We start from the raw sequence: 102426 nt of genomic DNA, 5'->3' as shown, positions 1-102426 counted from the left end.
CTATGCAGACTGTCAATCCAGGATTCGGGTGAGAGATGGGACTGTGCTTACAGGTGAGGTCAGAAGCCACAGATAGTTACACAAGTCAGGTCATGGGCCCAAATCATGCCACAATTTCAGGATTAGGACTGAGGGATTTGGGCCCTTCATCTGGTGTATTTATTTTTTTAACTATCCATTAAGTAAATACATTCTCCTTATCAAAAACTTTAAAACAAAATAAAGCTAGAGTTCCTATTTGACTGACTCCCTCAACCCCAGTCCCCTCCTATGATGCAGTCACGGTTGTCAGTTTGAAGCCAAGCCTTCCAAACCTTGTGCATGCTTTTATATTCAAACATGGATCCTACAGATTTTGACCAAGCACCTGCTTCTTGGCTGGGGAGCTCAAGGGGAGGTGGGGTGTTAACAGATCAGGATCCCTGTCCTCATGGAACTAACGTTCTAGAGGGCCAGCCAGGCAGGGAACAAGTAAATCAGCGAAGATCATTTCAGATGGTGAAAGGGGCTTAGAAGAAAATAAAGCAAGACAGTGTGACTGAGAACCATGGGAACAGTCAGGGCAGCCAGGGAAGTCCTCCTTGTGGTGGGGACATTTGAGCTGAGTGATACCCATCCCCCTAAGAAAGCAAGTCAAATACAAGCCAGTGAGAGATGTCACTGCAGGTAGTTTGACTTCTTCTAAAAATTCCCAGTAACAGTGCCGGGCAGGATCTAGGTAAGGAAGCGCTGACTGGTGTGATGAGTGAGACAGACTAGTGAATACTCTTTGTCCAGCATAAGGGGCAAGGGAAAAGGAAGCCCTAAGGAAGAACAGGCGTCTAAGGAGAACCCTGACTAGTCTGGGAAAGGGTGCAATGCTTTTTACTTCCCATTCTTCCTTCCAGCCTGCTTTGCAGGAGGGCTGTGAAGGAGGAAGTGTAAAGGGAGGATGAAAAAAAGCCCAAGGGGTAGGGAGCTAATGTAGACTGAGCACGGATGGGAATGGCTGTGTGAATGCATGACCAGGACCTATAGTTTACATTTAAAATATATATATATTTATTTCATGTATTTGTTTATTTGGCTGCTCTGGGTCTTTGTTGCAGCGCTCAGGATCTTCCCAGCGGCGTGCGGACTCTTTAATTGTGGCAGATGAACTCTTGGTTGTGGCATGTGGGATCTAATTCCCTGACAAGGAATCAAACTCAGCCCCCCTGCGTTGGGAAGTTGAAATCTTAGCCACCAGGATCACCAGGGAAGTCCCCTAGCTTACATTTATTTTCACATGCAAATCTCAGGGTAAATTTCAGAAAGATGAAGGGGAGAGGAACGGCCATAGAGGGGACCTGGAGCATCTGAGGGGAAAAGAATATCATTGCCTCTGGGGAACCTCTTGTGCTGTGCTTAGTCACTCAGTCATGTCCGAGACTTTGTGACCCCATGGACTTTAGCCCACCAGCCTCCTCTTGTCCACCAGGATTCTCCAGGCAAGAATACTGGAATGGGTTGCCTTGCCGTCCTCCAGGGGATCTTCCCAACCCAGGGATCAAACCCAGGTCTCCCGCATTGGAGGCGGATTCTTTACCGACTGAGCCACCAGGGAAGCCCATATAATATATATATATATCATATATATTTATGTATATAAATGTATATGTATCTGCATATTTATATATGCAGATACATGGAATTTTAAAACATCAAGAAGAAAGGGAAAAAATCTAACCAAATGCTGTCAGTGGTTCATTCTGGGAGTGAGATAGGAGTGTGGTAGACTCACTTTTTACAAGTCATTATGGTTTGAATTTGTAACAACAGCAGGCGTAACTTCAAAATGACAGCTTAGAGATATAATTCGTATACCATAAAATTCACTCTTGTGAACTGTACAATTCAGCGAGTTTAAGTATATTCACAGAGTTGTGCAACCATTATCATTATTTTATTTAGAATATTTTCATCACCCCAAAACTTGGTACCCATTTAGTACTGACTCCCACTGCCCTTCCCCCAGCCCCTGCCCAGCCCCTGGCAACCAATATTTACTTTCTATGTATTCACCTCCTCCTTGTTGTTGTTCAGTCGCTAAGTCGGGTCTGACTCTTTTTGCAACCCCATGGCATGGACCGCCAGGTCTGCCATGCTCCTTCTGTCCATGGGATTTCCAAGGCAAGCATACTGGAGTAGGTTTTCATTTCCTTTCCTAAGGAATCTTCCCAATCCAGGAACTGAACTCGAGTCACCTGCGTTGACAGGCAGCTTCTTTACCACTGAGCCACCAGGGAAGCCCTCAAATCCTCTGAAAATGAAAGTGAAGTCGCTCAGTCATGTTCGGCTCTTTGTGACCCCATGGACTATACAGTCCATGGAATTCTCCAGGCCAGAATACTGGAGTGGGTAGCCTTTCCCTTCTCCAGGGGATCCTCCCAACCCAGAGATCGAACCCAGGTCTCCCACATTGCAGGCTCATTCTTTAGCAGCTGAGCCACAAGGGAAGCCTTCAACTCCTCTAGGTACATCCTATAAGTGGAATCATTCAATATTTGTTGTTGAGTAATGTTTAGATTCTTGCTCTGGTCATAATCTTAACCAGTCACTTGAAAAAACAAGAGAACTTTCCCATACCAACACAACATTATTTGCAGTTTAATTGATGGTGCTAGAAACAAATGGGGCTCGAATTTTAAAATAAAATCAGCCCCAAATGAGCAAGAGGAAATTTGTTTACACAGCACCAGGGCCGCAGAAGATCACTGGAAGACGAGAAATCCAGGTAAGTCAGGTAGAACAAGCATAACTTCATCATGAAAAAGTGAACTGATGACAGAGCAGGACTTTAGGAACTGGGCCATCCGTCCAGTCTAGGCAGCCCAGAGCCCCGGCACCTGTGAGCTTCCAATTCCAGGATTTCATTTTTCTAAGCTTCTCCGACTCCAAGATCCATGTGGGTCTGACCACACTGTACCCCAATCCAGACTGTACCCCAGGCATCAGGGCCCTCCCTGCCCAGGCCCTTGGCTCTGAGCTGCTCTCCAGGGGGCAGCCTGGCAGAGCTGCGGACAATAGGAGCATTGTGGGACCTTGGAAGCCAGGGCCTGGGGGCAGCGAGAGGCATGTGGGAAGCTCCGGAGACAGGAGTGGCAGCCGCTTCATAGCTCTCCTCATCCTCAGTGGGCCAGAGGCATGCCCTGATCATGTCAGGACAGCACCCTGCATCCCCGCCCCAGCCAACCTGGGATGAGTCGAGTCCCATAGATTCCCAGCAGTGTCTAGGATAGGCAGTTATTCCAAGCCATTCTCCACAGGCCCTACTGCTCCCCACATAGACACATTCTGGAAAATCTGTCTGGGATTGCGCAAGTGAGTTTGCATCCTTACTCCAAAATGAAGCAACTCTGCAGCTGAACCTTCCAGAGTAGAGAGAACCAGAACTGCCCATCACTGGGAGGGTTCTCTCTGAGCCGGGAAATACTTTGCCTTCTGAGTCTGTCCCAGGAAGGGAGACAGGTCAAAGCAGCCACTGAAATATCCAGGCTGGAAAGGACCCCTAGGGAGTATCTAGCAAAGCCCTTCCGAGTATAGGAGACTGGAGCCAAGGAGGGAAGGTGTTCATCTAAGGTGGTAGAGGCCATTGAGGAGAGGCTGGGGCTGAACCCCATCCCCCTGACCGTTGCTCTCCAAGTTACAGACTGCCTGTGAGGTCTCAGCCTGCCACACTGTCCCTCGCCCCTTTTGGCTTCCCCTGAAATGCCTGTTGCTGCTTTTCCAAATCCTACACAGCCATCAAGGTCCAACCTAGATGTCACCTCCTCCCTGAAGGCTTCCCTGATAGACCCAGATAGAAGCCACAACTCCAGGTCTTCTTACAGAATCCCACCCTTGAATTGGCGTGCTGCGATTCACAGGGTTGCAAAGAGTCGGACACAACTGAGTGACTGAACTGCACTGAAAGGGGATATCCTTGCCAGTATCAGAAAGGACTTTCCACAGGCCTACCCTGGAGACACTGGCAGGCCAGTGTGGGAGACAGAATGTAAATAATCACAATAAACAGTCACAGAACGACAAGACAAGGGAGGTGATATAGAAATGGACAAAGCGCCACAGTACTTCCACAAGGAGCCTCTCCTCTCCTGTCCGGGGGTTGAGGGTACATCCTTGAAGGCTGCATGGAGAACGTGGCATTTGAACAGTGGCTCCCGTTATGTGGCATTTATTTGTGTATATGTGTCTCTCCCCATTGGACTGTGAGATCCTTGAGAATATTGATAGCTAATCTTTATTGAGCACGAACCTTATGCTAGACATTGTGTGTGTGTGTGTGTGTGTTGTTGGGGGGGATGTTTTCTTATTGATGTACATCCCCTCTTTGATTTCTCACAACTCTGTGAGCGTCACGTGATCCCCATTTACAATGAGGGTAAGACTCTGAGAAGTAAATTCTGCTCGAAGCCACACAGCTGTCAAAAGGTGGTCAGGACTCTGTCTGGCTCTGACTTCAAAAAAAACTTTCACCACAAGGATGTGCTGCTGGTGGACTGAGGCCTGCCTTGTGTCAGGTTCGCCTCTGCACACGTTATTTTCACTGAAAGTTCGTTCACTGCTATGTACCAGTGAGCTTTTTGAGCAAGAACCCTTCCAGGGACCCCAGGTCCACAGCCCCCAGCAGCTGTTCCAACTCACTTCTGACAGCAATAAACGGGACTGGTACTGGGGTTCTTCCTGAAGGCTAATAAGTTTGGTGCTTGGATGCAAATGGAATGTTCTAGGCCCTAAAAGTTGGGCTCCTGTGGCTCTGCAGTGGGGCTTGGGGACAGAAATTTGGCAGGAAGGAGGGGGTGGGAGATCAGAGGGCCTGACTTATAGTTGGGTCTGCAAAGACAGTCCCCGTTTAGGTTTGGACTCTTTAGGGGTGACTGGGGGTTACAGTAGAGGTCATGGGTGCTGGAGCCCTCTCAACTATCCCTCAGAATCAATCCGGCCAGCTTTGCTAGTGAAAAGCAGGCAGGGTGGGAAATGGTTTCTGAGACTTCCTGACCTTGGAAGGTCATCTCCCCTCTGAGGACCAAGTGACAAGGAAGGGGCTATCAGGCTGGAGAGATTTCAGTCAGCCAGAAGGTCAGATCCCCTGCCAAGGCTGTCAGACACTAGAAAAGGACGGTTTGTCTCCTGCTTACCTGACTGTCTACACCAAACTGTGAGAAAGGCAGCTCTTCCCGTCTGAAACAGAAAGTGAGACTTTTCTGCAGAAGCTCTGAGCAACTTGTTTTTCCTGTAAGTAGAACAGATGTGAGCGAGAGCACACCTCATCTCCAGATGACGCAACACAGCAGAGGTGGGACGGACGAGAGAAACAGCCAACACGGGTGTTGGCTCCAGCTCCATGTGCGGAGACTTAGCCTCCCGGGGAGGCAGGTGGGGGGAACTATTCTCTCCATTGACGGATGAGGAAGCAGAGGCCCAGAGAAGTTAAGCAACCTGCCTGAAATCTCCCGGCTTCTAAGAGGGCAGTGTCAGGACAAGTTCAGCTGGGCCCCCTGCCTGACCAGACAGTGGAGAAGTCCACCCTCTAGGTCCACTAGCCCCAGGGAGAGATATAGGAGTGGGGGTGGGAACAGCAGGGAGGTATCCTAATCAAGGGCGAGGCCGGAAATACAGAAAGCTGGGTTTTTCAGCTGCAGATTTGACAGGAATGTGAAGCCGTAGGAACCGGGCGGACTTGCTGCTTTCCTAATCCACTGCCTTCTGGAAAAGTCGGGAAAGTTGCTGGTCAGACTTTGGATTCTTGACTAAAAAGAACATACAACTTCAGAGTTGTGAGTTAAGTTTTATTTGGGGCAAAATGAGCACTGCATCCCAGGAGACAGCACCTCAGATAGCTCTGAGAGTCTGCTCCAAAGAGGTAGCGGGGCAAGGTCAATATATAAGATTTTGGTGAGGGTGGAGTTCAGTGCAATCAAGTGCTTGTTTCACAAGGGGTTTTCCGCCAGTCACCATTCTGCTGATGTCGTCATGAAGGGATTTAATGCTTTTCTAGGTATGAAGAGATGTAAGGATTGGGATCATGAAATCAGTTCCTGAAAATATCTGTCCACCTGAAAATGTCTCACTCCACCCTGAACTCCCTCAGGGGATCTTGAAGGTCAGCAGCTGCAGCAGCAAAAGGTTCAGTCTCTGCAGAGGCAGATGGCAAATGCTCTTGTTGTGGTTCAGTTGCTGGAAAATTCTCTTGGCCAGTGCCAATTTGTAGTTGATAGGGCCCCCTCATGGTCATAAATCCAACTATACTTTAGGAGGCATTTCATGACTATTTTGTCCCACGTTGCTGGGAAGGCCCATTCCTAGTTCTGGAGAAGATTTTGCTGATGGACTACTCAATGTGTTATTACTGGACTAGGTCATAATAGTCAAAGATCTCTGGCCACCTGTCTTCTAGTTACGGTTCAGGAAAGTATTCCCTCTCAATGCATCTTCCCATATCCAGAGTTACACTATTACCATTGATCACATATCAAGCTATGCATTTGTCTAGTTATCATTATTTTCATGGGAGGCTCAGTTATACACTTGATAAAACAGGAAACAATAATCTTGTAAATCAGGCAAAATACAAACAGTTTAGCTAATAACATTAGTGGCCTTATAAGTAAATATTTCAGCTATGAGCCTCCCATACCAAGCCAGTTTTTTTGTTTTTTTGTTTGTTTTTAAAGATCTTCAAGACTAGGGAATGGGTCACTTAAGGCAGAAATCTGATTTTTCATATGGTTCATCAAATGTGTTATATCAGAGGACTCATCAGGTATGAAAACACCGCATTCAGTTTGAATTATGGCACAGGTACCTCCCTGAGATGTTGTAAGGTGTCAAGGGCCTTGTGCTTCTGTAGCACCACCTTCCTTACCATAGAGACCTCAGAGTTCAATAAGCTAATAGCCTGGTTACTATCATGTAAAGCTTGTTGAGTGAAAGTTTTTAAGACTTCAATATGGCCAATTATATCCTCTAATCCTATTGAAGGCACAAAAATAGCTGTTAAATGGTCATACCAATAGAATACAGATCTCTTGACTCATCAAGCTCACATTAATGTTAGATTGGCTGGAGTTGCCTCTAATTTGTTGCGTATACAACCTTGAGTTCATGGGATTCCCAGGCTATGCCTTCCTATCCACCCCAGTAGAAGCCAAGGCCAGAAATTAGTGCCACAAATGTACTGAGTTCCATTAGATACAATCCAGTGAATCTCTGGTCATCTGACCTAGTCAGTTCCATACCAATCACTGTCTCTAAGGGTAATAATATGCATAGTTCATAAGGCACCTAGCTTCGTTTCCTAATGTAACTAGGTTGATCGTCCTTAGTATGATTTAATTGTTCCCAACATACAGGAGCTTTTAAACTTAAATGATCATAGCCTGGTGTTAACGATATAGATCCATCCCATAATTGTGGAACTTTTCCTTTTAATAGATGACAGGTTACAGTATTGATTGAGACTTAGTTCATTGCTCTGACTGAGTCTGAGTGATCCTAAGAGAAAACTTAAATTTGTGGCCAGTGTCAGAGCAGATGTTGTTAATTTGCCAGATGACAGCATCCCATCTAATAATATCATGAGTACACAGAACAGGACCTAACTCTCTTCTAAAATAAATTTCCTAGGGGGCATCCAATCAGAGCCTTAGAGGGCATAACTCCACCAAGCCTTGGGTAGTTCTAGTACCCAGAAGAAATCAGTTCAGTTCAGTTCAGTCACTCAGTTGAGTCCAACTCTTTGCGACCCCATGGACTGCAGCATGCCAGGCTTCCCTGTCCATCACAAATTCCCGGAGCTTACTCAAACTCATGTCCATCAAATCGGTGATGGAGTCAAACCATCTCATCCTCTGTCATCCCCTTCTCCTCCCACCTTCAATCTTTCCCAGCATTAGGATCTTTTCCAATGATTCGGTTCTTCGCATAAAGTGGCCAAGGTATTGGAGCTTCAGCTTCAGCATCAGTCCTTCCAATGAATTTTCAGGGTTGATTTCCTCTAGGATTGACTGGTTTGATCTCCTTGCTGTCCAAGGGACTCTCAAGAGTCTTCTCCAACACCACGATTCAAAAGTATCAATTCTTTGGTGCGCAGCCTTCTTTATGGTCCAACTCTCACATCCATACATGACCACTGGAAAAACTTTGACTATACAGACTTTTGTTGGCAAACTAATGTCTCTGCTTTTTAATATGCTGTCTAGGTTGGTCATAACTTTCCTTCCAAGGAGCAAGTGTCTTTTAATTTCATAGGTACAGTCACCATCTGCAGTGATTTTGGAGGCCAAGAAAATAAAGTCTGTCACAGTTTCTATTGTTTCCCCATCTATTTGCCATGAAGTGATGGGACCAGATGCCATGATCTTCGTTTTTTGAATGTTGAGTTTTAGGTCAGTTTTTTCACTCTCCTCTTTCACTTTCATCAAGAGGCTTTTTAGTTTCTCTTCCCTTTCTGCCATAAGGGTAGTATTATCTGCGTATCTGAGATTATTGATATTTCTCCTGGCAATCTTGATTCCAGCTTGTGCTTCATCCAGCCTGGCATTTTGCATAATGCATTCTGCATATAAGTTAAATGAGCAGGGTGACAATTTACAGCCTTGACATACTCCTTTCCCAATTTTGAACCAGTCTGCTGTTCCATGTCCAGTTCTAACTGTTGCTTTTTGACCTACATACAGGTTTCTCAAAAGGCAAGTAAAGTGGTCTGGTATTCCCGTCTCTTTAAGAATTTGTTGATTCACACAGTTGAAGGCTTTAAGATTCACACAGTTGAAAGCTTTAGCGTAGTCAGTGAAGCAGAAGTGGATGTTTTTCTAGAATTCTCTTGCTTTTTCTATGATCCCACAGATGTTGGCAATTTGATCTCTGGTTCCTCTGCCTTTTCTAAATCCAGCTTGAACATCTGGAAGTTCTCAGTTCATGTACTGCTGAAGCCTAGCTTGGAAGATTTTGAGTATGACCTTGCTAGCATGTGAAATGAGGGCAATTGTGCACCAGTTTGAACATTCTTTGGCATTGCCCTTCTTTGGGATTGTAATGAAAACTGACCTTGTCTAGGTGGGATTATAGGTCACTGTGAAACAATAGCTTATTCACTTAGCCAAAGTAACAAAAAAGGATTTCAAAGGCAAATATAGAATAGATCACTTAAGAGGTAAAGAAACTTAAATCTATTATCAAAAGAAGTCCAGCATCTGAAGAAAGTGTGTTCCCTTAACAAGAGAAAAGCCAAATTCAAGTTTTAAATTCATTTAAAAGTAAGCTTAAGTAAATTTATATTCAATTTAGTCAGTCCTGACCATGCACAAAACTCTTTTTGCAGGGTCCACTTTCCACAAAACTTATTACTTTCTGTACCCATTACTTTGTTTTCCCATCCTGAAACAGCCATCTGTAAGTCAGACCTACTTCCTTTTCCCTTCATAAAATGCAATTCCATTCCTCATACCTTCTTTACTGAAAACACACATCCTACTTTTCCTTAAGCAGCGAAGAACTGACCTTTATATTAGCATTCTATAGATTGGTGGGTGTAAATACCAGGGATAATTTCTAAAAAACCTTTGCTTTCTTAAAGAAAGCATCTCAGGATGGCACCAAACCTTATTTGTTAATAGTCAAAAATCTCTTTCATTTCTCTTTAAGGGGAAATTAGTTTTCAGTAATCAGTGTTTCAGAATCTTATTTCATTTGGAAATGACCTAGCTATTCAATAAACTTCCATCACTTCATTTAGCACAATGCTAGAGATTCAGGTTACCAAAATCTGGAGAGACTATTTTAGACATTCCTAAAGTATAACCATTTTTAATAGAGTTTTTCTAAAGGCTTCATATACATTTTCTTTCCTTAAAAATTTCTTCACTTGAGTTTACTTTCCTTGCTGACAAACTTGTAACAGATATAATAATATTTAACTTACATTAAACCTAGGCACAATGAAAATATTATGCTTAATGTTAATAACTCTTAAACTTGTCTATATTATATCACAAAGATTAACACCAGGTGTTTAACACTGAGTATTTCCCAGTTCTCGTGAACCTGAAATTCATTTAGGTTGATTTCTCTTGTATTTAGAATTGTTTGATTTGTAAGCACTTTTCTTTCTAATGACAGAGTTCCTCTTCTTGGGCTCCAAAATCTCTGTGGATGGCAACTGCAGCCATGAACGTGGAAGACAACTGCTTCTTGGCAGGAAAGCAGAGTCAGACAGGACTGGGCAACTGAACAGCAACTTTTCTTTAGGCCAATTAGATCAGAGCTCATTTACAAACTAATCTCAGCAATCAGCAATATTATCCAAAGACAAAGACATATACCGAGACATACATGTATTCAAATAGACACAAGAGATCTCAGCTTTGCTTTCCTAACTTAGTTATGAATCAGATTTCACAATATAAAGTTCACTAATTGTAAATAACAGTTGGAATAAGAAATTTTTTAAAAGACTTCTTTCCCTTTTTTCCCCTCTTCAGTTTCAGGAATTAGAGATAGTCTAAATAAGTGATTCAGAGAGCTCTGGTCTCAAGGCCAAGGCATAAGAGGAGCTATTCCCACAGGGCAAGAATTCTAAAGAGATCAGTTCTTTCAAAATTTAGACCAGATAGTGCTCAATGCAGAGTTCCACAGAATAGCAAGGAGAGATAAGAAAGCCTTCCTCAGGGATCAATGCAAAGAAATAGAGGAAAACAATAGAATGGGAAAGACTAGAGATCTCTTCAAGAAAATTAGAGATACCAAGGGAACATTTCACGAAAGATGGGCTCAATAAAGGACAGAAATGGTATGGACCTAACAGAAGCAGAAGATATTAAGAAGAGGTGGCAAGAAAACACAGAAGAACTATACGAAAAAGATCTTCAAGACCTAGATAATCACGATAGTGTGATCACCCACCTAGAGCAAGACATCCTGGAATGCAAAGTCAAGTGGGCCTTAGGAAGGATCACTAGGAACAAAGCTAGTGGAGGTGATGGAATTCCAGTTGAGCTATTTCAAATCCTAAAAGATGATGCTGTGAAAGTGCTGCACTCAATATGTCAGCAAATTTGGAAAACTCAGCAGTGGCCACAGGACTGGAAAAGGTCAGTTTTCATTCCAATCCCAAAGAAAGGCAATGCCAAAGAATGCTCAAACTACCACACAATTGCACTTATCTTACACGCTAGTAAAGTAATGCTTAAAATTCTCCAAGCCAGGCTTCAGCAATACGTGAACTTCCAGATGTTCAAGCTGGTTTTATTTATTTATTTTGTGTGTGTGTGTGTGTAATAAAGTTTTATTAAAGTAAAAAGGAGACAGAGAAAGCTTCTGACATAGGCATCAGAAGGGGGTAGAAAGAGTACCCCCAAGCTGGTTTTAGAAAAGGCAGAGGAACCAGAGATCAAATTGCCAACATCCACCGGATCATCAAAAAAGCTAGAGAATTCCAGAAAAACATCTATTTCTGCTTTATTGACTATGCCAAAGCCTTTGACTGTGTGGATCACAATAAATGGTGGAAAATTCTGAAAGAGATGGGAATACCAGACCACCTGACCTGCCTCTTGAGAAACCTGTATGCAGGTCAGGAAGCAACCGTTAGAACTGTACATGGAACAACAGACTGGTTCCAAATAGGAAAAGGAGTACGTCAAGGCTGTATATTGTCACCCTGCTTATTTAACTTACATGCAAAGTACATGATGAGAAATGCTGGACTGGAAGAAGCACAAGCTGGAATCAAGATTGCCAGGAGAAGTATCAATAACCTCAGATATGCAGATGACACCACCATTATGGCAGAAAGTGAAGAAGAACTAAAGAGCCTCTTGATGAAAGTGAAAGAGGAGAGTGAAAAAGTTGGCTTAAAGCTCAACATTCAGAAAACTAAGATCATGGCATCTGGTCCCATCATTTCATGGTAAATAGATGGGGAAACAGTGGAAACAGTGCCAGACTTCATTTTTCTGGGCTCCAAAATCACTGAAGATGGTGACTGCAGCCATGCAATTAAAAGACGCTTACTCCTTGGAAGGAAAGTTATGACCAACCTAGACAGCATATTAAAAAGCAGAGACATTACTTTGCCAACAAAGGTCTGTCTAGTCAAGGCTATGTTTTTTCCAGTGTTCATGTATGAATGTGAGAGTTGGACTATAAAGAAAGCTGAGCACCGAAGAATTGATGCTTTTGAACTATGGTGTTAGAGAAGACTCTTCAGAGTCCCTTGGACTGCAAGGAGATCAGTCCTGGGTATTCATTGGAAGGACTGATGTTGAAGCTGAAACTCCAATACTTTGGCCATCTGGTGTGAAGAGCTGACTCATTTGAAAAGACCCTGATGCTGGGAAAGATTGAGGGCAGAAGGAGAAGAAGGCGACAGAGGATGGATGGTTGGATGGCATCACCAACTCAATGGACATGGGTTTGGGTGAAATCCGGGAGTTGGTGATGGACAGGGAGGCCTGGCATGCTGTAGTTCATGGGGTTGCAAAGAGTTGGATATGACTGAGCAACTGAACTGAACTGAACTGAGTGCTCAAATTGGCCCTGATAACCAGGGTAGATTAGACCCAGCAGGTATTGTCCCTCTGGGGAAATGGGGGTCTTAGTTTGATCAGCCCCAAGCTGTTGATTATAGGAGAAAAGTCCTGGACATCAGGGAACTTCAGTTCATTTTTCCATCCTGTGGCAATAGAGATCTAATATTTTTAGGCCATTTTCCTTTGTCATTGGCTCATAGCTATAGGTTGACCAGTCATTTAAAAATTTGTTGCAAGGGATTCCCAGGTGTGGTGTGGAACCTTAGAAGAAGCGCTTCCCATTTTAACTTGAGCAGTTTGTACCAGATGTCTGTGCACTCAAACCAAACCAGAATCTCACCAGCCAGAAGTCACATTCCAAATAAAACAAAAGGCAGAGAGATGTCCAGAAGTCAAAAGCCAAATGGCAAAAATGTCAAACGTGACTTCCCAATCCCACTAGACCTATAACCTGGCAGAGTCGGTGCTAGCAGCCTTTTTTGGTTCTGATATACTTCAAGCAATTTCTTGTTGGCTTCCTGCAAAGAAGTTACCCTATTGCTTCCTCTTTTAGAAACTTCTAGGTACCAAAGTAAGCATTTCATTCAGTCTGCTTGATCTTACACCTGGCTTTATCTAATGGTGCATGCAAAAATATCAATTTTGGAATATCAAAAGAACTCCAATTTGGACACTTTTGTTAAGATCTTCTTTAGTGTAATTTCCCCAATTAACTAAGTACTTGCAAATATGAACTCCGTACATACTGTACATGAATCTGGCTAGAGTGTTAGTTAGAGGTTGGCTTTCTGACACCCCTCGTTTCTGTTTTTGAGATGCTTCCCATTTTAAGCTGAATCTGTCAGGGATAAAAATCACTAGTGAAATTGTGTGATGGGCCTGTGTGCTGTTTGTGAGCTTAACTCCTCCAGGAGTCACCCCAGAGTCATTTCAGCTCCTCTTATGTGTCTCAGATTCTGCCTCCAGCAATCTAAGACCACCATGGCTACTCAGGTCACTGAATGGCCGATACTTATTGTGACCCCAGACAAGCAAGTATTTTAATTAATGAGTGAGACTTCCCTGGTGGCTCAGACGGTAAAGCGTCTGCCTACAATGAGGGAAACCTGGGTTTGATTCCTGGATTGGGAGGATCCCCTGGAGAAGGAAATGCCAACCCACTCCAGTACTCTTGCCTGGAAAATCCCATGAACTGAGGATCCTGGTAGGCTACAGTCCATGGGGTCGCAAAGAGTCAGACACGACTGAGTGATTTAACTAACTTCCCTATGGATGGAGAAGGAAATGGCAACCAACTCCAGTATTCTTTCCTGGAAAATCCCATGGACAGAGGAGCCTAGCAGGCTATAGTTCGTGGGGTCACAAACAGTAGGACATGACTTAAGCAACTTAGCATGCGTGCATTCTCTATGGGACCACTGCACTGTGTAAGGACTTTGCCTCCACCACTCCTGTAAATTTCTCAGTCACCTGAGAAAACCATAACTGGCTGGGAGGAATCATCCCTTTTCTTTGGAGCAAGGCTCTCATGTAATCTCCTCGCTTTTATCCTGACAAAGTCTACAAAGAATTGAGGGAAAGTGTCAGATCAGCTCTTACCTAACCACTCAGCCAAGACCACTCAGTCCCCTACAACAGAGCAACCTCGGTATCTTCCAGCCAAGCCCCGGGTATTCCTGGATTTCTTTCAGTCGAGCCCCGCCCACCCAGTACCTTTCCACTGGGTGGGTATTGTTGCCCTGCTATCTTTTAGCTGAGCCCCACTCAGTGTCTAGTGCGTGGGGTATGCCCCAGCTTATTTCAATCGCCCCCCTCCCCCAGTATCATATCTTTCAACTGGGAATGGGCAAGTAACCTGCTCCACCACCAAATAAAACCCACAATCACAACCAATACAGGAGATCCGAGAACCAGGACCGACTTACCCAAATTCATCTGCACTCCCCAAGGAGGCGGATGGGCGCACCACTGCTGGTATCAAAGCTCTGGTTCCTCATGGAGTTCAGGCGAAAGAGGGAAGTCCACTGGGTCACTTCGTCAATCGCCATAAGTGTCTAAACTGACAAAAAAGATGCACAGCTTGAGAGTTGCGAATTAAATTTTATTTGGGGCAAAATGAGGACTGCATCCCAGGAGACAGCACCTCAGATAGCTCTGAGAGACTGCTCCAAAGAGGCAGTAGGGGAAGGTCAGTATAAAAGGTTTTGGTAAAGGAGTTCAATGCAGTCAAGCACTTACTTTACAAGAGGTTTTCTGCTAGTCACCAGGAGCTGATATCATCATGCCGGGATTTAGTGCTTTTCTAGATATGAAGGTACTGACTGTGGGGCAAACTGAGTCTTGCTCTGGTGGGCAGGGCTGTGCTCAGTAAATCTTTATCCAATTTTCTGTTGATGGGTGGGGCTGTCTTCCCTCCCTGAAGTTCCCTCCCTAAGGCCAAACTATGATCAGGGTAATGGTGACCTCCTTCAAAAGGACTTAAGCCAGCACACTGGGGCTCCCAGGACTGTTGTATTCAGTGCCCCTGACCCTGTGGCAGGCCACTGTTGACCTACGCCTCTGCCAGAGACACTGGGACCCTCACGGGCAAGTCTGGCTCAGCCTCTTGTGGGGACCTTGCTCCTTTTTCCTGGGTCCTGGTGCACACAAGGTTTTGTTTGTGCCCTCCAAGAATCTGTTTCCCCCGTCCTGTGGAAATTCTGTAATCAAATCCCACTGGCCTTCAAAGTCAAATTCCCTGGAGGTTCTCATTCCCTTTGCTTGATCCTCAGGCTGGGGAATCTGTTGTGGACCCTAGAAGTTTTGCAACGGTGGGAGAGCTTCTTTGGTATAATTGTTCTGCAGTTTGTGGGTCGTCTGCTCAGCAGCTCTATGATGGGGCTGATGATGACCTCCTCCAAGAGGGCTTATGCCACACACTGTGCCTCCCAGGTCTGCTGCAGCCAGAGCCCCTGCCGACCCATGTCTCCATAGGAGACACTCAAACACAGGTCTGGCTCAGTGTCTTGTGGGGTCCCTGGGTCCTGGTGCACACAAGGCTTTGTGCCCTCCGAGTGTCTCTGGCAGGTAAGAAGTTTGATTCTAAATGTGATTTCTGTGTGGATCACAACAAACTGTGGAAAATTCTTAAAGAAATGGAACTACCAGACCACCTTACCTGCCTCCTGAGAAACCTGTATGCAGGTCAAAAAGCAACAGTTAGAACTGGACATGGAACAACGGACTTGTTCCAAATTGGGACAGAAGTACATCAAGGCTGTATATTGTCACTCTGCTTATTTAACTTATATGCAGAGTATATCATGAGAAATGCTGGGCTGGATGAAGGACAAGCTGAAATCAAGATTGCCAGGAGAAATATCAATAACCTCAGATATGCAGGTGATACCACCTTTATGGCAGAAAGTGAAGAGGAACTGAACAGCCTCTTGATGAAAGTGAAAGAGGAGAGTGAAAAAGTTGGCTTAAAGCTCAACATTCAAAAAACGAAGATCATGGCATCTGATCCCATCACTTCATAGCAAATAGATGGGGAAACAGTGGAAACAGTGGCTGACTTTATTTTCTTGGGCTCCAAAATCACTGCAGATGGTGATTGCAGCCATGAATTTAAAAGACGCTTACTCCTTGGAAGGAAAGTTATGACCAACCTAGACAGCATATTAAAAAGCAGAGACATTACTTTGCCAACAAAGGTCCATCTAATCAAGGCTATGGTTTTTCCAGTAGTCATGTATGGATGTGAGAGTTGGACTCTGAAGAAAGCTGAGTGCCGAAAAATTGATGCTTTTGAACTGTGGTGTTGGAGAAGACTCTTGAGAGTCCCTTGGACAGCAAGGATATCAAACCAGTCAATCCTAAAGGAAATCAATCCTGAAAATTCACTGGAAGGACTGATGCTGAAACTGAAGCTGAAGTTCTAGTACTTTGACCACCTGATGCACAGAGATGATTCATTAGAAAAGACCCGAATGCTAGGAAAGATTGAAGGCAGGGGGAGAAGGGGACGACAGAGGATGAGATGGTTGGATGGCATCACCAACTCAATGGGCGTGAGTTTGAGCAAACTCCGAGAGATGGTGAAGAACAGGGAAGCCTGGCGTGCTGCAATCCATGGGGTCACAAAGAGTCGGACATGACTTAGTGACTGAACAACAACAATAGATACGAAGAAATGCAAAGATTGGGATCATGAAATCAGTTCCTGAAAATATCTATCTAAAGACCTGTCCCACCAGATTCCCTGGAACACAGAGGGCCTCCCTCCACCCTGAACTCCCTCAGGCGGTATTGAAAGCCATCAGCTGCAGCAACACAGGGTTCAATCTCCTCTAGGCAGACGGCAAATGCCCTTATTGTTCTTGTTCAGTTACTGGCAAATTCTCTTGGCCAGTGTCAATTTGTAGTTGACAGAATCTTCAAATTGGCCGCCCCCTGCCTCCCTCACAGCTTCTTCCTGATGCCCTTCTGCCCTCCCAAAGCCTGGCTCCTGACTCCAAGCAACAGCCTATGCCAGCCCCTCTCCAGTACGCAGGGCAGGTGGGGGTGGGGCGGAAATGCCACACAGAGAAGGAGACAGCGCAGGCCCACCCACACTCTCCGTTTGCTGAAGAGAGTGAATACATTCAGCATTTATTCATCCTATGCCTCTGCCTTCTAGAAAGGATTTAAAGCACTCCACTTATTGACACACTCATATTGTTTCGTTTGATAAGCCTCATTCACTCGCATCCTTGTGTATTCATCATTAGTTCATTCATCCAACTATTTCTCTTTACTGCAAAGCCCATTGCTGCCCCCTTTTCTCTGGTATTCAGGGGAGGTCTTGGCCCATTAGATGCCACAGTCTTACCCAGAATTCTAAAACTGTAGGGCTGCAGCCTTTGGACAACAGCTGGTCCCACTGACTTTGCAGATGAGGAAATGGTCAGCATCCACCCGAGGTCAAGGCCATTCCGTGAAGAGCAGCCCCATCTCAGGCTTGCGGTCCAGTCCACGCTGTGGACAGGGAGCCAAGGCCACCAGAGGCTGGTCTGTGTGGGGAGGAACCAGCTGCAGCCTTGGGATCTGACGATCAGGGTTCCGGCCCCAGCTGTTCACGGCCAGTGCCCAGCTTCTTATGCCCTGGGCATGTCCACCTGAACGTCTCACAGGGCCTTGAGCACATGTCTGAACCCAGTTCTCTACCCACCTGCACATGCTTCCTGTTTCAAGCTGCCCCATCCGCCCGCATCTCAAGGGAGGTTCCACTGTCTCCCCAGCTGCAAAAGCCAGAGGACTGGGCATCTCCTTCCCTTCCCCTGCCAGTACCCTGCAAGAGCTCCTCTATGGCTGGGCTACTCTAGACAAGCACCTCAGCCTCTCTGTGAACTGGCCTCTACACTGTCTCGACACAGACTTGCCTTGAGTCCATCCAGGAATAGGGAGTAGAGAAAGCCCTTGGGTGAGTCAGTAGGCCCTGAGTCTGAGCTCCACCAGGAAACAGCCTTGCTTATCCATATAATCTATGACTCTGAATTCCAGGGTCATGGCCAGCTAACAACAATGGACTTCATTCGTTCATTGCACATGATGGCCAGGTGCTGTGCTAAGTACTTCATATAATTTAATTAAGGGAAATGCTACTACCCCCCCCCCCCCCCCCGTTTTATAGATGAGCAAATAAAGCATTGAGAAGCTAAGCAACTTGGCCCACGGTTACACAGCTAGTGTGTGGAGTCGGGATTCAAACCCAGGTCTGACCAAGCCCGAGCCCACACACCTTGCTGGGCTGCTTTCTGTTTCCAGCACAGGAAGGTTTGGTAAGTGGCACCACCCAGAGCTCCCCATTCCCAGCTAATAAAACCATAAAACTGGACCATCAGGACTTCCCTGGTGGTCTGGTGGCTAAGACTCCACACTCCCTATGCAGGGGGCCAGGGTTCAATCCCGGGTTGGGGAACTAGATCCCACATGTCCACAACAGCAGCAAAAAGATTGTGTGCGCTACAAGTAAGACCCGGTGGAGTCAATTAAACCTAAAAACAAACTCAAAAATCCTCACTCCCATTACACGTGGGAGGATTATGAAGCTGCTTCTTCCACTCCAGACAAGCTGGAATAAAAGTCTTGCTAGCTGACTGCAGCTGCTTGGTGCCCTGCATTCCTCAAGCGGTACCAGGCGGAGTTCAGCTGTGCCTGCCCCCTCACTAGGCCTGCCGGCTGGACGTGGGCCAAGACACTGGGAAGCAGCCCAACCCAGGCGCTTACACAGTGGCTCTGTGTGACCTTGGGCTCCTGAAATGGCCTGTCTCCTGGTAAGAAGAGTGCTGAGGGGCTGGGTCAGACACGGCACACCTTGAGCTGGCATAATTTCAGTGGTGGAGACAGGAGACTCCAACATGAACCGTGCATCTCTGGTGGTGAATTCAAAACAAGTTAATGCCAGGGCCGCCCAGGTGGGTCTGTATCCTGTGAGCCACCATTGCCCAGTGTCAGGACAGGTGGTGGGCACAGGAGAGATGACACTGCATGAGCCCTCCTTAAGAAGGCCAGGGAACCAGAGAATGGACAGGCCCCGGGGAGGGGCTGCTAAGCAGGCCTGGCTGGCACTGGACCCCAACTCTGCCACTTGTTAGAAGCCAGCAAGCTAACAGATGAAGTGTTTGGAAAACTACCAAGAGCTCTCTGAATGTTTGGACTTATTACATATTAACAAAGAGCCTGCCTTTGGTTTTCTTTGCGTCTCAGAGACAGCACAGGCTTTCGGACTGGGCTGACCTGCATTCTGTTCTCGGTCCTCTTTAGCTCCTGGAACTTGGACAAGTCATGTAACTTCCCTGGTGGAGAAAGGCCTCCCAGCTCGGACTCAGTCACAGCCATAAGTCTCCACAAGGCGTATATATGACCCAGAACCTCTTCCTCCCTCCCGCTTGCTAGCTCTGCTCCAACTGGCCTTCTCACTACGTTCTCTCAACATACAAAACATGCTCTGGCCTCAGAGCCTTTGGACTTGCAAGTTTTCTCTTCCTAACACTTTCTCTATCTCCAACATTGCCTTCTTGCCCCCTGGGTCTCTGCCCAAATGATCCCAATTAGGGTGATGACCATCCAGTTCAAAACAGTAACTTCTATCCTTGATTTTTCTCTGTAAGATACATTACCATCCAACATGCTCTGCATGGTTTATAACCTGCCTCCACCCATTAGAATCTAAGATGAGGACAGGGACTTTATTTTTTTCTTTTTAATTCAAAGTAATTATTTGTCTTTTATGGGTTTTGCTTTTTTACCCACTTCCTTTCCTTCATGCCTAGCAACACCTGGCTGGCTCACTTGTAGGAAAAAGGATCCAATCTTCTGTGCGTGAAATCCTACAACGGGCCTGATACACAGCAGGCATTGTGTTAGACTCCTAGAGCTGCTGCAACAAATTACCACAAAGTTGGTGGTTAGAACAGAAACGTATTCTCCCAGTTTTGGAGGCTGAAAATCCAAAATCAAGGTACCAGCTCTAGTGGAGAGCACTTCCTCGCCTCTTGCAATTAACAAAGAGCCTGCCTTTGGTTTTCTTTGCGTCTCAGAGACAGCACAGGCTTTCGAACTGGGCTGACCTGAATTCTGTCCTCGGTCCTCTTTAGCTCCAGGTGTCCCTTAGCTTGTGGCTGCCTTTCTCTAATTTCTACCTTTCTGTGACCCCCTTCCTCCCTGTCTCTGAGTCTAAGGACACATGTCACTGGAATTAAGGGCCACTTGGATAATCCAGGATAAGTCATCTTGAGATACTTAACTCACATCTGTGAAGACCTTTTTCCAAACATCACACTGATAGGTTCCAGGGGTTAGGACATGGGCATATCTTTTTGGGGACCAGCATTCAGTAACTACCGAATGAACTACCAGCATTCATATCAATAGGAAACAAGGACACAGAAGAGTTTATGAATTAAGTGTGTGTGGGGAAATAACAGCATCTCATTTAGTCCTGCTGCTGCTAAGTCGCTTCAGTCGTGTCCGACTGTGTGACCCCATGGACCGCAGCCCACCAGGCTCCACCGTCCCTGGGATTCTCCAGGCAAGAACACTGGAGTGGGTTGCTATTTCCTTCTCCACATTTAGTCCTGACTCCCCTCTAAAGCAGAGTCTATCCTCATTTACTTCACTGGTGACTCAGATGGTAAAGTATCTGCCTGCAATGCAGGAGACTCAGGTTCAATCCCTGGGTCAGGAAAATCCCCTGGAGAAGGAAATGGCAACACATTCCAGTATTCATGCCTGGAGAATCCATGGACAGAGGAGCCTGGTGGGCTACAACCCTAGGCCATGGGGTTGCAAAGAGTCAGACACGACTGAGCGACTAACACACAACATCCTCATTTACAAGCAAGGAACAGTGTGCAGTGATGAACTGATCTGCGAGCAGGAGCTTCCACCCCAAGAGCCATACAGGTATCCACCCCAGGGTGACAGGTGACATCCCAGATAAGGAAGCCAGTTGACCAGTTCCAGCTACCGCTGTCCCAACACCAAGGCCATGGAACAGGCCCAGATCTGCCCAGCTGCAGACTCTAGGGATCCTCAGGTGGGCTGCACAGCAGGGAGCAACACAGCCCAATCATCCTCATTTCATCTCTCAACAGAGAGATGGCAGATGCTCTCTCAACAGAGGGCAGGCGGAGCTTAATTTTCCGCTAAGTCTACCAGCTAAGAGGTTGCACAGTAGTGACACAATTCAGACTTGAATCCAGGTGTGATGCCTTCAAAACAGTGGCTCTTCCATGTTCTCTAGCCTCCTTATAGCCAGAAAACTCAGAAGAAACCAGCCATGTACCCAGTGAGCACAGAGCCTAGCCTCAGAATTCACCAGCACCTTGTCGCTGGGTGGCAGCCGGGAGCCTCACCAGCCACCCCCTCCCAAGTTCCAGGAAATTGCTTTGGAGGGGATATATAGACCCTGCAGATCTTGATGGTATAGCTACTGCTATTTAACCTCTTGCTACCAGTCTTTTTTTAAAAAGGATATGATGCTCTATAATTAATTTATTGTTGGTGGTGCTGGGTCTTCGTTGCTGCACAGGCTTTTCTCTAGCCGCGGTGAGTAGGGGCTGTTCTCCAGTTGCAATGCCAGGGCTTCTCATTGCAGCAGCCTCTCGTTGCAGAGCACAAGCTCTAGGTTGCTCGGGCTTCTGCAGTTGTGGCTCCCGGGCTCTAGAGCACAGGCTCAGTAGTTGTGGGGCACAGCCTTAGTTGCTCTGTGGCATGTGGGATCTTCCTGGACCAAGGATCAAACCCGTGTCTCCTGCGTTGGCAGGCAGACTACCACTGAGCCACCAGTGAAGCTCTTCTTGCTACCAGTCTTAGGGTAGGACTTTCTAAGATAAAAACACAAGTTTGGGAAATGAAAGACCAGTCTTCATCTACCTACCATCTTTGACTTGGGCAAACTACTTAATTAAGCCTCCTTCCTTGAGTTTCCCTGGTGGCTCAGACAGCAAAGAATCTGCCTGTAGTGCAGGAGACCTGGGTTTGATCCCTGAGTTGGGAAGATTCCCTGGAGGGCATGGCAACCCACCAGTATTCTTGCCTGGAGAATCCCCATGGACAAAGGAGCCTCATCAGGATTCCACATGTTTGGGTGAGATAATGCATAAATGGTGTACAGACCATTCTGAGGGCTTACCCCTGAATACAAGATTTCTACAGGTCCAGGAACATTTGATCTTTGTTGTAGGTTAGGTGAGCTACCTGAGACAACTTCAGTGACGTTTTCAACTATCACAGATCTATATGATCTGTGCTTTAACTCTTGGAAAAGATAAGATTAGAAATCGGCTCTGATAATAGTGTAGGCTGCTAGGTTTTGAGGTGAAGATGCCATCTGAAAGAAGTCTCCAAGATAGCAGATCCCATATGGTCGTTTACAGGAGGGATGGGAAAGAATGTGAAAAGCAGACACGGCTTCGTAGTGACTGGCCGTGATGGTTCTGGCAGACAAGCAGTAGTTCCAAACTCACTGAGGGTGGGAGAAGCTGCCTACTGCACAAGTTTGTTGGTTTTTTTTAACATAAGTTTTCAGTGTGAAGAATCACAAGACCTTAGCAGCATAACACAGTAGAATTTGGAGCCATCTTATAGAAAAACCCAAACTTTTTGCTCAACACAATATAACTGCATGACCTTGATTAAGTCACTTAACTCCCCAGGTCTGTTTCCTCAACAAAATGGGGCCCCTACTACTGAACCCGAGCTGTACAGCACAGGCAGTGTACCTGGACTCGTCAGCACAGTCCTGGCATTACGTGCTCAGCAGTTCCTTCCAAAAACCCAGCACTTGCACAAATATGCATGCAAATTTCGGCAGGTCATCAATGCTCACAGGATTCCTTTGAGATGCAGGTAAGATACTAAATATGGCACTGTCCTGTATATTGTATTATGCTTTATGAATACAGGAATTAAGTAATTCAATTTAAACATCAATAACTAAGGCATCAGGAAGTAGTATCTCATGACACATGGGAAATTACATATAGTATTCTTGTTCACAGACGCTCCCCAACAAGAAGAAGAAGACAAATCTGACTCCAAAGAAGATCCTTTATTAAGAACTACTTAAAACATTTCAGTCTTTGATTCAAAAAACTTCAACCCAGGTGACTGGCCAATGGCTGAGCTGGGTAAAGGCTTCATGGTGGAGGAACACCCCCTACAATGACATCAAAATAAGCTCCTGAGTAGTGTCAAGTGTGAATATACTCAGGGTCTCTGGCCCATCTTTTTCAGGGTTCGGTTAAGCTGGAAGGGAAGGAAAAGCAAAGTCAGATATTGGCTTTTTCACCAAACCTTTTCCTACGGTGTGCATGATCACCAGGCCACACTCCCAAGTAGACCCGTCACAGTGTCTACTATCACGGCATCACTACTAACAGTGTCTATTATCACAGTGGTGAGCCCTCCACCCGACACTCTCATAGTGCTGCACAGTTCATGCAGCTTGTTCTATCTGCCTTTTACACTGAACACACACCTTATACTGCTCTAATCATTTTATAGATAAGCAAGGGCCTCAGGGTGGCTAGACTTGCCAGGACTGTGTTACTGTCCTGCAGGAGTCCAGCAGCATGGCCCACAGCACAGCAGTGACCTCTGCTGGAGGACTCAAAGCACCAGGACGCTGTGGCTCTAGCTATGGGCACAAAGAGTGACCCACAAGGCCTCTCTGAGGGCAGGACGTGGAATGCACCAGGTCTGTCAAAACAGAGCTTCAGGGTATCTGCCTGCAAAGACTGGCCAGACCTGTCTAAGTTGAAGAGTAACTAACTGCCAGATGGGGAGGGACGGGTAAGAGCAGGCAGTGAATCCACCCATATTAGGAAATAACAGGGAGGGAGGCAAGAGCCGGCCACCCGCAGAGAGAGATCTTGGGAAGAGATGCTCCAGAGAAGGCTGACGCAGCAACTCCTACAGGCCCAGCCCCACCCCCCGACCCCAAGGAGCCAGCCAGTCTAGCTCAGAAACTTCAAAGGCCAATTTCAGGCTTTCTTGAAAATAGAAATGAAAAATAAAACACTTAAAAACTCCCCATTCCATCCCCAACTCCTGTCTCCAGCCCCCACACCACTCTCCACACTTCTCACCTCTTCAAATTTGTGAATCTGCCGAATGAAGAAATCCCCATAGCGCCGGGCGACCTTGGTGTCTGCGATGTGGATCATGTCCTGTGGGAAAAGCAACCACAGAGAAGCAGTGAGGAGGAGTCACTGACGGACTCTGCAGATACCAGTGGTGCTAAGTGCCAGATAAACCCCTATCTATGGGGGAGCATTAACAGCTAGGAGCCGCTCTTTATAGATGCTGAGTTTTACTTTCTTCATGTTAACTCATTTATTTTCTGGTCTTTTTAATGACCATGAATCTGTTGGCAATAGTAACATTTAAAACATAACATTTTATTCTCATATACTGTTTTTAAGTTCCAAATTAGTTTAGATTTTAAATGATTTTTTAGCTCAAAATATTTTGTTGAGCACTGTTTATTTGTAAATTCCTACATAATCTAGGTTAGGACCCAAGAACTTCCTGAATCTCTTGATTTTTTTCAAGTCAAGAATGGAAAAAAAAAATGAACTTGCTAACTCTTGGAAGAAGACAATCCAGAGATGGCTGGGACTAGTTCGTCTGCTCACTAAAAGGAATGTAGCAGGTGACTGATATGGCCCAAGAGTGTCAGGCATTGGGAATAAATTCAAACAGAATTTTAGGTAGCTGATTCAACACTGCAGGGGGTAGGTGGTTTTGATTTTTAAAAACATGACTTGGGAACTAAGATCCATCAAGCTGCATGGCAAAAAGCACAAACAAAAAAACCCCAAAATTTCCCCCCCCCCACCACCACCAAAAAACAAAACCCACACAACTTAAAACTTTCACTACTGACACATCTCTACTTTTGGTGATTCTGTTCATGGCAGGGATAGCCAAGTTCTGCTGAACACCAATCCTCCCAAAAGCCATGAAGTCTAAAATGAGAGGATCTGGTTTAGCAAGGTAAGTTTCCAAAAGCAAACTACCCAAAAACTGTCCAAGCAATTCTAGAACTAGGTACATAAACCCAAGAGAACAGGTTCACAAAAATTCATAGCAGTGTTACCCATAATGACCAAAATGTGAAAACAGCTCAACTGCCCACGAACTAATGAATGGATAAACAGAGTGTGGTGTGTCCAAAACGTGAGATACTATTCAGCCATAAAAAGGAATAAAGCACTGATACCTGCTACAACCTGGATGAAACTTGAAAAGATGCTCAATAAAAGAAGTTAAACACAAAAATCCACACATTTCATGATTCTAGTTTTCAGACAATATTAAGAACAGACCAATCCAGAGAGAGAAAGAAAGCAAATTACTGATCTGCCAGGGGCTGTGGGGGCAGGAGAACTGGGGATGCTGCTAATGGACAGGGATTCCTTTTCGGGATGTCAGAAATGTTGTGGAATTAGAGCAGAGATGGCTGCCCAACATGGGAATATACTAATTAATCGTGGAATTTTACCCAGTAAAGTTTGTTATTAATTTTAGCTTTAAAAAATGCCAGAAAAAAGTAGTATGTTTAGACCACCACACTTTCTTCCCTTTTCACCCCTCAAGCCCCGCCTCAGCTGTGCCAAGCTGATTTTCTGCCTTTTATAAGGATGAGTATCACAATATCCACAAAGGTGAATGGGTCAAACGACATACTAGTTTTCTGAACATGATTACTTTTTTAATCTGACAGTTTCAAAGTAAGTTTTGTGTTGTGTATTTTTGTTGGAACACGGGTCTAAGAGTTAATTCTAAAAAGCAGTTGTTATATTCACAGATACAGAAAACAGACTCGTGGTTGCCAAGGGAGAGGGGGGTGTGGGAGGGATGGATGGGGAGTTTGGAATTAGCAGAGGTAAACTATTATATCCAGGACGGATAAACAACAAGGTCCTACTGGGCAGCACAGGGAACTATCGTCAACATTCCGCGATAAACCATAATGGAAAAGAACATGAAGAACAATATATGCATATGCGTAACGGAATCAGCACAACATCACAACGCTGGAAATCAACTCTACTTAAATACATTATACTTTCTGAAAGCAACCAAAAATGTAGGATATTTTTTTAAAAATTGCCTCATAGCAGCAAAGAGCTGACAAGAGAATGAAGAATCATTTAAGAGAAAACAAACCATTCTTCGAGCAAAACACAGAAGCCCCTTCTGCACTGAGGGGATTTGTTAATCCTAGAAAACCTGGGCAGAAGGCCAGTCTAACAGAAGACCATCCTTGTAATGCTGAGATCCTAAAGAGCTGCATCCTCAGCTACAGGTGATCCAGAAGTGAACTGCCATCCCACTCCTGACACCAAGCAAAGCCTGCCAAGGGTGGGGGAAGAAGCATAAAAGAGACTCCTCCCTGAGACATATTCTTCTGACAGTCTACCGCCTGGCCTCGTCACGCAGCTGGTCCCAGGAACCTCAGTCTGGTGAGTTCAGTCTACGGTGGTCCCAGACCAAGAATATTCCCAGGCACCTCGTGGAGGCAAAAACAAATTCCCTGCACAGGAACAGATGTTCATCCTTGGCTTCAAAGAATATCAACAAATATTTTTTCAAGGGCAATGAACCATATGTAGTAAAATAATAATAATAATAATAACCAAGCACATATGGAAACACTGCACCATTATTTTTTTTTTTCAGAGAAAACTAGAAACAGAGCTGGAAAGATAGATGAACAGGTACAGAATGTTTTTAATCAAAAGTATCCAGAAGAGAGGAGACAAAAAGATGGAAGAAAGGTTTAAGAAACATGGACAGAGGTCTAACATGGATTAAAGACTTCCAGAAGGAGAAGAGAACAGAAACAATATCTAAGACTTACTGGCTAAGAATATTCCAGAAGAGATGAGAGATACTGATCCACTAACTTTTAACAGATTCTTTAAGTCTTTATGAGCGTCCCAAACATGTCTGAATACAACGTTTCCTTGGGAGTTCCCTGGTGGCCTACCGGTTAGGATTCTGGGTTTTCACTGTCATGACCCAGGTTCAATCCCTGGTTGGAGAACTGAGATACCATGAGCCCAAAAAGAAAAGAGGAGGGGAAAAAAGAACGTTCCATTCATTTTTGAGTATTATGTACACGGTGCAAACAAACAGGGGGAAGGTGGTATTTCATGCAAAGAACAATTTGAGAAGTCCGGAATATTTTAAGTCTGAAAAACTCACTTAAAACAACTTAGGGGGAAAAAAAAAACTCACAAGTACATTAAAATGTTCAACTTGAAGGTAAACTCTAACAGGGAGGGACTACCCTGGTGTCCAGTGGTTAAGAATGTGCCTTGCAGGGCCGGGCACACAGGTTTGATTCCTGGTCTGGGAACCAAGATCCCGCAACCCGCAGAGCAGCTGGGCCCACACACCACAACTACTGAGCCTGTGTGCTCCAGAGCGCCCCACACCACAGCTAGAAAGCAGCCCTCGAGCCACAACAGAAGATCCTGCATGACGCAAGGAAGGTCCCACAGTCTGCAACTAAGACCTGCTGTAGCCAAATAAATTACTATTAAAAAACAAACACTAACAATATTCCTCAAACTGCCTTTCTTTATGCACTATATTGCTTGTGCATCTTTCCAGAAATGACTCTTTGCATATACAAGCATATATATCATTAAAAAAAAAACCTTAAACGGACAATTGACAGCCACTCTATAAAATCACATGTGTACCGTTCAACTGCCAAAACCACCCAAATGTCCGCCAGCAGAAGAATGGAAACGCTGCAGTCAATAACTGCAGTAGACGTTAGACCACCACAGAACAGGCATGACTGAAATGCTGCTGCATACAACACCGCTGGATGGTGATTTCTCTCAAATATAACGTCGAGCCAAAGAAGTCAGACAGAAAAGAGCACGTCCCGCGTAATTCCCCTAAAAGAAGTTCAAAATCAGCTAGCACCAAGCTAGGGTGGTACAAGTCAGGACAATGGCTTCCTATCCAGTGAGGTACTTCCAACAGTGTACAAAGCACCATCCCCCTTTCTTCTCCCACCCCATCTCCCACCACAGCCTCCTCTCAGCCCACTCCAAGCGCACTGCAGCTGTCTGGGCTCGCTCTGGCCTCAGGGCTTTTGCTCTAATTGCTCCCTCTGCCTGGAATGCTCTTCCTCCAGGTATCTGCTTGCTAATTTCTGCACCTCCTTCAAAGGCTCAGCTGCAAGTTCACTTTCCCAACCGTCTATCCTGGTCATCTTATTTAATACTGCAACCTGCGGCTTCTACTGCCACCAACCTGACTTACTCCACAGCAAGGGGCAACATCTGAACTATTACACGGTTTGCTTAAGGATGATGTTTACCACCTACTTTTTAAACATTAGAATACCAGCACAAGGGCAGAAATCTTTGTTGATCTGGTTCAATGATATGTCCCAGATGCACAGAACAGGGAGCATCCTGAGAACCTAGCCTGGCGGGGTGGCGGGGGGGCCGGCCATACCTTATCAATGTAGAAGTCAACCTCGGAGGCTGACTGAAATTCTCCATCCAGGGCAGAGATGCCACTGGTCCATACCAGGTTCTTCATTTTGTGTTTGAAGACAAGAAGCTGGATTCGGAACTCCTGCTCGGTGAGGTCCAGGAAGCCGGCCAGCTTGGCCACAGGCATGGTGGTGTAGAGCTTGAGGAAGCTGCGGATGGTAGAGAGCTGGGCCTGCTGCTGCACCTCGTCAGAAAACACCTTCAGCTGCTGCAGGAAGGGCTCCTTGTGGTAATTGGGGTGCACGTTGTCATAGTTGGGCACTACCGGCGACAGGAATTTGGGGCAGGAGTAGCTGAAAAGTTCCTCGTAGACCTGCGGGTCACCTTTCTGCATGCGCAGCATCTTGTCCCCGTATTTCTCACGCAGCTGGAGGTGAATGCTCTCGTCGATACGCATGGGGTACATGGTGAGGGCAATGGCCAGCAGCGCGTGCATCTGCTCATTCTGCTTGTTGATCTGGGGGTGGGGGGAGAGACTGCTGCAGGGTCCCGTGAAAAGGACCCTGTACCCTCCCAAATGCTCTCTGTTCAGACCTCCTGACTTCTCCCTTTGTCTTACACCCAGCAGTGGAGTTTCCCAATGTCTCTCCCAATCCTCCCTCTAGCTCCAACGAACTTCCGGTCCGGTTCCAAGTCCTCCCTGTCTCCTGGATTCTTTATTGGTACCTCTGTCTCTGTCTCACAGTCCACCCTATGTACCAGTGGCAGGTCAATCCTCCTACACCAATTATGATCAAGTCACCTAGAAATCTTTTTTTTTTTGAAAAATATTTTAATTGTTTCTTATAATATCTAGAAATCTCTGATGGTACTTAACGCCTGTAGAATATAGACTAAATACTTTAGCTGACTAGTAAAGGTTATGGTTACTCATCTGCCTTTCAGTCCAACTGGTTTCCTGGGCTGCTACATGATCATACTTCCAAGTCTCGACACCTCTGCTTTATTTAGAAACCTCCCCCCAATTCTGGCTTCCCAGGTGGCTCAGCATCAAGAATCTGCCTGCCAACGTGGGTTTGATCCCTGGATCGGGAAGATCCTCTGGAGAAGGAAATGGCAACCCGCTCCAATACTCTTGCCTGGAAAATCCCATGGACGGAAGAGCCTGGCAGGCTACACTCCACGGGGTCTCAAAGAATCGGCCATGACTGAGTGACTGGGCACACACGCCTGTGTTTCAATCACTCACATCATCGTTCCAATTCTAGGCATGTTTTGGATCCATCGTCCTCCAGGCAAACTGCTTGAGTGCAGTACCCGTATCTAACTGATTTTAAGTACCCACAGCCCAGTGAACATCCTAAGTACTGCTGGGGGATAAACGTAAAAGAAAAGACACTACTGTCCTGATCATCAAGGTGTTAATGATCCAAAGTAATGTGTGTAACAAAAGAAACTCAGAATAGGCTAGCCATTAAGAAATCATCCTATTGAAAAAGCAGGCAAAATAGCACAATTTTGGTTTACCCAAAAACTGTTGGCACTGCTGTGTCAGCTGGTCAGAGGCCTGCTTACCATCTCATATTTGTACGTGGTCCTCTGGAACATGCTCTTGGTCCTCTGGATGTAGAGGAGGATGTTGGCAAAGACCCGGATGGCATCCTGGTAGCGACGCATCATCAAATATGCAAAACCGACATAATAGTATGTGGTAACCTGGCACTCGGGCACACGGGAATACATGCTCTGTGGAAGGAAGCAGAAGCAGCATCCATGAGTCTTAAGACCAATTTCATCCCAGCTAGGATGTAAAAATCAGCAGGGCCTAGTGTCAGGCAAAGCAGAAGCATCAAGAGATCCCTGCAGAGGCCGTGAACTACTCAGAGGAAGCCCTGGCTCTGGAGTTGGAGGCTCCGAGTAGATTGTATCACTAACTGATTATGTGACCTGAAGACTCCATTTCCTTGGCTGTAAGAGAAAAAGACTGGACGAGGTGACCCTAAAATTTCTTTCAACTCTAAAATCCTCTACACCTCACTTTTACATTCTTTCTTGCTTTTCCAAATATGCCCTATAAAAGAACAGACTGATAAGATACATACATCAAACAAAAAAGGTATCCTGTTTCTACGGCGTGGCAAACCACCACTGCTAACAGACCATTATCTCTACCACCTCAGAACTTTAAAGTATTTTGTTAATTCTTTGGTGAAAGCTGAAAGGTAAAAATCTGCCTAATCATTCTGATTTGAAAATAGGATCAATAGGAATGGTGAATATCCGAGACGTTACTAAGCATCAAAGCGAAAACCACCCTGTCCAGATTCAGGTTTTCCCTGCAGTAGTTTTCCAATTCTTGTCTCAATGTTCCCTGGAGAGGATTCCTCATTTTTTCTCCTTGAAATCTGTCCTAATAGATCAGATATTCTCTTAAGGCCCTGCAAATGTGGGCCTGAGGAAACAGGGAATTACCTTCTTGTTCAGTTCGATGTTTTCTAGCACCTTGATGGCCTGGTAGTAATCCCCCAACAGGGAGTGCAGTCGCAGCAGGCCCACCAGGCTGAAGTAGCCGAGCATCTTGTAGAGGGAGTGCCGTCCGTACTCCCCGGCCACACTCTCTGGGTCGCCTGAGTACAGACAGACAGTGTACACTTCAGGGGAGGCCAGGAACAAGGGTAGGCCTGAACCTTCAATGTCACTCAGTAAACTCTTAACCTACTGCCAGCCTCCAAAGCTCTCTGCTCTGCCTCTGAATGAATAGGAAGCAGCAGCACGCCTGCCTCATGCTAATCTTATATTCACCAGTTAAGTCACCTGGTGGTGGGGGGGGCGGGTGCCAGTCCCCACACACACCTGAGAACACAAGAGGACCCCTCTCATCAGTAAGAGCTCCTCACTAAGCCCCTCCTTTCAGGATGTCCATGAGATCAAAGCTATCTTCCTAACAACACTAAGATACCACGTGCCTTTCTCACTGAGTTGACGTTTGCACTGATGGTGCAGAAACAATTTGAGTAAAACTACCAACAACTTAGCATCAATCAGACAGTGGCGCCGAACTCGACTATCATCATTGTATTCTTTACCACCACTCACCTGCAATGAAAGAACCAGCCACTCTTTTTTCACAAAACCCCGTTGTTACTTAAAAGAATAACTAATATACAAACTATGACTATTCAGAAATGGGTATTTAGCATTTTCTCAAAAATGAGTGCAGCGAACTTGTTAAGATACCAATGTCTGTTAAGTGTCAATGAACTTATCAACTTTTAAGTAAAAATTAGAATTTCATAAAACTTCTATCTACTAGTCGTTAATAAAACTACTATGAACAACAGCTTCCCAAAATAAGGACTTATCTGATGAGGTTGATGGTCAAAGTAACAGATGTGGTTTCAAAAAACTGTATAATAAAATGTGTCAACTTTCAGAAAATCTTGCTAGCTCATTTTACAACATCATGCATGGATAAAAAAAATTCACTCAGGCTGCAGGAGAGACTAGTAAACCTTAACATGACAAAGTAAAAGTTGACTGATAAGGTTTCAGATTCCACGCTGCAACTAACCTACAGAAACTACCATGGTCAAGTTCTGGTGTAGAATCAGAGAAGAGCTGGGCTATGCGAAAGGCTGTTAAACAAAGTTTCTCTTCCCTGTCCCAATTAAATATCTGTGTGAGGCCAGACTCCCCTCAGATACATCAACCACAGCAGCGTCTTGCCACAAACTGAAGGAAGAGGCAGAAGACCCCTCCAGCACTCTTCCACAAAGCCACATTTAAAGAGCTTTGCAAAACCACCACTCTTCTCACTGGAACAAAATGCTTATAGAGATAAACTTTGGGATTCTTAATCTTTTAGAGTGTCAAGTGGTCCTCACACCAAAATGTTTGAGAAGTGCTTATCTAAACAAAGGTCCTGGAGAGGCAGCAGAAGTGTTTATAAACACAGCTCTTAGGAAGTACTGGTTCATTCTGTCAGCCAACAGATGGCCAAGCCCAGCAGCCTCCAAATCAGCACTCAGCTCCTATTCATCCCCAGACACCAGAGGAGCAGCCCGTCACCCGAGAGAGACGGCGGCTCCTCCAACCCACGCCGCTATGCCTGGGGAACCGACGGCGGGCAGCGCTCACCTCCGCTCGTGTACACCTCCAGCTGCCGGTTGATGTTGGACTTGTCCACTAGGGAGTGAAGGACATTGAGGACGCTGTGAACATTCCAGATTTTGGGATTGGAGCGAAGGAAGTCGATCTCTTCCTCTGACTTCTTGGCGGTCTTACAGCGGTACTGACTAAATGACTGAAACTGTTGAGGAGGAAGGGAACGATGTGGCAGGGGCGTAAAACCCAAAGGGACACACAAGCGCACAGCGCTGCAGCTGTCCCTTCCGCTACCGCAATCTGCGCGCTCACTACTGCTTCTTTGAAAGCCATCTTTGACTAAGCTGTGAATTTTGTTCATTACTATATTACTTATTCCACAACAAAGTAAATATCTCTAAAATGACAAGTAGTGGGAAAAAGAAAACATTCAATTTGGAGTCAAACACAGCCTAAAGTTACTTAATGTCTCTGGGCATCACAGCGCTGGCCACTAGAACCTGGTTTCCAAACACAGGTTCCAGTGACCTAGAAGCTAAGTTCTAGATGACCTAAGGTCACTCTTCAACTTTAAAATATCATCTTCCTCTAAGAAGGCAGGAGAAAACGTTTCTAAATTTACAATAAACAAAGAGTATCCAGAATGTAGAAGGAATTCTCATTAAGCCAAAAAGACGAAGATCAACCAACAGAAAAACAGGCAAAGAATACTGATAATTACTTTGAACAGGCCTGGTCAGTTAGTAGACAAAATGCTCAATCTTTTCAGAGAAACGTAAATTAAAATGATTACCATTTCTTTCCTATCAAATTGACAAAAATTAGACCAATAACATCCAATACAGAAAACTTGCTTTCTAATAATGCTGATAGTAGTAGTATATTTGACACAGCCTTTTGAGGGCAATAATTACTATTTATTAAAATTCGAAGTGACAAAAATGTTTTATATCTTGATTGTGGTTATACTGGAGTGAGTTGCCATTTCCTCCTCCAATATATTTGTCAGATCTCAACTATATTCTTAAAATTGGTATATTTTATTTGTGCAATTTATGACTCTATAAACCTGATTTAAAACAATTTAAGAAGCAAACATCCTTCAGCCAACAACTCTACTTCCAGTCATCTCCAGAAACAGACTTATGTGTAGCACATAGACCAGAAGAGTGGTACATCAGGTGGATGGCACTAAAGAATAAGGCAGGCCTTTATACGCTGATTATCTTTGCAGATACTAATTGATATCTCTGCAAAGGCAAGGCAGGAAGACACTTTCACTTTATCTGCACTTAAAAAAAACCTCAGTAATAACAAATTCATATATTACTATATCAATACAAATAAATGAAAGTGGTGGGGAATAAAGAGGAAAAAAAGACTTCTTTTTAAATTTTTTTTAAAGAAAAAGGAACAAGTGGTGGGGAGGAGCCACTCACCCCATGAGGTATAGCTGGCGTTTTCTTAAGAGGCTTATAGCACTCTCACTTCTCATTAAGACTGGCTGGAGGAATCACACCTAGCCCATAGTGGGAGTCTTTGTTAGAAGTGAGAGCACTTAAACCCATTAACAGAGCACCAGTTAAGCCAGGGAATTAGGATTATCTTTAGTCGGATGAAGAAACTTAACACAGACTCTGACTTGCTGTGAGCCAACAGGATGGCCAACCTTCTAAAATTATGCCAAGTAACAAGCCAAGGGACGGACTTCCCTCGGGGCCCAGTGGCTAAGACTCCAGTTCCCAAAGCAGGGGCCTGGATTTGGTCCTTGTCAGAGAACTAGATCCCACATGCCTCAACTAAGAGTTTACATGCCACAGTGGAGATGCCATGAACTGCAACTAACAGCAGGTAAAGCCAAATAAATAAAGTACAAACAACCGAACAAGCCAAGGAGCCAGAGAAGGCAAACAAGGCCGGTGTGCTTTGTGGTCTTCACTGCCCAAAGGCACTGAAGCCTATCTTGAGCAAGAAGCCTCTTTCTCAAAGGGCCTAGGAAGGTTTCCTCAGCTCTCCAATTACAACGCGTCAGCACTTTGTATTTAGAGTCTCTTTGATCCATGGAGTTCAAATAAGAGCTTTATTAACAAACCGATTTTTCCTGAAATACCCAGTAAGAGCTATGTTATCTTAGTAAAACATAAGAAAAAAAATTTTCCCCAAGTTCAACTTCCTTTTTTTAGTAACAGTACTCTTAGGTAATACTTCCCCTTTGATAAAAATGTCCCGTTTTACTCTAATCCAGAATATACTCACATCACCACCACCACAATCAAGATATAAAAACTTCCTGACCCGTAGGTGAAGCAAGTGAGGCTCAGAAAGCTGAAAAAACATGTCACTGCTACAGAGCCACCAGCTGGCCACAACCCACAAGACCCCACTTCTAGCTGACTCCAAAGCCTAGGAAACCTGTATTCTTCCTATCAGACCACCTCTCAAGGTCAGGCAACAAAGTGTTGGAAGTCTGGAGCTCAACTTCCAAGTTCAGAATGGAGCTCTCAGACCTCAATGAATTCTTCAGAAAACCACGACATGGAGTTCAATGTGACAGGGTTATTTCTCACTATGCTGAGACAGTTTTATATTATGTATCTTTTTCTGTGTGTGTGTGTGTGTAGCAGAGTTTTATTAAAGTGAAAAAGGATAGAAAAAGCTTCTGACACAGACATCAGAAGGGGGATGGAGAATGCCCCTGTATCTTTTTAGTAACACGAACAACAGTTAACAGCTGTTCTTTGTTTGGACCAGTTATTGAATACTTCAAATTAACCCAAGGCTGACCAGCTACCTGGTAGATGAACTCATCGATGATGTCCCAGAGCCACTGGTTGGGGAGTTCAAGGGGAGCAGGACCATCAGCATCTGTGCAGAAGACCACAGAAAAGTCAGACTCAAGTCAATGACTACACCCATTCAGCAAGGTTGCAGAACACAATTTTTAATTTCTCTCTTAAAAGGACTATGAATCTCAAGACCTCCCCTCTTCCCACCTGCATGTTAAAATCCTGTTAAAAAGAGATGAAGACAAATATTAGGTTTCATCATAACCTCAGACTCACTAAGAATGTAGTTGAAGAGATTGCAGTAGTTGTAATACGATTCAAACCTCTGCTCCAAGGAGGGTCCTCCCTGTAAAGAAAGCAGAAGACAGGAGGACACATTTAACCTAACGGACTCTACTCACGGCCTGCCACTGAGAGCTGAAGACAAATACAGCTGACCTTTGTAAACATGCAGGTCAGGGGTGCCAACCCTCTGGTCAAAAATCTATGTATAACACAGAGTCGGCCCTCCATACACTTGGTTTTTCCATTATCTGCAGAGTCAACTCTGTAGTATATTTACTGAAAATATCTGCATGTAAGTGGACCCACACAGTTCCAACTTATGTTGTTCAAGGGTCAAACATACATGAGAACTGATGTCTGCTCCCCGCTTCTTAGCATGTAAAGAGCACTCCAGTGATAGGGAAGACAGTAAGTGCTACAGCAGTTCAAAGCGATCCTGAGTATCTGACCCTAAGGGCCAACTTTTATGCCAAAAACCTTAACTGACCTTTAGACACCAGGTACGCACATCTGGCAAGCAGAGGAGCAAGGGGAACGTGCTTCAGGAAAAAGAGGACTAACAGGCAAAGAGATGTGTATGGTGCTTGAGGGCTGGGGAGTAAGGCAGACAATGCTACAGTGGGCTTCAATGGGCCAGAAGTGCAGAAGTCTTTTAGGGCCAAACAAGAATTAAGCCAGGGGTTCAGCAAATCCACCATCACCTGTTTTGGTAAATAAAAAGCTCACCTGGAACACAGCTATGTGTACTCACTGTCCATGGCTACTACAGAGGTGAACAGAGTGTGAAAGAGGCCCAGAATACTTACTAACTACCTTTGTACATAGAAGGCTGCTGACCCCGGAGCTAGACTGCATGCTGCTGGTAAATGAGAACCACTGAAGATGTCTGAGCTGGGGAACAACATGATGAACGGTGTATTTTTGATAGACTAGAAAGAACACTGCCTTGGAGTCTTAGTCCCACAGTTTACTAACCATGGGGTCTGACAAGGTATTTAATCTGTCTGAAAAATGAGATTATGAAGGTAAAGTGCCTAATACAGTAAATGCTCTTCCAGTGAAACTACCACCTGCCCAAGCCCAGTCAAGGAGAACTATTCGAGGTGGAGAAATTAAACTAGCAATTGTGTTTCAGGGTCAAAAATGGCACAGAGTTTAAAAACTGCCAGCAACATTTAGATACTCACACTGACTTTGGCATATATGTGCCTGTAGTATAATTCTTTGTATAAAATCAGGAAGACAGCATCTGAAAGAGATGGCAGAGGGGTGCTTTAGGAATCCACTGAACAACTAGTCAGTTTTAGCTCTTGGTGGGAAGTAACAGGGTAAATGTGATTTCAGAGATTAAACAACATCAAACATCTAACACTCACACTCCAAGAATACATGCAACGAGAAAATTCATTTCCCATTTTACTCTTTCAAATTCATCTTAACCTCATTCAGGCCCATATCCCTTCACCGTTTAGTTATTGCTGCCATCCAGTTGCTTAACCAGGACACAATAATAGCTCCTAGGAAGATAACATGACATTTAACTATTGAAATTGCACGTGCAAGGGGATCTTTGACTTAGACATCCTATTTTAAGGAATTTATCCTATTGATACGATGCAACCACGAAAAAGAAAGACGTGCGGAAGCTCTTCAGATACTGATGCTGTGCAGAGTTCACATACAGGTCTGAGACTATTATCCTTAGGCCTGCTAGTAAAGCTGCTCCTTGACCAGCATCTGGGAACCCAGGTTTCAGAAGGGTTCCCACTAACCTGATAGGGTTGGTGTCCTTAAACTGTTTGTGCAAACAACATGTTTTATACTGAATACCTGCTTTCCTTCTGAGAGTCTGGAATTTCAGTACATGTTGAGTTTGTAATGAGCTGCTATGGTAGACAACTATGGTCACACATGGTATCACAACTCCTTGCTCAAGGAATGAAGTACAATCCATGTGACTCCACTGGAGAGGAATATTAGAATCTCAAACTGAGGTTCTCTCAAACTGATACTCAGATACAACACAATCTCTAACAAAATCCAAGCTGATCCCCAAACTGACAAGCTGATCCTAAAATTAATATGGAAATTCAAGGGACACAGAAGACCCAAAGCAATTTTGAAAAACAACAAAGTTGGAGGACTTATACTTCCCAATTTCAAAACTGTCCAAAGCCACAATCATTAAGACAGTGTGGTTGGTACAGTCATAAAAGATCAATGGAGTCAAGATGAGAGTCCAAAAATAAACCTTACATGATCACTAATTTCCAAAAAGGTTGTCAGGACAATTTAACGGAAAAAAAGTCTTTCCAAAAACTGGTACTGGAAAAACTGGGTATCCACATGCAAAAGAATGAGGTTGGCTCTTCCTACTTTCAGTTCAGTTCAGTTCAGTTCGGTCGCTCAGTCGTGTTCAACTCTGCGACCCCATGAATTGCAGCACGCCAGGCCTCCTTGTCCATCACCAACTCCCGGAGTTCATGCAAACTCATGTCCATCGAGTCGGTGATGCCATCCAGCCATCTCATCCTCTGTCGTCCTCTTTTCCTCTGGCCCCCAATCCCTCCTGGCATCAGGGTCTTTTCCAACGAGTCAACTCTTCGAATGAGGTGGCCAAAGTACTGGAGCTTCAGCTTTAGCATCGGTCCTTCCAATGAACACCCAGGACCGATCTCCTTTAGAATGGACTGGTTGGATCTCCTTGCAGTCCAAGGGACTCTCAAGAGTCTTCTCCAACACCACAGTTCAAAAGCATCAATTCTTTGGCGCTCAGCTTTCTTCACAGTCCAACTCTCACATCCATACATGACTACTGGAAAAACCATAGCCTTGACTAGACGGACCTTTGTTGGCAAAATAATGTCTCTGCTTTTGAATATGCTATCTAGGTTGGTCATAACTTTCCTTACAAGGAGTAAGCGTCTTTTAATTTCATGGCTGCAATCACCATCTGCAGTGATTTTGGAGCCCAAAAAAATAAAGTCTGACACTGTTTCCACTGTTTCCCCATCTATTTCCCACGAAGTGATGGGACCAGATGCCATGATCTTAATACTTTACACCATATATAAAAGACTCCATCAGAAAGTGAAATGTGAGGAGGTCAGAAAGCCCACTCTGGAGCAACTGTAATGATCCCAAAAATTACACAGGGAAAAAGAAATCAGTAAGACAAAAATCTCACTTTCAGCATTCACCACATATGAAAAATCTGTCCTCTTTTCATTTATTCAGCTTTCATTCAACAAGTCACATCTACTATGCACCAAACTCTGGGGAAATAAAATGAAGAACAAAACAGATACAGACCATTCTGAACTTTCTAATGACTTCCAGTCATAGGATCCCATCCAGCACCCAGGACACCTACCGTTGCCAACCTGCGGAGCAATGGTTTCAGCCTCAGGCCAAGGTGTATTCTTGAAGAATCTTTCAGTCAACTTGGTCCAGCTGAAAACCAAACAGAAATACTCTGTAAGTCCAAAACAGGAAGGATCTGAACAGAAAGGATCTGTTTTAGAGATCTGTCACATTTTATAGATAAGTACCCAAGCTCAGTAAAGGGAAGAAGTCACAGAACCAGAGCAAGGGCCAGAGCCTCCAACTCTGTAACTTTCCTCAACCCAACTCTGTACCCCAACCTTTCTTAATACAGTGAAACATTTCTTTTACATCAATTAGGCAACCACCAAGCTCTTCAAGATCATCTCCTGCTCTTGTATCATGAACTCTGGAGCTGTATTTCGCTGCTCACTGTTCCCTGACTTGAGAACTACCTTTCAGACACCCCCACACACCTCCCTCAGCTTCCCCTCTTTCCACTTCCAAGAGTGCTCTTCTTCAAACATGGCAGCAACAGTATTTGCTGCAGTTTGATGCCGCAACAGCCCTAGAGCATCCAACCCAAACACTGATGCCCAAGATGCTTTACGACCCTATTTCCTCCTGAAGTCTTTGCGGACTATCCAGCTCTGACTGACCTGTCTCACTTCTAAAGCCCTTTACACAAGGGCAGTGCCCTCAAAACTAGGATGCAATCAGGAATTCCCTGGTGGTCCAGTGGTTATGACTCGACACTTTCACTGCCACGGCCTGGGTTTGATCCCTGGTCAGGGAACTAAGATCCCACAAGTCACACGGCATGAACAAAGTGGGGAGAAGGATGACTAAGACAAAAAAACTGAGAAGCAACCACTCAAGAGCTCTGTTCATCCTATTATGCATTGAGAAGTTGTACAGCACAATTTAGAAATTAGGCTCTGGTGACAGACTGTGCAGGTTCAAAACTCAGAACATCCACTATGTGACTTAATCCTTCTGTGCTTTCTTTACTCAACTATAAAATGAGGAAAACAATGGTACCTACTTCACAAGGTTGCTGTGAAGAGTACATGAGTAAATACAAGAAAAGCACTCATGACACTGTCTAATTTATACTGATCATATATGTAATTACTATTATAATTAATACTGATGGTATTATTTTAGGCCTTGTACAAGTTCTGGATATAGAGTCCAATAAAATTATGTCTGTAACCCCCAAAGAATCACAGAAAACCCTAGCGCACTCTCTTTACAGAATCATGATTAAATATCACCCCCTTCTACAGACTGCATTACTCAGCCAGTCTCACCCAGTAGGAGATTATTTCAGCCAATGGCCCATACCTGTTCTCATAGATGTCCTGAATCTCATACACCTTCTGGTCAATGACATCGCTGGAGACACGACTGGCCTGTAGCTCATACACCTTTTGGTCAATTAAGTCCGAGACAGTTTTGTGGAAGTACTGGATGAAGTTTTTGATCACTTCAGGGATCACTTGATAGGTTTGCTGTTCATACTGACGTTCATAAGCCAGATCCTGCTTTGGATCTCCTAGAGATTGGATATGATAAACACTTCAAATTCGTATGCACGACATAACAAGAGGGCAAGGTCACTCGTGAAACTAAACTCATGTCTATAAAACTAGGTGTAATGCCTTTTTAAACACTCTCCATGTCACTCCCAATCCCCACTGGTCTCTTTCTTCACATTTTCCACTAGTCATTTTCTTATTAAAGTAATTTATTTGCTTACTGATTCCCCCACCAGAATCTAAAGTCTATGACAGCAAGAACCTTATTTGTCTTATACCCAGGTCTACCCTCAGAACTTGGGATGGTTATCGGGAAGGGGGTGGAACTATGGTTAAGAGGAAGTAAGCAGTAGGCACTTAGTATTTTTTAAATAAATAACCAACTGCCATTCTCTATCAATATGACAGTGCAAGCAACTAAACTTTAATTTTTCACAAGATTTTCTTCTTCAGGTAATAGTCTAAACAAGGAAAACCACAGCCAGGACAACCATCCTTCCTTTGTAAGACTCTGAGGTGGACCATGAAAAAAGCCTGGTTTAATAGGCTCTGTACCACCCTTTGGCTGAGAGCTAATAACTGACTCCAAACCTGGATCATCAACACCTAGTTTTAAACAGGTGCCCGTCAAGGCAGCTGTGAGACATTCAAAAAGGTGTCAATCCTCAGAAGCACCCAGCTAGCCAAACCCATAGACTCACCTGTGTGCATATCATAGTCGCCGGGATAAGCATAGGGATCATAAGCAGCCTATTAACAAAAGAGACACAAATAAACAGTCACCAGTCTGTGAATCCAACATGCTCGTTCTAGGTTCCTAAAGACACAAAGGCAAGTAAGACAGAAGCAGAAAATATTAAAAAGAGGTGGCAAGAATACACAGAAGAACTATACAAAAAAGATCTTCGTGACCCAGATAACCATGATGGTGTGATCACCCACCTAGAGCAAGACATCCTGGAATGCAAAGTCAAGTGGGCCTTAGGAAGCATCACTAGGAACAAAGCTAGTGGAGGTGATGGAATTTCAGTTGAGCTATTTCAAATCCTAAAAGATGATGCTGTGAAAGTGCTGAACTCAATATGCCAGGAAATTTGGAAAACTCAGCAGTGGCCACAGGACTGGAAAAGGTCAATCTTCATTCCAATCCCAAAGAAAGGCAATGCAGAAGAATGCTCAAACTACCGCACAATTGCACTCATCTCACACACTAAAAAAGTAATGATCAAAATTTTCCAAGCCAGGCTTCAACAGTATGTGAACCATGAAGATGTCCAAGCTGGATTTAGAAAAGGCAGAGAAACCAGATATCAGATTGCCAACATCCACTGTATCATCGAAAAAGCAAGAGAATTCCAGAAAAACATCTACTTCTGCTTTATTGACTACGCCAAAGCCTTTGACTGCATGGATCGCAACAAACTGTGGAAAATTCTGAAAGAGATGGGACTACCAGACCACCTTACCTGTCTCCTGAGAAATCAGTATGCAGTCAAGAAGCAACAGTTAGAAATGGACATGGAACAACAGACTGGTTCCAAATAGGAAAAGGAGTACATCAAGGCTGTATATTGTCACCTTGCTTATATAACTTATATGCAAAGTACATCATGTGAAATGCCAGGCTGGATGAAGCACAAGCTGGAATCAAGATTGCCAGGAGAAATATCAATAACCTCACATATGCAGATGACACCACCCTTATGGCAGAAAGTGAAGAGGAACTCAAAAGCCTCTTGATCAAAGTGAAAGAGGAGAGTGAAAAAGTTGGCTTAAAGCTAAACATTCAGAATACAAAGACCATGGCCTCTAGTCCCATCACTTCATGGCAAATAGATGGGGAAACAATGGAAACATTGACAGACTTTTATTTTTTTGAGCTCCAAAATCACTGCAGATGGTGACTGCAGCCATGAAATTAAAAGACACTTGGAAGAAAAGCTATGACCAGCCTAGACAGCATATTAAAAAGCAGAGACATTACTTTGCCAACAAAGGTCCGTCTAGTTAAAGCTATGGTTTTTCCAGTAGTCATGTGTGGATATGAGTGTTGGACTATAAAGAAAGCTGAGCCCAGAAGAATTGATGCTTTTGAACTGTGGTGTTGGAGAAGACTCTTGAAAGTCCCTTGGACTTCAAGGAGGTCAAACCAGTCCATCCTAAAGGAAATCAGTCCTGAAAATTCATTGGCAGGACTGACGCTGAAGCTCCAATATTTTGGCCACCTGATGCGAAAAACTGACTCATTGGAAAAAATCAGGATGCTGGCAAAGACTGATGACAGGAGAACCGGACGACGGAGGATGAGATAGTTGGATGGCATCACGGACTCGAGGGACATGAGTTTGAGCAAGCTCCGGGAGCTGGTGATGGACAAGGAGGCCTAGCGTGCTGCAGTCCATGGGGTCGCAGAGTCGGACACGACTGAGAGGCTGAACTGAACTGCTAAGCCACTTCAGTCGTGTCTGACTCTGTGCGACCCCATAGACAGCAGCCCACGAGGCTCCGCCGTCCCTGGGATTCTCCAGGCAAGAATAGTGGAGTGGGTTGCCATTTCCTTCTCCAATGCAGGAAAGTGAAAAGTGAAAAGTGAAAGTGAAGTCGCTCAGTCGTGTCCGACTCTTAGCGACCCCATGGACTGCAGCCCACCAGGCTCCTCCATCCATGGAATTTTCCAGGCAAGGGTACTGGAGTGGGGTGCCACTGCCTTCTCCGTGAACTGAACTGAAAAGACACAAAGACGAACAAGACACAGTCCCTGCTTTTGAGCGACTCATGTGCCTGTGAGAAAAGGGAGAATAAACAGGCAATGACAATACCTCGTTACGGCTGCAATACGGAAGAGCAAAGCACAAGAGACTATGGGAATCAGCGCGGTTTGACGGAACTGAGCCCAAATCATAAGAAATCAGAGTTCAGTTACAGAAACACAGAACCCTTTGTCTCCAGCCTCGGCCCCCGGGCTTGAAAAGGAGAGAACGAGGGGACCGGACACACGAGGTGGGCGGCCGAGACCCGGCTGATCTGGAGTCCGGAGCTGTGAGTGGCAGTAGCATGAGTACGCGCACGCGGCGAGGCCGGCGGGGCCTCCCAGAGACGCGCAGACAACATTTCCTCTTGGGGGTCAGTATCCCAAAAGCCCTGCCCCTGTGGCGGAGACCGACACACGTCAAGGACAAGTTACCTCAGACTCGTAATCATCAGCGGGGTACGACATGGCTGCGGCGGCCGCGAGCCCAGCCTGGAGAGAGCAGCAAACTCAGGCCTCTCCTCTGTCTGGGCGCCGGAAGTCCAACCTCCCTGGAGGCCGCCGGGAAACCGGAAGCTTTTCTGGGGCCGCCGGCAAGCTGAGGTAGCCATGTTGGGAAGGGCGCAAGTAAACACCATTATCTTCCTTCTTCAAATAGAGGCTCTACAAGGAAGGCGATTCTACAGTACTTGCAAAATTTTATAAATAATAACGTTAAGTATCTCAGGGTAATAAAGAATGGGCAAAGTAAGAGAAACCAGAAGTAATCCCTCTCAAAGGATGGTTGACCACTCCCTCGGCCGTCCTCTCGCGAGATGGGTCACTTGGCTATGGGGGCCTGAATATGGATTTAGGTGCTAGAGGTTTGCCTGAGGCGAAAAAAAGGTCTTCAAATGTTCTGCTCTCCAAAGTCTAAACTTACCGAGTGTAAAAAGGAGGTTTAGTCCAATTCGGTGCGAAGGTATTGAGAAAAGCCCCCCGCCCCCCAACTTTGGACATTAATGTTGGAGCAGGCCAAGATGAAGCCAGCTGTGGGGGGAGGAGGAAGTCCTAGGACCCACCCTCGCCTACAGCACTGCACGCTGTGAGGGGTGCTCACAACCGGGCGTTTGAATGAGTTCGAGTCCTGATCAAACCCTAGAGTTAGGGACAGGGTTATAAAACAGACCAACACAAACCGGTGTGTGGGTGAAGAGCCTTAGTTTAGCCATTAAAACAGCAATGCCTCGCCCCAGCTCCTTGTGCGTTCTTGCTTTGCGTCGTCGGTTACCAAAAGGTGATACCATCATGGAACTAAGCTTAAGCTTAAAGGGCCCGTCGAGTCCCCGGAACTCTTCGTTGGCTTAAGGAGGGTACCCAGCACCGTGCTCACATAGTCATATGGTTTTGAAAATTTTTTAAGAGTAATGTTTTTATTGCAGTCGGTTAGAACTTCTTTCTATTCCGATCTATCCTCCCATCACATTTCCCCTTGTGTCTAGTGGCGTTTGGGATTCAGCTAGAGGAAATCTTGTTGGGAACGTTTGAGCTTAATAGGATATGTTTATGTGATACTCTTCTGTGAATAGTTAGTGTTGACCCTCCGTGTGTAACGTACACCTGCCACCCGCTGTGATGACTGCGGGTCCTCAGTGAAATAAGTATTTAAGGGTAATCTGGTCATAGCAGTGCTGTGGTCCACAGCGTGTGTCCCCTTAGTCGGGTTTGTGCTTTGTCTTCATGTCTCATTAAATGGTGTTTTTCCCCCATAGCAGTAAGTTTGAATTAGTGTATCACTATGCAGTTACAAGGCTATGGTTTTTCCTGTGGTCATGTATGGATGTGAGAGTTGGACTGTGAAGAAGGCTGAGCGCCGAAGAATTGATGCTTTTGAACTGTGGTGTTGGAGAAGACTCTCGAGAGTCCCTTGGACTGCAAGGAGATCCAACCAGTCCATTCTGAAGGAGATCAGCCCTGGGATTTCTTTGGAAGGAATGATGCTAAAGCTGAAACTCCAGTACTTTGGCCACCTCATGTGAAGAGTTGACTCATTGGAAAAGACTCTGATGCTGGGAGGGATTGGGGGCAGGAGGAGAAGGGGAGGACAGAGGATGAGATGGCTGGATGGCATCACTGACTCGATGGACGTGAGTCTGAGTGCACTCCGGGAGTTGGTGATAGACAGGGAGGCCTGGCGTGCTGCGATTCATGGGATCACAAAGAGTCGGACACGACTCAGCGACTGATCTGATCTGATCTGATGCAGTTACAGGAGAAGGCAGTGGCAACCCACTCCAGTACTCTTGCCTGGAAAATCCCGTGGACAGAGGAGTCTGGTAGGCTGCAGTCCATGGGGTCGCACAGAGTCGGACACGACTGAAGCGACTTAGCAGCAGCAGCAGGGCAACTAGAAAGCTTCAAATTTCCCAAAACCTTTGTTAGTATATGACAAAAATTTGATACAGGTTGCCCTCAACTTTGATAACTCTCAAAATGTTCATGACGTTCAGTTCAGTTCAGTTCAGTCGCTCAGTCGTGTCCGACTCTTTGCGACCCCATGAATTGCGGCATGCCAGGCCTCCCTGTCCAACACCAACTCCCGGAGTTCACTCAAACTCATGTCCATCCAGTCGGTGATGCCATCCAGCCACCTCATCCTCTGTTACCCCCTTCTCCTCCTGCCTCCAATCCCTCCCAGAATCAGGGTCTTTTCCAGTGAGTCAACTCTTCGCATGAGGTGGCCAAAGTATTGGAGTTTCAGCTTCAGCATCGTCCTTCCAATGAACACCCAGGACTGATCTCCTTTAGGATGGACTGGTTGGATCTCCTTGCAGTCCAAGGGACTCTCAAGAGTCTTCTCCAACACCACAGTTCAAAAGCATCAATTCTTCGGCGCTCAGCCTTCTTCACAGTCCAAGTCTCACATCCGTACATGACGACTGGAAAAACCATAGCCTTGACTAGATGGACCTTTGTTGGCAAGGTAATATCTCTGCTTTTCAATATGCTATTTAAGTTGGTCATAACTTTCCTTCCAAGGAGTAAGTGTCTTTTAATTGCATGGCTGCAGTCACCATCTGCAGTGATTTTGGAGCCCAGAAAAATAAAGTCTGACACTGTTTCTACTGTTTCCCCATCTATTTGCCATGAAGTGATGGGACCGGATGCCATAATCTTAGTTTTCTGAATGTTGAGCTTTAAGCCAACCTTTCACTCTCCTCTTTCACTTTCATCAAGAGGCTTTTTAGTTCCTCTTCACTTTCTGCCATAAGGGTGGTTTCATCTGCATATCTGAGGTTATTGATATTTCTCCTGGCAATCTTGATTCCAGCTTATGCTTCTTCCAGCCCAGCGTTTCTCATAATGTACTCTGCATATAAGTTAAATAAGCAGGGTGATAATATACAGCCTTGATGTACTCCTTTTCCTTTTTGGAACCAGTCTGTTTTTCCATGTTCAGTTCTAACGGTTGCTTCCTGACCTGCATACAGGTTTCTCAAGAGGCAGGTCAGGTGGTCTGGTATTCCCATCTCTTTCAGAATTTTCCACAGTTTATTGTGATCCACAGTCAAAGGCTTTGATGTAGTCAATAAAGCAGAAATAGATGTTTTTCTGGAACTCTCTTGCTTTTTCAATGATCCAGCAGATGTTGGCAATTTGATCTCTGGTTCCTCTGCCTTTTCTAAAACCAGCTTGAACACCTGGAAGTTCACGGTTCATGTACTGCTGAAGCCTGGCTTGGAGAATTTTGAGCATTACTTTACTAGCGTGTGAGATGAGTGCAATTGTGCGGTAGTTTGAGCGTTCTTTGGCATTACCTTTCTTTGGGATTGGAATGAAAACTGACCTTTTCTAGGTCAGTTCATGACGTTACTAAAAAAGAACTGCGAGGTCTGAAGGAACTTTTCTAAATTAAAAAATTTTTCTTTGATATGCTGGAGGAAAAACTAAATTGTCTTTCCATTAAAATTGTGGAAAATGATACAAAATTGTTATATAAAGAAGAGATCAAAGTCAAGCCTTTCAAAAGAAAAAATAAAGGTGTTTAAGAAAATTAGGGCTTCATTTCTGGATTTCATAATGTTTGTGTTGTTAGCTTTTTAAAATTACAAATTGTAATTGCAAGATTTCTCCCACAATTTTCGTTGTGATCCTTCGTTCTAAATAAATAAATCTCTTTCCTCTCTCGTTTTTGGTTTGTTATTTTCTGTTGTTTATTCCTCGTGTAATTTGAATCTGCCTTGTAATGCAGGGAACATGGGTTCCATCCCTGATGGGAACTAAGATCCCACATGCCACAACTTATGGAGCCCAGGTGCCCCCTAAACTAGAATCCACGAACCCAAATGATGATCCCACATGCCACAATTAAGATCCAAGGAAGACAATTTTTTTAGAAAAGAAAGAAACCCAACTTTGACCTGAGAGTAGCTGGGCCCCCATTGTAGACTATGAAATGTCTGATCACGGAGTGTTTGATTTTGCAAGGCTCCCTTGTTAATGGAAAACCAGTACTTCAAAGGGAAAGAAACTGGGGGCAGAACAAAGCTCCTGGAATAATTTTACCTGAGAGAGTTACTGAGAGAATTTAGCAGTTGAAAAGCTAGCCTGTTTCTCTTGATCTTTTGCTTGGGATTTGAAGCAAGAAATTCTGATGCAGAAAAGCCATTAGTTATATTTAATAGTCATCCTGGGCTCTTCAGCTCTGTTCATGTCAAGCCCCACTTCCCAAGAATCTTGAGTTTGTTTGTAGTTGATGTATTATCTTGTTTGTTTCACTCTCCTGAAATGATCTCAGAAGCCTCTGCTCACTGCCCTTTGGGGCAGTAGTATGTAGGCCTTGAGAGACAAGTAGCTGAGTCTTCATAAATCAGAAGCAGAAGTATCTTTAGGGATCATCTGGTACAGGAGTTCACTAGATTGGAAAAAAAAAAAAAACAAGAAAGTAGGAGGCTGTTTCCGAATGTATGTTAAATTGTAGCCTTCTTTGATAGAGACTATTGAAGACTGTTTTTCTTGCCTGCAAATAAATATTTACCTACTTTTCTGAAAAGGGCCTGTCCTTCTTTCTACAATCTAAAATAGCAATTCTCAAATTGTTACAAATATAATTGTCGTGCTCATATATATATTTCTGTGTCATGCTACATATCTTGATTGAGGTGATAGTCACCTGAGTGTATACATTTATCAGAAATCAGTGGCCTTGTGTTAAAACGTGGAAATTTCTTGTATATACTTTAAACCTCAGTTCAGTTCAGTCGCTCAGTCGTGTCCGAATCTTTGTGACCCCATGAATCTCGGCACGCCAGGCATCCCTGTCCATCACCAACTCCCGGAGTTCACTCAGACTCATGTCCATCGAGTCAGTGTTGCCATCCAGCCATCTCATTGTCTGTCGTCCCCTTCTCCTCCTGCCCTCAATCCCTCCCAGCATCAGAGTCTTTTCCAATGAGTCAACTCTTCACATGAGTAAATTTCACTTAAAAATTATAAGTAAAATTAACAACAAATGACTAATGAAAAATCTTTGGAACTTCTACAGTAGGTAAAAGATTAATACCACTAAGAGATTAAAAACATAATTCTCATACCAATAAAGAGTGAGCTTAGTTATTCATTAATGAAAGAAACAGCAGTATGACAGACGTGGCCTGAAAAGAATTTGAGAATAGTTGATGGGCAAAGAAAGTGTCAGACACAACTGGGCACACATGCACTAGAATGGGCAAAGAAATGCTGAAATATGATTGCTAGGGACTTACTTGGTGGTCCAGTGGTTAACAATCCACCTTCAAAAGCAGAGGACATGGGTTCAATCCCTGGTCAGGGAACTAAGATCCCACATCTGCAACTGGAGAAACTTGTATGCCACAACGAAGATCCTGTGCAGCCAAAAAATAGAAAGAAAGAAATATGACTGCTAAATTAGATCCAAATCTGTGTCTTTCCCTCCAGAGTAACAAAACCATAACTCTGGTGTTACATTCTTTACTGGATATACAAAAATCACTGTACCTTATCAGTTTCCTACAAGCTAACCTCTAACTTTACAGAGTTATAAAAAACATCTCTGAGTCCTAGTCAATTGTTAGTCAAAGTTAAATTTCCCCAGAAAGTCAGATGTCCCTTATGTAGGTTTATTAGAAATTCTCTAGAATGGCATAAAGAAGTCACACTATCACTGTACATCATGCTTTTACATACTAAATAATTTTCCTCCACACTAGTTTTTATTATTCCACATTTGATGGAGACAAGTGATATTTTAATTTCCTGTTAGCTCCATTAAAAAAAAAATCACAGGTATGAGGACAAACGGTAACTGCCTTTAGGCCTCAAATGGAGGTAACAGAGAGTGGTGGGGACTGTGGCAAACCAGAATACCATGCCCCATCTAAAGGGGAAAGTTGCTATGCAGCTCCAGCCAACCATTGCCATGTGGGAGAGTTGGTCGTGTATTGCTATACTGTCTTATTTTTTAAAGAATCTGGAAATAAAAAGTTTTATGGGAAAGATCTAAATTTTTTAATGTTGGAAACCAGTTCAAATTGTGTAGGCCAACAGGATGAAGGAATGAATGAAGGGAAAGCCAAGCCAGCCTGAGCCAGTGTCAATATCTGACCTAGAACAATACTTTTGATGTGAAGACTGAAGCCCAAAGAAAGGAAACACTCGTCCCCAAATTATGAAGTGAGTCTTGGCAGAGTAGGTCTTAGAACACAAGCCCTTGGATTCCCAACCAGAAGCTTTTCCCACTTGACAACATTAGAGGTACTTTCTTTGTCTCCCATTAAGTGCTCCATGTTCTATTTGCTAACTGACCAAACATAATGACTTGCGTATGAATGCTTGCAGCACCCTTAGATCAAGTTCATGCCAGTGTGATATGCCCACAATTGCATAGGATTTGCACTGGCATCACCAACTCGATGGACACGAGTTTGAGCAGGCTCTGGAAGTTGGTGATGGACAGGGAGTCAGACACAACTGAGCAGCTGAACTGAACTGACCTGCATCCTAAGCTTCTTTATAAGAACAACTATCATACTTTGAGCAATAACCATCACACTCTGTACTGCTGCTACTGCTGCTGCTAAGTCGCTTCAGTCGTGTCCGACTCTGTGCAACCCCATAGACGGCAGCCCACCAGGCTCCCCCGTCCCTGGGATTCTCCAGGCAAGGACACTGGAGTGGGTTGCCATTTCCTTCTCCAATGCGTGAAAGGAAAAGTGAAAGTGAAGTTGCTCGGTCGTGTCCGACTCTGTGTGACCCCATGGACTGCAGCCTACCAGGCCCCTCCATCCATGGGATTTTCCAGGCAAGAGTACTGGAGTGAGTTGCCATTGCCTTCTCCACTAGGTTCTTTTATCTTTGGCTTTGATCACTGGTTTGGGAAGATCATCGAAACAGGAAATGGCAACCCACTCCAGTACTCTTGCCTGGAAAATTTCATGGGCCTCTAGAGCAGCCTGGTGGGCTACAGCACATGGGGTCCCAAAGAGTTGGACATGACTGAGTGAGCATGCACTAACATGATATAGGTACTACTCTTACTTTTATTTTGTGGCTAAGGAAATTGATGATACGAAAAGGAAAGTCACTTGCTCAGAGCCATAAAACTACATATTTATGGTCCAATGTTGATGGTCTTAACCACTGGGACATGCTATCTTTACTCATGCATTCATTCATTCAACCAGTAAGTTAGTCAAATCGTTACAGTATACTGGCTCCAGTTGCTGAGCCAGGCATTATGAGGGAATACAATTTCATAGTCCCAAGTTCCGCTCTAAAACTCATCTGGGTTAGGCTAACTGGGTCCACATCCAACCCACATCCCATTCTTCCAATCCCAAATAACAAGTGGTTCTTGCAACACACAAAGGGTTGGGCTATACACTTCAACAAAGCTGACTTAAAATTTAGAAGTAACAGCAACCTCTAAAGTTTAGGGATCCTGTTTAAATTAAAAGATTTCTAACAACGCAAACATCTTAGGAGACCAGATGGCTTGAAGACCAGATCCACTAGTAGGACATGAAGAGAATTGTGCTTTAGACAACAAGTAAACCTTGATTCTTCAAAGAGAGACTGGAGGGATGAAGATTATTTTGGAGGTTATTACATGGAAAAAGTTGAGGAATGAGTAATAAAGTTAATTCAGTGTACACTCGGCAGAATTGAGGTATAAACACCCAGAAGTCACTTAACATTCTCTGGACGCAGGTTTCCAGTGGGCTCTTTATTAAAGAGAGCAGTGTGATGGAAAGAGAGGATTTTCTATGTTCATATCCCAGTTCTCCAACTTTCTAGTCTCATACCCCTGGTTGATTCATATGACATTTCAAGACTACAGTTTCCTATTCTGCTAAGTCAGTATAATAATATCTACCTGCTAAGGCTCTTGTGAAGGAGAACTAAATGGCATCATATATATTAAGCACTTGGTAAATAGTACCCATTCAATGTTTCTTTCTAGATACAAATGAACTTGGCATATGCCCTTCTCCTGCATGGGGCAGAGGAGAAGAATAACAATAATAAATATTTTTCTCCATATGTTACAATGATAAACTTTATAGCGGTGTTCTGATAACACTGCAAAATCTGAAAGTGCTTTTCAACTGTCAGAAAAAGATTACATTTTCACTGCGCTGATTAACAAGGAACAACTTTTGCCAGGACAGTCTTCCTCTCAAGAGAGTTGGGCATCCGTGAACAAGTCCGTTATCTCTCTGGTTTCAGCCCCTCGTCTATGAAGTAGCGGTGATCCTCTTTGCTCACTTTACATAAGTGCATGTGGGATTCAGGGTTGTGAAAATTCTTACAAAGCAGGGTACCTGGGAGAGGTTGCTAAGCTCACCGTTAGCGGTTTGCGGAACACTTCCTTGTTTCCGGCTCTGACTTCTCCCATCCGACGTGAGCCTCTCGGAGCGTAGTCTGATTCTGTGTCCAAGACTTAGCACAGAGAATTTGCTGGCTCAGTGATTGGCTCTCAGACTCAAATGTTGATCACTCTCGTGTAATGATGTTGAGTTACAGTGTTAGTAGCTCAGTCGTGTCCGACTCTTCGTGACCCTATGGACTGAACTCCCCGCCAGACTCCTCTGTCCATGGGGTTTTCCAGGCAAGAATATTGGAGTGGGTTGCCATTTCCTTCTCCAGGGGAGCTTCCCGATCCAGGGATCGAACCCGGGTCTCCTACATAGCAGGCATATTCTTTAACGTCTGAGCCTCAGGAAAGTCCTTGAATTACAGAATTCATTTTTTTGTAAATTAGTGATCAACGCCAGGGTTACGGAGAGAACGAACGGAATTTATCGCCTTTAAAAGCTATTACTACACGGTTCGTGTTGCTAGCCCCACATTTTAACGTATTCTCATTTCCTACTTAACACTGTGTATTTTTAGGAAGTTTTTTTTTTTTTTTACGTTCATTGATTTAAACATTTTCTTCCTCTCCTTTCCCCCCACCCCCCCTGGATTCTTCACTTTCCTTTGTGATTGGCTGCACATCATCTTAACGTGATTGGCTAGGGCATCTGCCCGTTATCTTTCCCTTGATCCGATGGGAGAAATAAGAAAAAAAAGTGTCTTAAACTCAGCTATTTTATTGGCTCCGGTAGGGAAGTCAGGCGAGGGGATTGAGCAGCTCAAATTTTCGATTGGTCCTTATACCCATCAGTCATACTGCCGGAAACCAGGTCTACTGCAGTTGGAAGGGTTTTCATTGGTCCGAAACGGCCCCGCTCCCCTCCCCGAGACCGCCCCCCGACCCGGTTGCCGTGGTTGCAGGCCCGGCCCGCCAGCTTGTCCGCTGACAGCGAGCCATTAGGGCGGAGGGAAGCGGGTCCGTTGGTCCTTCAGGCACGAGGCTCCTCAGGCGGCCAGGCCCGCGCGGAGCCGTTGCCATGGCAGCCGCCGCCGGGGGCGCGGACGACGAGTCGCGCTCTGGCCGCTCAAGCTCCGACGGCGAGTGCGCCGTGGCGCCAGAGCCGCTGACGGGTCCCGAGGGCCTCTTCTCCTTCGCCGACTTTGGGTCTGCGCTGGGCGGCGGCGCGGGCCTCCCGGGCCGGGCGTCCGGCGGGGCCCAGTCCCCGCTGCGCTACCTGCACGTCCTGTGGCAGCAGGACGCGGAGCCCCGCGATGAGCTGCGCTGTAAGATCCCCGCGGGCAGGCTGCGGCGCGCCGCCAGGCCCCACCGCCGGCTCGGGCCCACTGGCAAGGAGGTGCACGGTGAGGAGCGCGGCGGGAGGCGGGGCTGGCCTCGGCTGATCTCTCCAGCCCGCTCAGGATGAGTCCTCCGACGTCTGCGCTACGGACCTGGAGTGACCCCTGAGTCCCCTTCCAGTAGGAACAGTAGTCGTATGACTGCTAAGGACCATGAGTGTAAAAAAAAAAAAAAAGTAGTCTTCCTGCTCAGAAACAGTCCCGGAGGCTTTTCACATTGGGTAGTTCCTGAGTAGAAACGGATTCCTAGCCCCAGGTGTAGATAATACATGGGGTAGTGGAGAATATTTTCGTATCAGAGCCAAGTCGTACCAGCTTCTTTAAATGCACAGACCTGGGTTGGACTTTTCTAGCTCATGGTGGCCTTAGGCAAACTACAGACCCTTTCAGTTGTAGTTTTCTTATCTGTAAAATGGGAATGGTATGCTTTACAGGAATGTTGACAAGAGTTAGGTAAAGTAGGGAATGTATAGTCAATATTTGGCCATCAACGTGTGCCAGACAATGTTGGGTGATAATGTGGTCATTTTCTTTTCTTTTTAAGATTTATTTATTTTTGGCTCTGCTGGGCCGTCTTTGCTGAGTGCAGGCTTTCTCTAGTTATGGTGAGTGGGGGCTATTCCTTATTGCGGTGCGCAGGCTTCTCGTGGCGGTGGCTTCTCCTGTTGCAGAGCATGGGCTCTAGGTACACACTTCAGTAGCTGCAGCTTCTGGGCTCTAGAATTCAGGTTCAATAGTTGTGGCGCATGAGCTTAGTTGCTCAGAGGCCTGTGGGATCTTCCTGGACCAGGGATCAAACCCGTGTCCCCTGTATTGGCAGGCAGATTCTTAACCATTAGACCACCAGGGAAGCCCTGTGACGGTTTTTGATCCTCATAATAACTCATCAAGATCCAGATACTGTTCCCACTTTACTGAAGATAAAACTGAGGCTTGGAGAAATAACTGTCTTGCTCTAAGTCACATTCCATCTTTGGAAGGAATGATGCTAAAGCTGAAACTCCAGTACTTTGGCCACCTCATACAAAGAGTTGACTCATTGGAAAAGACCCTGATGCTGGGAGGGATTGGGGGCAGAGGAGAAGGGGACGACAGAGGATGAGATGGCTGGATGGCATCACTGACTTGATGGACGTGAGTCTGAGTGAACTCCGGGAGTTGGTGATGGACAGGGAGGCCTGGCATGCCGAGATTCATGGGGTCGCAAAGATTCGGACACAACTGAGCAACTGAACTGAACTGACTGAAGTCACATCAGTAAAAGTTGGTTGTGCTGGTGTTAGAACTCCTGCTCTGATACTTCTTCCATATTTCTTTTACATTTTATGGATGCCATGGAAACCAACACCCTGAAAAATTTAAGAATGGGGACTTTTAGATTCCCTCTAGGACCTACTCATATCTTAGTGGTGTTATGAGGATTAATTGAGAATTTGAAAGTGCTGTATGAATGTAAGGAATCATTATATATCTGAATTGTAATTTTTGTCCATTTCTCTGATGATAAAAGTATTGCTTTCTATTAGCCTTTAATATAGAGGTACTGTCATTGTGGAGAAAAAAGTTTCTCTGTGGGAATTATCAAATTTAAATATGCCATTTGGGAGTGGCCTGTTTTGAAGGAGAATATAAGATTATATGTGTAACCAGCTCACAAAGAGTTTTGTGTAAATCATCTCATTTGATTTTTGCAACAACTTAGGACTGTCAGGACAGAGCTCAACTTTGTTTGTACTTGATAGATCTGAAGCCCAGGGGCTTAACTAACTTGTTCAAGGTCACCAAGTGGCAGAGCCAAGATCTGGCTGCAAAGGCCTTGGAGGATTTGCTACAAAATGTGGCTTTTGCACGAGCTGTGTCACATTTCAGGTTTCTCCTGGTTATATCCTGGCACCTCTCTTTCCTTTTAGATTTTTTTTTTTTTTTTTCCATTTGGCAGTGCTGTGTGCGACACACACATGGGTCCTTAACCACTGGACTGCCAGGAAGTTCCCAGGAAGCCATCACTTTCTGCTTCATCATGGCCATTGCTGGGTTTTTTTGTTTGTTTTTTTAACTGGCACTCTTATTCTCTTCACAGCTCTGAAAAGGCTGAGGGACTCGGCCAATGCCAACGATGTGGAAACAGGTGAGTGTGCAGAGTGAGTCTGGCTCCGTGGTCTGGTCAGGGAAGGAAAAGTCCACATCACCAGTACCTGGGAAGACAGTGCTTGAATTCTGCCAGCTCAGCCCTGGGACCACTGTATCTATTGTATAACTGCTGTCGTCTTACAGATGACAAGTCTGGTGCAGATGCTTACTCTTCCCACGCTTGCCTGCCACCCTGTCCTTACTGGTGTCAGAGTGTTTATTACCCTGTGAGCCCCCTCATGGCGGGAGCTTTTGTATCCCTGGCACCCAGCCGCCGAGTGGGAGTTTTTGGGACCTTGTGGCTAAAAGGAATGAAAATCAATCAACTTGAACCGCCAGGAGAGCCACCATCTGCATAGAGCCCTTCCGCTGCTCCCTGAGGCTTGGTGGTAGTGGGGTTCTCAAACTTAAGTTGACAGAACATCTGAAAGGCAGGGGTGGGCTCCTAGCAGGACACGGCTGTTTTTTTTGTTGTTGTTGTTGTTGCTCTTCATCCTTTACTAGCTGATAGGGCAGTAGCAGCATCAAAGGTACAAGACAAGTTATAGGGAAAAAAAAGATTTAATTTTATCCACTGACTTAATTCATTCTGTGAATCAGGGAAAAGTGGTATATTGGTTTTCTGTAACTGCTGTAACAAATAACCACAGATATAGTTGTGTAAAACAGCACCAGTTTGTCATCATACAACTATGAAGGTTGGAAGTCCAGCTTAGGTCTCATCAGGCTGAACTCAGAGTGTCAGTGGGGCTGTATTTCTTGCCGAAGGCTCCAGGAAGAATTTGTTTCCCTGCCTTTCCCAGCTCCTGAGGCTGCCCACGTTCCTTGGCTCGTAGTCCTCTCCCTTCATCTTCAGAGTCAGCGATAGTAGACTGAGTCCGCACACTGGTTCTACCAATGGGAAAAGGTTCTCTGATGTTAAAGACTCATGTGTTAGATTGGGCCTGCAAAATCCAGGATAATCTAGCTGCTGCTGCTACTAAGTCGCTTCAGTCGTGTCTGACTCTGTGCCACCCCATAGACGGCAGCCCACCAGGCTCCCCCGTCCCTGGGATTCTCCAGGCAAGAACACTGGAGTGGGTTGCCATTTCCTTCTCCGATGCGTGAAAGTGAAAAGTGAAAGTGAAGTCACTCAGTCGTGTCCGACTCTTCTTGACCCCATGGACTGCAGCCGACCAGGCTCCTCCGTCCATGGGATTTTCCAGGCAAGAGTACCGGAGTGGGGTGCCATTGCCTTCTCCAATAATCTAGCTAGAGGTTGCTAACCTTAATCCTGTCTGTGAGGTCCCTTTTGCTATGTAAGGTAGCCTATCCATAAATTCTGGCTATTTAGCCATAGGCATCTTTGGGTGTTGTGATTCTGCCGTATCTCACGTGGCCATCATTCTATTTTGAGAGTGCGATGCTGTGGTCAACAGATAAAATATAAGTGTGGATAAAGGGCCATGGATAGGAGAGCAGGCATGGAGAGGAGGTTGTTCCCCTCAGGGAGCTGGGCCTTGAGTGGGTCCCTTATCCCTGGCAGAGCATAGTGAGCAGGCCTAGAAACTGGAGGGCTTTTCAGCGCTCTCCAATTTCATCTCTTCCATGAACTTTAATATTGTGGAATATTTGGGTGGTAACCTATATGGCTTTTCAAGGAAAAATGATATATTCTCTTTTTAATACCTCTAGTGTATGGCCAGAGAATATTCTAATTATACTTCCCTTCCACAGAAAGTCTAGTTTACCTTTTTAAATTTTTTTAAATTTTATTTTATTTTTAGTTTACCTTTTTTTAATAGGTTTACTTTCTCTCTCTTTTAAATCGAAGCATAGTTGAAGTACAATATTATATAAGTTACAAGTGTACAGTATAGTGATTCACAATTTTTACAGGTTATACTTCATTTATAGTTGTTACAAAATATTGGCTATATTCCCCCTGTTGTATAATATATCCCTGTAGCTTGTTTTATACCTAATAGTTTGCCCCTAATAGTTACTTCCCCACCGCTATATTGCCTCCCCTCTTCCCAGTGGTAACCACTGGTTTGTTCTCTATGCCTGTGAGTTTATGTCTAGCTTATCTTTTCCTTTTCACAACAGTAAAAGATGTTTATCAGCTTTCACAATCATTAGCCAGTGTCTAGCTTATCTTGAATCAGGTGTCCACATGGTAGTTTCATTATTTTGGTGGAAATGCTGTAATTTTCCATTCAGAGTCTGTGACACACCCATCAGACTCTTGCAGGACTCTGATAGCAAAACTGGCTGTACTTTAGCTTTTTCACTCCTTTTTACTGTATGGTTAGCATTCTGTTTTCTTGCATCATGTTTGTTGGGTCTTTTGGTATAGGTTAGCAATTATAGTGGATGTAAAATTTCTGCCCTCCTATGGTTAAATTATACGTACCTTTCTGTGAATTCATAATCATTTGAAAGATTTTTTTTTTTTGGCTGCACCAGGTCTTAGTTGCAGCATGGGGGCCCTTTAGCTGCAGGATCTTGTAGCTGTGGCATGTTAACTCTTGGCTGCAGCATGTGAAATCTAGTTCCCTGACCAGGGAGCAAACCTGGGCACCCTATGTTGGGAGCTCAGAGTCTTAGCCACTCAACTGCCAGGAAAGTCCCATTGAAAAGATTTTAAATGTGAAAATGATATATGCATTTAAAATCTTTTAAAAATTAGAAAAATATACAAGAAAAACATTTTAAATGTCAGCAAAGGAGCTAATCTTTGTTAATATTTTGGTGAATATCCTTCCTGTCCTTTTTCCTGTACAGAGGAATTTTCTTGATGAGCTTGTAGACTGTGCTGTATACACAATTTTACAGCCTGCTTAATGCTTTATGTATCATAAACCTTTCCCATAGTCTTCATAACCATTTGTTCTTTTTCAAAACAGAAGTGCCATCTTTCCTATTTATAGAATAAATACATAGCTGTACAATTTGTGTCAAGCTTGTAAAAAGCAGAAATTACCTTGTAATTCCATTCCCCAGCTGAAACCACAGTTTGTAATGGATGCACACGATGCCTTCAAAGGGACAAAGCAAGAGTTATTCAGTTAGTCATATATTTGCACACTGGTTTTTCACTATTAAGATAATTTCCTAGGAATGGGGTTTCTACATCAAAGGATACATGTGTCTTGATGGCTTCTGATAGGTGTTGCTAAAGTGTTTTCCGAAAAGACTGTTAGCTGTACAGATCACAAAAATAGAACCATTTACTTTATCTCAGGGATGCTGGCTCTCTTTTGGTGACTGCACTGATAAACACCGAGGTGACCTGAAGCTCTTCCTTCTTTTCCACTCTTATAAACCTTTCCCATTCATTCATTCCCAAACCATTCATTCATTTATGCAGTCAGTCAGCAACATTTGTGAAACAGGTCAAGTCATATCTCCATCCAGGATATTAAGAAACAAAATAAAAACCTACAGTATAGCTGGAGAAGAAGAGTATAAAGTGACACCATTTCTAAAAACAAACCAAAAACCCAAAGAAAGCGAAGTCATGTGTTTAGTCAGAGAGGTAAAAGTTCTTGAGCAGGAGAAACCTAGGCTCCTATCCCAGCCCTCCTGTTGGCTTGGGTTGGAGTGTGTCTCCTCGTCTGTAGCATGGACATGGTACCATGTTGAGTGGTTGAGGGTCTTGGCAGTCAGGCAGCTGATGCCTGGCTGGTGCTTGGTGTACAGGCAGTTACTCTGAAAGAGCTCAGCATGTTAATGTGAGAGCAGCAGGATGACCGGGGCACCACAGAGATGTGGGGGTCAGAGGGGCTCATTCACCTTAAGGAGATGGGAGAGATTCATGGAGCAGGAGATTATCTGGGCTTCACCTGGAAGGACTCGGGTCCTTGAGAGGTTCGCTGGGGGATTGCTAGGGCATTCCACTGCTTGCTCTAAAATGATGTTTTGCAGCAATTTCTACATTTCAGTTTGGACATGGGCATGCAATACATAATGCCTCCCATTTTACAGTGGCTCCAGACTTTTCAGAAAAGGACTTTCATATCCATTATTCTCATCATGGCAGCTCTAGAGGTTGACTGGGCAGAAACTACTCCCATTTGCTGGTGAATGGGGGCCCAAATCTCGGCCTTCCTGCTCCCAGCCCAGCTTTGCCCACTGCCGCATGCTGTTGGCAATGAACTCCTTTCCTTTTTGCTCAGCTCGGTCTGGGACTTGGTCTGCATGGCAGAGCCCAGGCTCTGTCCACTCTAAAGGGCTGCCTCTTGGGAGCTAAGTGAGTGTCAGCCCACAGATGTGCCCCAGTTGGATGGATGTGTAGCCAGACTCCTGCCCCTGTAGAGGGGCAGGACCAAAACCAATACTGGGGATTTCCATGACTCCAGAATTCCTGACCCTGAGGGCCGAGATCCTTCTGTGATGCTCTGTCCCAAGACACGTACTTGAGCACCCAGCACCCCTGGTGCTCAGTTGTGCCCTCAGGAGAACAAGTCCCTTGTCACGGCAGTCCTCCAGGGGCCGCATCCTGGAGGGACTAGCTCTCCCACACATTATGGATGCCTTGCTGGAAGGGGCCCTGAGGACCCTTGCCCACCCCCGGGGCTGCAGCTTGGCTGACGCCGCCACTCTCCCTGCTTGTTCCCTCTGTCTTGGCGGTGCCAGTGCAGCAGCTCCTGGAGGAAGGCACGGACCCCTGTGCAGCTGACGACAAGGGCCGGACTGCCTTGCACTTTGCCTCCTGCAATGGCAACGACCAGATTGGTGAGTCCTTGGGAGGTGGGGGAGGGGGGTTGGGTGAGTATTCTGCCTCCAGAGACACTGGGGAACAGCACACGGCCGGTGGGGGGCTGCTGGAGGTGAGGAAGGCTGGACCCTCCCACACCTCTGGCCTGTGGAACTGGCACTGCCAGGCTAAGGTGGGCTCACCTGGGGAAAGAACGAGATCGACCCCAAGGTCGGACCGGACCTTCCAGACATTCAGGCAACATTTACTCAGTGCTAAGGGCAGCAGTGGGACAGCCCGCCCCCAAACCCAATTTTTTTTTTTCCCAGAAGTCTTTTTAGGGTGTGGTATAACTTGCAAACAGTAAAGTCTCTATGTACATACACTGCTGGGTCCACCTCCTGGATCAAAATATAGAATCTTTTCAGTGCCCGGCATCCTGTCTCATGCCCCTTAAGAACCTTCACTAGCAGCCACAGCTGTTGGGAGAACTTTCTTTAACCCTAAAATCTCAGTCCCGTATACCTGCACAGGCTCAGGGACCCTCCCAGAAGCCTTAGTTCATGGTGCTCAGCGTCCTGCACACAGGCCTCACGAGTGAGCAAGGGAGTGAAACCGCACTGGGCAGTGTACTGGCTTTCAGTGTTCCATGTAGGGATGGAGGCTAGGATGCTGCCAGTAGACACCCCCAGCGGCTCCTCTGGGGCTTTCCTTTTTCCAGTACAGCTGCTTCTGGACCACGGAGCCGACCCCAACCAGCGAGATGGGCTGGGGAACACGCCACTGCACCTGGGTGAGCGCCTGGAAGCTGCCAAGACAGGCTCCTTTGATGGAGAGCCCAGGGTCCTGCAGGCCCCTAGCAGGCTCTCCTGTCCCCTGGGGAGAGCCTGAGTCCCCAGGGCCGTACTCCCCTTGGGCTGTGTACATGGCTGACCCCATCCACTGTTGGTTGGCTGTGCCCCAAGTAGAGCTGATTTCACAACCTGAACTGGCTCAGCAGCAGCTCTGCCGGGGGAGGTTCCCGCCCTGTGGCCAACTCTCATCATGGCTTGTGGCGAGGCGGGTCCCACCTCCCAGCCTCAGTTTCCCCAGCTGTGTAGGGAGGAAGTTGGGTTTGATCGCTGAATCCCCCCAGTTGCTGCCTCAGTGATGCCTCTCGGGGTGTGATCTAGCACCTGAACCCTGAGAGACACAGTCCTGCTCCCTCCTGCGGGCACCCAGGGCCACGCCCCCCGCGGTCCTGAGCTCTCAGTCCCTGTTCTCCTTCCTCAGCGGCCTGCACCAACCACGCCCCCGTCATCACCACGCTGCTGCGAGGAGGTGAGTGCTCCCCTCCCCGTCCTCTCTCCTCCTCCCCCTGCTCAGCATGCTCACCGCTGTCTGTCCCCCCAGGGGCCCGGGTAGACGCCCTGGACCGAGCAGGCCGCACACCCCTGCACCTGGCTAAGTCCAAGCTCAACATCCTGCAGGAAGGCCACTCCCAGTGCCTGGAAGCCGTGCGGCTGGAGGTGAAGCAGGTGAGCGCTGAGCCTGCAGCACTGAGTGGGTGACTTAAGGGTTCACGTGGACCCCAGCCGACACCTGGTCCAGCATGCCCCTGGGCAGCAGCCTCAGGCTGCTCTGTGCCTGTGGGCACACCCTCAGCCTGCCCTCTGGTTTCAGATCATCCAGATGCTGAGGGAGTACCTGGAGCGCCTAGGGCGGCATGAGCAGCGGGAGCGGCTAGATGATCTCTGCACCCGCCTCCAGAAGACGAGCACCCGCGAGCAGGTGAGCGCAGCTGCGGTCCAGACCAGGGCCTGGCAGGAGCCTCAGAGTGAGCTGGTCCCCGCTCTGAGGCTGGAGAGAGAGGCATGGCTGCTGGTTGCCGTCCTCTGTGGGCCTCAGAGCCTCTGTCCACCTCCTTGGAAGCGGCCTGGGTCCTTCTCTCTGGGTCAGCGAGGATTCACCCTTGGACAGCTGCTCCATAGTCCAGGGTGAAGCCCTCACAGGCCCTGGGAGGAGAGACCGTGCCTGCCTCTGCGCCTGTGGTGCTGTGGGGGAGACCTGGGACACCCCATCACAGAGCCTTGGTTTCCTCCACAGGTGGACGAAGTGACCGACCTGCTGGCCAGCTTCACCTCCCTCAGCTTGCAGATGCAGAACATGGAGAAGAGGTAGCAAGAGCGCCGCCCTGCCCGCTGCCTCCCCCGCCCTGCCTGCTGCCCTCTCGCTACAAAGAAAAGGCCTGGCGCCTGGGACCCCGTCTGCCGAGGCCTCATCCCAGCTGCTGGGAGGCAGAGGCGTTCTCTCACTGACCTCAGCGCTGCTCCCAGCTGCAGTCTCTGTCATGTCCGTGGGCCGAGACCACAGCCCCCAGCTTCTTCCTTTGGCTCCCGCAGCAGCACAACCACGCCTCAGCCCTGGCTGACTTGACACGCACTCTCCTCACAGGCCTTGCTCATCCCACAGCCTCCCCGGTGCCCTCGGCAGGCCCCAGACCCTCCTCTGAGTCCCCTCCCAGCCGTGGGCTTGTTGCAGCCAGCCGGGTGGGCTTAGGGCAGGCACCCTCTGGCCTAAGGGGCTTCTTGGCTGGCCCTGCACCTCTCACCAGCACTTAGATCAGGCTTGTCACCGGACTTGCAAGGAGACATGGCAGCTAGTTTCTTTGGTTTGGAAGGGGTCAGGGGGTTGGTGAAGCCTAGACCTTAGAAATACAAGGTTAGGGAGGACCTAGCTGAACCCAAAGCAGAAATCCCCAGCCCTTTTTTGCCCAATCACAGAAACACCAGGAAGGTGTAGCCTTTCTGCAGCCTAGTTGTAGCAGGCGAGGAGAGGCCCTCAAGATGGCCACATTCTAATCCCAGGAACCAGTGAACACCACCTTATATGATGAAAGGGACTTTGCAGATGTCATTAAGCTAAGGTCTTTAGACAGGGCGATTATCCTGGATTATCCAGGCAAGCCTGATGTAATCACATGGATCCTTATTAGAAGGAAGCAGGAGCTCAGAGAGGAAGTAGGGGACAAGGTGACCAATCAAGAAACGAGTAACGCGAGGCAGGGGTAACAAGGCAAGGAATGAGGCGGCCTCCAGTAGCTGGGAAAGGCAAGGAGGGCTTCCCTGGTGGGCCAGTAGAATCCACCTGCCAATGCAAGGGACACAGGTTTGATCCCTGGTCTGGGAAAATCCCACATGCCTCCAGGCAACTAAGCCTGTGTGCCGCAACTACTGAAGCCCAAGCACAGCAGTGAAGACCCAGTGCAGCCAAAAAATAAATTAAAAAATAATAATAATAAGGCAAGGAAATGGATTCTTCCTTCATAACTTCCAGAAGGAACCAACCTGCTGACACCTTGATTTTAGCTCAGAGATACAGGTTTCAAATTCTGACTGCCAGAACTGTAAGAGAATAAATTTGTGTTGTTTTAAGCTACTAGATTTGTGGTAATTTGTTGCAGTAGTGAAGGGAAACTAATACTCTAGTGAAGGCTCAAAAACACACAACCCTGCAACTTCTACCCTGGCAGAAGCCGACATTCCCCTTGGGGCTCAGAGATGCAAAAGGAAGCGCCCCCTCCTGGCAGGGATCTGCCATAGCGGGGAAGCCTGAAGGGAAGGCTTGCGAGACCCAGCTGTCTCCCAGAAAACATTTGACTACGGAGTCAAGATAGACTTTTCCCAAATTGTCAGTCCTGGTTCTGCTCTTGCTCTGCCCCGCTTTCCCTCTCGCCAGACTCGAGTCCTGGCTGCTTTTCAGGAGGAGGGGAGTTTGTCTCCCAAATCCCAGCTTGATCAGATCTGAATTGAACTCATGGGACCTAGCAGTTCCCCAGACCCTAAAGAAGAAAGGACCTCTGGGGAGGCAGAATGTGATATTCAGGCCTGGGGCTGCCTCCTGGGCCCTGGGAGAGGGGAAACTGCAAGCCCCATCAGGTTGCCAGGGTTGGGGAAAGACTGGGGAGAGAGGAGGGCAGAGGACGCAGTAGCGATCCTGCATGCCACAACCGAATGAATAAGTAAACATTTTAAAAAAGAGGAGCAAACACGCACGTGGGCCCTGAGCGGGCTGGGCTGGGCAGGGCGAGATGGAGAACCTGACAGGTTGCCCACACAGGAGTCAGCTCTCTCCCTGGCTGCTCCAGGAATAACCGAGTTTGTGAGGGAAGCAGTGGGGAGGGTGGTGGTGGCAGGAAGAAAAAATCCACATCTGTTGATTTCACCTTCTGGGTAGGGTCCTCTTCTCTACACCTCCCATTTCATTCACGTTGGAAATACCTCTCAGGCACTTGCTTTACACTCACCAGGGCTCCAGGTGGGAACACAGCAGGGGAAGAAAACACAAAATCCCTGCCACGCAGATGGTGGTGATGCTGGGAGAAGGGTATTCACGGGTTCTCACAGCCATCCTGTGAGATAGCTGGCCTTCCTGCTGCTTCGGATGGGTAAGAAAAGGCAGGTTTGCCAGAGTGACCCAACGGGGCAGCTGGGGTGGAACCTGGACTCACCCCCAAAGCTCATGCTTCCACCATGCCTGAAGTCCGAGTCTTCTCAGAAGCGGTTTCCTAAAACTGAGGGCCACAACATTTGTTGAGCTCCTGCTACGTGCCAGCAGGCCTGTTATACAAGCCCTTTGATTTAGTGTTTGCAGTCAAAGATTAGCCAGCACCCTTGCTCACTATTTTATAGATGCACAAGATTGAGGCTCAGAGAGAGAGTAACTTGCTTGAGGTCAGATAGCAGCATGTGACCCAGCCGAGCCCAGGAATATCTGCCAAGATTCCCAAAGTGCCGATCTCCCCAGTGTTCATAAGACCCAGTAGACACCGTGGACCTTACTGAGTAAATCTCTCTCCCCACGTGGGGAGGGGCGGGCCCTTTCCTCACTGAGCACGTGGTGCAGTGTGCCTGGTGTGCGAGGCCTGCACCTGGTCACCAAGGGAAGAGAGGACAGGGCAGAGTCATGGGACTGAGCTGGGTCTGGAGTGGTCTTTGCCCATCTTTAGTGGCTGCCCACACTATTATAGGCCTTCTGAGGTGGTCAGAGAGCTGGGAGCAGCATGAGCCAGGCCTGGTAGACGGACGGACACTAGCTAGCTGTGGGACCAGGAGATGGCATGGGAAATGTGGGGCCCAGGAGTGTGAGGGGCTGGCCAGAGAGGGAGATGAGACCAGGCTGCAGAGATCCTGAGGTCAGAAGATTTGCCCTGGCGACAGAAAGCAGGTGAGGCAGGCTCACCTCCACCCTCAAGGTCATATGCGTCCTTACCCAGAGCAATCACCATGAGCTCCGGGGAAAAGACCCCCTCCCACCAGATCCCCAACTGCTTCAGAGGCTGAGCCCAAGCCAGGGTCAGGAGGACAGGACGCTGGACTGATACATACCTGGATAATCCAACAAAGTCCCCAGCTCCCCCCAGCTATAGGGAATGAGAGCCCAAAGGCCCTGATGCTGACTCTCCAGCGACCACTGAGGCCTCGGTACACGCAGGGAGATATGATCAGTTCACTTGACAGTTGAGGAAACAAACTCAGGGAAGCAAAGGAGTCTTGCCCAAAGCCCCAGACCAGGACCCAGAGTAGTCCCTTGTCTCTATGACTGGCCCATGCCAGCCTAGTGACGTTCTCCCACTTTGGAAGCTGGGGAGGATGGCACGTTTATTAAATGCCCTTGGCCATCAGCATGCCCAGAGGGGGCAGAGGCAGATGAATTGAGCCTCCTCCACAATCGAGTTGGATTGTGAGGGTTCTTGGGGGTTTTTTTTTTTTGGCCACACCATGCAGCTTGTGGGATCCTAGTTCCCCAACCAGGGATTGAACCTCGGCCCCCGCAGTGGAAACTCGGAATCCTAACCTCTGGACCACCAGAGAAGTCTCAGATTGTGAGGGTTTTTAGGGTTCTGATGGAGGCAAGGATGTGCCCGGGAGAGCCCTGGAAACCTCTCATATAGGTGGCAGCAGCCAGAAAGCAGCCCGGGGCGGTGTGCCTACCTTGCAGCCTGGCTCAGGCAGCTCAGTTCACAGTACTAAGAGGTCAGCTGTAAAGTGCAAGAGCCAGGATTCAAACCTGGTGATGTGGCTCACAGTCCGTGCCTTGACCCCTGCACTGTGCCACCTCTCTGAGTTGACCTGGCAGGCCCACCAGATGCCCAGTCCAGCATCCTCCCCAGAACCACAGCCATCCAGAGCACCCCCAGGAACTCCCAGCTGGCACCCCTTTGCCCCTCAACCCCTCCTTACAACCCTTCCCCCTGCTTCAGTCTCACCCCTACGCAGAGCCCAAGCTGCTAAAGCAAGGTGGCACCAAGCAGATGCCTCAATAAATCAGTCTTGTCCTCTTAAGCCAGAAACAATTCCACCCCCACAGCCGGTCCTTCTGGCCTCATGCCATCTTGGATCCAGCCGGCAACTTGCAAATGAGCCCTGCATCCAGGCTGAGGACTAATGTTCATTCATAGGGGAACTCGGGGTGGTTAATTGGTATTTATGTCCCCAGGTACACACCTTGAAGTTGATAGATGGTGCTGTTTCTGTCAGCCGGAGGCAGGGAGAGAGACTGGTTAACACGGTTGTGCCAAGGTCCTCACCTCACCCACCCTCCCCGGGGCTGAGTTTCACCTTGGCTACATTTGCTACCTGGGGTGGGCTGGCGGTGGGGGTCACCATTGCACATTCAAATTCCTCCCTCCCCTTAAAAAAAAAACAAACTTCTATCTGCCTCTTCTCTTCCCTAAAGACCATAAAACTGAAATCAGACCAACTTGAATTAGACCTCAGCACTGTCTGGGACTACCTCTGTGATCTTGGGCCAGTGACTTAATCTCTCTGAGCCTCAGTTTCTCCAAATCCAAACTCTAAAGCAGATGAGACACACCTTCCAGGGCCAAGTACAAGGTCTGAAGTACAGCAGGCGCCCAGTTCACCACTGCCCACAGACACCCTGACCATGTCCCCAGGCCCCTTGTCTCAGTGGGTTCCCACCGAGCTCAACATCCCCCCACTGCCACTCCCTGTAGCCTAAGCCAGAAGCCTGGGCGTTATATGGGACATCGCTTTCCCCCACCCCGTAACATTTAATCACTATTTAGCCCCAACAATTGTACCTTGTATGTGGTTGTCCCATCTGTCCATGTCTCTCTACCCATTGCCATGTCTTGGACACCTTCATCTCTCTGGGTTCTCACACCAGCCTCTTAACTAGTCTGCCTACCCTCAGCTTCATTCTGCTCTCCCTCCCCAGGTACAGTCTACCTTGCAGCCAGAAAGAATTCCCTCGAGAGTGTATCTGATCCGGTCACTCTTTTGTTCAAAATCTTTCCATGGCTCCCCCTGCCCTCGGGACAAAGTACAGTCTTGGTTACAGACAGGATTTAGAGAATCCTTTGCAGCTGCCTCCCCCAACTTCTCCCACCTCACCTCCTGCTGGGGCTCCCTTGTACCTTGTCCCAGACCCTGGGTGTGTCATGCTGTGCCTGCGTCAGGTGGAGGACTCCAGGGCCTGTGCACATGTTCTCCCGTCTCCCTCTTCCACATGTGCACTGACTCACACTTCAGGGCTTGGCTTGGGCATTAGCTCCTCCCGGAAATCTTCTTTGCCTCTCCAAGCTGGGTAGGACCCTCCTCTGGGCTCCCACAGTCCCCCATGCTTCTATCTTGCTTTCCTGCAGAACTCCGTATTGAGTAGGTATTCAGACTTGAAGGCTGCAGGATCAATCCTAACAGGTTGGTACAAACAGGAGGGTGAGAGAGTTACATAATTCAAATCTCCTTCCAAATAAGAGGAGCTCCATCCTGACCCCCAGGCTGGCCCGAGACCTCATAGGAGGCTCAGGTCAGGTGGATTCTCCTGGGCCCTAGGGGCAGTGACTGGGGCTCATTCAGCTTCTGGACAGCCCGATTGCCTGCCTGTGGTCCTCCAGGACTCAACTCTCTCCACCAAAGTATTACAATCATCTGCTCTTCCACACATTTCATTAGCCTCCTGAAGCAGACCTGGGAGCTTCAGGGGCTGAGCCTAAGCCCAGCATCAGGCCATCAGTCTTCCTGCCAAATCCACGGCAAAAATACTGTCCCAGCCCCAGGCCAAGCCCTTGGTGGTAGCTTTCCTGGCCCACGGCTCACAGAACAGCCTCTGGGTTAGATCCTTGCTGCCAGTCTGGCACCTCCAACCCAGCCTCTACACAGCAACAGTGGGCCCCTCCCTTCCTGAAAACCTTCAGGAAGGTTTTGCCTGCCTGAAAGGATGGAGTTCTTGTCCCCCGCCAGCTGACCTAGGAGGCACACGTGACCTCACTGCACCCACCCTCCCAGCCTCCCCAGACCCTACCCCACCCTATCCAACCCTGCTTCAGCTACACAAACCCACATACTGCTCCTACCTGTACCTGCCCTGGCCTTTGCTCTGCCTGGCAGGCCCATCCCACCTTTTCCCAGGAAAAATGCCTATTAAATGTCATCTCCTCTGGGTATCCTGCTTGGACTGGTCAAGGAAGGCAGGCATTTCCTCCTCTGGGCCCTGTGTACTTTTCTGTTATGGCCCCATGACACAGTGCTATCCTTTCTTCTTTTGGTTTTTGGCTCTCCAGCTAGCCTAAGTGCTCCCGCAAGGCAGGGATCAGGCCAAATTCACGTCATCTCCGACTTCCTCTCGAGGGCTAGATTAAGGCAGGCATTCAAATGTTTGAGGGATAAAGGAAGAAAGGGTCACGCCTTGCCTTCCCTGGCACCTCTGTCCTCATGTATCATGTCAGCCGCCTACTCTAGGCCAGGCTGTATGGCCCTCCGTTAGTCGGGGTGTCTGGGCTTCTTTATCTAGCTCCAATGGGTCAGGGAGACCCATTCAGAAGCAGCAGTCAGAAGCAGGAGGCCTCGGGGTCCAGCCAGGGTCTGGGCTGTACGAGTGTCCCTCTGCCAGGCCACTATGCAGGGCTTTCACTGACGGACCCCTCCCCCAGGCCTGGAGTTTCATTCAAGTTCAGGCTCTGGCTCTGTCACTCCCTGGCTGGGCGCTTGTCCATTTTGTTTGCAGTCTGTCACCTGTCCGTGCCCACAGAGGTGACTGTGGAGGAGCACCAGCCCACCTGGGTGGCTGGACTAACCATGGCATGGCCACCCTGCAAGATTTTATTCTGCACTTTGACTTTGCAGGCTCTCACCATTGTCGTGTGTAGCAACCCTGTCAGATGCTCTTAGATGTTTTTCCAATACTTCCCAGGCTGCCCCGAGAGCCATTCCTCTCGCCCAGTTAGGATCCTGGCTCTTCCTCAATTTTGCCACTTAGCTATGATCAAGTACCTCATCTCGAGCCTCAGTTTTCACTTCCACAAATGGAGGTCATATCCCTTGCCTGTTGGTGCGAGGCACGGATGAGGCAGGGGAGGTGTGAGTGATGGCTGTGGGAGACAGAGGCCACTCTGGGGGCTGCAGAAGTGGCAGCATCACAGCCCCTACCCTCCAGGAAACTTTCCCGCTGCTGCAGCCTGAGTCAGTCAGGGACATCTTGGCAGAGACCGGGGAGAAACAGCCCGGGACCAGGTGTCAGCCCTGGTGCTGGGCCCTGGCAGCACTGGCTCCCCAGCTGGCTCTCAGCCTCCCCCTGAGAAGGCTGACTGCCACTCTGATCCCTGGGTCTGTGGCAGGTGGCAGGCAGTGAGGAGGTCTCAGCAGCTGCCCAGTGTCAAGGAGGGCCTTTCCAGGGTGCCCAGCAGCTGGGGTATGTGTGCTGGGGAGACAGAGAATTGGAAGGTCTCAGCCAGAAGCTAATAAACAATATTGGCTTACGGTGAAGGAGGAAGTGGGCAGCTCCACAACCATCGAGACTGATCTATTGCTTAATTAGGAGGTTTCCACAGCCACAGACTATGCCAGCTGTGTGTATGGCCAGGTAGGGAGGGTGCCACAGGGTAATCAGGGCTGCTGGAAGGCCAGCTGGGGTCTGAGTGCAGCTCAATGTCTCCTCTGAGCCAGGAGCCTTAAGTGGCTGAAGGAATAATGCGAGAGGTTGGGGTCAGGCAATGGACCTAGGACTTGATGCCTGGGGCATGCCCATCAGGACCCGCTGTCCTGAGTACTGAAACAGAATTCTGCTATAGCAGGGGGCTAGGGGCCCTCTGCGGTTTCAGGGCAGCCAGTTGAGTATGGGGAGCTATAGGTTTGGGGAAGAGAGCTGATGCAGAATCAGGAAGAACCAAGAAAAACACTGGAAACCATGGGATCTGAGAACAGAGGTCCCAGAGGTGGAGAAGTCGGTTCTTCTAAGTAGAAAAAGGTAAACAGCAGTAGGTTTGAATCCAGACTCTCCCAAACACTAGTTACGTGGCAAATCACTAAACCCCTCTGATTCCTGATGTCTACATTTTTAAAGAGGAACGAATGATATCTGACCTTGCAAAACTGTAATTAGATTGAAGAATGTAATACCACAGTAGCTGTTCCCTTCTCCAGGGAATCTTCTCAACCAAGGAAAGGAACCCAGGTCTCCCACATTGCAGGATTCTTTACCAGCTGAGCCATCAGGGAAGCCCCATGGGATACATATGAAGTGCTTAATAAATATTTGCTATATTTATTTTGTATCTGTTAGTATTAAGTTACTCTGACTTCCCTGATAGCTCAGATGGTAAAGAAATTGCCTGCAATGCAGGAGACCCAGCTTCGATCCCTGGGTTGGGAAGATCCCCTGGAGAAGGGAAGGGCAATCCACTCCAGTATTCTTGTCTGGGAAATCCCAAAGGCAGAGAGGCCTGACGGACTACAGTCCTTGGGGTCGCAAAGATCGGACACGACTGAGCAACCAAGACTACCACTACACTATTAAGTTACTCAGGACAGCGCTTCGAAGGGAGAAGGAGCTTGGTAGAGGAAGCAGGGCTTCCAAGATGCTAACAGAGTTGGCAGAATGGGCAGAGGGGCTACCCTCCTTCCTGCCAGACTTGCTATGGACACAGTCTGGGGCCTGGGGGCCTGCGCTTGGCTGCGTGGAATCATTTTCACCGTCCAAGGGTGTCCACTCCATGAATTGAGTATCCACTGCTCCTCAGAGGGCTCCTGGCTTTGGCCCTATCCCCTAGTACGGTCCGGCCCTGGGGGAAGAGGAAGGACAGATGGACACCTGGCAGAGCGGAGGCAGACAAGGTTTATTCTGGTACTCTGACAGGTAGGGCCCTGCACGCCTCTCCACCACCTGCGGGCTCCGGACCCCGCTCCCCGCCCCAGTCGCCGCCCGCCGGCAGCCTCCCGCGAGGCCGGGCGTTCCCGGAGCAGCCAGCGGCGTCCCCGGGCCCCGGGCGGACGCGACGGAGGGCGCGGCGGGCACCACCCGGGGGGCAGCGGGCGCGGGGGCGGTGGCGGCCGCAGGGCCACAGGCGGCGGAGGCGCGCGCGGAAGTGGCGGGAGGCGAGCGCGTAAACGAGCGGGTTGAGGCAGGAGTTGGCGTAGGCGAGGCAGTGCGAGGCCAGGCGGCAGGCGTAGGTGGCCGGGCTGAAGGCGAAGCGGCCGTACCAGAAGCAGAGGATGAGCGCGTGGTGCGGGCCCCAGCAGAGGGCGTAGAGCGCCGCCACCGCCAGCATGACGCGCCCCGCGCGGCCCGTGGCTCTGCGCCGGGCCTCGGCCGCCGCCGCGCCCGCGGGGCCCACGGCGGCCCAGAGGAAGCGCAGCGTGCGCCCGTAGGCCAGGCTCACCACGGCCACGGGCAGCAGGTAGCCGGCGGCGAAGGTGGCCACGTCGAGGGCGCGGCGGCGCGCGTCCTCCCAGGCGGGCACACAGAGCTCAAGCGCGCCGTAGCGCACCGTTCCGTAGTAGCTGAGGTAGGGCGCCGAGAAGAGCGCCGCCAGCAGCCAGACCAGGCCCACGGCGGCGCGGGCGTTGCGCGGCGTGCGCAGGGCCCGCGAACGCAGCGGGTGCCGCACGGCCAGGTACCTGCGGGCGGGCGCGGAGTCAGCGCGGTGGCGAGCGGGCGGCCTGGATACCGCCCGGTATCCAGTGAGCGCGCGCCGGGCCTCGCTCGCAGGGAGGTTGTGAGGATGAAGGGAGTTAGCGCGCAAAGCGCTTGGAGCAGCGCCCCTGGCACCTAGCGAGGCTGGGTCGGAGCTCAGCGAGAAGTGACCAACCGGCTCAAGGTCATCAACGAGTCAACTAGAGAGTGAGCCTGGGCTTGACCCCAAGTTTCAACCCCTGAAAGCCGGTCTGACCACAACTCGGGCCAGATGTGGGCGGTAATAAAATAGCTGATGAATTTCATTCGTGTGTTCCTTTGGCCATTCATTTCATGCTTACAGAGCACGGACTAAGTGCCAGGCCCTGAGCTGACACTTGGAACACAGAGATGTTCTCTGGATTCTCCCAGTGAAGATGCAGTGAGGACAGGATGACCCCCTCAAGTATGCCCTGCAGGTGCCCGGAGACTGGTTGGTGGGGGCCAGACAGCTCTTCTTTTTCTCCCTCCCCCTCCCTTTTTGGTCCCCCATTTCCTCCTTCCCCTCCCCCAGACCCGGCCGCGTTCCCAGCCCAGCGCACCTGTCCACTGAGACAGCCGCCAGGGTGAAGCTGCTGGCGTACATGGTGAGGTAGATGAGCAGGTGCACAGCCTTACAAACCAGGGCCCCGAAGAGCCAGTCGTCCAGCGTGTAGATGGCGGCCTGGAAAGGCACGCAGCACAGGATGAAGCAGAGGTCAGCCGCTGCCAGGTTGAGGATGAATAGATCCGTCGTGCTGCCCGGCTCCTGCCAGGCACTCGGGCCAGGCTGCAGCAGCACTGCCAGCACCAGCCCGTTGCCCACCGTGCCCAGCAGGAAGATGAGGGCAAAGACCACGGGCACTGCCACAGCCCCCATACTCCCTGGGCTGTCTAGCGAAACATTCTGGATATCAGCCATCTTCCCAACAGATGGGCACCTGAGGAAGAAAAGCTGGAGTCCTCAGCTCTGGTCACTCAATTCAGGGGTCTAGTTCCCCCACCATAGGCCTGGCCAATTCTCCTGGGGTGGAAGCTTGTGGGGGATAGGGGTGTTGGGCAGACAAAGACAAAAGTTATCCCTGGGACCCACTGTGCAAGCTCCTGGCAGTCTCATTGGTGTCTAAGGTGGGTTTCTCAGTTTCCTAGGAAACATCCCAGGGCCTGAAGGACTGATTAGGTAGTTGATAGACACCCTCAACCAATGATGCAGGTAAAGACACATGCAAAGCGGGTGCGGGGAGGGGCAGTTCCAACCCCAGGATCTGGTGTATTTTCCTCACTTGTCAATGGGGATCTGAAATACAGGGAAGACTTTTGGATATTAGTCAAATTCAGCCAAACATGGGTGACACCCCTGAGTCACTGGATAGTCCAGCTTAGTGACAGCACCACCTGGCATAGCTGGGAGCACCATATAGGTCACTGCCCCCTTTTCACATGAGGAAACTGAGGCTCAGAGAGGGGACTTGGGAAGCTAGTGTCACACTCTGAGTGGTAGACCTGAGGTTGTTGCCGCCGTGGTACCGACTCCCAGGCTGGAGCACTCATCTGAGAGCTGTAATAGGCGGTGCCCCTGACAACCCGCATGTGTGCATGTGCTGTGTGTGTTACATCTATGTAAGCTGTGATCACCTGACCCCTGTCGCACCCCATGGCCCACATCGGCTGCTACCTGTGGGTCTCCCTGCATGCTTGGACCTCTGGGGTGGCTGGATGAATGAAGGGCAAGGGGGCCAAGCAGGGAGGAGGAAAGAAAGGTGGTATCTTTGAGACACCCCCATCCCAACATGCAGGAGCCCCCACCCCCACCCCAGCAAGCCCAGATGGGTGACACAGACCTCAACCCTGATGGGCTCCTGCTCTCCCTGGGTGAACTGACCAGGCTGAAGCTGCCTCCTGGCTCAGTGGCTGCCTCTTGGTGCCTACCTGCAGGTACAGCTCTGCCTCCCACTGCTCCCTCTTCTCCTTTAAGTCCTCTCCTCTCCCTCCGAAGTAGCCGCCTCCTCCTCAGCCCCTGATTTTCCCCAGGTGGCATGCTCTTCTGCCTGGCTCTCCTCTCCTCCGCCTCTCTGCGTTGCTTCTGCCTTTCTGCAGCGAGTAACCCATTGATCTCGCTCTCTGAGATTCTCGCTTTGTGGTTAACCCCTCTGTGCCCAAGGCCCAGTCCATTCCTGGCCCTCTCACCTCCTGTGGTCCTGCCTACTCACTCTACTCCACATCCTCTCTGCTCCAAGAAGGGCTCCAACCCAAGTTCAGATAGGACTCCTAGTCTTTTTTTTTTTTTTGCCACACGGCCTGTGGGATCTTAGTTCCCCAACTAGGGATCGAACCAGAGCCGTCTGCCTTGGAAGTGCGGAGTCTTGACCACTGAACTGTCAAGGAAGTCCCAGGACTTCTAATCTTGAATGGAGTGTCCAACGCTAGGAAACCAGATAAAAGTCCCTTTTTCTGCAGACTAGGATTCCTCCTGGCCCTGAGAATTTCAAGACCCATCAGCTTCCCTGAGCTGATTCCAGGGCTTCAGTCTGCCTGAAGACTGGAGGGCCTATGTGCGTGTCTGGAGTCTAACTTTTAGTCTTAGGGCAGTGGGGAACTACAGGAGATTCTAGGGCAGGGATGTGACCTGCTCATTTATTTTGTAATTAGTTTATTATGGCCTGGGGTTAAAAGAATGGCTAGAGGGGGAGTGATTTAATGAGAGACCCATTAAGAGCCTCTCCTCCAGGCAAAGAGGTTACCAGGTCTTGGTGAATGACTGGTGCTTCAGTCATGGGGTTCTGGTCTGGACCTCCTCTTGGAAGGACCACATGGCCACATCTTCCAGAGGGTTAGAGGCCAGTGGGACAAGATGTATTGGATTTAACAACAAGGTTGTTGTTGGTACTAGACAAGTGTAGTGGGGGCAGAAGGGAGACTGCAGTGAATGGGGAGGAGAGGCGGTAGGGGTTGTGTGGTCTTTCTAGAAGCTGGGAGGGTGGGATGAATGTCAAGAAGTCTGTGCAAGGGGAAAGAAAACAGTCTGAGAGGATACTGACGAAGCCAGGACTTGCAACCAAGGTCTGAGGAGCTAGGAAGAGACTCTTCAGGACTGGCTTCCCGAGGCCCTGGGATGTTCACCAGTGCTCAGGCTCCTCTAAAGCCTGATGCCACCCATCCCAGATGTGGAACATCCCTGAACTTTTAGAAGCAGAAACTCATTGAATTGAAGATATTAGGGATCATCTCCAAATTCTGCAAACCCGAATTCAGAGCTATCAAAACTGCATTAAGGAGTTAGAATTGTAGAATCTTGTGATCTCTGAAGAGCAGAACTGGAGGATCTAGACTTAAGAGTGGTAGGATTTGAGAACTTGGGGGTCCACAACCATCTTGTATGGAAGGAATGCACTGTGAGACGCCCAGAAGCCTGGACTCACAAATGTGGCAGGCCTGGCCCCTGAAAGCCCCTGACACACTGCCCTCCCTCCCCTTGGGAACCCCAAGCCAGATATGCCCCTCCTTGTCAGAGTTTGGGCTCTGGATGGGTTGGAGCAGTTCTAGGGCAAAGAGCTCCCAGGAGCAGCAGTGCTGAGCTGTGATATGACAGCAGAGGAGAGGAAGATGGTGGCAACCAGAGTGGGACTACGGATGAGGCAGGCAGGATGGGCGCCTCGCCACGACCTGAGCCCCAGCGGGCCCCGGGCACCCACACCTCCCCCTGTTCCAACTGCTGCTTCTGGCAGCTGTGGCCTTGAACCCTGCACCCAATGCAGAGTACAGATGGTGCAGCCTGAGAGCAGTCCCTGGAGATCTGGGCCCTGCAAGATGTGAAATTGCAACTTTGTGGCTGGCCCTCAGCCCTATAGCCTGTCTTGGCCTCTGGCAATGACCAGTATGTGCTGAGCCCAAGCATATGTGCCCAGAGGTGCCCCTGTGCCTGCTGGCACCTCCTGTGACCCCTTGGGACAGTTGCGAAAGACCTGCACCATGGGGCACCTGGGCCAGTACAGGTCACATGCTGAGCCACGAGCTGGCTGAAAACTTGGCGCCCTACTGCGACGAGCTGGCCCACAGTGTCACAGTGCTGGGCTGTCCCCAGGCACACAGTGTCAGCAGCTGGTGGTGCCTGGAAACTGTAGGAGGAAGAAGCATGCACTCTGTACCACTGGTGGGTGGACCTCACCTACGGCTGTCTTGTCTTGGCATCACCGATTGTGACCCGTCATCCCGTGGCTGCTCATGGCCACTTGCCATGACCTGCCAGCCTGAGCAGACCACACACATCAAGCTGCTGGCCTGGCCAGGGGCTGGGCACCAAGTGGTAGGTACTTGCTGCTGAAGTGGGCCTGGTGCTAGATGCCCCACCCCGTGTTTGTGCCCCTGACGTGGCCACAGCAGCCCCCTTCCCGGGGCCTGTATCCCCCAGTACCCCAAACTCCTAGCTTCAAGCTGCCCAGGATCACAGGCTAGGATTCTCAGAATCCCAGCGTTAAGACTCTGCTGGCTGGAGCCAGAGCTCACCCAGGTAGCTCTCTAGACATCCAGGCTGAAGGGAGGGCTGGGGGTGTGGGGCACCAGAGCCGTGGTCCCCACCTTTCATGAAAAAGGGCTTTTTCATCCTCCCTGCCCCCTCGCCAGCAGACTGTCAGCTCCCAAGGCCACACCATGCTGAGGCTGGTGACTCAGACCCATCCTTTACCCTATCAGGTGCCCATAAGGCTGAGTGGGGAGGGCTATGGAGAGAGAAGGGCTGCGACTGTGGGAAGGGGACTGTCATCTACAGCAGGGGAGCAGTAAGCCATTGTCGGGGGGCAAGGGAGGATGGGGTCTTGTCTGTGGGGCTGCAAAAACAGCCTGTCCAAGGCCTGAAGTCTAGAGGGGGCTGGAAAATAGCAGCCAGAACCCGAGCTCACTGCGCCCCCTGGCGGTTCCTCTGACCAGACCAGTGAGCCCTGGGAATATGGAGATGGAAGGGCCCCAGATACCAATGTAACAGCCAGTCTTGGTACAGCAGGGAAGACCGAGGCACACACGGGGGAAGGGGCTGCCTAAGGCCACAAATGCAGGGACAAAGAGGGGCTAGAATACAGGGCTCCAGACTCTTGGGGCCTCTCCAATAGTGACAGACATTCTTTCCTCTGGGATGCAATCTTCTGCTTCTCTCAAACATGGGCTTGGGTGCCCAGCCCCTTCTTATCTGGGCAGCTGTAGGCCATCCTTGGGGTGGGGAGCAGAGGACGAGGGGTTCACCAAGGCTAGACTCTGGAGGCTGCGGAGTAGGGGGGCGGGTGGCACGGGAAGGGGCCTGTAGGGCTGGTGCTCAGCTTCTCTCTACGTCAGGAAAGCATCCAACTGAGCCAAACGGTGGCCCCGGCCTCTGTCATCCCACCTGCCTGGGTCCCACCTTAATTTGGGAGAGGTGGTCAACTCTGAGAGCTATCACAGCCCTCAAAGCCCCAGATCTTGCCTGATCCTTCGACCAGCTGCAGGACTGGGGCTGCTCCGAGAGAATAAAGCAGACTAACACGTCACAGCCGATTTTCACACTGTTGCTTTAACCTCACACCCACAAGCACAGGCCTCATCCCAGCCTGGCGCCAGGACTGACAGAGCTGAGAGCTTCTAGCCTGGGCTGATCAAAGGCCCCCCTTTTCACTGTGTTGGGAGGGGGACCTCGGCCCTGCTTGTCACTACCCAGAACTCAAGGCAGCGCGCCGTGCAGTCGCCCCACCTCCACGAAGGCCTCCACACAGCGGTCAATGTCCTCCTCACTGTGCACTGCTGAGATCTGGACTCGGATCCGGGCCTTGCCTTTGGGGACCACAGGGTAGCTGAACCCAATGACAAAGATGCCTGTGAGGGTAGAGAGGGTTCAAGCTGGGGCTCACCAGAGCCAGGTAGGTTCTGGGGGCATGACAGATAGCTCCTACTTTTCTAGGGGCTACAGAGGGCAAGGGAGCTGCCAAAGGTCTCTCAAACCTGGGACTGCCTCATGGCCTAGGGTTTTCAAGCTTGGACAGACATCTGATCTAAGAAAGGTAGTAGGGCTGGGGGAAGAGGGAATATTCACAGTCTAAGGGTTCCCTCCTTTTCTTTTAGGACCCACAGCCACATCTCAAGCCCCGCCCTCCTTACCTCTCTTAAGCATGTCATCCGCTATGTTTAAGGCCAGCCGAGCGTCACCCAGCATCACAGGGCAGATGGGGTGATTGGCTCCTGAGATGGTGAAGCCAGCAGCCTCCATCTGACTGCGGAATCTGTGGGCATGAGCTGGGTGTCACTGGTAGTTGGGGGACTGTGGAGCAATCACACCCACTCCTGATGGACATGGATGTGACCCAAGGCTTGTGGCCAAGTCTGCAGGAGGGACCAAAAAAGACAGAGATGCTGACCCAGAGAGGCAGATGGGGAAAGAGGCAGAGGAGCAGGAAGACCAATTAGGAAGGCAGAAAGACAGGACTGTACAAGAAGGGGGAATGCAGGATCATTTGCAAAGAAATGCACCGGGGAGACTTCCCTGGGAGTCCAGTGATTAATACTCCATACTTCCAATGCAGGGAGTGTGGGTTCGATCCTTGGTTGGGGAACTAAGATCCCACAGGCAGTAGGGCCAAAAAATAAAAAAATAAAAATACATGAAATGCGCCAAGAAATGGAAGGAAAAGACAGACAGAGAGAAGAGGGCGGGGCAAGCAGGTAGCCCCTGATTAAGAGAGACAAGTCCCAGTGCAACCCACTGGGGACGTGGAGGTGGGCAGAGGCAGGACGCAAAGGCAGGGAGTTACAGGCCTGTGCAGGCACACAGGGCAGGCCCCCACCAGCTCCCTTGGCCCTGCTGGCCCCACCCTGCCCAGGACCGCACCGCAGGGTCTTGGCCGCCATAGACTGGACGATGGCGTTGCTCTCCATGAGCAGGTCCAGGGCCTTGGAGGCACAGCCGACAGCAGCAGGGGGCAGGCTGTTGGAGAAGAGGTAGGGCCGGGCACGCTGCCGTAGCAGGGATACCAGGGCCCCAGGCCCAGTCGTGTAGCCCCCTGAGAACAAGGGTGAGAACAAGGAGCCAGAGCTTACCCCATGGTCCTCCTGAGAGGACCGTCCATGCTGTCTTCTTCCCTGCAGCCCCAGGCCTCCCCTTCCTACCTCCCCCAAGTCCCCTCCAGGGCCGTGCATGCAGATAAAGGGAGCCCAGGGGCCCAAGCCTGCAGGCACCTGATGCTCCACCCAGGGCCTTCCCCAGTGTGGAGTTGATGATGGTGACTTGGTCCATCACGCCCAGCAGCTCATCTGTGCCCCTGCAAGGGAAGCTGCCACTACCACCACGGCCACCTGAGCACCTAGGCTCATGGGTTGGGCGTAGGGGCTGGCCTTGTGGTTTCCCACCCACCCTGACGAGTCCAACCCAAGGCTTCAGGGGCCATGTGCTCCCACCGTCCTGTGGCCCCCAGGAAGCCAGTGGCGTGGCTTTCGTCCACAAAGACTAAGGCACCATATTGAGAGGCAAGGCGGCAGATCTCCTGCAGGGGTGCGATGTCACCATCCATGGAAAAGGCCCCATCAGTGGCCACCAGGCGCAGCCGATGCTTCTGCAGGGAAGATACAGAAGGCAGTGGCTGGTATCACGAGTTGGGCCAAGTCACTCCCTTTCTGTGCTGCTTGGCGCTCTTAAGGTTCACTCTGCCCAGTGCCCATAACAGAGGGAGCACACATGTACCCTCGTGCTGAGGCTGGCACATGCTCTCCCTCCTCTGGGCCTCTCTGGGCCTTCCCCATCTCTTCCAGGGCAGTCTGGAGACATACTTAGCCACTGGGCAGTGAGAATGCTCCCAGTCTCCTCTCCAGAGGGCAGAGTGGGGTGGGGTTAGTTCTGTCCATAAGCTTATCCCACTCTGATGCTGGGCAGGGGCCTGCCACACATAAGGTGCTTCCTCAAACTCAAAACAGCTTTGTGCCATGGGATAAAGTTTTGGGTCTGAGATTGTTGATGTTATTTAGTTGCTAAGTCATGTTGGGTCTGAGGATCTGGGTTCAGATCTTGGCTGTTTCGAACTTTCAGGCTATTTGCCTGTGAGTGAGGAGACGGCTTCTGCAAGCCTCTTTTCCTTCACCGGGGTAGGGGGCAGTTTCGGGGGAGGCTGAGGATAAGACCAGTCCTTGGCCCTGGAAGTGCGAGGCCCTGCCGCACCTGGGCCTCCTGCAGCTTGGCCTCCAGATCAGCCATATCCAGGTGGCGGTAGCGGTACTTGTGGGCCTTGCACAGACGGATGCCATCGATGATGGAGGCATGGTTCAGCTCATCCGACAGGACTGCGTCCTCCGAAGTCAGCAGTGCCTGGTGGAAGGCAGTCACAAGTAGAGCCATCACCCAACCACCATGGGGTTCTCCCTCCCTCATGACTCCCCCTGAATCAATATTTCACTGCCAACCAGGCATTCTTCTGGGCAGGGAGGCAAGGAGCCCTCTGTCTCTATCTTGATCCCCAGGCATCCCAGGACTGGGCTGAATCAGGGGCCCTGCTCTAGCAAAAGCAGGTGAGAACATGTTTGATGAATGCCTGGCCCCTAACACCCTCAGCCTTCCAGCTGATGTAGGTTACCTCCCATGGAAGCTGGCCTCCTTGTAAGCCCCAGGATTCCTCCTGGACACCTGCTGGCCCAACCTTGACCTCCAAAGAAATGGGCACTGGAGCCTCTTGACATGGCCCTGGCATCCTGCCAAGTTCTCCCAAGCCCTGCACAGCCTGGTAGGCCTCACCAACTCCCACCCGTGGCGTCACACACCTCAAAGAGGCCGGTGTTGGCATCAAAACAGCTGGGATAGAGGATGGCATCCTCCCTTTGGTGGAAGCGGGCTATCTTTGCTTCTAGGTCTTTGTGGATGCTCTGAAGTAAAGGGGTGAAGCACACAGTAACGCCTTTGGGGCCACGTGGGACAAGCCCCGGGGACAGAGGCTCAGAGCCACAAACACACCCTCCCCCTGCTTTTTGCACCACAAGGGTTCACCCAGAGCCAACACAGGAATCTGAAGCATTAGGGGCCCACTAGGTGCCCCTCTTCCTGGTTGGGTTTTCCTTTTACAGTGAGGGTCTGATGGTAGAATTATGAAGCTAATGGCAAAGGAAGATATTTTCTCTTTCAAACTGAGTACTCTTTTTTTTTCTATTTTTTCTTTATTTTCTTTTAATTAATTTATTTTTTCGCCACACCACACAGCATGCAGGATCTTAGTTCCCTGACCAGGGATCAAAGATCAAATCTGCGCCCCCTGCAGTGGAAGCACAGAGTCTTAACCAATGGATCATGACAGAAGTCCCTAAGCGCCTTTTTCTGTTGTTTAATGCCAAAAAGGGGGATTACATAAGTAACTCTAGGTTCATTTGGGCCTCCAATTGTTAGATTTTGAAGCTGTCCAGAATTACCTGCCCTGGTTGGAAGTCAAAAGTTCCATTCATTTCACCTTCACCTTTCTGAGAGGACAAATAATAATAATCACAAGGACTCAGAAGCACTGACTCTTGAGCGAGGCCATATAGGTTCAAGTTCCATCACAACAGGCTGGGTGCTCTGGGCAAGAAAATTAACTTCTCGGGGCCTCAGTGTCCTCATCTCTAGAACAGGGGCAAGAATAGCTCTTAGAACTTGGGATTATTATCTGCATTAAGGAGTAATTTGCAATGTTCTTAAAATAGCACATGTTACACAGTAAGCACTGTAAGTTTCATGTATAGAGTTCATTTTGTAACATTTACAAAATAAAATAATTAAGCAACAATTTATTGAGCACTGCTATGTGCCAGGCCTTGTTCTAAGCATTTTTACATGTATTGGGTTGGCCAGAAAGTTCATTCAGGGTTTTCTGTAAGAAGTTATGGAAAAACTTGAATGAACTTTTTTGCCAACCCACTATTAACTCTTTAATTTGGGATAATCTTATTAAGTATTATTATTCCCACTTTACCAATGAAGGCATTGATGCTCAGACAAGTTAAGACACTTGCCCATGGTAACAGAACCAATATATGGTGGTACTAGAAACCAAACTCAGGCAGAATAGCTCCAAAAACCTCTATCTCAATCCCTGCCTTCTATTCTTCCTTTCTTGAAGAGGAACAGGTAAGAAGCTCTGTTCTGTGGGTGGGGAAATGGATGCTCTGAGAGGTTAAATTTCTTGCCCAAGGCTTCACAACAAAACAGAAGCTTGAACCCAGTTTTCCCAGTGAACAGCACTGGGGCTAAGCACGGGCCTAGAGTTCTGGGATGAGCTGAATTGCCTAACCAGCCCTGCTGACTGCAGAAGCAGACACCTGAGGTCAGTGGCCAACACTGGGGACCACCCTGTCCTCCCCCGCCCCAGCCTGGGCCACACCCTCAGTGTACCTGGGTGCCACAGATGAAGCGGACTGAGCTAAGGCCGGCTCCAAACTCCTTTAGGGTCCGCAGACCTGCCTGAATGACCTCAGGGTGGCTGCTCAGGCCCAGGTAGTTGTTGGCACAGAAGTTAATAATTCCTGAGACAGAGGACAGGGGATGGACACAGGAGCTCAGGACAATCAGGGCCTGTAAAGGTGCCAGGCCCTGGGGACTCAGGAGAGGAAATGAACCTGAAGTTGCCCTTGATGAGGCAACAACCACACAGCACCATCTGTTCTGGGGCAGAGGCCAGGTTGGGGAGTGGGGAGCCCCTAGCAGGCACCAAATTCAACAGCTGCAGGAGAGGGAGGGGCAGAAATGGACTCCCAGAGCAGCACCTTGGAGAATGAGAAGGTTTGGATCACATTCACCCCCAGCCCTTCCTCTCTGGCTTCTCCTATCTCTGAAGAAAACCAGTAACCCCTCATCTGGCCCTTGGCTCTTTCCTGGGTAAAAGAAGAGGGCATCACAGAGCCCTGTGATGGTCTCCAAACTCCACACAGTTGACTTTGCTGCCTGGTACAGAACAGTATGCTCAGCAGGGTGGCCTCTCTTGAGACCTTGACCCTTGCATTTTAAAGCCCAAAGTGGACACAGCTGATCCAGGGAGGAAATTAAGGCTCCAAGAGGGCAAGGTTTATTCAGTTTGGGAGAGGCAAAACAGGATGGGAACCTGGGTCTCCTAATTTCCCACTGTTTGATCTGCTCCAAGGTTCCCTGGAGGAGGATAGAGACCTCTGTTTTACAAATAAGCACAACAGCACCAAATATTCCAGGCCTATTTCCTGGGCAGAAGGCAGGTTTGGAGGCCTATTGGTAACCAGCACCCACCTGGGTCCTGGCACAAACAAGATGAGCAATGACCACAGATGACAGAAACCAGGGCGGCCTGGTGGGCCAGTTCACAATCTGACTTGTGGGGCAGCCCTCAAGCCCCTTGCTCAAACAGTGATTTTGGCCAGAAAGTTGGTCTCTATGGACAGTTATGTGACCTTCCAGCTCCAATATACCAGAAGACCTACACTAAAAGCCCAGCTCTTCCTGCAGCTAGCTGGGGGTTTATAGGCAAGACACTTCAAATCTATGAGCATCAGCGTCTCTTCGTTTGTAAATGGGACCAGTCATGCCCATGTTTTGAGATTTGCAGGAGTGCAGGCGCAGCAATTAGCAGAAATCTGAACAAAGCAGCCGCTCTAGAAATGTGGGATTTCTTGCTACTGCCTCCCTTTCTTGAATCACCCTTTCTTGAATCCGTATGGTGGGAGCCAACTGGCTGTCTCTCTTTCTTCCTTATGTTCTCACAGGCTGGATCTCGGATTGAGCCCTGGCCTCTAAATAAAAAAGGTGCTCAAAGGGCAAATTATCTTCTTCTGGGGGAACGGATCTAATCAGGTTAAAATTAACCGTGGGAAAAGGCAAGTCGGCCTGACAGATGGGAAACGGTCCAGCAGCGGCTACGTGTGCCTGTGCTCAGGCCCGCTCACTGCTTCCAGGACCTCCACTCCAGCGAAACCCTCAGGACGGCCCCCCGAAACCCGGCCAGGTCTGGCGATTCCCAGGAAGGGGTAGTTACCTCCCGGGGCGCCGTCCACGTGGATGTGCGGCCCCTGACGGGACGTGATGACCCGCTCGCTCTTCCAGGTGCCAGCTCCGCGGATGCTTTCCAGCTCCTCCTCCAGGATGCCACGCAGCTGAGCCAGCGCTGACTGCGCCCGGCTCTCGCGGGGGGCCCGGGAGAGCGCAGCATGCAGGACGCGGCCAGCCCACATTTTGCCCACCTCGCCGGAGCTAGACTGCCCGCTCAGGTCCTTGCGCACCTAGGCCGCGGCGTGATCACGTGCGGGGGCTGGGCCCCGGCAGCCAATCGGAGCGAGAAGGGCCCTGCTCTAGGGCAGGGAAGCGGACCTAGGAAGAGGAGGGCGGGACCTGGCGGGATCGGAAGAGGACGAAAGTGGAGTGACTTGTAAGTTGAGACTGGAGCTGTCCGTGTTGGGGGAGAGGAGGCGACGGGGGTTGGAAGGCACATCAGGGCCAGACCCACCAGACCCCCACCCCATTCCCATGCCCTGCCTACACACACATCTCCCGGAAGGTAGGGACGCCCTCTGGACGCGGGAGGCGGGCGCCTAAAAGCAGGCTGAGGGACGTTCCATATGCTCCGGCCCTAAGGTTTCTTGGGTTCTGTCGAGCTCTTGGAACTCTCCCCAGTGCTTAGGTGCAAAAGCCCCCAGGTTTCGACCACCATATTGCTCTGCATTCTCCTTCAGTTTTAGAAGTATGGAAAAACACACCGCTGAGATTTCTTTTTTAAATTTTATTTTAAAGTTTGAAAATTACAAAGACAGCAAGTTCTTCCAGGCACAAATAACACTTATTTAAAAATAAAAAGGGGCGAGGGGGGTGGGGAGAGCGCAAGCGCGCCTATTTAAAAAAAAAAAAAAAAGGAAAGACTGTACAGGGTTTTTTCTCCCAGCTCCCGGGTGTGAAACGTTAAGTACTAGCCCTAGATATGTATATATACACACACACACATACATACACATATATATACATACACACATATACACACACACACATATACACACACACACACCAGACCTAGCTCTGTAAACTACTTAGCAATTCAAAGTCGACTGCAGTATGTCTTACTGTCCACTCCCTGCCCTCCCCCCACCCCGCCCCCGGTCTACCACTACATATAAAAAAAGTAAAGAGGTCTGGAGGTTTTTAAGTGGTGGGTGGTAGGGCTGAAGCCCCACTGGACTGCCAAGCAAAGCCACCTCTTATACAAGAGGAACCAAAAATCAGGGGGGAAAGGAAAAAGGTCTTCCTAGGAAACAATTGTGTGGAAAAACCCAAGTTTCAACAGGGGCACACTGAGGCACTTGGCTGACTCCTCCCTCTTCCCCTAAAGTTTCTACTCCCATTTAACAGGAGACTTTCTGAATCCACAGAAACCCCCACAGTGGCTAGTTTCTAGCTGACTGAAAGAAGCTACAGTTTCTAGGACCAGCTGTCACTTTAACCCTCCCTCCGGTTCTCTAGGACAATCGAGAGGCCACAGGGACAGACTAACAGAAGTGAGAAGGAAACTGGGTTTGGACGTCCCACTCTCACCACGGGAAGGTGGCAGACAGCCAAGAGAGGGCTTCCCCCCACCCCCATCTACCTCTTTTGCCGGCCAGCTGCTGCCATCCCTCTCTCCTCCCCACCAAGGTTCTGAAACTCTCACAAGGAGTGCTCAACTTAAAGCCTGATAGTCTCTGAGGAACTCCTACAAATCTTATAGTTCCTGGGCTCCCTGTCACCTAGCCCCAACAAACTACCTTGCCCATTCCTCCACCCAACCCCACCGACTTTTACCTTCAGAGTGAACCAACCACCCAACTAAAGAAAACACACAAACCCACCCAAATTCCCAAACCCACAGGCAGATTAGTAACAAATAAAACTAAAGTACATTCTCATCATTACAGAGATATTTGTTGTTGCTGTCCTTGCATGGTTGGTTAAGGAAAAATGTATTATTCCCTAATTTCTGAGGAATACAAATTCTCTTTACAAAGTGAGAAGGGAAAGGGGCAAAGGATGGCAGATGAGACCAAGAGAGGAGGATAAAGTATTTACAGAAAATAGACAGGCAGGAGTGTCCACAAGAAAAGCCTCATTGTCACTTCTTCTTGCCTGTCCTCTTGGCACTGGACTTGGCTTTGGGCTTCACTGGCTTGGTCTTCTTAGGCTTGGATGCCTTGACTGGCTTGGCTTTGACAGTCTTAGGTTTTTTGGTTTTCTTGGGCGTGGCAGCCGGCTTCTTCTTGGCCTTCTTGACTGGGGTGGCTTTGGGCTTCTTGCTTGGGGCTTTGGAGGCAGCCTTCTTGGGCTTGGCTGCCTTCTTTGGCGTGGCCACCTTCTTGACTTCCTTCTTCGTCTTCTTGAAGGCCACGGACCTTTTGGGCTCGTCGCTCTTGGCCAGGCGGAAAGACCCCGAGGCACCCACCCCTTTGGTCTGTTTGAGGACTCCAGTGGTGACCAAGCGCTTGATGGACAACTTGATCTGGGAGTCCGCGTTCTCACCCACCTTGTAGTGGCTCTTGATGTACTTCTGGATGGACTGGCGCGAGGAACCAGCGCGGTTCTTCTCTGCTTGGATGGCGGCCACGATCATGTCTGAATACTTGGGGTGGTCTGTGGACTTCTTGGAGGCCTTGGCCCGCTTGGGCTTGGCCGCAGGGGTGGACGTGGAGTTCTCGGTCATGGTGGCCTGCCTGCTCCTGCTGTTGAAAGCACCTTCCAAAGGGCCAGCCCTCGTCGGAAACCGAGGAAAGCCTGATTCGGGATCTGCTCTGGAGCCTCTGGCTCCCAGGCCAGTCCAGAGGCCGGCGCTCGGGGGCCCGGCTCGGGTCGCGGGGAGGGCTCACTGGGCCGTGTCTGCGTGGCCCAGCCCCGCCGGTCTGTCGGTCGGTCTCGGCGCCCGGCTCTGCCTCCGCCTCCTCCTCTTCTGCCTCCCTTTTCCCAGCTCCGCGTCTGGCGCTCGGGCGGCGCATCCGGGTATTTAGCGGCGGCGGGCGGACCGCGGTGAGGACAGGGCTGCTGGCTGCTTGCTCCCGGCCCAGAATGGCGCCGCGCCGCCGCCATCTGTGTTTCTTCCGCCGAGCAAATCCGACCTTTCCCCCCAGCCCGGGCCTTCCTGCTCCCCGCCGCCGCTCCGGGCCGCTGCCTGGCTCTCTGAGCTCCTCCGCCAGGCGTCCAGCTGCCTCGGCCGCCGCCCCCCGCGCCCGCCACGCTCCCCAAACAGCGCTGAGGACCGCTGGCGCGCCGGCACATTTCCCCTTTGCGGGGGGCTGGCTCTGCGGGGCCTGGGAGTTCCGCTGCTTGAAAACCCCCGTAGGAAAGCTCCCCCCTGGGGCTACCGGAGACCCCACTCCTGGCCCGCGGCGGGATCCCCCAGCCCAGCAGAGCGGCCCGAAAGCGGCCCCAACTAACACACGCGGCCCCGAGACGGGCGACTCCCAGCCGGGCCGAGCTGGGACAGGGGGGAGGGGTCGCTCCCCCGGGGTCCGGTCACCTCTCGGGGGTCATCCTGCCACTGGGCCCCCCGCACCTCTACCATCTCTCAGGCCATGGGACCCCTAAGTAAACTTTCCCTGGAAGAGTTGGAAGGACACTTTCAAACTTTGTCCCTTCCCCCTCCTCTGTGTTCGCTCCCCCAGCGCGCCCCCGATATCTACATCAAGGATCTTTACTGAGGTCGAACCCCGAATGCTGCATGGGTCCCTGAGGGAATGAAGAGGGGTCTCCCAGGTCTCCTCCTCTCCTCAAAGACCGCCCCCCCCCCACATCCTCCATGTATCCTAACTGGTAATTCATTTATAGTCCTTCCTCAGCCTAGGAGTTTTGGGGTGTCAGAGACAGAGCTTGCTGCCCCCACTCCTAGGACCCAGCCTGGGGGTCTAGTCCCCCTCCCAGGGCTCCTAGAAGACAATGAGCGGGGAGGTCAACAATGAAGGCGCTGCTCAGAAGGCTCTAATCAAAGATTGTCCTGGGGACCCCTGGGATGAGGAGAAGCCCTAAGAGCTTTGGGAGTTTGGGAAAACGGGGCTCTGGCGGGGAGGTCGAAGAGAGGGTCCTATTGCTTGAGTCCTGAGTGATCTTCAGAAAGTGAGTTGTTCAGGGAGCCCCGGCCGGGACCACCTCCATTTTGCTGGAAGATGCGATGTCTTTGTTAAAATGTATGTATCTTTCCCCTTGCTGCTTGGCAGGTACAGATAAGGAAAACAAGGGGCACCACCGTCTGTGGGGAGCCTCGGGGGCTCAGAGGGGCTTTAGTGGTCAGAGGCTCAGCTCAGCGTTCCTGGGACCCCTCGTCTGCCATAGACGTCCTATATTCATTCCCATGCAGGGTCCCTCTTGGCAGGGGTCCTAGGTTGAGATTCTGTAATGCTCCCTCTCTGAGTCGCCTCCCGCAACAACCCGCTTTTATTCTCCAAGCAAATAAGCCGACACTCTTAGCTTAAACAATACCCTGGTGGTGGTAGCTAGTCAAAATGATGAAGGCATCTGGGTAGTAAGGTCCAGGAGCTGTTTGAGACACCAGCTGTAGACGGGGAAGGGTTGGAGGGTTTAGATGGGGGAAGAGGGGGAAACTGGTGGCAATTGGGAGGTGTGTATGTGTGGGGAAAGGCTCCTACTGGACTTGGGAGTCTCTGAGGACAAGGAAATTAATGGGTTCTCCGCCCCCCCCCCCCGCCCCCTCACACACACACCAAGGGTTGGATTAATCCAAATGATTGGGAACGGGGAGGGGGAGTCTTGAGACTCTATCGGTATGGGATACCTTCTCCGGGGCTTATCTTGGTGCCACAGATGAGGAAGAGAAACCAGGAAGGGCCAGGTTAGTTCAAAAGCTCAACCTTCTTATTTGAATATTGTCAATTACCCCCGAAGTCTCCTGGCTTGAAACACAACATTCTGATGGGTTTGCTTTGGTTATTGTCAAAGACAGTTCTTCCGGTTCCCACTAAGATCTGGATGGGAAAATACTTATCCACGTGACAGCCACAGGTCCAAGATATTGTTTCACCCAGAGATCCTATAGATAGGTCATCCCCTCATCCCAGGTCCCCGAGTGTCTAAAACTAAGGCCTGAATGAATTCAATGGCACCATGATGAAATAATTTTATTTGCACAGCGCTCTCCAGCCGTTTCTTGATCCTTCGCGCCTCCTGCCTGGGGAAGCAGGGAACGCGATCACTCCCCCCGCCCCCACCCATCAGTCCCATTTTACGGTGAAGGTCCCGGGACTAGGAAGGATGGACGTGGAGGCGCTTTGTGAGGCTCAGCTCCCCACGCCCCCAGGCCTTCACTTCATTTTATAGTTCTCACGTCTCGAATCCCCGCCCATCCCAGCAACCGGTAATTTCTCTCCCGGTCCTGAAGCCAGAAATGGAGGGAGGTGTCACCTCGGGGTCTCGGGGGCTTTACCGCCGGCGGACAGCCTTGCTCCCTTTCTCCCTTTCTCCCTCTGGGCGGGGGCCGAGATTCTCTGCCCCTCCCCTTGTAAGGGAGAACTGGATAGGAAGGTGGGGCGGGGGGTGGGGGTGGGGGGGCGGAGGTTGGCAGGGGTTTCCCCGGAGTTGGACATAGAGTCCGAGACAGAGGTGGGCACGAAGAGAACAGGGTGCCTCCAGATTGGCTTGAGCTCACCTCGCCTCGCAGACACTGCAGAGTCTGGGGGGTCTTATAGACCGCGACCCGGCCCCACCCGCCTACCCTGGCACGGTACCAAGCTTCGAGTCGTTTACTGGCCGGCAGAAGGCGGAACTCCCTCCGCCTCATTTAACGCGAGCCCTTTAAAAACTCGGGAGCCGCAGGGCTGCGGGCAATTCCTCCTGGGAAATGTAGTCCCCGAGTGGCAGCCCCGCACTGCGACCCGCCGGGGACCTCCCGAGCCTCGGAACTGCGGAGCCACCCCAAGCATGGGGAAGGGGTCAGACCTCATCTGTCCTTTCATTTAGGGAGGGGCTCAGACCTCCCGGCAGTTTTTCGGTTGTCAAAAACGGCCCTTGGTGTTTTCATTTATCAAAAAGGGGCTCTACCTACCTCTGGGGTTGGTGTGAAGGTGAAATGAAATCCTGTATGGAAAAGGGTAAATCGAGCTAGAATGCGGGGATCTTGTTTTTACTAACATGCCTGGGTGAATGTGCCCGTAAATTTACTGAGTACATTCAAGTCATACATAACATCTCCATTTTTCAGAGAGGAGGTCTGTGATGGCTAAATGATTTGTCCAAGGTGGGTGACCCAGGAGGGTGGCGGGTGACTGACTCTCAAGCCAATGACTTTCCCGGTCCAGATGTGAACTCATTCTGGTCTTTGGAAAACTTAAGGCATTCATTTGCTATGTGCCAGGCCCTGGGATAGGGCTATGAACAAGAGATCTCTGCTCTTGTGGAACTACTTTCGAGTGGAGAAGCTAGGTAAGAAAAGAAGTCCGTTGTATGGTATGTCGGGAAGCCTTGGTTGCAAAGACAAAAATTAGAGCAGGGGGACTCCCCAGGTGGTCCAGTGGTTAACAATTCACCTTCCAATCAGGGGGAAACAAGTTCAGTCTCTCCCTGGTTGGGGTACTAAGGTCCCACATGCTGTGGGGCAGCGAAGCCCAGGTGCAGCAACTACTGAGCCCAGGGCCAGTAGAGCAGGTGCTTCACAAGGAGAGAAGCCCTTGCACTACGTGAGAAGACCATGTGCCACCACAAAGACCCAGTGCGGTAATTAAAAAATATATAGAGAGAGCAGGGTATGGGGGAGCTAAGAGTACTGAGAGAAGAATGTTTGCAATTTTGAATACGGTGGTCAGAGAAGGACTCATTAAGAAGCGGACATGTGAGCAGATTCAAAGGAGATGAGAAAGGGAGCCATTTTTATTCTTGGAGGAAGAATCTTTCAAGCAGAGGGAATACCCAGTGCAAAGGCTCTGTGGCAGGAATGTACAGGGTGGCTGAATTAAGAAGGACACTAAGGGGAGATGAGGGTTTTGTTTTTTTTTTTTTTTTAATGTCTGGGAAACAAAGGAGGCACAGGTCACATAGTTTGGGATACCATTGTAGGGACCTTGGCTTTTACTCTGAGGGAGATGGGAGCCACTGGACAGTTTTGAGCAGAGGAGGGACATGATGGGACCCAGGCAGTAGCCAACCAGTCACCTGTTGCAGCTGTGTGGAGAAGCTGCAGAGGGCAAGAACAGAAGCAGGGTAGGGAGTCTGTTGCAGTAATCTAGGTGAGAGATCATGGCAATCTGGTCCATAGGGCAGCAGTGGAGGGGACAGAAAGTGGTCAGGTCCCAGTAGGGCACTGTGGATTTTGGCTTGAACAAGCAAAGAAGGAGTTGTCATTAAGTGAGGCAGGCAAGACTGAGGGGTTTCAATGTTCTGGCTGGGTTAGGTTTGAAATGCCTCCCAGATGTGTGAGTAGAAATGCTGAGAAGGCAGATAAATAGAAGAACCTGAGTCTGGAGTTCAGGGAGAGAGATCTTCTACCTTCCTTTTCTCCCATTGAAAGACCCTCTACTTTGGCCAGGAGGGAACAAAACAAACTTGGTTTGGTCATACTAGGCTCAGAGGCCACTGGGGAGACGGCACTGATATCATTGCAAATTGTGATTGTGTCAAGCGCAGATAAGGCTGAGAACCAGGACCTGGGAAGGAGTCACAGGTGGGCTTTTGTAGATCAAGCACCAGGGGAGGCCATGTGGTTAGGTGGGGGCAGGATGGGGAGTGTGATGGGAGATGTCCTCAGGCTGAAGAGCCGGCAGGAGCACATGAGGCTTTAAGCCATGGCAACAGGTGTAGATTTTACTTTGAGTGCAGTTAGAAGCTGCTGGAGAATTTTAAGCTTAAAATTTTGTTTCTTAAAATAATTAACCCAGTTATTTTAAAATAAAAAATTTAAATCATGACATACATCACCCATGCAAGAGAGTATGCAACGTATATTCAGTTCTAAAACCAATATGGAGACAACTGTTTCTTTTGCTCAAGTTAACATAAGAAACATCATCAGTCCATTGGAAACCCTGTTTATTGCTCTCCCTAATCACGTCTCTGTGACCTTTATCCTGAAATTATGTAAGCAATTCTCTTCTGTTTCTTTCTTTATGGTTTCCCCATATGTGTACTTAACCCCGTACACTACTGTATAACTTAGTTTTGCCTGTTTTTGGACCATAGACAAATGGAATCATATCATGAGTATTTTTTTCTGTGACTTGTTTCTTTTATTCAGTGTATTTTTGAGAGTCATCCCATTGGTGCAGACAGCTGTAGTTCAGTGGTCAGAGCACATACTAGTTGTGTAGGACCTGACATTTATACAATTTTTAGAGTCCTTTAAAAAAATACAAACTTGTAATAGAATATTGGGTAACAAGTGAATTTATATTTAGAGTGAGAAAAGAACTCACAACAAATCCTAGATTTTTTTAAAAAACCTGGTAAATATCACAAAGATCATAAGATCCAGAAATACATTTTTTCTGATGCACTGTTTGACCCACATTGCTAGGATCCCTCTCACGGTTGTACAAGGGGCTTGCGCAAGGGAGAGAACTTTCACTGAAGCAGCTTCACAGTGAATCCATCCCAGAAAGTGGTATGTTCCACTGTAGGAAGAAGCTGCAGTTGGGCTTCATGCAACATGTGATAAATGGCTCCCAGACCTGTCCACATCCTTCCCTGGAAGCCGTGCTTGTGTTCTGTCACATGGCAAGTTTGCAGATGGAGTAGTTTGCCAACCTTGAGATGGAAGATTACCCTGGATTATCCAGGGGGACTCCAGTGTAATCACAAAGGTCCTTAAGTGGAGGAAGAGGGAGGCTGAAGAGAACAACCAGAGAGATGGCATCATGAAAGAACTGACCACTGTGGGCTTTTAAGATGGAAAGAGCCCACAAGCCAAGAGGCGGGCTGCCTCTTGAAGGTGGAAAAGGCAGAATCCAAATCTTCCCCTACAGCCTCCAGAAAGAACACACACCTGCGGACAGCTTGATTTTAGCTTAGTGAGACCCTATTTGGACTTCTGATCTCTAAAACTGTAAGGTAATAAATTTGTGTTGTTTCAAGCCACCAAATTTGAGACAATTTGATTCAGCAGCCTTAGGAAATTAATATACTACTGTTTGGGTTGATATTTAGGTTGTTCCAGTTTCTTACTTTCCAGATAACGTTGCTGTTTGTGTAGCCTCAGCTTTACCAGGTCGAGGCAACTGCTTCTCATAGGCTACAGTTTGGCTGATTTGGGGAATGGCAGGGTGAAGGTGGTGAGACCATTAGGGGCCATCTCAGCGAGCTAGAGGTGAGAAGTGACAGTGGAGGTGGGAAAAAGGGTCAAATGTGAGAAATATTAAGGAGGACTAGTCCACAGGACTCCCTGAAGGGTTCCCTGTTGGAGGTGAGGGAGCAACCAGAAAGAGTCCTGAGTTCTGGAGCAGAAGCAAGGATGGTGGTGGAACCAGAGATGCTGATGGCTGGAAGTCTGATACCAGGACCCTTCCTCAAGGGCATCCCCATTTCCACCCTCACTGGCAGCTCTCCTGGTCCCTTCTCATCCTTTACAACCTCATGCCTTGGAAGCTGACCTCTCACCCACTTCTCCCAAGTTGGAAAAATGATCGAAATCCCATGTGAATTCAGAGCCAAATGATGGACAGAAAGATAAACACACACTCCCAGGACAAAGGAATGAAAATGCAGGTGATAGCTTCACCATTAAACTTTAACTAATCTAGCTGAACTAAACTTTAACTAGTTTCCTAAGATTTAAAGCAGCAAAGACATCAGCAAGGCCAAGACTGAGGGTTTTGATTCTTAGAAACAGTTTAATCTCCTGCACTGGCACCATCCTTTGGGAACCCATGTGACTCTTCCACAGGAGAGGAGGCTGTATGTGCAGACTTGGGAGGTGTCTGTAGTACACCAATTCAGAAAAGCAGACTGAGAAAAATTTGTGTGGGGATCTAATTTTTATAAACTAGGGCACTTCATCCAGGTATGTAGTAACAGTTCACATCTATAGAGCTATTACTGTGTGCCCAGCATTGTGCTGAGGGCTCTCTGCTCTGTTGATAGGTAGTAATGTGACAGAGGGTGAGATGGTTGGATGGCATCACTGACTCAATGGACATGCGTTTGAAGAAACTCTGGGAGATAGTGAAGGACAGGGAAGCCTGGGCGTGCTGCAGTCCATGGGGTCACAAAGGGTCAGACAGGACTTAGCGACTGAACAACAACAATGCATTTGGACCTTTTTCTGTTATTGTCACTTCCTCTGACAGATGGGGAAGGAACCTGTCCAAAGGGGTCTGACTCCATGCTCTAACCAACTCTCAAAGCTTCCCCTCCCTTGGACTTCCCTGGTGGTCCAGGATCTTAGGTCCCCTTAGTTCCCTGACCAGGGATTGACCAGCTAAGATTCTGTGCTCCCAATGCAGGGGGCCCCAGGTTTGATCCCTGGTTGAGGAACTAGATCCCGCTGCAATAAGAGTTCGGGTGTCACAAGTAGAAGATCCTGCACGCTGCAACTAAAAAGATCCTGCATGCCACTGCTAGGGCCTGACACAGCCAAAGAAATGAATAAGGAAAAACAAATGCGTATTAAACAAACAAACAAATAAACTTCCCCTCTCTTAATCTGGGGACCAGGAGGGCAAATTTGTGGCTGTCCCTGGGAGCCCTGGAGGAAAGAGCCCTGAGCACCAAGCCCTCTCTTATATGGGTCATTGAGATTAGCTGCCATCTGACCCATTGAAACAGTCCTGACTAAGGTCATCTGGCAAAGAAGACACTTGTGCCCCTGAAGAGGGAAGTCACTCTGTGGGAAGGCAGACACCACATGTGGCTTGGGTGGGAAGCCATGCTCTCCCCAAACCGCGCCCCCACCTTCTGGCATCATTCCCATTTCAGGGATCAAGAACTGAGCTCCTGCTATGAACCTTGGGGCCAGCAACAGCCAGGCTGGGAGCTATGGAAGTGGGATTGGCTTTAGAATCCAGTGAGCTCTGGGAATCTCAGGCTATTCTGGAAGAGACCTCAAGAGGGAGACGCCGGGCCTCTTTACCAATAAATGCATGCGGGTGCATGACAGATGATTTTAAAAAAAGCAACCACAGGACTTCCCTAGCAGTCCAGTGATTAAGACTTCACCTTCCAATGCAAGGAGTGTGGGTTTGATCCCTGGTCGGGGGGCTAAGATCCTAAATGCCTTGTGGCCAAAATGAACATAAAATAGAAGCAGTATTGTAACAAATGTAATAAAAACTTGAAAAAAATAAAACATGCTGAGCTGTGACCAGTAGGTCATTCTCCAGGCTGGACAAGTGGGTTATGGATATGTGTGTGTACATCCATGTTATTATTGCCAGTTTTATCTGAAGAGTAGAATTAGGTCATGGCAGGCTTTATTTTTTACTTTTATACTTCCATTTTAATTTTTGAAATAATAAGCATGCATTACTTTTGTAATAAAGAACCTTCATAATGTCAGAAACATACATATGAAGAAAAGGCAAAAAAATAATATTAAAAAACTGCTTCAGAGTAAATATGAAGAACATTAAATGTCCAAAGCATATAGAATAATGTTACAAGTCCTTAGAAGAACAATGGTCACACCACAGTGGGAAATAGTACATAAACAGATAAATTATAGACAAATAATACAGATATCTCATTTGATCTCATATACAAGCTAAGATGTGCAGCATTAAACAGTAGCAATGTCAGATTTTCCACCTTTCAGGATTTTTTTTTTTGGTTGCACAGCTTGCAGGATCTTAGGTCCCCTTAGTTCCCTGACCAGGGATTGAACCCAGGGCCTTGGGAGTGAAAACCATGAAGGAATTCCCTAAGATTTTTACAAATGGTAACAGGACTGGGAGTGAGTCAGGCACACCTTTCCCCTGCTCGAGGGAGAGGACATTAGATCAACATGTTTGGATAACAATTTGCTGCTAGTACTCAAGGACCTTGAATGGTTCAAGGATCTAATCATGAGAAGAGAACCAGACAAACGCAAACCAAAGGACATTTGTAAGATGACTGGCCTGGATCCTCCAAAAACATTGAAGTCATGCAAAACTACAAAGTCAGAGACATGTCCCAGATTACAGAAGACAAGAGAGACCCAACTAAATGCCATACGTGCTTCTGGATGGACCTTGGATCTAAAAGAGAATAACTTCTAACAGACATTATGGAAACAGTTGGGGAAGTTTGAATGTGGGCTCTATAATAGATAACATTACACCTGTGTTCCATTTCCTAAATACAATCATTGGATTGTGCTCTTGTGAGTGAGTGTCTTTTTACTTAAGAGATGGATGCTGAAGGGCTGAGAGAGTGTTGTGATGTCTGCAACTCAGATCACTGAGCAAAATATATATATTTAGATAGAGATATAGGCTTATAGATTTGAATATATATAGACAGAGATGTCAACAGAGAACACAAGAGAGAAAGCAAGGGTGGCAGAATCTCAACTGTTGGTGAGTCTGGGCAAAGGATACATGGGAATTTAATTGGAGTATTTTTTTGGTAAAATTTTATTTATTTATTTTAGGCTGCACAGCATGGCATACGAGGATCTTAGTTTTTGTTTGTTTACTTTTTGGCCATGCCCCACGGCGTGTGGGATCTTAGTGTCCTGACCAGGGATCGAATTCATGTTCTCTGCATTGGAAGCACGACCACTGGACCACCTAGGGAAGTCCCAGCAAGGATTTTAGCTTTCATGTGGGGATCTTAGTTCCCTCACCGGGGATCAAACCCACATCCCCTGCACTGGAAAGCGAAGTCTTAACCAGTGGATACCCCAGGAAAGTCTCCCTATTGAACTTTTCTTGCAGCTCATCTGTAGGTTTGAAAATGCACAGAAAAAGTTGGAGGAGAAGTGTTTAAAGTCAAGTGAGTCCAGCGGCACAGCCCATTCTCAACTCAGCTTCTGAGTGACAGGCAGGATGTGCAACCTGGTGGGGCTGACCCTGGCACTGGTCCCAGCACCCCCCAGCTTGCTGTTCTCCTCTGTCCTTCGGGTCCCAGACCTCAGCACTTCCGGGCTGGAGACCCTTTGCAGACCTGTCTGGGGGCGCAGTGCTGCTTCTGCGCCCTGGTTTCACTCCAGACCCCGAGCCAGTCCTTTCTCCTCAACCCCTCATCCCACGGCCAGGAGGAGGCCAAACTGGGACCTTAATCTCAGCTCTTCCTCTGCCTGTGATCTTTGGCCCTCATCTACCCCTGCATGCTGCCCTGGGACCACTTCCTCACTGGACTTGCCTGTCCGTCCTCCCTAACACTGGGGGCTTGTGTCTTTTCTGGCAAGTGCTGCGTGGGCAGCCACAGCCTGGAAGATCATGGAAGCCCCCAGAGGTGGGTGTCTCCTGGGAGAAGCTGGGAGCACCCTATCCCAATCTGAGGCCCTGCTTCTGCCACCCCAGTGCAGGCCCTGTGGAAGCCCAGGGGATGTGGAGGGTCTGTTTGATTTTATTTTTTCAAAAACCAGCAACACCCAACGTCAGCAGCAGTTGTTCTCCTTAACCTCGGGGCACATGCTCTGCTATTGAAGTGGTCAGCTGAGCTTGACCTTGGGGCCCTTCCAGTGAGTAAGAGCCCGCCTGGATGAGGAAATAAAGTGGGGTCCCTGGCTAGGGGCAGGGGAACCAGGGCGTCTTGCAAACAACACACAACACAAACAAAACCAGGGTTTCTGGGAAAAGATGGCAGAGTACACAGGCCGTGGCCCTTTCCCTCTGAGAGACCGAAACCAGCTGCCCGTCAACTCTTTGATGTTTTCCAGGCAGCCACTCCCTGACTGCCCAAAGGAGGGACCGTTGGCCTTCCTTGGCCCTAGCTTTTGGGAGTGAAGGTCAAAGATTCTAGAATCAAAGAATTCAGAGAAATTATGGAAGCCAAGAATTCGGTCCTCATATTAGAATTCTCACTTACGTTAGAATTCTTAAATATTAGATTCAGAATCTCTTATAGCTGGACTTCCCTGGCGGTTCAGTGGTTAAGACTCTACACTTGCATTACAAGGGTTCGATCCCTGGTCGGAGAACTAAGATCCCAAGTGCCACATGGCAAACAAAAAACAAAACCAACAGCAAAAAACACCAACCTCTTATGGCTGTTAAGTGATTAGACAGATGGGCAAATACAGCTTTTTTACTCCATGCACCACACTCTCAGATACCCTAGCTGGTACTCTGACCAGCACCAGCGGCTAAAGGAACCTGGAAGCGAGGCTGGGATGCCCAGGATGGCGAGGAGGCCTACATACTGGGTCTAGCTGCTCTCTGGCGAGAGCCATGCCAACTGGAGCCCACACATAGCCGGCATCACTCCCTGCAAGTGTTCAAAACATGCTTTGGTGCTGGCTGGGGTGGAGAGCAAAATGCTCTCCCAGGAAGGGGTGGGCAAAAACTCCAGGTCTCTGTGAGCGACATCTCTGCAAAGGCTCAGGGCCTTTCCCCATGGGCACTGGAGGTGTTTAAACACACCTAAGGAGGCAACGTGGGTGGGAGAAACACCCGAATCTGCTATGTGACCTAAAATAGCTTGCTAACCCTCTCTGGGCTCGTGTGCTCTCTCCTATAAAATCAGCATTGGGAAGGCCTCACTGACCCATGACAAGTCCACAAAGTCTAGCCTGGTGATAAGGTCCAAGCACCATAGATTCATGTTGTCTGGGTTCAGGTCCCAGCTTTACCACTTACAGGTATGAGGTCAGGACAAGCTGACACTTCTGTGTGTCGATTTCCTCCCCCTGTATACTGGGACAACAGTGGCACATCCCTGATAGAGTTTTCACAAAGACTAAATGTGTATATGTGTGTATAGATAAATACGTGTATGTGCACTTCCTAGGTGGCTCAGTGGTAAAGAATTCACCTGCCAATGTAGAAGACTCCAGTTCCATCCCTTGGTCGGGAAGATACCCTGGAGAAAGAAATGGCAACCCACTCCAGTGTTCTTACCTGGAGAATCCCATGGACAGAGAAGCCTGGCGGACTATAGTCCATGATGTTGCAAAGAGTCAGACAAGACAGCGACTGAGCACGCACGCATATGTGCATATGTAATATGTTTATAGTAAATTATATATCATTTACCTGACATCTATAATATTATTATATTATAATATGATATGATTATATCTACATCACTTAGAAGAGTGCCTGACACATACTCAGCACACTTGAAGCATTAGCTGTTATCATCATTATTGGTATTTCATCACCTGGACGGAAATGAGATGTTTACCCACAATAAGTTGGGAGAGACTCACAGATGTGTTAAGTGTCTTTACTTTTGGCTGAGATGTGTGTCAGTTCAGTGTGGAAACAGTGGGTTTGCTCCTGCTGATCCAAACTTCTGACTGGCAGTTCCATACGGCTTTCCTTAATTTTTTTTTTTTTTAATGTAGAGATCTATTTTTGAATGTAGGTTGTTTGAGAGACCAGGATTTTTAAAACGTGAAAGAGGGCCACTTAAAGGGATCCAACCTAATGAAATGACCCTTAAATTCACACAAATATTTCTGCATGAGGATGTTCACTGTAGCATTATTTTTAACCCTAGAAAAATGGAAAGCACTCCTGTGTGAAACAGAATAATAGTGAAGTAAATCTTGGTCTTATCTCACGCCAGTAAGAATAATGGTGGGGCTCTCCAGTTGTCATGAAAAGATGCTGATGTGTCAAGAGGTTAAGATTTCAACAGAGCATTTTTAGCATTTTTCGGTTTTCGAGTAGCCTATGTATAGTGTGATTCCATGAAAAGCATATACATTTTACATTAAAAGAAGTTTATAAATGTGCATGGTCATGTGTATACAGAGGGTTACAAAACAGTCTGACAGGATATTCAACAACAACATCAAGTTTTGCTTCTAAGTGGTAGGTTTACTGCTGATTCTTCTTTTAGCTCCTCTGCTTTTGCACGCTTTCAAAAATTAACTTACTTCACTTGTATAGTAAGTGTTTTACACTTATAGGGGACAAATTAAAAGTGACCAAAAAGCTGGTTCCTGCTGTACCTGAAGAACTCCAGGTCCCTTGGTGGCGGAGCCCCAGTCCCATCCCAATTCCCCTAGATCTTTGCCAGTCAGGTGATAGCATTCCTCTCCTCTCAGGGCTGGTTTTCTGAGGATCTCCTCAGGGCACTGTGCTGAGCATGTTGTGTTCATGATACCATTGTATCTTCAAGATCTTCCTTTGAGGCAGGAATGATTTTTCCCATTTTATAGAGGAGGAAGCTGAGAGTCTCAGAAGTTAAGGAACGGGACCATGGTCACACAGCTGAAAGGCACTGGAGCCCAAACCAAACATGCTGGACTCTAAAGTGCTTGCCTGTAACCATCGAGTGGTCCTCTCTCCCTCCTCTGAACTCTGGCTGGAAGTCACTGCCAGCCCTTCTCTGCGCAGGCAGTACAGGCTGGGGTACACCTAGAGTCCTTTTTTTTTAGAGTCTTTTTTTTTTTTTTTTTAACTACAGTTTATGTGCTCCCAGCCTGGCAAAGAATTCCCAACATACTGTCTGAATTTTAGGGAGTTGAGTTGGTAAATACTGATGATGGTAGAGTCAATATCCATGTCCCCCTTGGAGCACAGTGACATAGTCCCTAATGTTTGGCTTGGGCATGTGACCACCCAAAGTGGAGGCTGCCTTTTCCACCCTCTTTTACAATTAAAAATGGCCATGTGACCAAGTTCTGGCCAAAGGAATATAAATAGAAGTGTTGTGCTAGGGCTTCCTTAAGAGAAAGCTGGCATAGGCCTTTTGCCCCTTCCTTTTCACTTCACTTCTCCTACCTCCTGGCAGGGATGCAGATGTGTTGACTGGAACTAGAGCAGCCATATTGGACAATGAGGTGCATTTGTGAATGGACCCACTGTTTAAGATGGGGTGTAGGTCCTGTTGCTGCTGCTGCTGCTAAGTCGCTTCAGTCGTGTCCGACTCTGTGCGACCCCATAGATAGCAGCCCACCAGGCTTCCCTGTCCCTGGGATTCTCCAGGCAAGAACACTGGAGTGGGTTGCCATTTCCTTCTCCAATACACGAAAGTGAAAAATGAAAGTGAAGTCACTCAGTCATGTCTGACTCTTAGTGATCCCATGGACTGAAGCCCACCAGGCTCCTCCATCCATGGGATTTTCCAGGCAAGAGTACTGGAGTGGGGTGCCATTGCCTTCTCCGGGTGTAGGTCCTAGATATAAGTATATAAGGAAGCTGGATCCCAGACACTGTGACTCAGCTCAGCTTGGGATCCTTCCTTCAGACTTTTCCAGATAAGGCAAACAAATATCTTTCTTGTTTAAATTACTGTTTGGTCACCCACAGCTGAATATGTTCTAACTAATTCACTCACTGATGACTCTCTTTACCAGAATTTGGACTGGGTTTTGGGAATAAAGACAAATCAGACGTGAGCTTTATCTTCTCGACACTCACAGTTTGGGGGGGAGATGAAGATGAAATAGATAATCCCAGGATGACTCTAGTCTCAGTCTCATACCATAGGCAGCCGTTTGTTCATATAGTCAGCCCTCGCCAGGAGATGGGCCTTCTGCTCAACACCAGGCACTGTACTGGGTGCAAGAACACAGATGCGGCCAACCCTTACGGGGGCCCAGGCTGAGAACACGCACCACGACCCTGGAGCCTTCTTTGCATTCAGAGTAGTAGCCTCTGACTCAGTGCCTCTGGAATGTGGTTCCTGGCCTCCTATCAGTCTGGATCTGCTATTGGTGAGTCTGAGAAGGCGGCTGGGCCCTGGGGAACTGGCTTGGTTCAGGCCGGGGCAGCCTTTCAGACCACCTGCCTCACTGCCTTGTGTGCATATTTTGCTTGGGAAGAGAAGGCGGAGGTGAAGTGGGCACCTTTAAAGGATGCCTGTGTGCAGACACGTGTGTGTTTGAGGGTGTGTGTATATATACATATGCACATGTTTATAGGCGTACATGAGATGTGTGTGCTAACAGGCTTTTGTGTATGTATACATAAAATACTTATTTAACTTATACGCAGAGTACATCATGAGAAACGCTGGGCTGGAAGAAGCACAAGCTGGAATCAAGATTGCTGGGAGAAATATCAATAACCTCAGATATGCAGATGACACCACCCTTATGCCAGAAAGTGAAGAGGAACTAAAAAGCCTCTTGATGAAAGTGAAAGAGGAGAGTGAAAAAGTTGGC

At 48.3% G+C, this 102426-nt stretch overlaps 5 protein-coding genes, 1 long non-coding RNA gene and 2 other non-coding genes across 13 annotated transcripts; 2 read left to right on the top strand and 6 right to left on the bottom strand.

The window, feature by feature from the left end:
• Positions 1–23108: 23108 nt before the first annotated feature.
• On the bottom strand, positions 23109–43867 carry EIF3L (eukaryotic translation initiation factor 3 subunit L). 2 transcript variants are annotated; one of them, NM_001035296.2, is given in 13 exon segments: positions 23109–23324; positions 24167–24247; positions 28569–29066; positions 30125–30295; positions 31022–31176; positions 32687–32858; positions 35445–35518; positions 35716–35785; positions 36912–36973; positions 39098–39177; positions 40396–40606; positions 41291–41339; positions 43774–43867. In NM_001035296.2, coding segments are annotated over 13 exon segments (1695 nt in total). In that variant the 5' UTR covers positions 43807–43867; the 3' UTR covers positions 23109–23285.
• Positions 43868–44796: 929 nt separating this feature from the next.
• On the bottom strand, positions 44797–52788 carry LOC132345353 (uncharacterized). Its single transcript, XR_009494672.1, has 3 exons — positions 52184–52788; positions 49083–49202; positions 44797–48232 (listed from the first exon to the last, which is right to left on the bottom strand). It is a non-coding gene; the product is annotated as an uncharacterized lncRNA (long non-coding RNA).
• A 307-nt stretch (positions 52789–53095) lies between these two features.
• MIR658 (microRNA mir-658) lies at positions 53096–53195 on the top strand. The gene has a single exon (NR_036329.1). It is a non-coding gene; the product is annotated as a microRNA mir-658 (primary transcript).
• ANKRD54 (ankyrin repeat domain 54) lies at positions 53163–63778 on the top strand. Of its 2 annotated transcripts, none has more exons than NM_001076137.1 (8): positions 53163–53556; positions 55631–55678; positions 60301–60399; positions 61083–61154; positions 61634–61681; positions 61754–61878; positions 62024–62131; positions 62447–63778. In NM_001076137.1, the coding sequence occupies exons 1-8, from the start codon at positions 53232–53234 to the stop codon at positions 62519–62521; spliced, it is 900 nt and encodes a 299-aa protein (NP_001069605.1). In that variant the 5' UTR covers positions 53163–53231; the 3' UTR covers positions 62522–63778. The 2 variants fall into 2 exon arrangements, with proteins under 2 accessions (NP_001069605.1, XP_059742589.1); XM_059886606.1 differs by having other exon boundaries at positions 53442–53556; positions 60306–60399.
• On the bottom strand, positions 62294–62353 carry MIR12001 (microRNA mir-12001). Its single transcript, NR_162329.1, has one exon. It is a non-coding gene; the product is annotated as a microRNA mir-12001 (primary transcript).
• A 93-nt stretch (positions 63779–63871) lies between the features above and the next one.
• Positions 63872–77730, bottom strand: GALR3 (galanin receptor 3). Its single transcript, XM_024992785.2, has 2 exons — positions 72856–77730; positions 63872–72258 (listed from the first exon to the last, which is right to left on the bottom strand). The coding sequence occupies exons 1-2, from the start codon at positions 73212–73214 to the stop codon at positions 71478–71480; spliced, it is 1140 nt and encodes a 379-aa protein (XP_024848553.1). The 5' UTR covers positions 73215–77730; the 3' UTR covers positions 63872–71477.
• A 77-nt stretch (positions 77731–77807) lies between these two features.
• On the bottom strand, positions 77808–84472 carry GCAT (glycine C-acetyltransferase). 4 transcript variants are annotated; one of them, XM_059886133.1, is made up of 9 exons: positions 84256–84472; positions 82650–82780; positions 81053–81154; positions 80457–80603; positions 79703–79857; positions 79415–79566; positions 79137–79308; positions 78410–78531; positions 77808–78127 (listed from the first exon to the last, which is right to left on the bottom strand). In XM_059886133.1, exons 1-9 carry the CDS (start codon positions 84449–84451, stop codon positions 77976–77978), a joined length of 1329 nt encoding a protein of 442 aa, XP_059742116.1. In that variant the 5' UTR covers positions 84452–84472; the 3' UTR covers positions 77808–77975.
• A 504-nt stretch (positions 84473–84976) lies between these two features.
• H1-0 (H1.0 linker histone) lies at positions 84977–87191 on the bottom strand. Its single transcript, NM_001076487.1, is given in 1 exon segment — positions 84977–87191. A coding segment is annotated over 1 exon segment (585 nt). The 5' UTR covers positions 86938–87191; the 3' UTR covers positions 84977–86352.
• Between the last annotated feature and the right edge of the window lie 15235 nt (positions 87192–102426).

This window comes from Bos taurus, chromosome 5 (assembly GCF_002263795.3).
Source record: "Bos taurus isolate L1 Dominette 01449 registration number 42190680 breed Hereford chromosome 5, ARS-UCD2.0, whole genome shotgun sequence".
NCBI lineage: Eukaryota > Metazoa > Chordata > Mammalia > Artiodactyla > Bovidae > Bos > Bos taurus.
Note: the sequence above shows the minus strand (reverse complement) of the source record. Positions and strands in the feature narration are given on the sequence as shown.

Excerpts from the sequence above, each read along its gene's own strand:
- GALR3 (XM_024992785.2), bottom strand. The coding sequence starts at position 73,214 with ATGGCTGATATCCAGAATGTTTCGCTAGACAGCCCAGGGAGTATGGGG. Across the intron at positions 72,259-72,855 it reads GCGGCTGTCTCAGTGGACAG|GTACCTGGCCGTGCGGCACC; the intron begins GTGCGCTGGGCT and ends GCCCGCCCGCAG.
- EIF3L (XM_059886349.1), bottom strand. The coding sequence starts at position 40,474 with ATGAGCTACAGGCCAGTCGTGTCTCCAGCGATGTCATTGACCAGAAGG. Across the intron at positions 31,177-32,686 it reads GGAGGTGTACACGAGCGGAG|GCGACCCAGAGAGTGTGGCC; the intron begins GTGAGCGCTGCC and ends GTCTGTACTCAG. Across the intron at positions 29,067-30,124 it reads CCACGTACAAATATGAGATG|ATCAACAAGCAGAATGAGCA; the intron begins GTAAGCAGGCCT and ends CCCCACCCCCAG.
- ANKRD54 (NM_001076137.1), top strand. The coding sequence starts at position 53,232 with ATGGCAGCCGCCGCCGGGGGCGCGGACGACGAGTCGCGCTCTGGCCGC. Across the intron at positions 53,557-55,630 it reads CACTGGCAAGGAGGTGCACG|CTCTGAAAAGGCTGAGGGAC; the intron begins GTGAGGAGCGCG and ends TTCTCTTCACAG. Across the intron at positions 61,155-61,633 it reads GAACACGCCACTGCACCTGG|CGGCCTGCACCAACCACGCC; the intron begins GTGAGCGCCTGG and ends CTCCTTCCTCAG.
- GCAT (XM_059886133.1), bottom strand. The coding sequence starts at position 84,451 with ATGTGGGCTGGCCGCGTCCTGCATGCTGCGCTCTCCCGGGCCCCCCGC. Across the intron at positions 80,604-81,052 it reads CCAACACCGGCCTCTTTGAG|GCACTGCTGACTTCGGAGGA; the intron begins GTGTGTGACGCC and ends GCCTTCCACCAG. Across the intron at positions 78,532-79,136 it reads ATGGCGGCCAAGACCCTGCG|ATTCCGCAGTCAGATGGAGG; the intron begins GTGCGGTCCTGG and ends TCATGCCCACAG.